Source organism: Haliotis rubra, unplaced genomic scaffold (genome assembly GCF_003918875.1).
Source record: "Haliotis rubra isolate DU_JTF1 unplaced genomic scaffold, ASM391887v1 Scf516, whole genome shotgun sequence".
NCBI lineage: Eukaryota > Metazoa > Mollusca > Gastropoda > Lepetellida > Haliotidae > Haliotis > Haliotis rubra.
In genome coordinates this window covers 373,802-517,980 of record NW_025767209.1, presented here as the reverse complement: position 1 = coordinate 517,980, position 144,179 = coordinate 373,802, and the positions used below count along the sequence as shown (strand labels likewise).

At 40.4% G+C, this 144,179-nt stretch overlaps 6 protein-coding genes and 2 long non-coding RNA genes across 9 annotated transcripts in view; 4 read left to right on the top strand and 4 right to left on the bottom strand.

The window, feature by feature from the left end:
- LOC124292400 (perlucin-like) overlaps positions 1 to 15,540 on the bottom strand; it is a 31,625-nt gene extending 16,085 nt beyond the window's left edge. Inside the window, exon 1 of the mRNA XM_046729482.1 lies at positions 15,281 to 15,540. Within this exon, the coding sequence (XP_046585438.1) occupies positions 15,281 to 15,521 (241 nt within the window). The 5' untranslated portion in view covers positions 15,522 to 15,540. The remainder of the gene's footprint in view (positions 1 to 15,280) is intronic.
- A 7,740-nt stretch (positions 15,541 to 23,280) lies between these two features.
- Positions 23,281 to 26,263, top strand: LOC124292386 (perlucin-like; the record flags this gene model as incomplete). The annotated part of the gene is made up of 3 exons (XM_046729467.1): positions 23,281 to 23,364; positions 23,609 to 23,702; positions 26,013 to 26,263. Coding segments are annotated over 3 exons (402 nt in total), but the record flags the coding sequence as incomplete, so codon positions are not given.
- A 5,094-nt stretch (positions 26,264 to 31,357) lies between these two features.
- Positions 31,358 to 36,069, bottom strand: LOC124292395 (perlucin-like). Its single transcript, XM_046729478.1, has 4 exons — positions 36,015 to 36,069; positions 34,268 to 34,347; positions 33,930 to 34,023; positions 31,358 to 31,608 (listed from the first exon to the last, which is right to left on the bottom strand). The coding sequence occupies exons 1-4, from the start codon at positions 36,067 to 36,069 to the stop codon at positions 31,385 to 31,387; spliced, it is 453 nt and encodes a 150-aa protein (XP_046585434.1). The 3' UTR covers positions 31,358 to 31,384.
- Positions 36,070 to 55,348: 19,279 nt separating this feature from the next.
- On the top strand, positions 55,349 to 71,428 carry LOC124292405 (signal peptidase complex catalytic subunit SEC11C-like). 2 transcript variants are annotated; one of them, XM_046729488.1, is made up of 7 exons: positions 55,349 to 55,411; positions 56,391 to 56,477; positions 57,489 to 57,598; positions 58,856 to 59,008; positions 60,035 to 60,154; positions 61,036 to 61,093; positions 69,668 to 71,120. In XM_046729488.1, the coding sequence occupies exons 2-7, from the start codon at positions 56,463 to 56,465 to the stop codon at positions 69,707 to 69,709; spliced, it is 498 nt and encodes a 165-aa protein (XP_046585444.1). In that variant the 5' UTR covers positions 55,349 to 55,411; positions 56,391 to 56,462; the 3' UTR covers positions 69,710 to 71,120. The 2 variants fall into 2 exon arrangements, with proteins under 2 accessions (XP_046585444.1, XP_046585443.1); XM_046729487.1 differs by lacking the exons at positions 55,349 to 55,411; positions 56,391 to 56,477; positions 57,489 to 57,598; ... (1 more) ...; positions 60,035 to 60,154; positions 61,036 to 61,093 and adding an exon at positions 66,524 to 66,597 and having other exon boundaries at positions 69,668 to 71,428.
- A 4,181-nt stretch (positions 71,429 to 75,609) lies between these two features.
- LOC124292399 lies at positions 75,610 to 76,234 on the top strand. Its single transcript, XR_006902445.1, has 3 exons — positions 75,610 to 75,639; positions 75,900 to 76,029; positions 76,095 to 76,234. It is a non-coding gene; the product is annotated as an uncharacterized LOC124292399 (long non-coding RNA).
- Positions 76,235 to 77,369: 1,135 nt separating this feature from the next.
- Positions 77,370 to 119,834, bottom strand: LOC124292393. Its single transcript, XM_046729476.1, has 5 exons — positions 119,014 to 119,834; positions 93,383 to 93,439; positions 82,019 to 82,208; positions 81,003 to 81,181; positions 77,370 to 79,849 (listed from the first exon to the last, which is right to left on the bottom strand). The coding sequence occupies exons 1-5, from the start codon at positions 119,257 to 119,259 to the stop codon at positions 78,392 to 78,394; spliced, it is 2,130 nt and encodes a 709-aa protein (XP_046585432.1). The 5' UTR covers positions 119,260 to 119,834; the 3' UTR covers positions 77,370 to 78,391.
- LOC124292394 lies at positions 95,920 to 111,295 on the bottom strand. Its single transcript, XR_006902444.1, has 3 exons — positions 111,281 to 111,295; positions 111,006 to 111,010; positions 95,920 to 95,984 (listed from the first exon to the last, which is right to left on the bottom strand). It is a non-coding gene; the product is annotated as an uncharacterized LOC124292394 (long non-coding RNA).
- A 24,078-nt stretch (positions 119,835 to 143,912) lies between the features above and the next one.
- Positions 143,913 to 144,179, top strand: part of LOC124292385 (uncharacterized protein DDB_G0271670-like) — a 7,712-nt gene continuing 7,445 nt past the window's right edge. The window contains exon 1 of the mRNA XM_046729465.1: positions 143,913 to 143,977. Coding sequence (XP_046585421.1) covers positions 143,913 to 143,977 — 65 coding nt within the window. The remainder of the gene's footprint in view (positions 143,978 to 144,179) is intronic.

Here is a 144,179-nt window from a genome sequence, read left to right as displayed (position 1 = left end):
GATTTGAGTCATCTCGTGTACCAATAAATAGACTTTCTATTCCATTCTCATTGACGAATTAACAACTAATACTTTAACCCTCTTCCTGGGTCCCGGGGCTGTTTAGGCCCGATGGCAATTAAATTGCATCGCCCAAGTTATATGTTAAATTGTTGCGCCTTGATAGCACAATATATTCATTACATCTGATGAGCTTAACATTGACACAAGTTTAAATATATCTATTGGTCATCGCATTAATTATATACTGTCGAAAAGATTTTGTTCACCCATTAACCCGGTATCCGGGCCTACGAGGCCCGGTCATACTGTTTCTTTCATTATCATGAGATCGAAAAAGCCCAAGTGTTCAAGTTCCCCGGGCCCTACACTTCAGTCTTGTGTACATGAATAGGACATCCTTCGTGGTCCTCATCAGAATGTTTAAAACGCTGACCATGTGAGTGAAGAGGCTGAGATGTTGGAATTTTTGGCAGAGTTGGTACTACTTCTAGGTCGAAAGGCAGATAGTTCTAAAGGGTAGCAGCTGCATACTGAAAGGACTTGTCAGACAGACAGACAGACAGACAGACAGATTTATTCAGTATAAGGCCTTCGGCCCAAAATACAGACAATATAGGGTTACAAAATATCCCTGCGCATAATACATATTTACATACATTCCATAGTATAAAATAGTACATATGCATGATATAAATATATTATATATTACATTGCCTTATTTGTTGCGCTTTAAACAAAAAGATTGAAGTTTTAAATTGAAGACAAAGGGATGCCTGTTCTACTTGAAATCACTTTAGCTGATCTGATGTCCTTGTTATAATACTCTAAAATCAACTTCCTCTTCTTTAAATCATCCATACTGAGAAGCACTGAAAATGTCGTCTGCTAGCAAGTAAACAAAGGGGGATAACTCTTCACAACTCATGAAAAAAGATTAACAGAGTTGTCTCTCTTGAATTAAACCAAGCACTTGCTAGCTGGTCAAGGTTGTTTATACTAGAAATCCAATTAAACATATTCCTAAAATTCTCAATAATTTCTGGTCATACTATATTTACCAATAACTGTATTACGGACAAAAATATAAGCTTTACAGATTAGAAGTACATTATATTCATTTTCAATAAAATACTTTTCTGGGGATAAACAGAGAGGACAGAGTCTTTCTTCATATGGTGTAGCTTGATGTCTTCCAGTGTTGACAGCTATTCTAAAGTTACTGCATCTGAAGCGTGATAAGATCCTTTTCAAGCGAGATGGAAGTGATGAGTTCAGATGGTATTCAACAGTCAGTAGGGATTTATATTGTTTATATGAATAAGAGTCAGATAGGTTATTAACATTTACACTCTAGGTTTGTTTGTCCCATATCATCAAGGGCAGTGAGTATCCTGTAGCACTGGTGGGGGAGTCTCTCAGGGCCCATTTGTATCAGCCTACTCCAGTACTTGACAGCTCTTGTCATATATGTAAGCTGCAGTGGAGCTCTACCACATTCACCTAGCACCATTACATTACATGTATTCTTTGACACTTTGAGCAAAGATTTGCACATTTTCATTGAACATCTTCAATTATTTTGCTGTAATTAAATCCCCAAATTTCAGAGCCATAGCACAGGATAGGAGTAACAATACTGTCAAATATTTTGAACAAATCTTTACAAGTGCGCTTTGAGCATCCTTATGTTTGGAAATAGCGCTATATAAATGCACTATTATTATTACTTTTATTAAGTAATATCACCAAGTGTTCTCTGATATCTATTTATAGCCATCACAGCTTTAGAACTCTGGGTAGCTGAAGAAATTTGAGCCTGTGTCCATATCAGTTTGGGCATAAACATAATGCCTAAATATCTGTAGAAGGGTACAACTTCAATGTTTTCGCCATTATAGGTCCACATTTCATAACTTTTCACTTTCATTCCAGTTTCTAAGCAAAATAATTTCAGAGCATATATTTTCTTTTGGAGTTGAATGGCTGAATAAGCTACAGATGATACATCATCTGCAAACATTATGGCAGAAACATTTTAAAAATCTTGTGAGATAAAAACACCTTCTCCTCCAACATCTTCCAGTTGTTTTAAAAGCTTATTGATGAATATGATAAATAGCTGAGGGCTCAAAATACAGCCTTGGCGGGTGCCAATATTACACTTGAAATAATATGTTAATCCTCTTTTACCCCTCACACAGGCACAAAGGCTCGAATATATAGAGATAAGTAGATTATGAAATTTTCCCTTTATTCCAACATCCTTCAGACTTTTTAATAGAATATTTTTATGTCTTATAGTGTCAAATGCCTTTGCAAAATCCACAAAAAGGCAGTAAAATCTCCTTTTCCTTTTTCCGGTATATTTCTGTATCATTGCTTGCAGACTGAATATATTGTCAATAGTTGAGTAATTTGATCTGAAACCTGCTTGTAGCTCATCAATAATCATATTGTCTTCACAGAAAGTCTTGAGTCTCCAGTTTAATATAGAAGTAAATATTTTACACATGGCATCAATCAATGAAATTCCCCTGTAGTTCTTATCTCCAGATTTGAAAAGAGGGCAAATAATACTTCTGTTCCAAGCAGTAGGAATAATCAATATAGTCAAATATCTGATTGAAAATGGCTGTAATTGTGGGTAAAATAGAACTGTGACAACTCCATCCGGTCCAGGTGGTTTATTATTTGCTAACTTTTTTATATGTTGTTCAACTTCTTGGCGGCTAATAGGTTGATTTAATTCCGCTCTGGTACCACTGAAATCTTCGTCTATAGTAGAAGGTTAAGAAAGTGGATTTTCTGTTTGGAGGAGAGACGAAAAGTGATCTGTCCATTCCTGGGTACTGATTCCATCTGGCATGCGTGATTGTCTTCCCTCTTTCAACAATTTCCTGAAAATTTGAGGGTTTCCTCTTGTATCAATTAGATTTTGTTTCTGTTTATACTGGTAAGATTGTCTTTTGATTACAAATGTTTTCTTGAATTTAGTGCGTAGCTCCCTGAATATGTTAAAGTCCAAGTTATGGTCTCTATGGCCCCTCAGTGCATGATATTTCTCATACTTTAGGTCTTCATGTTCACCGTCCCACCAGGGAGGCTGACTGTATAATTTGACTGGAATTAGGGTTAGAACTAGTGAAGTAGACTCTTTTGTTTATAGATGATGCTTCTTGATAAACATTAACAAGTAAACATAATGCAGTGTTCACATCTGTTAGTATCAGGTGATCAATTTCATCCTTTAATTGTTTCCTAAACTGCCAAGCCTTGTTCCACCACTTGGAATCAGAATTCAACCACACATATCTGCAGCTAAAATTGATATCAATAGCATAGCACCTTACCGACTCCTGTCTTCACCACCCTGGCAGATGGTGAAACCACAGGTCGATCTTACCTTCACTAAACTCAAAAAGTCCGAAACAAATCCCTTGGTGTTCCAGCAGGAATACAACCAGTTACGTTCCAAGTATGACACCCATAGATCCATTTTCACAGACGGATCCAAGGATGAGGGTCAAGTTGCCAGTGCTACAGTCATTGGATCTAAGACTGTCTCCTCTAGGATTCCCGACAACAGTTCTATTTTCACTGCCGAGGCCAAAGCTATCTTTTCAGCTTTGACCTATATTAAACAGCAGAATCATTCCAAAAATTTCATCGTTTTCACAGATTCATTATCTTGCCTTCAAGCACTTCAAAATGATACTTCAAGTCACCCAATCATTCTGGGCACTTTAGAACTTTACAACGACCTCTCTACTGGCCAATGTGACATCCTCTGCTGGTTGCCGGGTCACGTCAGCATAGCAGGTAACACAAAAGCCGATGCTGCAGCAAAAACAGCTCTTGACAAGCCCTTATCTCCGCTGCTGATCCCGTACAGTGATTTCAAACCCACTAACAAAAGCTATACTCGGGACCTCATGTAAAAAAGGTGGGACACTCAAGTAGGAAGAAATATCCTGTATGAATTGAAGCCAACAATTGGTTATACCTACTTGGGTTGTCAGTCAAGACGTGATGAGGTAATTTTACGACGATGTCGTATTGGCCACAGTCGATTTACTCATGGCTATCTGCTGAAAACGGGTGGGGATGGACCCCCCCATGTGTGTCTCTTGCGATGAGGTTTTCCCCATCAAGCATATTCTGCTTGACTGCGTGGACTTATCGTCTGCAAGGGACTCACATTGTGATGCAACAAACCTGAAAGATCTTTTCTGCCGCGTGAGCGCTCATCTGATAGTGAACTACCTGAGGGAAGTTGATCTGTATCATCAATTGTAACTGTGTAATGTGACTAACAAATTGCCTGCCCTTAATTTAGTGCTATGACTTTTTCTGCTTTTAAGTGACAATGTAATGAATATATGTTTTTGAAATAAAACTCATTCCGCGTAGCGTGAGCTTTCAAATGATTAATTTAGAGACTATCAATTCGGTCTAACATTCATCTAATTTCCAAACAAAGTATGTTTATCTCCATTCTACCATAACCGATTTAACATCGAACTTCCTCGTCCTGCGGAAGACACTGCGTAATCCGGCATGGGACGAGAGGCGAATTGAACTCGTCTGTGAACATTGCAACATAAAAAATATTCTGTCCAAAGAAAACCAGCTACTGTTTATTCAGTGCAATAATTTAACACCTTAGAGCTTGGTTTTTATAATAATAACTCCACACGACCGAAACCAGCCTATTGTTTTGTTTGCCGTGTTGCTGTACCCCCCAGGTCACACTATAATGGAATCGTCTGACCTACTTATTTTCTTGGAAGTAGACAGTTACGCAACAGTTTGAAATGGCGGACGAGCCAGTGTTTACATTTTGCGAAAGGTTGAAATTCGAAGTGACAGTGGAAAATACTTGCCTGACTGTCGAACCTGAGCCCTGCAGAATCGAAGAATACATCCTTTTCTGATCGACCTATGACCTGTAACTCATCAAAGACTGTTGATTTTTATGGGCGAGTGTCGATCATGATTTCACGTACATGCCTCCAGCCCCGCATGCGACAAAAGAGTGACAGTGCTGCTTCGTGTACATGCGACTAACTTGGGATTCCTTGGAACATTGTTCTCATATTTGGTACTGGATTGTGGCGAAACTATTCAAAGTGTACGAACATAGCAGTGACAGCCTTGCGGGGAAGGTGGCAGAGAACAGAATTCTCGTGGTTTTATTTTTGACATTTTGAACGATGCAACGGGACATGTTGGAGTGGCATAAATTTTGTGTTTCGCCTGACCGTTATCTTGCGAATTTCCCATTCTAAACGGAAACAAATATACCATTTACCAGGTAGGTAAATGTTTACGAACGTTTTGCCGCACAAATAGGGATAGATAGAGATGTATTTTTACAAGGTTTTCTGATTAATATGTTAGATATTGTATGTTTATGTTTGGGGCTGTGTATTGTAACTGAGTTTAAATATTTATATAATAGAAGGTAATAATTATGATAGTGAGGTTCCCTAATAATTGTGGAGGAGAAATCGTATAATTGTATTTTTCGAGTTTTAATAAATGTTTCATCAGCATTTCCATCACGTCTGTTGTGTTGATATTAGTCATGTTGGTAGTCAAGCTGTGAAGTAGTGCGGCAGTGATATATACGTGCGCAGTGAAGCGCCGTAAAATCAGACGCATTTTCAATCCAAATTGATACCGTCTGATTTTATTGATTGACCAATCAAATTCGAGCATTTCACATAGCCATGGTAGATGTTTATTAATGCAAACTTGTTCTCGTCACTATATGGCTGGAATAATGACGATGTCTAGTAAAACCCAACTCTACTTTAATAGATAATATAACTCTTTAAACGTATATTTAAACACCACAATGTTTACCTCCTTCCAGAGATATCTGAACAGGGAGTTGCTTCATTGCCAGTTGCTTCACACCTGTCAAGGGTTTGGAAATCATTTAAACCTTGATGTGTGAAATCAAACCTACAGAAGCCTGGAAAGTGATTTGAGTCATCTCGTGTACCAATACCAAAGAACGAGATAAATGGATATAAGCTTTGCGAGGCTATCATATAGTCAGCAGTGCTGGCCCCTATATGTGTGATACATGTATATTCACCTTGCTTGTCTTGATGACATCTCCCGTTCAAAATATGAATGTTGAATAATTTGCACAGTTCAATCAGCTTCTTACCAAAATTATTACAAGTATCTGAATCCTTATTGCTCCTGGGAGGCGCAAAGCTGTCAGTAGGGTAGTCATCAGTGCCTTGCTGTATGAAGTCAATGTTATCTTCCGTCAAGGAATGTTTTAGTCCTGGCATTCAAATCACCTGTTATAAAAGGTTTTTTATCTGGGTGATCATAGACGATCTGAGTCTAATAATCCTCCAAAACAGACATGCCATCTTTATCTGTATCTTCATAGATGGGAGAATTTTCAGGTGAAAGATATGTCAGAATCAGTACTGTATCGTTTACACTACCTAATCTCGATGTTTTCAACAGGAAAACTACAGTATTTTCAAAATGTTCATACATTTTAGTTAAATATCCTCCATTCAACCATGATTCTCTGATGAAAATTGGTTATGCCACCACTGTGTCTTCCAAATTTCTTATTTTTATAAGACGAATAAGACACGAATAAGACAGGTTTATTCGGTAATTTAGGCCCAAGGCCCATAATACATACATTTGGCAAAAGTAAATACATCCTGAGTAAAGCTAAGTAAAGTTTAGTATTGATTTGTTTTACAGATAATCATTCCTTCTAAGGCGAACTTGTGAAAGATTTTTACTCAATGATTTTAAAATATGTATATTGTCTGATGACAACAATCGGATGAAGGTTTCAATTGTCGGTGGTTGAGTCAGATATATTGAAAAACAATCAGATCTTTGTTGGGAATATTTTGGACATATTAATAAAATATGGAATTCATCTTCGATGTAATCAAGGCCAACAAGGCAGAGACGTTCATTATACGGGGTGTTTGTATGACGGCCACATTCCACTGCGAGTCTGAAGTTACAGCACCGAAACTGAGTTATGATTTTACGTTGATTTGGTAGCAATTCACTGGTTAAATATGGTTCGACGCTTAGAGATGATTTAAATTGTGAATAGTATTTACATTTGGGTGACGAAAATAGTGATGCATGCCAGTTTTGAGTGAAGCAGTCATAGAATCTCTGTTTAAAAATTACCATGAATGTGGATATACAGCCTATGTCTTGAGATATCCATAAGAAACCAAATCCATATTGGAATAATATCAGCCTAATATTAGTTTTTATAGGTGCACTGTTACATGATCGAAAACCGAAGAGAAAGCTTTTAAAATCATCTGCGCTACGAGCAAAAGATTAATAAAACGCAATCAAGTCATAATCAGCGCAAAAACGTTTTACCTGCGAATCTGGGGTATCATGTTTATGTAATCCTTCTTTGTTCCATGAAAGAATTTCAAATGTGAGGCCATGGCCACCTCTTCGAGTGTTTTGTTTTAAGACGTCGGCATGGGAGTTGCCTCCCTTGGAGTGGGCGTTTCCCTGTTTCCGGGTCCAAACAAATATTCCCTTGTGCGCTTGGCGCATGTTGGTTGTGAGCTGTGTGGTTGATCGCACGAGATATTCTTGACGGATTTAGACATTTTGTCATACACGAATACCTCCCCTTCAACAATCAACTTGTTTAGACGCATTTTAGGTCGTTTTCCCGCATCTTGCGCTTGCACAAACCACGGCGATAGTGCTCGTCGATCCTCGCGCACTAGAAAAATATTCTGTCACTCGTGTCCTGGGTCCTCGTTCCAGTGATTCCCGGGCTTGTTTGAAGATACTGCTCTTATCCTTTGTCAGCAGGAATTTTGCCATAATAGGAGAATCATTTCTTCTCGGTGTTAGTCTGTGTACACGTATGATTACCACATCTTTGCTGTTATCCATGTGTACCTTCTCACTCTAAAACGTACATACTTTTTCTTCCGATTCATCCCAAGTTTCACCTTTAGATCCCGGAATCCCATGAAGCACGAGATTATTTCCCAGCATTCCATGTCTTCTATTTTGTCTTTCAGCTGAATAACTGAGTCCCGAAATTGTTGATTTTCCTCACTCAACGCATGTAGTTGATAATTGACCTCATTCACTTTGGCCGCCATATTGCCTACCTTGTCGTTCAGGCATTCAAACTTCTCATTCATGATTGCCTTACTCGTTTTTAGGTCTCTTAACATTTTCATAATTTCATTTTCGCTCAATTGCACTTCGATTGAGCCGCTTTCACTCAGTGATAGTGTAGTTTGTTGTCTCGTGGTCGGACCAGGTCCCGGGTTGGACTCGATGTCCCCACTCACAATCAGCAGACAACTCAACATGATTAAAAGTCTGATGCACATTTTCATACCTTTCCCTCTGATTGTAAGGAATGTAGGTCTTCTTTTTGACTTATTTGGCTGTGTAAAATGACCGATTTTGGCCCGATATTGAGTTAATGAGATCCCATTTTGGAGAGCGATGTAAATAGGGGTGGGCGATAATACCGGTTAACCGGTATATTGCAATTCGAACTTCGCAATACGATATATTGCGGTACACTTTTCGCGAACCGGTTCACCAGATATGATCGACAATTTCCGTGACCATGATCGGTAATCTTCGTCAGGTAGTTAAAAAATACTAATAAGATTATATTTGCTTTATATTTTTATACATTAATAGTGCAGAGAATGTTTATTGGTCAGTCACATCTGAAGAGTAGTTCATGGGAGCGGAGAGTATCAGTATTTTGAATTTAATACATTCAGGAACATGACGCAAGTGGAGAGATAGGAGAATGGACGGTATGTGACAGCATGGTTTGCTTCTTGTTATAATGCGGGCAGCAATGTTCTGAATCTTTTGTAACGTGTTCAACTCGTTGGAAACTCCAAACAAGAATATGTTACAATTATCTAGCCGTGAGAGGACTAAAGTTCTCATGAGACACGCGGTAGCATCTTGTGTCAACAGATGGCAAATGGATCCAATGTTTCTTAAATGGAAATAGCAGGATATACACAGCTGATTTTCATAGACAGATTACAGTCAATATGAATACCCAAGTTCTCGAGTGAAGATGAAACTGCAGATTGACCAATGCGACGCTGCTTGGTATCACATTTCTTGAAGGTCGTCCTATAAAGAGTGCTTCTGTCTTGTCGTCGTTCAACATCAACATGTTTGATGACATCCAATGTTAAATTGTTGAGATGCAGCTCTCGACCTTGGGAACAGCAGTGTTTTCTTCGTTTGTGTCGAAGTGATCTACTGTGGCACTCCACACATCAGAGACATATTGTTGGATCGCACATTACCACTCTGGACTGCTTGTACTCTGTCAGACAGATAAGAAGCAATTCATGACAGTGCTGTGCTGCACACGCCATACTCTTGGTGTATGCGGTCCAATAGTCCTTGATGGTCAACCCTATCAAATGTGGCAGAGGGATCTCAACACACCATCAAAGCCACTGAACCAGAGTCAACCGTCATCTTAATCTGGTCAAGGACACAATTAAGGGCCGTTTCCTTGCTGTGGTTAGACTTGTACTCAGAGTGACGGCACCCTTGAAGAGCAACCTCCTCGTGGTGGGTGCTGGGTAACAACAATGGCTCTTCGCCCCCGTGTAGACACGGGGTCGAATAGGTCCACAGCACCCCATTGCTGGTTGTAAGAGGCGACCAAATTGGGCAACCCGTTTGCCGTGGGTTGCATCCTGTGTCGGCAGAGGAAGGGAGTCTGGTGGTTGAGGATGACGGAACTGGCAATAGTGTTCAATAATCCAACACACCACTTCGACCCTAACTTTGCCTAGACGGGTGGTAGAATGGGCCCGATTCTACCAACGGGCTGGTCACGCCTTGCCCTGTGCATGGAATGTCTATACAAAATTTGTTATTGCATAACACTTTTGGCCATGTTCAAAACAAATTAGCCTCGCAGACCCATGCACAGAAGGCGGTGGCTCATGGGCCAATCTGGTGATGCTGACCTCCAATTTCTGTACGTCTCCAATTGATTGTCATGGACCGAACCATCCTTACCTTTAATCTGGTAGGCAGCTACAGCATTTCATGTCAAATTCGCTGGAGTATAACACCCCCTTATCCCCGGTCTTTGCAGCTTGGAGATCCGCAGCAGTATAAGATCGTCCTTGTTGACACTCCATGGTGGGTGGGGGAGAGGGGATGCCGAACCACATTACTTACGACATGGCTTCCCAATACCCCGGTTCAAAACGAAGACACATGGATTCCGACAACTCCTCGTCTGATGAGAGTACACCCTTCCGACCTGACTACTGGCCATGCTTCCTGATCATTGAAGCTTGTGACAAGCAACCTTTGCAACTGAACCCATTTGCAATCTCCAAAGGTATCGCTGGTATCTGCGGAGAGGTTGCCAATGTTACAAAGCTCCGATCTGGTTCTCTCCTGATAGAATGTACTCGGAGGCAACAATCCTTGAATCTCCTCAAAATACAAGATTTTGTCAACGTCAAGGGCGCTGTCTCAGCATACAAAACACTTAACTCGTGTAGAGGCATTGTACGGGACAGAGCTCGATGCCTGTCTGACATGACTGAAGAACAAATTGTCGAGGAACTCTCTCAGCAGTCCGTCACAGCCGTAAAACGATTCACTTTCAAAAAGGACGGTGCTGTTCAACCAACAAACACTTATCTCTTTACGTTCCCGCGAGCAAAGATTCCTGACTCGATTACAGCTGGTTATTGTAGCATTGGTGTGGAGGTGTATATCCCCAATCCACTCCGGTGCTACAACTGCCAAAAGTTTGGACATGGATCCAAGTCCTGTCTCTCCTCTGCTGGTTGTGACCGCTGTGGTGACAAGCATGATGGCAACGACTGTACTAAGGAAGTGAAGTGCACAAACTGCGGTGGTAACCATATGGCCTCTTCCAAGTTTTGTCCAGTGTGGCAACACGAATCCGATATCCTAAAGATCAAGCACAAAGAAAATGTTTCCTTTCATGAAGCTAAGAAGAGGGCTGCAAGTTTAACTGCAGCCCCTTCAACCATCACCTACTCTTCTGCTGTCTACCGTCCTTCTATCACTACTGCAACTACCTCATGTCAGACCGACCTGACATTGGTCATGTCTTCTCAGCCAACTCAACTCGACACAACTCAGCCCATCTCAGCCACTTCATCTCCAAAGCCAAAAGTCAAAACTTCTGAATCACAAACACCAGAACAAATGCCAAAACCAGAAACAGAAACTACGCCCAAAAAAGGGGAAAAAAGAGGCTAGAGAGACTAAAGCAGCTTGCCAAACTCAAAACCAAAGGCCACCTCTCCTTCAGAAGTCCCCGTCGAGGTCCATAACCCCTTTGGCCCTCTGGATATGGAGGTAACTCCATCTCCACCTGACACAAATAGGAGTTCATCAAACGCTTTCTCACTTTCACGTGACATGTCACCAGTGGACGCACCAAGAATCCACAAAACATGATTCAATGGAATTGCAGAGGACTTAAGAATAATTATAACGAATAACGGTTATTGATTCAAGACTTCAAACCATCCACGTTTTGTCTCCAAGAAACCTACACAAAAAAGGATTGATAAATTTGACATCCGTCTGTACAGTTCCCACCACTCCTTTTCTCCTCCCGGTGTAAAAGCTACAGGAGGCACTTCTATCCTGGTGAGGCATCCTCCATAGCCCTGTTCCACTTAACACCAACCTACAAACTGTTGCTGTCCGCATGACTCTGAACATAGGATTTACACTATGTTCACTCTATCTTCCTCCCTCCTCAACTGTCCACCTATCAGATATTCAGAACTTGTATAATCAACTCCCAAAGCTCTGCATAATCATGGGCGACCTGAACGGCCATAACCCTCTATGGGGGAGTACTGATACAAATAATAAAGGAAAGGTCCTGGAAGATTTTCTCTCCAGTAATGATCTATGCATCTTCAACGATGGATCTCCATCCTGCCACTGGAACATACTCTGCACTTGATCTATCACTTAAGGATTCTAATCTCTTAAACGAGTTTGAATGGTTGGTCCACGATGACCGATGACTATTACTCCTTTTACTCCCGCGGATGAATCACCTTCAACAAGATGGAATTTTATTAAGGCCAATTGGCCATTATTCCAAACTCTCTGCTCTGAAAAGCTTATAGCAGACAACTTCATGAATGTTCCTGATCCCATGGAACTATTTTCTGATATCTTAAATACTATTGGAGACGAAACCATTCCTAAGTCCTCTGCAAACCCGCACATATGCAAACCATGGTTTGATACAAACTGCAAACAAGCTAGCAAAAATAGGAAAAAGGCGGAAAAATACTTCTGTCAACATCCTACTGTGCATAACCTGAATGCTGTTAAAATGTCAAATGCCAGGGCAAGACGTACATTTAAACAAACTAAACGCCGGTCATGGAGGAAATATGTGTCCAAAATCAAATCGCGCACACCCATGTCCAAGGTGTGGAACATGATTCAAAAGATGAAGGGCAAAGGATCCAAATCTGGTGTTCTCCATCTGAAAGATGGTGACTCCCTTTTAACCAATAAAGTTGAAATTGCAACAGAATTGGCGAAACCACTCCTCCTCGTCAAACTATAACCCCAAGTTCCAGAAATACCAAACCCAACAAGAAAAGAAATCAGTCAATTTTAACTCTAATAATGGTGAGGATTACAATGAAACGTTTTCTCTCCATGAACTACGTACTGCACTAGGGCAGGCTCACGACGGAGCTGATGATATTCATTATCAGCTTCTGAAACACCTTCCTGATTCAAGTTTGGAAACTCTACTCAATATATTTGATGACATTTGGACAACTGGCATTTTTCCTCCTTCGAGGCACAACGCCATTATCATCCCTGTACCAAACCCTGGCCGGGATCATACCGATCCCTCAAACTACCGTCCTATATCGCTAACTAGCTGTGTTTGTAAAACCATGGAGCGCATGGTCAACAATCGATTAATCTGGTACTTGGAGACCAATAAAATCCTTAGTGACCTCCAATGTGGTTTCCGAAAAAAACGAAGTACCATTGACCACCTGGTGCGTCTGGAATCTTTCATCAAAAATTCCATTGTCAACAAACAATATACTGTATCTATCTTCTTCGATTTAGAAAAAGTATATGATACAACGTGGAAACATGGTATCTTAAAAGATTTACATGAATTTGGATTGAGGGCAGATTACCTCAGTTCATATCTCAGTTTTTAAACAACAGACAATTTCAAGTACGGGTAGGTTCCACATTGTCTGATTATTTCCACCAAGATCAGGGCGTCCCTCAAGGCAGCATCCTGTCTGTCACCCTTTTTAGCATCAAAATTAACAGCCTCACTAACGTCCTGAACAGTTGTGTAGATGGGTCCCTTTTCGTGGACGATTTCAATATTTCATGCCGTGGTAAGAACATGCACGCAATAGAAAGGCAGCTACAACTCTGCCTTAACAAAATCCAAAAATGGGCAAATGAAAATGGCTTTAAGTTTTCAAAATCCAAATCAAATTGTATTCACTTTAGTCGTAAATACAGACCACAGAAGGATCCAGACGTATCTTTAGATGGTACTCCCATCAAGGTAGTAGAAGAGGCCAAAAAAGCAATCTTAACTGCACACCGACCAACAAATCATATTAGACATAGGCAGGTTTGGACAATCATAACTTCAGAGACCAGGATTGCACTCATTGGTCAGTTAGCCACTGCCATTGCAGAGAGAAAAGCTGTAGCCTAGAGTGTGAACAAGATTTTAGGATCCTACCCATATCTTGGTATCACACTAAAGTTTTAGAAAGGGAATCCTTGACGAATGAAACAGTGAAAAAAAAATACGAAAATACGCCTATAAAAAGTTGAACACTGGCATGGGTTAACACAATGTAACGCTTCTCGTGTCTTTGGTTCGATAAGCACTGCATGAAATCAGTAACTGACGTTTGGGTCAGCTATTCACGTAACATGCTGATGGTTGACAGAGTTCCACCACAGAGCTGGATGACACGATTCTGGTTGTAAGAAACCGTCATATTTTCCAGATTGCCACCACACTTACAAATGACCTGCAGAACGCCAATGCTTTGAGAGTTTCAACTCAGGCTGGGCATAATCCTTTCCATGAGTCAGCTTTCTGCATGCATTGTTTGGATGTGTTAAAAGACAGCAACGATTGGACAGATTAGGACTGGTATTCACCACTTTTCCCTGGTGAACCGAGATATTGTCTAGACTTCACATATCAAAGACATAGAGAAGAATTCATTACTGCTCTGTTATGATTTGGGATGGGATGAGAGGAGTTTGGAGAACATATCCCCTTCAACGGGTACGATGACAACAGTAGCCTTCGGAGATGACTTCACAATAACGTGGATGTCATGGTTATTGAACATTTACGTGTTTAACACTTACACTGAAATGATATACTGAACTACTCTGGAAACCCATCATCCAATTACTATCGACCATGGTATATGCAACACGAAATTCGAACCCAAACTATGCTTGAAGTAATCTGACTGTGACAGATGAAAGTGATGCACACCGAGAACTACGTGCATCCTTGTGTGATCACGTGACAAAACATTTGCTAAAAATCAATTTTCCACCTGCAAATCGGGTGAAAATGTGTTTATCACCTGTTTAGAGAGAACGAGCTGTTTGGTTCCTTGATACTGGTTTGTCTGCATGTTAATTCGGGTTATCACAGCACATACCAGAAATTGGCACAACGCGTGGTCAACACCAGCCTGAGGTAGTCACATCGACCTCACTCATTTAAGAAAATAGGTTCAAGCCAGCCTAGAGAACAGACACAACCATTGGTGGATGAAGGGATAGCATTAGTCCTGAGACGATGTGAAATTTAAGTTGGCCACTGTTATTGTTAATCTATTGTTGAACTAATTGCTCCTTCACCCCACATGGTATCACCTTATTTGTGATACTCTGGTATTGCTACTGGTCATCGTCAGCAGGTTTTTAATTTCTAAATTTATTGATGTTTACTATGATAAATGATTGTTCTCGTCACGGTATGGCTGAAATATTGCCGATGTGGCAATATTATTGAATATTATTGATGTGTTCATAAATAATGTAGTTCATTATGTGTTCTCTTGTGCATCCATCTTGATTGACAATTTTAGTGTTAGCAGGGTGTGTTCTTTTCTATATTTATCACGAAGCATAGTTCAGTACATATTATTAAGAAAATAGTTACCTGCATACGTGGTGGCCACAAAGCAAAGCAGGGCAGACAGGACTTTGACTTGCATGACAGTTGACTTCAACTCAGCAGCACACAACGCCGTGTGTGAAGGGGGGATGATAACTCGGACTTTCTGCCTAGCTGCAAAACGTGGTAGGTCCGGGACAAATTCAGCTGTTGCGGAAACGTGCACGAAGCTAACATGATATTTAAAATATCCATTGTAGAAAGGTGTCGGAAAATAACACCACATGTAATCAGTTTTCCTACTGGACAAAAGACTTCTTTGTGTGTAACAAATGGCGTTGTCACTGTCAGTGCATCACCGCTGTGATACCGTGAGTAAAGTAAAGTCTTGTTTCAGGAGTTAGTAGGTCCGGGACAAATACAGCTGTAACACACATTTGCTTGAAGCTAACATAATATTTAAAATATCCATTGTAAAAAGGTGTCAGCAATCACGGCACATGTAATCACTTTTCTAGCTGGACAATAGATTGGTATTGCATCACACTGCTGGTGTTTAGCAAAATCGATGCATAGTACACCGTGTGTGCAAGAGGCCTGCTACGTAGGGTGGTAGATCCGGGGCAGATGCAGCTGTTACGTAAACTTCATCAAGCTTAAATGATATTTAAAACATCAAGTTTTGAAAGGTGTCAGCCATCACAACACATGTCATTAGAACAAAAGACCTGTTGATGACTTGTAACTTCTGGCGTTCCCATGTGGATGTAGGACACTGTGAGTTAAGAGCTGAGTGGGCAGATTCTACCTGCGCCTTCACACTGTAGGTGTTTTGAATACATTTGTATGCCTAAAGTGAGATTGCCGTATCGCTGTATTGTTCACACTCTAATCAAGCTATCTGTCAACACAACTGTCTCACTTATATCAAACTAAGGTCTCTACATCAGCGTCCGGTTCTGGATAGGCAACATTGTATGATACAATTCTCTTCAGATCCCAAACATATGATTATTTTAGCAGAATATTCCTATTGTCTTAAATTGACTGAAATTATACAACAAAATCACATCAATAAGTGAACTGACATGTGATATTCGCCTAACGTGTAGTTTGTCCTGTACATGTTCTTCAACGTTGTTCACTGAGTGAACGATATTTAACGTTGTTCTGTGAGGAAATGGTTTCTCACCTTGTTCTTTGGGTAAATGATCTTTGCAATGCCAGGGAACCGCAAAGTGTCCGCTTATATGAAATAAGGACTATGGTCGGTCTGTCAGGATATCGAGATGTCTGGATGCATGGGTGGATTGGCGGATGGATGGATATCTACGTAACTGACTGGAATACTGCCGCTGTGGCGTAATATTTCATCTCGCTCACTTACTAACTCAAGACAACTGATGATTTTAGTAGCGTGGATGTTTTGTTCCTTTGTAACTGGTATTGCAAGACAAAAGTGAACAGCCCCACACAATATTTTACACTGATGATTTAGTCTATACCTCTACAGGCACGTAACAGGACGACCACATTACACCCTACACACAGGTCACATGACAACAACTCCACACCCTAGACGCAGGTCACATGACAACCACACCACACCCTACACACACATCACAGGACGACCACACCACACCCTACACACACATCACAGGACGACCACACCACACCCTATACACACATCACAGGACGACCACACCACACCCTATACACAAGTCACAGGACGACCACACAACACCCTATACACACATCACAGGACGACCACACCACACCCTATACACAAGTCACAGGACGACCACACAACACCCTGCACACTGGTCACATGACGACCACACCACACCGTACTCATACTTCACAGGAAGACCACACCACACCCTACACACATCACAGGACGACCACATCACACCCTACACACAGATCACAGGACGACCACAGTACACCATACACACACATCACAGGACGAACACACAACATCCTACACACAGGCCACATGACAACCACTCCACACCCTACACACTCATCACGGGACGATCACACCACACCCTACACACACGTCACATGCCGACCACACCACATCCTACACGCACATCACATGCCGACCACACCACACCCTACACACACATCACAGGACGACCATACGACTCTCTATACACACATCACAAGTCGACCAAACCACACACTACACACACGTCACAGGACGACCACACAACACCCTACAGACACATCACATAACGACCACACCACACCCTACACACACATCACAGGACGACCACAAAACACCCTACAAACACTTCATATGCCGACCACACCACACGCTACACACACATTACAGGACGACCACATTACACCCTACACACAGGTCACATGACAACCACTCCACACCCTACACACACGTCACAGGACGATCACACCACACCCTACACACACATCACAGGACGACCACACCACACCCTACAAACATATCACAGGACGATCACTCACTACACACACATCACAGGACGACCACACCACACCCTACACACACATCACAGGACAACAACACCACACCCTACACACATATCACAGGACGACCACACCACACCCTATACACACATGACAGGTCGACCACACCGCACCCAACACACACATCAGCGGACGACCACACTACACCCTACACACACATCACAGGACGACCTCACCACACACTTCACACACATCACAGGACGACCACACCACACCCTACGCGCACGTCACAGGACGTGCCCACCACACCCTACACACATGTCACAGGACGACCACACCACACCATACACACACATCACAGGACGACAACACCACACCCTACACATACGTCACAGGACGATTACACCACACCCTACACACACGTCACAGGACCACACCACACCCTAAACACAAATCACAGGACGACCACACCACACCCTACACACACGTCACAGGACGACCACAACACACCCTACACACACGTCACAGCGTCACAGGACGACCAAACCAGACCCTATACACACATCACATGACGACCACACCAGACCCTACACACACATCACAAGACCACACCACACCCTACATACACGTCACAGGACGACCAAACCACACCCTACAAACACATCACATGATACCCACACCACACCCTACACACACATCACATGACGACCACACCAGACCCTACACACACATCACATGATACCCAAACCACACTCTACACACACGTCACAGGACGACCACACCACACCCTACACACACATCACATGATACCCACACCACACCCTACAAACACGTCATATGATGCCTGCACTACACTCTATACACACGACACAGGACGACCACACCACACCCTACACACACAGCTCATGACAACCACATCACAACCTCCACACACGTCACATGACGACCACACCACACCCTACACACACATCAAATGGCCACCACACCACACTCTACACACACTCTACACACACGTCACAGGACGACCACACCACACCCTACACTCACATCGCAGGACAACCACACCACACCCTACACACACGTCACAGGACGACCACATCACACCCTACAGACAAGTCACATGGCGGCCACACCACACCCTACACACACGTCACATGACGACCACACGACACCGTACACACACGTCACATGGCAACCACACAACACCCTACATACACGTCACAAGGTGATCAAACCACAACCTACACACACGTCACATGACGACCATACAACAACCTACCCACACGTCACAGGACGACCACAAAATACCATACACACACGTCACATGACAACCACATCACACCCTACACTCACGTCACATGACAACCACATCACACCCTACACACACGTCACGTGACAACCACATCACAACCTACACACACGTCACATGACAACCATATCACACCCTACACACACGTCACATGACAACCACATCACGCCCTACGCACACGTCACATGACAACCACATCACACTCTTCACAAACGTCACATGGCGACCACACCACACCTATACAAGCGCCACAGGACGACCACACCACACCCTACACACACATCACAGGACGACCACACGACACCCTATACACATCACAGGACGGCCACTCCACACCCTACACACAATCACAGGACGACCACATCATTCTACACACCCTACACACAAGTCACATGGCGACGACACCACACCCTACACACACGTCACATGGCGACCAAACCACAACCTACACACACGTCACATGACGACCATACTACAACCTACACACACGTCACAGGACAACCAAACCATACCATACACACACGTCACATGACAACCACATTACACCCTACAAATGTGTGCTACAGCTGTATTTGTCTCGGACCTACCAACTCCTGAAACAAGACATAAAAGCTGAGGTGTCAGCCCCCCCTGCACACACTATTTAATGTGTAAACCTTCCACAAATATTAGTACATTATCAGCCAGTTCTGAAAATGAGCCTTGACAATCAAGGTAGCAAGATTAAAGACAAAATATGGAAAATATGTTTTCCCAAACCAAACCATGGCATTATTAGGAAGTGATCGTCATTGATCTTTCTGCTGAAAAAATTACAATAATTGGAATGTATAGAGGATACTAAACGACCTTCAGTGTGTGGTCGCCATGTGACGTGTATGTAGGGTGTGGTGTGGTCGTCATGTGACGTGTGTGTAGGGTGTGGTGTGGTCGCCATGTGACTTGTGTGTAGGGTGTGATGTGGTCGTCCTGTGACGTGTGTGTAGGGTGTGGTGTGGTCATCATGTGATGTGTGTGAAGGGTGTGGAGTGGTCGTCCTGTGATGTGTATAGGGTGTCGTGTGGTCGTCCTGTGATGTGTGTGTAGGATGTGGTGAGGTCGTCCTGTGGCATGTGTATAGGGTGTGGTGTGGTCGCCATGTGACGTGTGTGTAGCGTGTGGTGTGGTCGTCCTGTGACGAGTAGGTAGGGTGTAGTGTGGTCGTCCTGTGATGTGTGTATAGGGTGTGGTGGGGTCGTCCTGTGACCAGTGTGTAGGGTGCGGTGTGGTCGTCCTGTGACATGTGTGTAGGGTGTGGAGTGGTTGTCATGTGACCTGTGTGTAGGGTGTTGTGTGGTCGTCCTGTGATGTGTGTGTAGGGTGTGGTGTGGTCGTCCTGTGATGTGTGTGTATGGTGTGGTGTGGTCGTCCTGTGATGTTTGTGTAGGGTGTGGTGTGGTCGTCCTGTGATGTGTGTGTAGGGTGTGGTGTGGTCGTCCTGTGATGTGTGTGTATGGTGTGGTGTGGTCGTCCTGTGATGTTTGTGTAGGGTGTGGTGTGGTCGTCCTGTGATGTGTGTGTAGGGTGTGGTGTGGTCGTCCTGTGATGTGTGTGTAGGGTGTTGTGTGGTCGTCCTGTGACTTGTATTTAGGGTGTGGTGTGGTCGTCCTGTGATGTTTGTGTAGGGTGTTTTGTGGTCGTCCTGTGATGTGTGTGTATGGTGTGTTGTGTGGTCGTCCTTTGACTTGTGTATAGGGTGTGGTGTGGTCGTCCTGTGATGTGTGTATAGGGTGTGGTGTGGTCGTCCTGTGATGTGTGTGTAGGGTGTGGTGTGGTCGCCTGTGATGTGCGTGTAGGGTGTGGTGTGGTCGTCCTGTGACGTGTGTGTAGGGTGTGGAGTGGTTGTCATGTGACCTTCGTGTAGGGTGTGGAGTGGTTGTCATGTGACCTGTGTGTAGGGTGTAATGTGGTGGTCCTGTGACGTGTCTGTAGAGGTATAGACTAAATCATCAGTGGTAAATATTATGTGGAGCTGTTCACTTTTGTCTTGAAGTACCAGTTACAAAGGAACAAAACGTCCACGCTACTAAAATTATCAGTTGTCTTGAGTTAGTAAGTAAGCGAGATGAAATATTACGCCACAGCGGCAGTATTCCAGTCAGTTACGTAGATATCCATCCATCCGCCAATCCACCCATGCATCCAGACATCTGGATATCCTGACAGATCGACCATAGTCCTTATTTCATAAAAGCGGACACTTTGAGGTTCCCTGGCATTGCAAAGATCATTAACCCAAAGAACAAGGTGAGAAACCATTTCCTCACAGAACAACGTTAAATATCGTTCACTCAGTGAACAACGTTGAAGAACATGTACAGGACAAACTACACGTTAGGCGAATATCACATGTCAATTCACTTATTGATGTGCTTTTGTTGTATAATTTCAGTCAAATTAAGACAATAGGAATATTCTGCTAAAATAATCATATGTTCGGGATCTGAAGAGAATTGTATCATACAATGTTGCCTATCCAGAACCGGACGCTGACGTAGAGACCTTAGTTTGTGAGACAAGTGAGACAGTTGTGTTGACAGATAGCTTGATTAGAGTGTGAACAATACAGCGATACGGCAATCTCACTTTGGGCATACATATGTATTCAAAACACCTACAGTGTGAAGGCGCAGGTAGAATCTGCCCAGTCAGCTTTTAACTCACAGTGTCCTACACCCACATGGGAACGCCACAAGTTACAAGTCATCAACAGGTCTTTTGTTCTGATAACCTGTGTTGTGATGGCTGACACCTTTCAAAAATTGATGTTTTAAATAGCATTTTAGCTTGATGAAGTTTGCGTAACATCTGCATCTGCCAGGGATCTACCACCCTTAGTAGCAGGCCTCTTGTACACACGGTGTACTATGCATCGATTTTGCTAAACACCAGCAGTGTGATGCAATACGAATCTCTTTCCAGCTAGAAAAGTGATTACATGTGCCGTGATTGCTGACACCTTTTTACAATGGATATTTTAAATATTATGTTAGCTTCATGCAAATGTGTGCTACAGCTGTATTTGTCTCGGACCTACCAACTCCTGAAACAAGACATAAAAGCTGAGGTGTCAGCCCCCCTGCACACACTATTTAATGTATATACCTTCCACAAACATTAGTACATTATCAGCCAGTTCTGAAAATGAGCCTTGACAATCTTGGTAGCAAGATTAAAGACAAAATATGGAAAATATGTTTTCCCAAACCTCCTGACCATGGCATTATTAGGAAGTGATCGTCATTGATCTTTCTACTGAAAAATTACAATAATGGGAATGTATAGAGGATACTAAACGACCTTCAGTGTAATACCATTTTTCTTAAACGAGTTAATCGAAAGCAAGTTTGATACTAAATCTTTCACGAGTTTAATGAAAATTGTATTTCACGGAAGCGAGTTTAGTATTCTGTCTATTACTCTCCAACATAAATTGATAGAGTGAGTGAATGAGTATGATTTTACGCCGTTTTTAGCAACATTCAAGCAATATCAAGGCGGGGGATACCAGGAATGGGCTTCAGATATTGTGCCCATGTGGGGAATCCAACCCGGGTCTTCAGCGTGACGAGCGAACGCTTTAACCATCAGGCTACCCCACCGCCCCATAAACTGATAGAAACTGCCTACAGTGTGATGACTCTCAGCTTTCCGAGAGTCAAGCAAGGTCTAATACCACTGTGACAGAGGTATTAGCATTGTGACGTCATAACTGTAAACCATTATAACGTCATACGTCTAGCGGTATTACACTAGTGTAATATCCCGGTAAAAATATTACACTGCAGTATCTTCCACGGGCGAGTAATAAAATATGATTCTTGGTCAGAAGTTGTCTTATTCAAAGTTTCAAGTAGGACATCCTTAATGTTATTTGGCAGACATGTGGAGGACACATCCAAACTTGATGCATTAGGGACAAACATTGGGTCCTATACAATTTCCCATTTGACAATAAGTTCCTGGTGTCATTAGGTCTGTTGTTTCAGAGATGATTACGAAACAGTCCGAATCGTACAAGCTATTGTCAAAGTTTTGTTTTTTTACATATGGAAAGGGCTTTCTGGCATATTATATCATCCATTCACAAAACAACCCTCAAAGGGTTTATTTCCTTGTTATCACATGCATGGAACTTTCAGAGACAAAGCTGTCCTGCATCAGAATGTCCTGCATCCAATCTTTCTGTTTCAAAACATGAACTTTTTTGTTTCCAAGTGATGCAATTTAAAATTGACGTTATTTGTTATCAGGATGCCCCTTAGGATTTCATAAACACAGAAGGTCCTGCTACTGGTTGTCAAACGTGAAAAGTTCGTTTCCAGAAGCAGTTGTAAGTGTTTTTGTCATGAGTGTTTTCTTTTCACGAATAAATATACACTTAAAGGAATTGTAACCTTGACAAAATGCATCGTACTGAAACATACCAGGTACCTGTGAATGGTAAGAATTGTAAAACATATATTCCTTCTGGACTTAACGCAATTCAGTCTTTGACAAAAACAAAATGTTCGTTGTCACCCAGGAATGAACTGCTTCATCTGCTTTCTGTTTGAATAATGGAATATTCTTTTCAGGCCTACTGTCTTTACTTGGAGAGCCACCTTGCATCAATATCAAACAGAGATGAAGATTCGTTCCTGGAGGGATATGCTCTACGTCATGGCAGAGGTAAGATTGGATTTTGACATATTGCTTCAAACACATACTCACAGGCTAACGTTATTGTAGTGCGCTGTTCCTATTTACTGTTGAGGCAATTGTCTTTCCATCTAACAACGTTTCACTGACGACAGTAAACGTTTTCCTCTGATTCTGTTTGTTTCTGTATAGCAATAACATTTGCCTTTGACTTTATTTACCTTTTACGAAAAAAAATTATTTCCTGAGACTCCATTCGGTGTGGGTCTGTTGCCTGAGATTTGTTTACTTCCGGGCATATGTCCTGACTTCGCACAGGAATGGACGGCAAAATTATTGAGGCTTTAAATGGGAATAATATCACCAGTTTAGTGATACGCAAGGTACTTTACAGAGGTCAACTGAATTGTGCAGTTTATTCAACGGTCAAAGCGATGGAAGCGTTTGTCAGACCGAAACCGATTTTGTTTCGATTTCCTGACACACCTTTCTTATATCTTATATATAGGTCATACTTATAAATATATCAGAGTTGGGCACCTATGGTGGTATCGACCAATTGAAAAAGCAAACGTTGGGTTGAATATTGTGATTCGTTTTTGTCTGGAAAAGAGGAAATCCTCATGCCACGACACAGAGTGCGCCAATCGAAACATCCTTGAAGCTGGGGTGTCGCAGTCTGCCATTGCCCGACATTTCAACGTTCATCAGAGCACCGAATCTGGCCTTAGGGATCGTTTCCTGCAGACCAAATTCCGCCAAAGATGCCACGAAAAGCGGCCATCCAAGAGTTACCACCCAAGCCCAGGACTGCTCTATCTGGGTTGCTCACTTGTGTCATTGTCTTGCCACAGACATGGAGACTACTCAACGCATCCCTGGTATGAGAAGAATTCTGGTATGTCAGGAATCGATAGCGTGAGTTGGGATTCGACCAAGAACGCCACTTGTCGCCCCTGTTTTGAGAGATTTCCATCGGCACAATCGCATGCGGTGGTGTCGTACAGTCAGGAGAACCAAAGAAACTGGAGTCGAGTCTGGTTCAGTGATGAATCGCGATTTCGTCTTCACCGGCGAAACGGAAGCCTGCTTACCGTGGGAGAAATGAACGTTTTGCCCCTAATTGCATTCGACAGGTAGACAAATTCGGTGAAGAGTGTGTCCCGGTGTGGGGTCCATTATCCAGCACAGAGTTAACAGCAAATCGGTACATCAAACGAAGTCCTTTTACTTCACATGCTTCCGATTATGGACTAACAGAAGGAGTTGTTCCAGCATGACAACACTACTTCACATAGAGCACGCGTCACGGTCCACTACCTTGCCAATTCTAACCGATCACCAGATCTAAACCCGATTGAACACCTATGGGATGAACTCGATCGACGTGTACGTCAACGTCAAAACATGCCTCAGACACTTCCACAACTTGCCATCACATTGGAGGAAAAGTGGGGTAAGAATCCGCAAGAGCAACTTCGTCGACTTATCCAGTCTGTGCCGAGACGGTGCCGAGCAATTACTGCCAAACGTGGCCATACAAAATATTAACTTTGACGCCATCTTGTGGACTCAAGTAAACAGAAACACAACAACAAAGACTGCTGTTATGTTGGCGAACTCTATGTCTACTATTCACCTTTTCACCAAAGCGATTTCTGAATTTCTGACAGTTTGTTCAGCTATCCTTCCACCAAACATATCCCAACTAGTGGATGTTGCAGTAGCAAATCTGTTCCGAAGATGACATAATCTCGTATTGCTTGATCTTCCCGGAGTGACATCACACGCTGACGCTCCCGGCATCGGGTTGTCGGCAACAATTTCAGTCAGATGCACTCTCAAACTAAGATTAAAATTGTTTGTCGTGAGCAATTAAATGCTCTTGCAACAGCGACAACAGACTGACCAGCATCAAGCCTCCCCATAGCACGTTGACATTCTTGATTTGAAAGGCGTGGCATTTCCAAACAAACATTAAATTGAACAATTCTAGCTTGCATGTAATGTGCGTGTTCAGTTTGAGCAAATATGCACCGAATGACCTCATGAATTTGCTTTTCGCACGTGTATTTCGTGTTTTTCATCTTGATTACAAAGTCAACGTTTAACCTTTGCGCGTGAACTTAAAATTTCACAAAATTATAACATTCACACTGTTTACTACTGTTTAATATGCTTGTAAATTTATTTAAACAAAAAATAAGAAAAATGTCGACATTTATCTGTGTCATGTTTTCAATGTTGCTGAATATGATACTGCCAAACGTTACATAACGATCTATACAATGTATATCGTGGTATTGATACTTAAATTCCACCAGCTGTTGTCTTTTGCAGCTCAGAGATACCGGCTTGGTGCCACAGATCTGAACTTAGAGGGGAGATGGATGTGGGAAGGACAACGTCGCATGTATTACAGGCACTGGTCTCCAGGAAATCCTAGTAATTCGGGTGGTCAAGAACATTGTCTGGAGCTGGAGAACAAACATGGAAAATATGTTTGGAATGATAACAGATGTGACGGTCCATTACATTTTATTTGTGAAAAGGAACTAAAATGATTGTTCACACATCAACAGATTGCATTAGGTGAAGTAAAGTGCTAAGCACATTTGCCTTGTGATGTTGTTTTTTCTTTATTGAGTTTAGTCACGCATCTGTGTATCTAAATCCTAGTTGGTGTTTGGCAGGTGAGTGAATATGGCCTTCGTCGCCTACCGCCAAAATTCGCAACATTATAATATGTCTAGGCTTTATGTTTTAATGTATCTTCTGAGCTTTACGATTAGGATCATGCTATAACAGTATGTATTAGTCAGCTCCTATGACTTATACTATGATATTCCTTAACTTGGTCTATATTGGGAAACTTGAGAGAAGAGATCATTGTCGTCTCCCATTATACAAGAAACTCCCCTCCGTGAGGATACAGTCTATGAGTTAATCACCTCCTCATTGGTTTGATGATGAGGCCTCGTCTGGAGAGCAGAATGTCAGTGGTTTGATTCCAAGCTAAAATATGTGTAAAGTCCGTGTTCGTTGTTTCACAGCCTGAAGCGTAAAGAAAGATGGCATGAACAGTATACAGTGTCAAGGTCTGGAATAACCGACATTACATCACACTTTTACATGTACCCTCACACACATACACATATAAGTACGTGTCTTCATATGGGCATGAATGTTAACACTGCATCAGATACCACTTTACATCACACTCAATACTTTTTGTACTGAGTAATGAATCCATTAAATAGTCCTGAGTTTTGTAAAGACATGTGCCTTCTGCGGTAAGTTTTCCAGGGATTATGACAAGCATATCAAAATTATGAGAAGTTCTGATTAATTTCGTATGAAGACAATTGTAATTGCAAAACAATTTGGGCGTTGGCCTGCATCAGGCAAATCGATTATTTCATTGATGCGTGAATTTGGCGTCATCACTGATTATCAGTGGCCATTGTCACGGCTCCTTTGCCACTTCTACCAGCGTTTAACAAGAAGTTCTGAATCGTGTGAAGCCAATTGTTATTGCAAAACCATCATGTTGGAATTGAAAATGTATTAGTCAAACCAATTTGTGTCTAGTTATGTCGAGCATATCATTATTTCATACCCTTGAAACATACGCATGGTGTTATCCGTGATTTTCAGTGGTCATTTTCACCGCAATTTGCCTCTAATGCCAGCTGGAATCTTTTTAGCAAATGACTGAGACTCTTTCATTTTGTGGCGATGACGTTTGTATCATTCAAACATATACTAATCGTGATTATGAAATATTTTTTAATAGGAAATTGCTTGGGATGTTGAAACATTAATGTTTGGAAAGTTACTGTTGAACATGACATGTCAGCACTAAAGAATAACCAGTTTCGACTTTTTACACAAACAAATTCCTTTCGTTGTAAAGAGAACAATAGCTGTGAAAGAATGAATCAGTGAGAATCAGTGATGTCACCAGGTATTTGGGGAAAAGGGTAGCATGTCCTGCTCTACCTGTACGTGTTCATATCAGCCATGTTGGTTGTCAAGTGAAACTATTGCGGCAGTTTTGTAAACGTGCGCATTAAAGCGGTCATAAAATCAGTCGCATTTTAAATCAAAATGATTGTGTCTATTTCTTTCATTGTCCAGGCGAGTCGAGTATTTCTCACATTCATGGTAGAATCGGCATAGATTAGGGATTAGACATGGAAACATATGCTCTTCATTGAAGAACGCTGATGCAGAACCTGCACGAGTCGACTGAGTGAGTTAAAGAACAAATAAACTTTTGGTTTCTGTACTCTTTTAACCATTACATATGAAAGACTTGTGATTAGTCTTAAGCGGAACACCAAATTCATTCTTTAAAAACGTGTGGTTAATTAATACCGAGCGATTTCAAGTTGCCAAAAAGTCGCCTGCTTCACTCTCGCCCGCCAACGAAACCACAGAGAGGTTACGTAACTCTGTCGCCACAGCACTGTGCAGCAAATCGGAAGTGACGTCATGTGAGGAAGGATTTCAGTTAGTTGTGTGTACCAAACTCGTCATCTTGCTGATTTCTTGACGTCGGCGAAGACATGCCGAATCGTTGCGTTGCCGTCAATTGCTCCTTGGGGTCGGGTGATGGTGTCACCATGCACAGATTTCCACCGGACCCGTAGTTCGTGCTAAATGGGTTATGTTTGTGAGTGCGAAGCGAGAGTTGTGGAAGCCTGGAACGATATCTTACTTGTGTTCAGATCGCTTTACGGAAGTTAAAGAATCAAAACTACTTACTAATTGTAGTAAAATATGTATATGATTGATGACCAAAAAGATTTTCCAGGCCACAACTTGTAACATAACGATTTCTTCCTCGGAAGCGAGGTGACAATGACAATAATATTGTAAGTAGGATTATATTGACACCCACCTCGCTTCCACAAGAGAAATTGTTATGTTATAAGCTATGTCATGCAAAATCCTATTGGCCATCAGTTAAATACATATTTTACTACCAGTAGAAAGTAGTTTTGATTTTGTAACTCGGTGAAAACAAACCTAAATAGCATTTATGTTCAGACTGGCGGATGTTCGCGACAGGGCGCCACTATTTTTTTTAAATTATGACGTCACGGGCTAAAGTCTGTTAAAGAATTAATGAGATTATGGTTTGTTTTCATCGAGTTAGAAATCAGAGCTACTTTCTACTCGTAGTTAAATATGTATTTGAATCATGACCAAAAGGATTTTGCATGACACAACCTGTAACATAACGATTTCTTCCACGGAATCGAGGTGGGGGTCGAAGTGACAATACTGTGCGATAAATTTCTTGCTACATTCACGTGGTTAACGTCCACTCACCAGTATGTAGATACTAGTCAATGTACGTCTTTATATTTGGTCTTATAATCCTCATTAGTTTAGTAAAGTCACATCGGCAGTTAATATTTAAAGTACCACTGGCAGTATTGCAGCCATATCGTGACTATGAAGCAAATCTGTTAATAAAACAACATGTAAACATTTTGAACCTGTCACCAGAGGACGCTAAAATAAGTAGAATATCACAGCTTTAGATCTGAAATTAGCAAGACACCAAACAGTGATATTATCTAACCAACAGAATATAAACACAGTTATATATCGACATGAACAGAAACCATTGAGATTGTGGCAGTGTCTCTCGAATGTTTTGCGCAGTGTGTGTGGACAAGCCTCTGGTTGCTGAATTCTAACCCCGATCTTCACGGGTGACACCAGTTCATAACTTTTGTAGCTGGTAGAGTCAGGAACTCTTTCCACCGAATATTCGAGTTAACACCATTCGGGATATACCATGAATGTGAGAAATACTCGAATCGGCTGGACAATGAAAGAAATAGACACAATCATTTTGATTTAAAATGCGACTGATTTTATGACCGCTTCAATGCGCACGTTTACAAAACTGCCGCAATAGTTTCACTTGACAACCAACATGGCTGATATGAACACGTACAGGTAGAGCAGGACATGCTACCCTTTTCCCCAAATACCTGGTGACATCACTGATTCTCACTGATTCATTCTTTCACAGCTATTGTTCTCTTTACAACGAAAGGAATTTGTTTGTGTAAAAAGTCGAAACTGGTTATTCTTTAGCGCTGACATGTCATGTTCAACAGTAACTTTCCAAACATTAATGTTTCAACATCCCAAGCAATTTCCTATTAAAAAATATTTCATAATCACGATTAGCATATGTTTGAATGATACAAACGTCATCGCCACAAAATGAAAGAGTCTCAGTCATTTGCTAAATAGATTCCAGCTGGCATTAGAGGCAAATTGCGGTGAAAATGACCACTGAAAATCACGGATAACACCATGCGTATGTTTCAAGGGTATGAAATAATGATATGCTCGACATAACTAGACACAAATTGGTTTGACTTATACATTTTCAATTCCAACATGATGGTTTTGCAATAACAATTGGCTTCACACGATTCAGAACTTCTTGTTAAACGCTGGTAGAAGTGGCAAAGGAGCCGTGACAATGGCCACTGATAATCAGTGATGACGCCAAATTCACGCATCAATGAAATAATCGATTTGCCTGACGCAGGTCAACGCCCGAATTGTTTTGCAATTACAATTGGTTTCATACGAAATTAATCAGAACTTCTCATAATTTTGATATGCTTGTCATAATCCCTGGAAAACTTACCGCAGAAGGCACATGTCTTCACAAAACTCAGGACTATTTAATGGATTCATTACTCAGTACAAAAAGTATTGAGTGTGATGTAAAGTGGTATCTGATGCAGTGTTAACATTCGTGCCCATATGAAGACACGTACTTATATGTGTATGTGTGTGAGGGTACATGTAAAAGTGTGATGTAATGTCGGTTATTCCAGACCTTGACACTGTATACTGTTCATGCCATCTTTCTTTACGCTTCAGGCTGTGAAACAACGAACACGGACTTTACACATATTTTAGCTTGGAATCAAACCACTGACATTCTGCTCTCCAGACGAGGCCTCATCATCAAACCAATGAGGAGGTGATTAACTCATAGACTGTATCCTCACGGAGGGGAGTTTCTTGTATAATGGGAGACGACAATGATCTCTTCTCTCAAGTTTCCCAATATAGACCAAGTTAAGGAATATCATAGTATAAGTCATAGGAGCTGACTAATACATACTGTTATAGCATGATCCTAATCGTAAAGCTCAGAAGATACATTAAAACATAAAGCCTAGACATATTATAATGTTGCGAATTTTAGATTTGCTTCAAAGGGTTAGGTTTGAGATCAAACATCAGCTTCTACAAACTACGAGTGGGTTTACTTAACTTTGCAATTGAATATAATGAAATAATGTTCTCTGGATTCCAATCACCTGTAATTGTTATGTTGCAAGTTTTACCTTGTTTCGTCAATTAACACATGCGTTTTAGGTACACGAACTTCTGAAAACGTCTGAAAGAACAAACCAAATGAAAAACACAACACACGAAAATCAAAGATTCGATACCCTACATAGGTTAAAGGAGGGAAGCCTAGTTAACGGATATTGCTGAGGTAGGCGACGAAGGCCATATTCACTCACCTGCCAAACACCAACTAGGATTTAGATACACAGATGCGTGACTAAACTCAATAAAGAAAAAACAACATCACAAGGCAAATGTGCTTAGCACTTTACTTCACCTAATGCAATCTGTTGATGTGTGAACAATCATTTTAGTTCCTTTTCACAAATAAAATGTAATGGACCGTCACATCTGTTATCATTCCAAACATATTTTCCATGTTTGTTCTCCAGCTCCAGACAATGTTCTTGACCACCCGAATTACTAGGATTTCCTGGAGACCAGTGCCTGTAATACATGCGACGTTGTCCTTCCCACATCCATCTCCCCTCTAAGTTCAGATCTGTGGCACCAAGCCGGTATCTCTGAGCTGCAAAAGACAACAGCTGGTGGAATTTAAGTATCAATACCACGATATGCATTGTATAGATCGTTATGTAACGTTTGGCAGTATCATATTCAGCAACATTGAAAACATGACACAGATAAATGTCGACATTTTTCTTATTTTTTGTTTAAATAAATTTACAAGCATATTAAACAGTAGTAAACAGTGTGAATGTTATAATTTTGTGAAATTTTAAGTTCACGCGCAAAGGTTAAACGTTGACTTTGTAATCTTTGTAATCAAAATGAAAAACACGAAATACACGTGCGAAAAGCAAATTCATGAGGTCATTCGGTGCATATTTGCTCAAACTGAACACGCACATTGCATGCAAGCTAGAATTGTTCAATTAATACTTGTTTGGAAATGCCACGCCTTTCAAATCAAGAATGTCAACGTGCTATGGGGAGGCTTGATGCTGGTCAGTCTGTTGTCGCTGTTGTAAGAGCCTTAATTGCTCACGACAAACAATTTTAATCTTAGTTTGAGAGTGCATCTAACCGAAATTGTTGCCGACAACCCGATGCCGGGAGCGTCAGCGTGTGACGTCACTCCGGGAAGATCAAGCAATACGAGATTACGTCATCTTCGGAACAGATTTGCTACTGCAACATCCACTAGTTGGGATATGTTTGATGGAAGGATAGCTGAACAAACTGTCAGAAATTCAGAAATCGCTTTGGTGAAAAGGTGAAGGGTAGACATAGAGTTCGCCAACATAGCAGCAGCCTTTGTTGTTGTGTTTCTGTTTACTTGAGTCCACAAGATGGCGTCAAAGTTAATACTTTGTATGGCCACGTTTGGCAGTAATTACTGCTTGGCACCATCTCGGCACAGACTGGATACAATGTTGCTCTTGCGGAATTCTTCCCCCACTTTTCCTCCAATGTGATGGCAAGTTGTGGAAGTGTCTGAGGCATGTTTTGACGTTGACGTACACGTCGATCGAGTTCATCCCATAGGTGTTCAATCGGGTTTAGATCTGGTGATCGGTTAGAATTGGCAAGGTAGTGGACCGTGACGCGTGCTCTATGTGAAGTAGTGTTGTCATGCTGGAACAACTCCTTCTGTTAGTCCATAATCGGAAGCATGTGAAGTAAAGGACTTCGTTTGATGTACCGATTTGCTGTTAACTCTGTGCTGGATAATGGACCCTACACCAGGACACACTCTTCACCGAATTTGTCGACCTGTCGAATGCAATTAGGGGCAAAACGTTTATTTCTCCCACGGTAAACACGCTTCCATTTCGCCGGTGAAGACGAAATCGCGATTCATCACTGAACCAGACTCGCCTCCAGTTTCTTTGGTTCTCCTGACTGTACGACATCACCGCATGCGATTGGGCCAATGGAAATCTCTCAAAAAACAGGGGCGACAACTGGCGTTCTTGGTCGAATCCCAACTCACGCTATCGATTCCTGACAGTTTGGTATGAAATTCTTCTCGAACGCGGGATGCGTTGAGCAGTCTCCATTTCTGTGGCAAGACAATGACAGAGCAACCCAGATAGAGCAGTCCTGGTCTTGGGTGGTAACGGCCGCTTTTCGTGGCATCTTTGGCGGAATTTGGTCTGCAGGAAACGATCCCAAAGGCCAGATTCGGTGCTCTGATGAACGTTGAAATGTCGGGCAACGGCAGACTGCGACACCCCAGCTTCAAGGATGTTTCGATTGGCGCACTCTGTCGTGGCATGAGGATTTCCTCTTTTCCAGGCAAAAACGAATCACAATATTCAACCCAACGTTTGCTTTTTCAATTGGTCGATACCACCATAGGCGCCCAACTCTGATATATTTATAAGTATGACCTATATATAAGATATAAGGAAGGTGTGTCAGTAAATCATAACAAAATGGCGACCCGGCTCGTCTCGGTTTCGGTCTGACAAACGCTTCCATCACTTTGACCGTTGAATAAACTGCACAATTCAGTTGACCTCTGTAAAGTACCTTGCGTATCACTAAACTGATTTTATTCCCATTTAAAGCTTTCAATAATTGTGCCATCCATTCTCGTGCGAAGTCAGGACATATGCCCGGAAGTAAACAAATCTCAGGCAACAGACCCACACCGAATGGAGTCTCAGGAAATAATTTTTTTCGGTTAAAGGTAAATAAAGTCAAAGGCAAATGTTATTGCTATACAGAAACAAACAGAATCAGAGTTAAACGTTTACTGTCGTCAGTGAAACGTTGTTAGATGGAAAGACAGTTGCCCCAACAGTAAATAGGAACAGCGCACTACAATAACGTTAGCCTGTGAGTATGTGTTTGAAGCAAAATGTCAAAATCAAATCTCACCTCTGCCATGACGTAGAGCATATCCCTTCAGGAACGAATCTTCATCTCTGTTTGATATTGTTGCAAGGTGGCTCTCCAAGTAAAGACAGTAGGCCTGAAAAGAATATTCCATTATTCAAACAGAAAGCAGATAAAGCAGTTCATTCCTGGGTGACAACGAACATTTTGTTTTTGTCAAAGACTGAATTGCGTTAAGTCCAGAAGGAATATATGTTTTACAATTCTTACCATTCACAGGTACCTGGTATGTTTCAGTACGATGCATTTTGTCAAGGTTACAATTCCTTTAAGTGTATATTTATTCGTGAAAAGAAAACACTCATGACAAAAACACTTACAACTGCTTCTGGAAACGAACTTTTCACGTTTGACAACCAGTAGCAGGACCTTCTGTGTTTATGAAATCCTAAGGGGCATCCTGATAACAAATAACGTCAATTTTAAATTGCATCACTTGGAAACAAAAAAGTTCATGTTTTGAAATAGAAAGATTGGATGCAGGACATTCTGATGCAGGACAGCTTTGTCTCTGAAAGTTCCATGCATGTGATAACAAGGAAATAAACCCTTAAAGGGTTGTTTTATGAATGGATGATATAATATGCCAGAAAGCCCTTTCCATATGTACAAAAACAAAACTTTGACAATAGCTTGTACGATTCGGACTGTTTCATAATCATCTCTGAAACAACAGACCTAATGACACCAGGAACTTATTGTCAAATGGGAAATTGTATAGGACCCAATGTTTGTCCCTAATGCGTCAAGTTTGTATGTGTCCTCCACACGTCTGCCAAATAACATTTAGGATGTCCTACTTGAAACTTTAATTAAGACAACTTGTGACCAAGAATCATATTTTATTACTCGCCCGTGGAAGATACTGCAGTGTAATATTTTTACCGGGATATTACACTAGTGTAATACCGCTAGACGTATGACGTTATAATGGTTTACAGTTATGACGCCGCAATGCTAATACCTCTGTCACAATGGTATTAGACCTTGCTTGACTACCGGAAAGCTGAGAGTCATCACACTCTAGGCAGTTTCTATCAGTTTATGGGGCGGTGGGGTAGCCTGATAGTTAAAGCGTTCGCTCGTCACGCTGAAGACCCGGGTTCGATTACCCACATGGGCACAATATCTGAAGCCCATTTCGCTTTCGCTCGTTTGATACCAAATGATTAACTCGTTTAATACAAATGGTATTACACGGAAGGTCGTTTAGTATCCTCTATACATTCCCATTATTGTATCTTTTTCAGCAGAAAGATCAATGGCGATCACTTCTTAATAATGCCATGGGCATGAGGTTTGGGAAAACCAAACTGTTTCTTTAATCTTGCTACCTTTATTGTCAAGGCTTATTTTCAGAACTGGCTGATAACAAATATTTATAATGTAGTAATACTTGTGGAAGGTTTTTTCATTAAATAGTCTGGCAGTGCTTGTCATACACTGAACGTGGATGTCATGGTCATTGAGAATTTACGTGGTTACGATTTATATTGATATTGTATGTTATTAAGAAAATAGTTACCTGCAATTGACATGTGAAGCTGAAAAGTGAAAGTAACTACTACGTTGGGTAGGTCTCTAAATTGATTAAAGTGCTCATCATACTGACTGACTGAATGAATTAGGTTTTACGCCGCTTTAAGCAATATTCCAGCAACATCACGGTGGGGGACACCAGAAATGGGCTTCACAAATTGTACCCATGTGGGGATTCGAACCCGGGTATTTGACGTGAGCTCATCACACACTCAACATGGTTAGTTGGTTGTTGTTTATCACCGCACATAGCCGTCTTCCAGCTATATGGTGGTGGTCTGTAAACAATCGAGTCTTGACCAGACAACCCAGTGATCAACAGCATGAGCATCAATCTACGCAATTGGAATACGATGACATGTGTCAACCAAGTCAGCGAGCCTGACCACTCGATCACGTTTGTCGCCTCTAACGACAAACATGGGTACCTGAAGACCAATTCTAACCCGGATCTTCACGGATCTGGTCCTTTAGGGCTTACATGCTTAAGATTTACACTCAAATAGAAGTAATTTAGAAAATAGTTACCTGCATACATGGTGGCCACAAGGCACAGAAGGGCAGACATGAGTTTCACTTGCATGGCAGTGGACTTCAACTGAGCAATACAATACGCCGTGTGTGCAGGGGGACCGAGAACTCAGCTTTTATGCCTTGCTACAGAGGTGGGTAGGTCCGGGACAAATACAGCTGAATATGATGGTTGAAATATGCATTAGAGAAAGGTGTCATCAGTCATGTTATCTAGCTTGACAAACAGAACTTATGAAAAGGCGTTGACAGGTGGGTTATGCTATGAGTTAAGGGGTGAGTGGGTAAACGCAGCATCATACTGCCAGTGGACGGCAAAGTAAATATCTGTGACAGGAGTAAAATCGACACATCCTCCCCAAACAAGCTGTTATGTCATGGTGGAGATAAATCCACCGAACAAAAAACTCAACTTTCTCACTAATAATAATACAGTGGTTCTTTCTCCCGTATACATTCGTCTTAATGGACGTTAAAACAATTATATAATTAGAATCATATTAAAGTAGTTGGTGTTTATTTCGGTAAATAAGTCCTCAGGCCCATTTTACAATGCGTAGACTGACAAAGATGTTGACATTTCGCTACCAGTACATGTAGCAATGTTTGAGTGCAACAAGTCATATCTGGTACAATATACATGTAAATATAAAATGGGTAGGTTATGTAATGGACAATTGCTTGTTCCTCATTTTAAGAGCAAAGAAAGTAAACTTGGCAAGATTATTAATCATGGAAGTATTTATAGTGGTAAATAAAAGTTTACATTTACACAAATTGGGAAATTTGTAATAATAACTTGGCAGGAAATTTCTTCAAAGGTCATTAGAAAACGGACACACTAGATAGACATGGTATTCTGTTTCGACATTTGGGATGATACAAAATGGGCAAAGTCTTTCACTTTTAGGTATGCCTAATTTTGTACCCCGTGATATCATGAGACGACTACTGGATGTACGAACCTGTGAAAATGCATCAATATTCACAGCATTTAAATAGTTTTCATATTTATTGAATAACTTAATGGTTTTATAAAAATACAGTGAAGCGATTCGCGAGAAACTGATTATCAATATCAGAACATCGTGTTCTGAAAGCTGATAAAAATGATTGAATGCAGAAAACAGATTCCCGGTTCCTAAATTTCACCAAATCCATAAGGACATAAGAGGTTTTATCTTTAACTGCCGAACAATCCAAGCCCTTTTCAGCTCGGTTGTACTGATATACTTAAGTTTATCATCCAAAAGTGTGTTCCACAGGAGATATCGCTTGTGTAAGATCATATGATATCTCCTGTTTTGACAGTAGATTTTGTACAATGCCCTGACAATGCTATGACATCATCAACTTGATGACATCACAATGCTATGACATCGCTGCACTGCAAGTCTAATGGTAGTACAGTGTTGAGAGATGTACATTTTTCATTGAAAACTAATGAAGAATGATTTTTGATGATAAATAGAATCTCACCCTCGTGTCTACTGATATCAATTATATCAACACTCGTTGATATAGGTAAAAATATCCTCGGCAAGCCTCGGATATTTGTAACTCTATCAACTCGTGTTGATATAATTGATATCAGTAGACACTTGGGTGAGATTCTCTATGTATTATGATATACTGTTTTCACTCATATTAAAAACAATCATACTAAAAAAATACACATTTTACATACAGGTTTTGCCCATTTTATAACGATGAAAAATTGGTATATATTAAACCTTTATAAATGAGATTCTACCATGAATCAAGAAATTACTAGATTCTGATTGGTTGTTCAGGAAAATCAGACGGCATCAATTCTGGATTGACGGTCATCTGATTTTAAGGCCGCTTCATTGCGCATTAACAAATCTTATTGTGAGAACTACTTCCGTTTGACCACAATGATGGCGGATCATAACAACAACTCCATGGATTTTGACGCTGACTTTGGAATTTTCCACATAGGCAATTGGAAATTTTTGGATTGAAAATGCGTTTGATTTCATTGCGCTTCACTGCGCACGTATACAACACTGCCGCACTACTTCACCTTGACCACCAACATTCACCATTGTATCTAAGAAAATTTTGATACCTTTTCGATAGAACGTAGACATTATAGTTTGTTGGACCACTGACTTCAAAATACTGACTTTATGCATTTCATTTGTGCAATGGTACATTATGTTTAGCACTATCTATGTGCACAAACCAGCCGTTTCAACACATTACCTGAAGAGATATTTTCATAAGCAAGTTTTGCTCTTTTACTGATCCAATGTATAGGTTGTTTATTGCAACGGCAGTGTTAAGTAAACAAGAGATGTGGATGAATGAATCATTAGGACTGGTATATTTTCAAACAATTTAACACGATATTTTGTAGGAATCCTGGGTGACTAACGTCATTTCAAAAAATCAGTGGTGACTCGACATTCACAATTGTCTCTAATTTCCCAGGAATGCGACAGCAAAATTGCTAATAAAAGCATACGGTCTTTTTGATAGCAACTTCTTGTTAATTGCATAGAGCAACGTTTCTGTGTAGGTTCTCACACCATGTTCAAGCTAACGGTGACAAAAACCAAGTGATTAGAATGATCGAATGCTGTGACAAACATCGTGTACTTGAATAACAAGGGGTAGAAAATTGGACGAGGCCAGGTGGGAAGTAAGAACAATAAATAGCACAGCAATGAAGCCGATAAGCAGGACGGATTAAGTTGTAAAAACAGTCATAAAAAACGGGTGCTGATTGAAGTCTATAGCTTGGTCAGCTCTTCGTAGGCTATGGTATGTAGTACCCTTCGTCAGTCACTACATTCACAGCGCTCGTCACACGTTGCTTTATGCAAAGAACAAGAAGTTGCTATTAAGAAGCCGCATGCTAGAATGCCAATGAAACATACAATCATAATTGCTGTTCATGATGTTGTTGTATAATTTGTATATATATATACAACCTACTTTATCTGACCTCGTACACCTGAAACATAGTGTATCGAATAGGTCCAACACAGAACTGAACCAAAACATCTAATGTCATGATGATATGAATTGCTTAAATTCCTCAAACCGGTCTTTGAGGTAATAACAGAAGTGTATATAGTTTTAGTTCCCTGATCATGAATCAGTTATTGTCATTCTGATGCAAATACCCCAAACCCAACAAGATCAGATCCAGATCAGTTGATCGCTAATTACCTAGAATAAAGAAGAAGTGGCCCACACGCAGGTGTCTCATAAATTATCTGATACAGGTGAAAGGACGGTCAAATACACACTCTCCCAAATAATTAGCCATTACGAGTATTTACACAGGATGGTATTTGTCGGGATCGTTTAATATTGCTGTCTAGAACACATGTTTTCTACCCGCATTACGTTATTACACAACATAATGCAGGATTTGAAGAAGTGAAAAATTTCAAGTTTTATACAATATGTATATACATGCATCCCTGTCTCAGTTCACAACATTATAATACTGTAATCAGAACCCTTGACCTAAACACTCACCTACTACCTATGGAAGATTCGTTCTGTTAGTTCATTCCCGGGAAGACGACAACTGTGATGTTTAAAACAACAAATCAGTGGAGCATGCAAGGATTTTCAAGTCGACTGCCTCTGGAGAACAACGGAGGTTCTGTGTGATTTTAAGCAGATGGATGATACTAAATTGTTAACCGGTAAATAAATGAAATACTCCCACGAACCATTATTTACACCCCTTAAAATACATATGACATTTTTATCCGTGACAAGTTTATCGATAACAAATAATTTATATACATTTGAATGTCATCATTCAACTGTAGAAATAGTTTAAGTGCAGTTCTTATCTAGGCACATCCATGATATCCGCGATGCAGCATTGTGTTTGCGGCTCACTCTAAACATGTATCCTATCTATACAGAGACACCTTCCTCCACGTGAAGTTGGAATGAACTTGCACTCGAACTGCTGATTTGCCATTTCGAAAGTGATGCATTGGATTGCGGATAAGCAGGATATATACCCATAATAACTAGTGAGTAAATATCAACAAATAATATAGTGAATTAAAATCAGTGTAAAAGGCAATCAGTAGTAGTGAGTTGAAATAAATCAATGTCAATCAATAAGCAAACAAATAATTAGTGATTTAAAATCAGTGTCAAAGGCAATCAGTTAGTCGTGAGTTGAAATCAATCAATGTCAGTCAATAAGCAGTGAGCTGAAATCAATCAATGTTAGTCAATAAGCAGTGAGTTGATACCAATGGAAATCAACAACCAGTGAGTTGATATCATGTTCATATTACAGTGTGAGTTGATATCATGAAAATGAACACCGATTTCGTTATGCAGTTCAGTTTATAGTATAACCCACCTCACTAATCCATTAAAACAACATGAGTCTACCTCGGCGAAACATCAAAGGATTTTCACTGTAATACCAAATGTTGTCTTAAGGGGAAGACACCTAATCCTGATTCGATTATTGCAAGACTGTTTGAAAAACAGCTTCATTGTGGTTTCAAGAGTACACATCTGCCATATACAATTCAGTGTTCAATTTTACAGTTCGAGTGACTATACAAACAATAGAGATACATAAACCATACCAAAGGGACAACGGGACTCATGTCAGAGATGAAATGACTGCAACTTAGCGCAATGAAACTCATGTAATACAGAGTGTGAATAAACGATGTATAAAGAAATCATCAAATTATTTTTATTTTCATTTCGTCTTGATAAGATGTTAACATATGCCTTGTAAGATTTGTGCGGCGATCTACTTCTGGGAACCATTTCCCCTACCACTTGAAGTTGTTTACAGGAGAAAACAACATCATTTGAAGAAAGTCCATATTGAATTATCCAAAGATGGTGTCTAATCATTTTCAATTAAAACAATTCTGGTAGTGAAATGAAAATTTCTGCGGGAAAAAAAAATTCTGCCAGAAATTTCTGCGGTAAAAAAAAAATCTGCCAGAAATTTCTGCGGAAAAAAATAATTCTGCCAGTAATTTCTGCAGAAATACATTTTCAGAGCCCATTTGTGAGCTTATGAACACGTGAGCGCACTGGCACATGAACTTTTTGGGTTCATCTCCTCGAGATCTTTCCAATGATATAAATTATGTCTTTGTAGCTCGCTTCCTTCTGTGTGTCAAGTTAGGACTCGCTGGCCATTCCTAAGTTGTCCCACCCGGCCTTCTAGAAAATTCGCAAGATAACGGTCTGGCGAAACACCACATTTATTAGGGAGGTCAGGCTAATATTGTACATGCATTTCATTATTCAGGAGTGTATATACTCCTTTAGTTCATGCATAAGTGAGTAAAAAACACTCTTCCTTTTTAATCTATGTCAAAAACGTTTTGAGATATTAATGTTTTATTAAGTGTATATAGCCGCCATATTGTTTTCCAAGATGGGCGCCATTCAGTTTGGCCACATTGAAGGGAATAAATAGGGCCAAAGAAAAAAATAGAATAGGCGTTTTTCTATTTAATATGTATTATTCATCTGAAAAAAAATGTTTTCAGACAAACCATTTATAATGAACTCCTTGTTTGTATTAAAACTTTTAATTTTATACTGTCAAAACATAGAATATCAGCAATTTGTACGGCCAAGAATAGACAAAATTGCCACATTTTGAATGGTCTCATACGTAGAGTTGTGACGATATATCGATACTTGAATAATCGTGATATTAAAATAAGACGATACAATATATCGATACGATCCATGTGTATCGATTCACCGACGATATATACTTGCTAAAAGGTCACCTACATTTGAATTGGTTTTATTCATACATCATCGCGAATTTCGCGACTGGTGAAAACAACAGGGGAGCGCCATGTTTCAGGTTGCTAGGCGACGTTGAATCTCGCGAGATTTCGGCACTTCTCGCATGCGCACAGGGAAAATGGCCGCTGACGACGCGGTGTTTTTGAAGCCTGGTGCAGGATATAAAAGCACGGTGTGGAAGCACTTTTTACTATCGAGAGATAAAACTCAAGTGGCATGTACCTTGTGTGATATGAAAGTAACTTATCGGGGAAACACGACAAACATGTCGACACACTTGAAAAGGCACCACCCCTTGGAATACGATCGTGTTACAAAGACTGACATCGTGACTGACAACAAACGGAAAGTCAGTGCAAGTGGAAAAATACCGCAAATGTTTGAACATTCCCGCATGTATTCCCCTGGAAGTGATCGATCAAATGGGATAACCAAAGCATTGACAAATTACATTATCAAAGGTATGCAACCTTTTTCCATTGTGGAAAATGAGGGTTTTATTAATTTTGTTCACGTTTTAGATCCCCGATACAAACTGCCAAACAGAAAAACTGTGTCTCAGACTATCATTCCTAAACTGTATGAAGAAACCAAATCTTCAGTTTTGTCTGATATGAAAACAAGTGAAAAGGTAGCACTCACCGCTGATGGTTGGACCAGCCGTGCCACACAAGGATACATTACCATTACAAGCCAACATATCTCCAGTGCTTGGGAGATTGTGTCACATGTTCTACAGACCAGGGTCATTGAGGAAAGTCATACTGGAGTGAATATTGGGAAAGTGCTTAAGGATGCTGTGGAAGAGTGGGACATTGCTGACAAGGACCCAGCTTTGGTACTGATAATGCAGCTAATATGGGTGGTTGCTGCTGAAGTTGCAGAATTAAGAATTACTGCTTTGCACATATGCTGAACCTGGCGACTCAACGCGGCTTGAAAGTTCCGAAAGTGAGTACTTTATTGTCAAGAGTGAGGAAACGTGTTGGTTTCTTCCATCGAAGCACTGTGGCTTTGGCCCTCCTGTCAACAAACCAGGATCGTCTTGATTTGCCAAAGATAAAGCTGAAAATTGATGTGCCCACCAGATGGAACAGCACTTTCGATATGCTACTGAGTTATCTCCAGCTTCAGCCAGCAATATATGACACATTAGTTTCCAAAGATATCCAGAGGAAAGAGAGTGACATCAGTACACTCACTGTAAGTGATGTCAGAAATTTGGAACTACTTCTTGAACTTTTGGGACCCCTGAAGAGAGCAACAGAGGTATTGTGTGATGAAAAAGTGCCTACAATTTCCATTGTTGCTCCAATGCTGTATCTCATAAAAACCCAGATGACCCAGACGTCACCTGGTATGTCCACATACTATTTCACAAATTAAATCTCAAATATAGATGATTTGTGCCACACCGTCAAATTTCAAAAGTTATCAACTTGATTAAAAGAATATGTTAAATTGTAAATCTCAAAATGCAATTCTAAATTTTAAAGGTTCTAACCTGAATTCAATTATTATAAATTCAACCTTTATTCAGTTTTCTTTAATTCTTGAATTATCAGTTTTTGTAATCTGTATATTTCCAGGAACTGGTTGATGTGAAGGATGAGCCCAAGGATGATACTTCCCTCCCTGATCTACCAGTACCACCGGCAATTGCTGGGATCGAGATGGATACACCTGTACTTGATACTCCTGCTGCTGTCTGTGGCATAAAGAAAGAGCCAGATGATAGTGTTGTACAGTCCAGTGCTTCAACCTCTCCCTCGGCTCTGTTTGGTGATGTGTATGTTGTAAAGGTGGAACCCGGGCCAGCAAATCCTCATTGGTTTGTGCACAGGAGGAAACTGATAAATACAGGAAAGAGATTCCTCTGAATGTGGATTTAAATCCTTTGGTGTGGTGGAAATGTGACCAGCAGGTCTACCCAATGTTGTCACAATTTTACACGTCCTTGCTCTGTATCCCTGCAACTTCTGTTCCTTCCGAGAGGGTATTTTCAACTGCTGGTGATATTGTCACTGCACAAAGGGCCAACCTGAGTTGGAAACATGTTAACAGGATGATTTTCCTTCAGAAGAATCTTAAAAGGTCCTTCTGAATTTCTATTCAAAATCTAAAGTACCTTTTAAATATTCTGAAATTAAGGAATCAGTGATGTACTGTCATATTCATCTACACTGCAGTGGGAACACTGATCTGCATTGCTGTTAATGTTAAAAGGTTTTAATTTAAAAGTTGTTCAAATATTCAGAACTTTATAGTGTTGTGCTGATCTGTTACTTCCCACTTCCTCATTAGTACCTCACACTGACTGTGATCACAGAGGTATTACTGTTCAATAGACGAACACCACTAATACGCACTAGACTACTTACAAACACTTGAAGACAGTATGATAACCTGTCAGTGTTCACTTTAATCATGTATTTCATTTTGTCATTTACGCTTTAAATAATGGAGCATTCCATCTACATGTATTGTGATTGCATACTACATGATACTAGTCTTAACTGGTGCTGTTTGTTTATAATATTGTTTTATCTTTTTCTGTTGTTCTTAGAAATCTTTATTGTGTCAATATCAGATATTAACTGACACAAGGATGTCAGGCTCAGTCAGCAACATGAATATTACATTATCATCCCTACCGACACCTACTCAGTTTTGTTTATAGAACTTGTTCCTCACGTACAAGTTTCAATAAAATTAGAAATACTCAGAACTCAGGAGAGTGTTCAGTTTACAGTTCAGGTTGCTGTTCACTATGTTCACTATTCTCACTTATTTGAATGTATAAAGTTGATTGTAATTTCAAATTTGTAACAGAAAGATGCGTAATTCTCACATGTGTTGCTCACCATCGTTATGATTTGATCATGTTGATGTAAGCAAGTGAAGGCAAGACTGTATCATACAGTTATTTACATTTGTTCATTAAAACGTGATCCTGAAGCTTTGTTGATGATTCTTTATTCAAGGTTTATAGATTCCAGAGTCACTAAAATGTAAAAATCATATCAGGTTATCAAATGTATGAACCAATTCCCTTTATTTCCAAACAGTGTATCATGATACGTATCGTATCGTATCGTATCATCGCAACACAAGTATCGTGATACGTATCGTATCGCAATAAACCTGTATCGTATAAACTCTACTTATACGTATGCAAATAACTGACAAGCAGCTTAAGATTGCTAATGTGATTCAAAAGAACTATTTTATCCAATATGTGGAGTTAAAAACAATTAAATTCTTCATTATCTGTCTAAAATGATCATCAAAAGTTTGCTATTTTATAATGTTTTAGCTTATATCTTTTTGCATTTCCTCCAAAGACACGCACAAAAATTAACATCTTGTACTGAAATTTGGAAGGCAGGTACATCTTTCCTTTTGCTTCATTTGGAGCTACAGCAACATACTATTTACTGTTTTATCTCTCAAAATAAAAGACAACAACCCAGAAATGTTTTGATTGATTTTATTCAGTTTCATCGGCATAAGTCACCATCTGATGACAAATGTTCATAAATGATTCACTAAAGATGACAATGATAATTCATTCATAAAGCTCTAAACAAAGTACAATGACCATACAGTCATCACCAACACCTAGTTTTTATTCACCATTTGAATCCAAATATTCTTGTGTAAAATAGTGTGAAAATAGTGAATAATTACCTTAGTAAACAATCTAAAGTCCATCTTTGTTCCTACTTCATTCATGATATAAGTCTAGATCATAACATAAGTGCATTTATCATGCTTATGTTTTAAAGTAAAAGGAAATGATATATATCATTATATGATATAAAATTAATGTTGCCAAACAGAGATCAACTCTCATCCATAAGTAGGATGTGAGAAATTTATATTTGACAGTATTAACCAGTTCTTTGATGTAAGAGAAGAGCATACCATGTTTCCAGTTTTGATAATTAGATCAGGTTATATCTAAACTGAAAACACAGTAGATTCATCCCTTGTTACCAGTATGAAAGCGAGGGAGGGCTCCAACAAAAGACAATGGTTCAGGATGTCAGGATTGGGATACTGAAAGAAGAAATACATCATGTGAAAAATTCATTACTATAGTCTTCATACAATGAATCTAGTTTTTGGTGGTTATTTTGCCCTCTCATGAAGTATAATCTCCCATGTACTGTGATGACATCAAGTCCAGAAAAAAATACATATTAATTTTCAACAATTTCTGGCTGTGGCCAAACAAGACTTGTTCCTTTCCATGGCATAAATTTTACACTTGCTTTTTCCAAATTGTGTTAACCTTCAGAAATAACGTTGAGGACTAAACCAACAAACCAGCCTTCAATGTACGCAACACAAACATAATCACCTTCTTTAGATGAATAACAGTTATAGGTCTGTAGTTTAGTTTTCTTAGCAGAGGTTTCAGTGGAAGTTAAATTTGACATGGCTGTTTTCGTTTTTCTCCCAGAAAACAGGTTGACTAGTAGTACAAGTATTATTGTTCGACACATTAACTGATAATCTAGTTCTTGCTCTGAGAATGATTTTTAAGTTTGTTCGAAGGTCTTTACCAGACGGCTTCTTGTTATCTCTCTGGAGCTGATAAACCGTGCTGAAACATGTTTGATATTCATATTTCATTAAATCTTTCAGAACTGTTAACTGTCTTGATTCTGTTAATCCACTTAAAAGTGCATCCAAAGAGGAAATGGAATTTACTGGTCCACCATACAAGTTGTTTACTTTCTGGATGGTAGAAAGTCTAGCTATTTTGAATTTCTCTATTTTCCCTCGTAGTTTGTTTCTCTGCCTTCTCTTTTACTATTTCTTTTATGTTTTGTTTAATAAGTCTTTTGTTTTCTCTATATTTTACAAGTAAATCTGGTGCAGCTGACCTGGCTTTTCCAATTAATCTTTCTCTCTCTGGGAGGTGATAAAGAATCAAGACAATGTGTACTTTTGTTTAACGACCAAAGTAAAATTCCCTCAATACCAATTGGACCCGTGAAGATCAGGGGTAGAATAGGTCTTCAGGAACCCATGTGCTTGCCATAAAAGGCGACTATGCTTGTCGTAAGAGGCGACTAACGGGATCGGGTGGTCAGTTTCGCTGACTTGGTTGACACATGTCATCGGTTCCCAATTGCGCAGATCGATGCTCGTGCTGTTGATCACTGGATTGTCTGGTCCAGACTCGATTATTTACAGACCGCCGCCATATAGCTGGGCTATTGCTGAGTGCGGCGTAAACCTAAACTCACTCACTCACTCACTCACTGACACGTCTTTTCATAGCCTGTCGTTATTATTATTTTAGTCTGCTTCGTTTTGTTTTTCATTAAAAAATGTACAAGTTCTCTTTAATTTTATTACATTTTATGTTTTAACATTTATGCCACTATCCTGTCAGTAAAAAGAACCGTCACTGAACTTAGTATTGAAATACGAGGGGCATTTTGCATTTCCTGATTACATGACCTTTTTACTTATGTTTATGTAACGACAACGCACCACGCGCATGCACGTTTTAACCAAGTAAACAAAGGTAACGCACGTTTCACACATTGGTTGTGGAACCACGGTGCAGCATGTGTCGTATCTTCGTCATCGCTCAGCAAGTGTCACATCAGCTGCGGTGGTCTTTCTGAGTGTCAAAAGTCGATGTCGAACTGATTGTTCAGACAGACAGTTTTATTCAGTAAAAGGCCACTGGCCCATAAATGCATGCAGTCAAATGCATGATCACACATCACATGAATGGTACACAATGATTTATAAAAAAGTTCTGCTGTTAATTCTAATTTGTACATAATATAAAAATATAGAAACATTCTGTTATTTATCGTCGGAGGCTGACTTAAATATTTCACAATATATTCTCTCGAATATCAGAGAAACATTCGAAAATAAACAAAATATTGCTAAATTAAAGTTTCCACATCTAAATTTTAAAAGGGCAGATCTCAAATTTAAATAAATATTACAATTGAAGTATTTTTCTACATCTAACAGAGTTTTATACTGACAATAATAAACAGTTTTATGTGAATTTTCAATGGAAGAATACCAGGATTGCTTTAAATTATCGGTCAGTCTTTGTTTAAAAAGAAACATAAAATACTTAACATGACCAATATCCTGACTAACCCATGCATAGCCAAAACCATAAGTAAATAAAATATGTTAAACATTAGTTGCCCAAAGTTACACGTCCAACATCATCTAATGATTTCAGCATTTTGTAACAGTGTTTTGGGAGTCTGTTTGGGGGTAAGTACAATAAATGACACCAATATTTGACAACCTTAGTCATATATACAATTTGTAAAGGGAGTCTACCACATTCTCCAAGTACCACATTATTACAAGTTGATTCACCAACTTTTAAGAAATACTTACACAATTTAATTTGTACAGACTCTATGAGTTTACAATAACTGGTGCCCCAAACTTCAGCTCCATAACATAATATGGGTGAGATCATACGATCAAATATTTTAAACAAATCTTTACAATTGACACCACCCATTTTTCTTTGGAAATTAATTACAGAAAATAATGCCTTATTGGACTGAGAAACAAAGATATATCAAACTCTGGGTCAGGATTCTGTCAGATTATGCACTCACTCCTCATGCTCGATTGCAGCGATTTAAACGCGCATAAATATGAACGATTTATATCTTCAAATACCGATTTTCGTCGTTTCATTTCCACTTCTCGAAGACGATTCCTGCTTGTTTGGTCTGATACCCTCCTCAAACTGGGCACATGCCCTGCAGTCTCGGGAAAGTAGCAGCATGAAGATGACGTAGATAAAGGACCCGGATATAGCGATCCTAGGCAGGGGTGGTAAGTCTTGGACTACCATTTCTCGGACAATCGTGGGTTGAATATTGCCGGAATATTATCTTATTCACATTGAGGTAACTGCATGCAAATTGGGAAGCTCAGCTTCCTACGGCGAAAGATCAGGGTTAGAATTGGTCCCTTCGTTAGACAATCCAGTTATCAACATCATGAGCACTGATCTACGAAATATTTGGTTACAAGGTCATGTGTCAACCAAGTCAGCGAGCCTGTCAACCCGATCCCGTTAGACGCTTCTTACGACAAGCATGGGTTACTGAAGATCAGACCCGTGATGGTCCGGGCTAGAATTGATCTTCAGTAACCCATGCTTGTAGTAAGAGGCGACTAGCTTGATCATGTGGTCAGATTCGCTGACTTGATGGCCACATATGTCATCGTATCCCATTTGCGCAGACCGATGCTCATGCTGTTGATCACTGGATAATCCTTCCCAGATTTGATTATTTACAGACCGCCGCCATATAGCAGGAATGTTGCTGAAAACAACAAATAAACAAATTGCGATGTTGCGATTGGCAGCATTCGGCCCCGGCATTTTCTTACTTCCTCTAAGTGGACATTTGTATGACGTAGCCGTCGAATGAGAAACAACCTACCAGTGGATTGGGTAGCAGACCTACAAGCCTATCCGATAGAAGGGTCCTTTTGCCAGAGGGAAGTTGATGACCTCATCGGACAATGACCTCTACTGAATGGGTTGTGGCTTAAAGCGATGACAGCATTGCATACTTCCCATACAACAAGCATCATCAATGTTCTATCTTCCTGAAACAACCTTTGAGACTTAACGGATACTGGAGCATATCATTGCGCGAATTTTATGGTCAAAGGGCAACCGCCAATAAGAAGAAAAAGGTTTTGAATGGTTTGTTGTATATATTTTGCTCCATTTGCAAACCTATCGTAGTTCACGGAGAGCATCAGCCTCTGTTGAGGGGAGTCGGTGCTTCTACTGCAACCACGTGGAATGTGACCGTAGGAGAACCGTATGACATTGGCGTACGAGTCATCAATGAGCGAGTAGAGAGACTGGATGTGTACATAAGGATGCTTGGGGGGAACCGGCTACGTTCTTAAGGGATATCTCGTCCATTACTGTGCAACGGAGGCGATATCCTTTTATTGTGTGACGATGACGATGAGGGAGACAAAGTCGTCCAAGGAAGACGCTCGAATGTACGTCCCGAACCCTTCGACATGGCAGAGGTTTTATGGGGAAGTGGTGGAAGGCAAAATCAACACCTTCATGTCGGGAAGAAGCGTGACGACCAACGTAAATCCAACAAGAAAGGAATAAGGAAACGGTCCTTAAAGAAAACGATCAAGAAGAAGAAAAAGAGTTCAGCTGCACGGAGGAAAGTACCATACAGATATGTATTGGAATAGGACAGTGCCGCCATCTCAAGCATATTCTTCATGGACTCGAATTGTTTTAGTGAAACCCAACCACCGGAACTGGAACTGTTTAGTCTACCACCAATGCCGACAGCAGTAGAAAGAACCAATTTACAGGACTGTCGTCCCATATCACCTCTCTCTGGATCAGCGCCCATCGAATTTCACATCAGTGGACAAAGTAGCCTTGAAGTATACCGACCGCAGACGCTCCTCCGTGTAAGTCAAATGTCACGTCACAAAAAGCGATGGGACCCATCTCACAGCGACAGATGAATGCTCTCCCATCAATCTGTTTTTACAGTCCCTCTTCTCACAGGTGGGTGTTTGGGTACAGGGTAGGCTTATCAACTCCACGATCAACCACTACCCTACTAGGCTATGATTCAAACTCTGTTGAACACAAATGAGATACAAACCACATCGAACCTGACATTACAAGTTTTCGTGAAAGAAATGGATGTGACCACCCCCAACTCCACCAACAAAGAAATATATGAAAGATATAAAATAACGTCCAATAGCAAACGTTTTGACATGGAAGGTCCTCTGACCTACAGTCCGGAGATCAACGGCCAACCATCCATCATCGATGTGCGGAGCTTCACTGCCAGAAGCCGAATCGCGACTTCAGTTTTTAATCACCGAAGAGTGAAAGTGGGATTCTTTGGGATTGATGACAAAATCTATTGATGACAAAATCTATTGAAATTATTATGCATATTAATCAATTTAAAATTACCACTGTGAGTGACGGTTAACACTAACGTTAGTACGCATTAAATTGGATTAATTAAACTGGGTACACTGTCATTATGGAATCATGCCCCAGTTATGAAAAAATATATTCAGTTAATAGATATCATAATTTCAAAATTTCCCAAACGTCTTAATCACTAAAAGATATGTATTTTTGCTATACTGTATATTTTATTCTATATTTGAATAGCAAGTTTCAATGGAAAGTGGCATACAATATAAAAGTTAATTTACTGCTTCAGACAGAATCTTCTAATATTGACAGCAGTGACATCATACTGTTTATAAACCGCCTCCGTGGTGTAGTGATTAGAGCGTCCGCCCGGAGAGCGGAAGGTCGCGGGTTCGATCCCCGGCCGCGTCATACCAAAAGACGTTAAAATATGGTACTTGTTGGTCCCTGCCTGACGCTCGGCATTTATGGGTACAACAAGGACTGGTCGGCTCGGAGTCAGTATAATATGTCTGAGTGGGGTATTCATGCTTAACTGCAGCATGGTATCTCAGTGGGCTAGCACAATAAAAAAACAGCTTAAGTCTGCGCTAGTACAAGCAGCCGCACATACACATACACTCGCATGCACGTCGTCATATGAGCGAAATATTCTCAAGCACGACGTAAAACCCAGTTTCACCTCACCTCATACTGTTTATAGGTTGGATTAATCGTTATTGGCTGAATTACGAATGTGATAGCTTGTGGTTTCTGTGCAGGTGATGTTTACAGTATTGAGGCAGCATATATAAGAGAAGATAATACTTTATTACCCAGGAGGGAATTTTATGTACATCAGGAGTGAATGACATGTTAAAACAGAGAGCACAATACAAACAGACATTCAAAAACAACAGAACAGAGAGGAGTGGTGATTACAACGACTGTGCCCATTCAAAAGGTATGCACGATGCAATAACAAATGCAAGCACCTTCCAGATTGAAAATATCGAAATATACACTTTGTTTTAATTCAAATCAGTTGGGCTTTTGTTCCTATGATCCAATGACACCAGACATCCCATTATTACCAATGTTTGTTTATATAATAATAGATGCCTTGTCATTGGATGTTTATGTTATTCTTTTTCAGAGGCCAAGGCATATGGACAGACTTTGGATACATATGAAGATCTGTAATTATTTCTTCCGGGCATCAACGCCAATGGCTGAAGGCATGGTGTAAATCCAGCTAGGGTCCATGCAGGTAGCACAAATAATGTAAGTCCCCATGGGCCCTAGTATGGTGATCTACCTTCAGTTGTTGGCGATCTATAGCCCGTATTTTATATTGTATTGTTTGATTGGAATATTTTAACTTTGCTCGCTAGTTTTATATTTATATCTGTGATTCTCTAGTCTTTTTATTGTCCTTCGTCGTCAAGTGTTTTATAATATACATATATTTCATTTCAGTATCAAATGTTCTCGTCACGATATGGCTGAAATATTGCCGATGTGACGTTAAATATTAACTCACTCACTCACTATTTCTTCCGTTCTGTATTGCTTGATATGTGATAGCATTGCGAGATTTGTACAAACATTTCAGTGTAGGTGAGAGGTATTGAGAAATAACAGACGAAGGGCCAAGGTTGACCCGACGGTCAAAAAAAAGTGATAACGTTAGGCCAATTTTGGGACTTATTTTTACAAAATTGTAAATTGCTGTCGTCGATGCAAACGTCTCAATATCGGGAGATTACCGGGGGTTTTCATGAGTGTGCGAATAGAAGAGTGGTTTGTAGGCTCGCTGACGTGGTTGACACACGTCATCATATCCCAGTTGTGTATATCGATGCTCTTGATGTTGATCACTGGATTGTCTCGTGCAGACTCAATTATTTAATCACGGTCAAGCACGTCTTGCTTGACTGTGTTGAATATTCCATCACAAGGGATAACAATTTCAAATCACGAACTATGAAGGATCTTTTTAATAATATAAGTTCTCATTTAATTATTGCATTTTTAAAAGAATTAGATTTGTTAACTGATTTGTAAATAGATAATTATTTTATGATTGGGTGTTTAAATTAATAACTCAGATTGTTAGTGGCTGTACCCTTAACGGGGTTGAAGTATTGTGAAATTATTGTCCTCCTGAGAGGGTACGTAAGTCCCAAAACATTCCAAGTTTAATTTTTGCTTACCCGATTTTTAAACGTAGTATATTTGTTCCTTTAAAATTCGGCTAAACGTTTCCTGCAATCGCCAGCCGCTGAAGGGATGGTGTAAATCCAACTAGGGTCCATGCAGGTAGCAAAAGGCACTGTAAGTCCCCATGGTTCCTAGTATGGTGATCTAACTTCAGTTGTTGGCGATTTATAGCCTGTTTTTATATTGTACCGTCCTCTAAAGTTAAAGTGTTTTAGATTTAATTACTAGTTTTAAATTCGAATCTGTGATAATCTAGTTATTTTACTGTCCTTCGTTGACAGTTTTCTTTACAGTTTACCATTAATTACTATGCATAAATTAATTGGTCTCGTCACGATATAGCTGAAATATTGCCGATGTGACAATAAAGTTTAACTCACAGACCGCCGCCATACAGCAGGAATATTGCTGAGTGCGGCGTAAAAGTAAACTCACTCACTACAAAAGTTTAAAATGACTGTGAACGTTTGTGCACTTCACAAATCTATCAATATGTGGAAAACATCGTTCAGTGAAAGATATTACCTCTGTGTTACCGTTACCAGCTAACACTACCCGTGAAGGTCCGGGTTAGAATTAGTTTCCAGTAACCCATGCTTATTGTAAGAGGCAACTAACGGGATCGGGTGGTCAGGCTCGCTGAAGTGATTGACACATATCATCGGTCCCCAACTGCGCAGATCGATTGTCATCCTGTTGATCACTGGGTTGTCTGGTCCAGACTCGATTATTTACAGACCGCCGCCATATAGCTGGAATATTGCTGAGTGCAGCGTAAAACTCACTCACTACCAGCTAACACACGCCGTTGTGGGAAGGTTGTAGATTGGTACAATGCGGTGTACAAACAAACAAACAAACAAATCGTGTTGCGACAGGTAGCATTCAGTCCCGGCAAAATGTTGACTGATCTTTCACAATTGTTGTCACTGCACTAGTTTTATATCCATGACGTTGCAAATTTATAAAAGTTACAACTACAGCGTATGTTTGTGCACTACACCAGTTTACCAACAGATGGAAACCATCCTTCAGTAAAAAGCATTTCCTTCGTGAAAAATAACACGCTCATTATCGCCTCTTTATTACATTTTTTGTGGGGTTTTTTTCATCTTTTAAGAATGTATAACCACTTCATTGCTGCACGTGTATATGCTTGTAAATTACTTTAAGTGTATAATAGGGTAACCTGCACGCCAAATATATGCGTTCATTTCCGTACGTGATTATAAGCCCAGGGTGCCTATTCTCGAAAGTGTCCCAGCTAAGACATATCGTAACTAGTTAGGACAAGTTAGGACATCCTACCGTCAGGATAAGACCCATTCTCGAAACGACCCTGTCCCTGTCCTAACTTGAGCTTCCGATCCTAGCTAGGATAGCGAGCTCTTCTGTAGGTGAGATAAATAAAAAAACATAATTAAGTTGGGGATTCCCCTAAATATTACCCATGATTCATTCCATAAAAACGCATATACATGGGCAGCTACAATCTTTTTTACAAGATAAATGGTAAGACTAGAAATCGAAGTAAAAAGTTTGAAAGCGATGAATTCAGCTTTTAATGGGCTTGGTAGATCTAGGAGAAATTATAATTAATTATACTTATAATTAAAATTCATATCTTGTATAAAAAGAAATAGAGTGAACTCGTACTCAAATAGATTTAAATATTAAATGAGATTTGTAATATCTATTTGTTCAAATGTCCATACTTCCAGAAAAAAGTATTGTTTAATGTGAATATATTCGATATTGTCATCACATTATAGTAGTTTTGAAGTGTTTGAAAATTAACTTTTTTGACAAGGAGATAACATTTTTACCTCAGAGTTTAAAAGTCTGCCAAAAAAGCAATAAGGATATTAAGATATGTAGATGTGCAAAAAATATTTCCATTTTATTTGTTTTGTTTTTTATGAAAATCATGACGAACTCTCATTATGCGTCATCTCACAAACTGAAAAATCACCTAGGAAATAAACAGGAGTTACTTCCCCTATCAAGTTTTTCTTGACATTGACATTTCACGGCAATGTGACAAGAAAGGCCGAGAATCGTCTCTTGTGTAGACCTAAAGATTATGTGCATTGCAACTAGTGTGTCTATTCATTACCGATAAATTGATAATATAAACTCAAAAAAGTCTCAAAAAAACTCATCAAAACTGTGTGCTGTTGTAAATTCAAATGTAATTCAGGCAAGTTATTTTGTTTGACAACGTCAAAATTAGTGAACAAACAAGAACAACATTATGTTTCTGAAGCTCTTCCTCAGAGCAGTCTATTTACTAACGCTGTGAGGAGCTTGGGAGATTTGTTTCTCTTTGGGCAGATAACTCTAAACAGTTTACGTGTGCATCAGCTGTTTCCGAGATACCATCGCAACGCTCTTTTGATGCAGGGTATATATATATATATATCTGTCAGTGGAAAGAAACAGTACCGTGGTTAAATTCTTGCAAATAACTTGAATGGAATACCTTTCTGTCTATTTTTTCTAATGATGATCTTCTTTCTCGTCACGATATAGCTGAAATTATGCCGGTGTGAAAAAACGGCACCAATGTATTATACTGTCAGTGTGTCACTGACGTGTATAGTGTTAGACCCCGTCAGTGACAGTGTATATACCTTAATGCATTTTTTAATTTCAAGCCTGTGGATGTGACGATATTACCTGACTCACTTGTAATGATCTTCAGTTTTCAAACTGAATTAATGTTCAAAGGGGTCGTTGTCAGCACGGGTACTACAGATATGTACCCCTACGTACCCTGGCCATAATTGGAATACAGAAACGTTTCCAGGATGATTCCATTCCCACTGTGTGGTATTTTTGATCGGAACTGTCATACTGTTGTATTAGATACATTTGATTGCGTTATGTAAGTAATGAGAATACACAGTAACGCCCGATGCATAATGCCCATCGGAAAATAGTTGAACAGGAACAACTACATACAGTTTCTGTTTTGGATTGCGGAATATATGGACTCATCCGCCTTTTACTGTACCGGGTACTTTTCTGTATTTTGACTTTGTTTAGGGTACATATCTGTATACAGAAACGTACCTGGGGTGTGTATCTATAGTACCTGTGCCGACACCGACCCCTTTAGCTGAATTAATTGTTTCGTACATTTGTCTTATCAACAGTTGTTTCCTGTGAAGACTGAAAGCTGACAAACTGTCAATTTGTACACAACTATTCCAAAGCATGAAATTTTGAATTCATTTGATTAGATTAAAATCTGAATTTGGTTATTAACATAAACCTATCTCCAAAAATGACCCGAAATGTCAAGATGTCACAAAGATTTGCCAAATTATCAGACAAAGAAAATTCCTACCATGAGGTTCAATCCTTTCCCTCCATTTTAGATGATTCACCACTCTACTGGTGTCTCTACTTCAACCTCTGTTGGGTGAAGATTGGAAGAAGCTCTACACATCATGCAAGTCCGACAGGTAATTTGTTGTTTTATTGCAGCCTGTACTTGTCATAAGAGACGACTAACAACAGGCTCGGATGGTGAGGCTAGCTGACATGTTTGACGTGTGTTTCATTATCTGTCAGATGTGTAGATCTATGCTCATGGAGTCAATCATTGGAATGTCTGGTCCAGATTCAATTATTTACAGATCTCCATCACACAGCTGGAAAATATGTGAGTGCGGAATGAAATCAACAGCAAACAATTTGCAGTGCACAGTTGCAGCCTTTGGGCTCAACAGCAAAGCTGGAAAGAAACTTTTTTCCGACCTGATTGTTTTTGTTTTGGTCACTTTAAAAGTGTTTCACGAAATTGGTACAGAGGTACAGATAAGCTGTGTATTGGCCTAAATTACTCAAATATTTACGTGAAAACTCAATTCCTTTTCTGTCTGTTGAGAACAAGTACACTTGAATTTTTGTAAATACTCAATATATTTCATCCTATATGCGTACACACACAAATGTCAAATCTTAGCTTGCGTACAGATGGATGGATAAAATAACTGAGGTATCTTGAGAGGTTCTATTTCAACACATGAACTTGGCAACTTGCATTCTTTCTTTTCGTTTCTCATATTGCAGGTCAAATATGAATATCAAACACGGAAACCAACATTTAATTTTATTATATTTTTACAATTACTGGAAATGGCAAAATACCCAATTGAGTTTCAGTGAGGTGAGTACAATTTATTAGGTTATTCAAAAGAAAATTAGGATACCCATTTGAGATTAACACAAGCGAGTACATAACTCAATGACCCAAAATGTTATCTGGAGCTCTGGTGGTAATAATCAAAAACTGGTGTCAATTCTTCCTGTCACCAAGTTCAAGCCGAAACCCTCTGATACAGCTGTAATTGTGTTCTAAGTGAAGTTTGGACTCACTCACTCACATCGATACTCTAACATAATACTTCCTATGTTGGTAAATTATTGATCATTTACTCCAATACAAACAGGCCTCTGTACTAATGTTGCAGGTTTACTACCGAGTGTTGAAGTTGTTGCTGTTCATGTTGACGCCTGTGATGTTGTGGGTGGGGCTGATGGTGTTGACTAACTGCAACATGCCTGTCCTCGTCGTTACCAGGTTTGTACCAATGTTTACTCCACTAGAACACTTGTCTAATGTTCACTCCTCAAGAACACTTGTCTAGTGTTCACTCCCCAAGAACACTTGTAAAATGTTCACTCCACGAAAACACTTGTCAAATGTTCACTCCACAAGAACACTTGTCTGTAGTTCACTCCACAAAAACACTTGTCAAATGTTAACTCCACAAGAACACTTGTCTGTAGTTCACTCCAGAAGAACACTTGTCTAATGTTCACTCCACAAGAACACTTGTCTAATGTTCACTCCACAAGAACACTTGTCTAATGTTCACTCCACAAGAACACTTGTCTAATGTTCAACAAGTTCACTCCACAAGAACACTTGTCTAATGTTCACTCCACAAGAACACTTGTCTAATGTTCACTCCACAAGAACACTTGTCTAATGTTCACTCCACAAGAACACTTGTCTAATGTTCACTCCACAAGAACACTTGTCTAATGTTCACTCCACAAGAACACTTGTCTAATGTTCACTCCACAAGAACACTTGTCTAATGTTCACTCCACAAGAACACTTGTCTAATGTTCACTCCACAAGAACTCTAGTCTGTGTCTGAATGGTCAGGTTGACCTACTAATCCTTCATGCATATGCAAATGAAAATAGGTTGCTGTGCATCAGTTGTTGATTCTAAACAGGGCACTGTTGAATAATCAGGTCTGCCACAGGTCACTGTTGAAAATGAACAGGTTTGCCATTATTATGTAAGATGTCACTTCAAAGGTAAATCGCTTTGGTCAAGTCGACAAGGCATCCATGGTCCATGGTTGACATCCATTTTTCAGTGTTTACGAATAGCGTCTGACCCTCTGACAAATCCGGCAGATTCACCACCGGTCCAAAAGAAGTCTACAACCCGCTGGCCCCAGTGTCCAACTGTATATTTCACAATGACTTTGACTGAAGTTGTTATATGTGACGTGTGACACTTGTTTGCTGTTTAAATCTTATGTTTGTTAATAATTTCAGTGCCAATTATAAGAAATGTTAAATCTGAAAGGTGTGATTAATTCTATTCTATGGGTCTGTAAATTTTCAGTGGGTCAGACAGACATCTGAAACTTACAGGACCCAATGTCCTGTCACTTTAAAACACCATTCGTGAACACTGATTTTTTCGATTTTTGACATTTTATGGTACATTGACACCAACTGTCCAGAGTAATATGTGTCTGCTGAAACATCAAAATTGCCAGGGTTGATTAAACTGGAGAGTTGTTTTCTCCAGCGGAGACTTGTACCCGTCCTTCCTGAACCGAGGCGATGTTCTGTTCCTCACCAACTACAAGGAGGAACCGATCCGTGTTGGGGAGATCGTGGTGTTCAAGGTGGAGGGCCGAGACATCCCCATCGTACACAGAGTCCTCAAAGTGCACGAAAAGTAAGTAACCCTAGTTGCGTTTAGACCACGTTACTCAGCTCGTCACAGTTCGGTACGGGGCGGTGGGGTAGCCTAGCGGTTAAAGCGTTGGCTCATCACGCCATAGACCTGGGTTTGAATCCCCACATGGGTACAATGTGTGAAGCCCATTTTTGGTGTCCCCCGCCGTGATGTTGCTGGAATATTTCTAAAAGCGGCGTAAAACCAAACTCAGTCAGTCAGTCACAGTTCGGTACTCATTACGTCCCTTCACAATGAAAATTAAGAACTCGCTGGCCCTACTCATTCCATCGCTTTTATTTCATTATGCTTGTCCTACATATTGCTTCGTCTATGTCTCTCCGCTACCAAGTACTGTGACCGCCTCCGTAGGGTAGTGGTTAGAGCGTCCGCCCGGAGAGCGGAAGGTCGCGGGTTCGATCCCCGACCGCATCATACCAAAAGACGTTAAAATATGGTACTTGTTGGTCCCTGCCTGGCGCTCGGCATTAATGGGTACAAGGACTGGTCGGCTCGGAGTCAGTATAATGTGTCTGAGTGGGGTATTCATGCTTCACTGCGGCATGGTATCTCAGTGGGCTAGCACTATAAAACCAGCTTCAGTCTGGGCTAGTACCAGCAGCCGCACATACACATACACACGCATGCACGTCGTCATATGAGCGAAATATTCTCAAGCACGACGTTAAACCCCATTTCACCTCACGTCACCAAGTACTGTAATGAGATTTGGACCACTGATCCGTGGTTGGATGCTTTGTACAGATGGTCAAAGAGGTTAACACCATCACTTATAAGGGAATGAGAGGATGTAGCCTTTGCTGCTCTTGTATTCATTCCAGAGGGAATGGTGGGGTAGCCTAGTGGTTAAAGCGTTCGCTCGTCACGCATAAACCCGGGTTCGTATACCCACATGGGCACAATGTGTCAAGCCCATTTCTGGTGTACCTCCCCTGCCAACATGTTGCTGGATTATTGCTGAAAGCAGTTTAAAACTATACTCACTCACTCACTCACTCATTTCAGGGAGAATGGCACAGTGAAGATACTAACAAAGGGAGATAATAATATTGTTGATGACCGAGGCCTCTACCCACCAGGGAAGTTCTGGCTCGAGAGAAGAGACATCGTCGGTGTGGTGAAAGGGTAAGATGCACTGTTGTTGAACATATCTGCCTAGGGATTTAAACACAAGTTAGAGATCAATTAAATACAACAAGCAACATGATTGTGAAATTAGAAATATTTTACCAGTGCTTCATTTGAGAAAGTTATCTCCCTTGAATTGCTGACCTTTCAATTACTTGTGAACTTGATCTGAAATATTTAGGTTATATATGAGGGATTTAAATATTTCAACTGACTGGTAACAATGTAATGAGGACCTTGATAAATGAGACACAATTGATTAAAACAGTTATATATATTATCCTTGTCACAATAGGATATCCCGTGTGTGAATTTCTGTATGGTTCTCTTTTCCAACCTCAACCGGCATGGGTGAGTGAGTGAGTTAGGTTTTTCGATGCTTTTAGCAATATTCCAGCAACATCATGGCGGGCGACACCAGAAATGGGCATCAAACATTGTAACCATGTGGGGAATCGAACCCGAGCCTTCGGCGTGACTAGCAAGCGCTTTAACCACAAGGCTACCCCACCACCCCATAACCAACAGGATGGGTAAAATAGATGAATAAAAAGGAACAAAATATAACAAAACTAATTGTGTAACAGATTTTATGAAAATTTAAAAATTTAAATCACTTGGTAATAGCCACATCATGGCGGGGGACAGCAGAAATGGGCTTCACACATTGTACTCATGTGGGGAATTGAGCTCGGGTCTTCGGCGTAATGAGCAGAGGCTTTTACCATTATTTTACCCCACCACCCCAGACTAGAACTTTAGTAGAAGAAACAGCATGAAACATATATGTGTACATGTCCAGTGTTGAAATGCTGTAATCATGAAAGCAATGTTATACCGTTTAACATCACCTCACCTGGTTCGTGTTATTGTTTCAGCTATGTTTCCTATCTGGGGATCGCTGCCATAATTCTTCAGGAGAATCGTATGGTCAAGGTAGGTCCAGTTAATTATGGTTATAAGTAACTGAATTTCAGTCTGTAATACCGCATATGACCACAGAGGAGCAGATCTCAAAGATAAACCGAGGTCCTAACTTGACCCTTAAAATCAGCATCAAAATAGTATGTTCTGTACACAACCTGAACTACCAAACTTCGTTCATCTTCTCGTCGTGATCAGCCTTCGGAAATAGAATGTCGACAAATCCTTTTGGGTTTAGTTTAGTAGTTGTTTAATGCTGCACTCAGCAATATTTCAGCTATATGGCTGCGGTCTGTAAATAATCGAGTCTGGATCAGACAATCCAGTGATCAACAGCATGAGCATTGATCTGCGCACTTGGGAACCGATGACGTGTCAACCAAGTCCGCGAGCCTGACCACCTGATCCTGTTAGTCGCCTCTTACAATAAGCATAGGTTACTGAAGATCAATTCTAACTCGGATCTTCACAGGTCAAATCCATATCCAGACTAGATTATTGTAACAGACAGCTTGTAGATCTTGATAGGGTCCAGCTTAAGAGACTGCAGAATGCAGCTGCCAGCATCATTTCGTTACAGTCAAAATCATGTCTCATTATGCCAGTCCTCAAATCACATCATTGCCTTCCCATTGAATCACGCATCAACTTTAAAGTTCTTTGCAAATGTTTCCACAACTTCGTAGTGTCATTGTCACGACTTAAAGGGATGTGAAGTGGTGCCACAGTTGCCTGTTGTAAGTCATCCCGAGACCAGTAACCTTGTTCAATAACGTTAGCTACCTTGTTGACACAGTTTTGCCAAGTTTCAGTCGTGATTTTGTTAAGGGATTCCTTAACCAAAACCTCTATGTCACGTAATCTAAAAGTTGTGTTTGATCTGGCAACATCTCCTTTGACAATACCCCATATCATTTCAATGGGGTTAAGGTCACAGTGATAGGGCGAAAGTCGCAGAATATCGTGACCTTTACTTTTTATGTAACTGTCAACTTTGTAGAAAGGTTCACCTTTGTGGGGTTTTATGATCTCATATAGCTGAGGCTTCGTTGCCTTTGAAGGCCGTGCGATCTGAAATTTGTCGAGCCATGATATCATATCACTTTTTCAACTGTTCGATGTCGGGGCTTTACTGTCGGGGTCCTGCACGCTGTGGTATGGGGCATTATCCATTACGATAAAAGACTTCTCTCGTAGAGCTGGTACCAACTTGTTTTTAATCTAGTCGAGGAAAACTGCACCATTCATCTCGGAATGGTAGTCTCTGTTATCTGTGGACTTTGCCCTGAATACCAAGTCACAGCCTGGGAGAAAGCCTTTGCTGGAGCAACCAGCATGGAGAATGATTAGTCTCTCTCCTTTCCCTAGAGGCAGCTGTCTACGTGACCCCTTATCACCCCCATCGGGTACCCACTGACTGCTGGCAGTGTGCGAGGCATTGACCCAGATCTCGTCCAAGTACACTGGCTCGAACCCTTCCTCGCACTTCTTCTTTATAACCCTGAGAAAATTATTTCTCAAGCGAACGATATCAGGGCGTTCACAGAGTACCGACCTATTCTCCCCCGAAATTTTCTAATAACGATACCCGAAAGAGTGTAAGAGCCGCCAGAGTGTGTACTTTGATACTCTGAGGTTGTGTTCTTGCTTCAAATGCTTTTTTTAAATTGTCAGCGACATGTCTTTGTTTTCAGAATAGAGCTTGCTGATAGACTGCCTTACAAGGTTCTTTTGAAAGTTGTCCAAATGTTTTAATTTGTGTGATTTTGACACGACCCCTACCTGCTTCGCATCACCCTCACAATGTTCGTGTTCCAGAACATTTGTCAGTACCCTTGCTGATACTCCTAAAGCTTTTGCTGCCCGCTTACGGGAATTTATTAATGGCATAAAATGGTTTGCCCCTTTCGGCTTCAGCACGGAAAAAACCTGGGTTCGATTCCTACATGAGCACAATGTGTGAACCCCATTTCTGGTGTCCCCCGCAATGATATTGCTGGAATATTGCTAAAAGCGGCATAAAATCACACTCACTCACTTGTTATTACAGACATGTGACACTGCACTGGTTAACATCAGCTCAAACTCCTTTTTCCTATAAATTTTAAATTTGTTTTATTGTTTGTTACAATGTCAGATTGAAACATGTCCATGAGAGAAAGCTCTTCGTATCTGTATCACTTGTATATATTCAATTTAAAAATTAAGCGAGACTTACGTGTAAGTGTAGAGTAAGCAGTAAGTAATCCCTACAGGGAAGGAGAAGGTGGCATATGATCTCTCTTGTTACCTGGTACCTTGGAGAATTGCAATCAAACTTCACCTTACAGGTGGGGCGGTGGGGTAGCCTAGTGGTTAAAGCGTTGGCTCGTCACGCCGAAGACCCGGGTTGAATTCCCCACATGGGCACAATGTGTGAAGCCCATTTCTGGTGTCCCCCGCCGTGATATTGCTGGAATATTGCTAAAAGCGGCGTAAAACCAAACTCAGTCAGTCAGTCAGTCACCTTACAGGTAAGTCTCGTTACCAGGTACCAGGTAACATATGAGACTTCATGAGATTCTAAAGTTAGTCCATAGTATAACTTCACAGGACCAATAACAAAACCATTTTACAAAAACATTTATTATGTAAACATGAAGAGTACATGTCATAAAATCCAATTATGGACAGTATGGGTTACTGGAGATCAGACCCGTGAAGATCTGGACTAGAATTGATCTTCAGTAACCCATGCTTGTCGTAAGAGGCGACTAACGGGAATCGGGTGGTCAGGCTCACTGACTTGGTTGTCACGTCACCGGTTCCCAATTGCGCAGATTGATGCTCATGCTGTTGATCACTGGATTGTCTGGTCCAGACTTGGTTATTTACAGATTGCCGCCATATAGCTGGAATATTGCTGAGTTTGGCATAAAATTAAACTCACTCACTACTGAAGATCTAACCCTGATCTTCACTGGTAAGTCTGTCCAGAATGGTTGTTATAGTACAGTACATGATTGTAAAGATCAACATTCTGAGAATATTAGTGCTGTTTCTCATGACCAGTATTTGTAGTAATTCATAACAAAAAACAAACTATTCTATCAAACATCAAAGCAGATAAGAGACTAAATACACTTGGCCAATCCAAAACAATTACTATGCCCAATTGAAGCCAAATTACCACACAAATTGCACGATTCTGTCCCTGACATTTAATCAGCTCAATTTGTTTAATGCTTTGAGACTTTGAACTAATATTGAGTACAAAATCTATCCCATGTTAACCACCACCAGCTGATGACAGAACCTCACTGCAAAAAGGGGCGGTGGGGTAGCCCAGTGGTTAAAGCGTTCGCTCATCAGGTGGACGATCCTGGTTCGATTCCCCACATGGATACAATGTGTGATGCCCCTTTCTGGTGTCCTTCACTGTATATTGCTGGAATATTGCTAAAAGCACATAAAACCAAAACTCACTCGCTCACTGTCAAAAGAGGGCAACTGGCTTTGAAGAAAATCTTGTGAAAACACTTTCTGATGTTCACCCAGCCGCTGCCATGATTTGATGCATAGGCACCGCTCTACTGCAAGGTGCACAGGTGGCAGCAGACCTTATGCTATGGCCAGAAAACACTGATACAGTGAGACCTCGGATATCCGGACACATTCGTTTTCACGTAAATCGTCCGGATAATTGAATATCCGGATATCTGGATTTTTGGTTTTCATACACCTCAAGGAAAATCCAAAATATTTATGATCATCAAAGCGTTTATTATACATGTATAGACATTCAAAACAGCAGCATCACAACATAACTGGCTTGAATATCGACACACTGCACTTTTATTGCTTTGACTGAATAAACAACATCATTATCACTTGGCGTGAACAAACAACAGAAGGCGACTTTGTCAGTAGAGGCGTCAAATTTACAATTAAACATCACTAGACAAGATTATTTACCTTTTAAGTTATAAGTTGTTTTGCTGGGCATTGTATTATTTGCAGGGATTAAGATTACCGTCGCGTATTTGTCACCATTACACAAAGCGGGAAATAGCAATCAGCTGTGCACCGTTACCCGGCGTGAACAAGTTCAAACGTGCACAATAATATAGCGGGATGAATTCTGGCGCGGTCGTCAGTAAAATATAATACAGAATACTATTATTTAACCCAAAGAATTTTATTTACAGTTTTTATGTAAAATATATATAATCAACACTAAGGTTATCACGGACCCTCATGAGCGTGAATGCGCACATGGAATGGGGTAAAATCACGGAAGCCATTTAAATTCACACATTTTTACCGATGTTACTGTAAACTAGCAGTCAATGGAAAGCGAGCGGTAATCAGTTAAGTGATTGTTGAATGGGGTAAAAAATAAGCAAGCCAGTTTGTTGCTACAATAAATATGATATTTAGAGAAGCTATATTATGCATTTTCTGTCAACTACACTTCGTTTAGATCCATTGAGTAGACACAATAATATATATGACACCGTCTTGTGTCAAAACCGTGGGACTCTCGCACTTCCCTTCACCGCGGTTAGCGGTAGATCAAAGCTTCCCAGATGCGGATAGGTGAGTCAATTTTGTGTTGATTTAGCGGTTTGTTTTGTAAAATGTACCGTCGGAAGCGAAAAGCGAATATCCGTTATAGACAGTCACTTTTATAGCGTAAGAGAGAATGGTTTTTCTAAAATTGACGGGCTGAGGTTTCCAGATATCTGGGGTCCGGGTATCGAGGTCTCACTGTAGACCGGGCGGAGTCTCTAATGCCTGCAGGAATAACGCCTACATTCTTATGGCATGTTCCCATTTCACTTAGCCTACATCCCATTTCTCGCCTACAGTCTTAAAACAACAATTCATGGTCTGGTGACTGTTATTTCATGCATGAGTAATAAGTGTACCCCTACAGATATAAATGGAATCTCCTTTAGTTTCCCTTTAATTTGATTAATAGCTCATGTAGACAACATGGCTTTTGCATTAAAATAAAAAAATGTTTTTCTTTCATATTTTTTGTTCACAGCAAAGCATACAGTACAATATAATACAATAATCAAATGGCACTGGCTGTTAACTAGTACACTGTACTTGAGTTCCTGGATGTCTGAGTTTATTGAAGCTTCAATAAGTGATCTGCTGCGCCCAAGAACCTGAATAGGCGATCTTCTTCCACTTTCAAGTTTTGTCTCAGTCGGTGGAGACGCTGGTCAAGATATCTGTAAACCTCGGAGCGTACGATGCTGCTGCACCATGGTCAATCTGAAGATTGATCTTGTTGTTGATTCAATCTTCTTGATAGCTGTTATGAATTCATAAAATGTTCGGATGATCAGCCCATTATGGAAGCCTTCTAGGTGATTGTTTGTTCTGGGACCAGTGTTGTTGTGTTGATTCCAGGGACGTGGTGGAAATCTTGCATCAAAGTCCACCAAGGTGCTTGTGACGTCGTCGTTAAACTGTGTGATGCCAACTGCTTCTGGACTCTGGTTCAGTACATCTACCCAGATGTATGTTACATTGTGATACAGACCTTCCTGCTCCTCTTGATCTTCATAGCCTTAATCCTTCAGCCAATTGCTTATATAAACACTGATGATAAGCTGACTCCACTTAAAGACAATGATAAACTTTTCTTTTCACTCATACATTATGAAATTGAGCTTCATGTTTTCTGTAGGCGAAATGGGACTCAACCAGTCTCATATAAACTACTTAATACACCAATGGTTTTCAATTTTACTGCTTTCAACCTTTCATTGAAGTGGTATGTCCCATTTGAGTGTGCACTTTAGCCTAGAACGTGCCGTCTTATCAATGAGATCGGCTTATCTACGGTGATATACCGTACCTGTTGTAATGGAGACTGAATTGGAGAATATTACCTGCTGTAGCATTTAACTGTTAAGGGCAATATTACCTGTAGTCTGCCTGTAGTAGACTGATATGGGAAATATTACCTGTAGTCTGCCTGTAGTAGACTGATATGGGGAATATTACCTGTATTCTGCCAGTAGTAGACTGGTATGGGGAATATTACCTGTAGTCTGCCTGTAGTAGACTGATATGGGCAATATTACCTGTAGTCTGCCTGTAGTAGACTGATATGGGGAATATTACCTGTATTCTGCCTGTAGTAGACTGATATGGGGAATATTACCTGTAGTCTGCCTGTAGTAGACTGATATGGGGAATATTACCTGTATTCTGCCCGTAGTAGACTGATATGGGGAACATTACCTGTAGTCTGCCTGTAGTAGACTGATATGGGGAATATTACCTGTAGTCTGCCTGTAGTAGACTGATATGGGGAACATTACCTGTAGTCCGCCTGTAGTAGACTGATATGGGGAACATTACCCGTAGTCTGCCTGTAGTAGACTGATATGGGGAACATTACCTGTAGTCTGCCTGTAGTAGACTGATATGGGGAATATTACCTGTAGTCTGCCTGTAGTAGACTGATATGGGGAACATTACCTGTAGTCTGCCCTGTAGTAGACTGATATGGGGAATATTACCTGTATTCTGCCTGTAGTAGACTGATATGGGAAATATTACCTGTAGTCTGCCTGTAGTAGACTGATATGGGGAATATTACCTGTATTCTGCCAGTAGTAGATTGGTATAGGGAATATTACCTGTAGTCTGCCTGTAGTAGACTGATATGGGGAATATTACCTGTATTCTGCCAGTAGTAGATTGGTATAGGGAATATTACCTGTAGTCTGCCTGTAGTAGACTGATATGGGAAATATTACCTGTAGTCTGCCTGTAGTAGACTGATATGGGGAATATTACCTGTAGTCTGCCTGTAGTAGACTGATATGGGGAATATTACCTGTAGTCTGCCTGTAGTAGACTGATATGGGGAATATTACCTGTAGTCTGCCTGTAGTAGACTGATATGGGGAATATTACCTGTAGTCTGCCTGTAGTAGACTGATATGGGGAATATTACCTGTAGTCTGCCTGTAGTAGACTGATATGGGCAATATTACCTGTAGTCTGCCTGTAGTAGACTGATATGGGGAATATTACCTGTATTCTGCCAGTAGTAGATTGGTATAGGGAATATTACCTGTAGTCTACCTGTAGTAGACTGATATCGGGGAATATTACCTGTATTCTGCCAGTAGTAGATTGGTATAGGGAATATTACCTGTAGTCTGCCTGTAGTAGACTGATATGGGAAATATTACCTGTAGTCTGCCTGTAGTAGACTGATATAGGCAACATTAGCCCTGTAGTAGACTGATATGGGCAATATTACCTGTAGTCTGGTAGATGGGGCTGTGGGCTTGAAGCTGGCTAAGCCCAGGCTAGTGATCCAGCGAGGTTGAGGTGTCGGGATCGAGCCCACCTGTGACCGGGTGTAAAAAACTTGGAATCAACTTTGTGTGCAGACTCTTTCAGTGTTGTCACAACCCCTAGTGTACAGTTCACAACCCTGTGCACTTAAAAGAACCCACTGAATCCGCTGGTATTTGACCAGATGGTGGCCACATGAATACGTGCAAACACCTAGTTGCGGTACAGCAACGCAGTGAATATGGACAAAGTACTGTGACTATGTGTCCCAGTCCACCCAGCTGTGAATGGGTACCCCGTTAGGATGAGAAAGCCACAATAATAATCCTCGGTGCTCTAGTGGCTGCAAGAGTTGTATACTCCCAGGGAGTTGAGATTGATAATGCGATGTGCCGCTGAGATTGACATCCAATGATCGAGGGGAAAAATACCAGCCTTGAGCATGCACTAGTGCGGATATGTGCGCCATATAAATATCCTATAATAATAATAAATAATAATTCGACATGGGGATGTGGGCAATATTACCTGTAGTCTGCCTGTAGTAGACTGATATGGGCAATATTACCTGTAGTCTGCCTGTAGTAGACTGATATGGGGAATATTACCTGTAGTCTGCCTGTAGTAGACTGATATGGGGAATATTACCTGTAGTCTGCCTGTAGTAGACTGATATAGGCAATATTACCTGTAGTCTGCCTGTAGTAGACTGATATGGGAAATATTACCTGTTACAGTGTAGGCTGTTCAGGTGAATATTACCAGTTGTTGTGTAAACTGATATGGTAAGGTGAGGTGAAATGGGGTTTAACATCGTACTTAAAAATATTTCTCTCCTATGACGACGTGCATGCGTGTGTATGTGTATGTGCAGCTGCTTGTACTAGCCCAGACTTAAGCTGGTTTTATAGTGCTAGCTCACTGAGATACCATGCCGCAGTTTAACATGAATGCCCCACTCAGACACATTATACTGACTCCGAGCCAACCAGTCCATGTTGTACCCATTAATGCCGAGCGCCAGGCAGGGACCAACAAGTACCATATTTTAACGTCTTTTGGTATGACTGGGCCAGGATCGAACCCGCGACCTTCCTCTCTCCAGGCGGACGATCTAACCACTACACCACGGAGGGTGGTCTAAACTGATATGGGGAATATTACTTGTAGTGTAGACTGATTCTGTAAGTTGTAGTGTGTAACCTAGATAATACTACTAGTAGTTGTATTCAACAGATGTGTAATTTGTTTTTTCTGATTCTGTTTCAGTATGGACTGCTTGCTTGGGTAGGTGTGTCACTTTGGACATGAGAGAGAGCCTAGTAGAGGTTCCTCAACAGTTCACTGGTATTCCGCCCGGGATCCATACAGCCACAAGCATGATGTACTGGGGATGTATTCAGTCTGCAATACCCGGAGACAGACAAGCAAGATGAACTTTGGGAGGGTTCAGGTCGGAATCCCCAAAGAGAGAGATGAGCAAGGTGTACTGGGGATGTATTCTGGTGGGAATCCATACATCCACAAACATGATGTACCAGAATCACGAGATCGAGACAAGCAAGATGTACTGGGGGAGAGTTCCTGCCCCAAGCAATCCCAAGAGAGAGAGAGACAAGCAAGATGTACTGGGGAGCTCTGCCCAGAATCCCAAGAGAGAGAGACAAGCAAGATGTACTGGGGGAGTGTTCTGCCCAGAATCCCCAAGAGAAAGAGACAAGCAAGATGTACTGGGGAGTGTTCTGCCCAGAATCCTGAGAAAGAGAGACAAGCAAGATGTACTGGGGGAGCATTCTGCCCCGAATCCCAAGAGAGAGACAAGCAAGATGTACTGGGGAGTGTTCTGCCCAGAATCCTGAGAGAGAGAGAGACAAGCAAGATGTACTGGGGGAGTGTTCTGCCCCTGAATCCCGAGAGAGAGACAAAAGCAAGATGTACTGGGGAGTGTTCTGCCCAGAATCCTGAGAGAGAGACACAAGCAAGATGTACTGGGGAGCCTCTGCCCCGAATCCCAGAGAGAGACAAGCAAGATGTACTGGGGAATATTCTGCCCAATCCCAAGAGAGAGAGAGAGAGAGAGATGCTGCAATAGTGGAGATAAATACTGTGTAAATGGAGAGTGTAGTAATTTGACCACAGTTCATGGCTCTTTTAAAGGACATACTCCTGAATATTTCTTGATAGATGTAAAAAATAAAAATATATTCTCGTCAAATTGAAAGGCCATGTTTACACTTTGTCACTGCAGTAAGACTGTATTATAGACTGAGAAAAAGCTGATCTTTGTAAGATTCTTAAACCTCTGACAAGGAAAAATCATTCCATTTAGGACCTGTTGATAATAATATGGAAAATCATGTAAGATTCTGTAAATATAGCATCAGTTAGCCAAATTGTTGCACCAAACTTCCAAAACTTTGGAGTTCCATCACAGTCAAAGGTTGTTTGGTTGACATGTTTCACAATTTGACATGGTCATGATATCACTTGTATGTCTGGATGAGATTTACAGTACGATGTGATACAGCAGGTATACTTCATCTGTGATGACAACACACTCACAGAGCTGCATCTAAAGTGTGAGTGAGTATTACGCTGGTTTTAGCTTTACTACCCATCAAACGTTTAGACTCACCTTCAAATCACTCACTATATGTCATGCATGTATATATGCTTATATCGAAGATGAACTTTTCCTCTAACTTGGGGGACCAACTGCAAACCTTATTCAGATGAATTGCACGAGGATCATGCATCTCTGCAATACCCAGAGACAGACATGCAAAATGAACTTTATGAGGGTTCAGGTCAGAATCCCTAAGAGAGAGATGAGCAAGGTGTACTGGGATGTATTCTGGCGCCAGGAATCCATACATCCACAAACATGATGTACCAGAATCATGAGGCAAGCGAGACAGGCAAGATGTACTGGGGGAGAGTTCTGCCCCTAATCCCAAGAGAGAGAGAGAGAAAGCAAGATGTACTGGGGAGCTGCCCAGAATCCCAAGAGAGAGAGACAAGCAAGATGTACTGGGGAGTGTTCTGCGTAAATGGAGAGTGTAGTAGTTTGACCAAATCATAGTTCATGGCTCTTTAAAGGACATACTCCTGAATATTTCTTCAGAGATGTAAAAATAAAAAACATATTCTCGTCAAATTGAAAGGCCATGTTTACACTTTGTCACTGCGGTAAGACTGTATTATAGACTGAGAAAAAGCTGATCTTTGTAAGATTCTTAAACCTCTGACAAGGAAAAATCATTCCATTTAGGACCTGTTGATAATAAATTGAAAATCATGTAAGATTCTACAAATATAGCATTAGCCAAATTGTGGCACCAAATTTCCAGAACTTTGGAGTTCCATCACAGTCAAAGGCTTGGTTGTTTGGTTGACATGTTGCACAATCTGACATGCTCACGATATCACTTGTATGTATGGATCGGATTTAGAGTACGATGTGATACAGCAGGTATACTTCATCTGTGAGGACAACTCTCTCACACTGAAGAACAGTGCTGCATCTACAGTGAGTGAGTATGGTTTTACGCCGGTTTTAGCTTTACTACCCATCAAATGTTTAGACTCACTTAAATCACTCACTATATGTCATGCATGTATATATGCTTATATCGAAGATGAATTTTTCCTCTAACTTGGGGGGACCAACTGCAAACCTCATTCAGATGAATTGCACGAGGATCATGCATCAAACTGCTGAACAGCATGTGCAAATATCGTGCATGTGAACAGCTGCGTTTTGGTGTAAAGTTTTGTTAAGAATTCACTAATTTTCACTTAGTTTCATCATTTATTGAACTCATGACAATAATCTTTTCAACGTTAACAATTTGTTTTACAATACACCAGTTCATGTGTAAACAGTACCTTTAAACAGTTTGGAATATTTTGCAAAATCTAGTTTAGAACAGTTGACTGAAGTAAGTGGCTACTTTTACACTAGTGAATCTAAACTTATGATGGGTAGTATATATTCCAGCAATATCTCGGCAGGGGACACCAGAAATGGGCTTTACAAATTTTTGACGAGAGTGTTTTTTTTTGTAATTTGTATTATCATTGATCAAGTGATAGTTATTATGGGTCACAGTGTTTAAAGTTTTGAGTGTGGGTTGTGGGTCACATTTCGGATCATGTATGGGCAAGTATGGCAATAGTATTTTTTAGCGGTACGCCTTTATGATAGCGCCCAAGAGTTGCCTCCCTTTGCTTTATTTTTGTTTTGACTCCCTGTCGTATGTTCAACATATTTCGGGATAGTGCTCAGTGGATAAAGAATGCTCTAGTCTCTGTGTCAGTATATATAAAGGCTGGTTGTTGACACACACACAGGGACTAACACACTAACGGGAGAAAGATGTACACAACTCCAGTGATATGAAAAGTCTCGTGTAATTCCATCTTTCTCCCGTCTCCTGCCTATCGCCATCTTCTGACCTACGATCAAGTCTGACAGTCTGTGCCTGACTGCTCTGATTGTAAACAACCTTCGATTAGTATGCTCTCATTGTAAATTTCTGGTGAGTTAATATTTCATATTTGTGACCCATTACTTTAGATTTGTGACTCAATTGCATTGTCCTAAATATCTGTATTGTCATTCATTGTAGCTTGCTCATTGTTTGCTCAATATATTATTGAATATGTTAGACTTGTCTGTTTTATATTTTGCTGGTTCAAAGGGGACTCTTAAACCTTTTTGTCACGGCAATTATTAACCATAAACAACATTGTACCCATGAGGGGAATCAAACCCGGGTCTTTGGCATGACCAGCGAATACTTTAACCACTAAGCTACCCCCTCACCCTGCTAGCCTGTCATACAGCCCTGAAAGTCTTGAAAATGTGGCAAGTCTAGATCTGAAAATAAAGAAAGTCTCCTTTTCATTATATTTTATTTTGAGCTTTGGCTCCTTTTCATTATATTTTATTTTGAGCTTTTTTCTGTAAAATATGTTAATTTCGGAGACTGGTTGTTAGTCTACCGCCCCACATGTCAATGAAGATAACATCTCACATCATGGGTTAATACAAGGAATATGGCATAAAAGACAAACACAAGACTTCATTGTACTGATGTTTATTGTTTATGCTGTGTTGGAATATGTACACCATGAGTATACCACGTACATAATGAGAACAACATGGACCTGTAAACAAAACAATATTGGCACTTGTCAATTTAATTCTCGATTCAGTTTGGTTGGTGTGTAATGCCTCCCAAAGCGATATTGCAGCTATATGGCGGCGGTCTGTAAATAATATAGTCTGGACCAGACAATGCAGTGATCAACAGCATGAGCATCAATCTACGCAGTTGGGATGCAATGTGTCAATCAAGTCAGCGAGCCTGATCAACCGATTCCGTTAGTCGCCTCTTACAACAAGCAGATTCAGTATCGGCATACAGACTTTGATGAAGGGAGTTTGATTGAATGCCACTTTGAAGACTTGTAAGGAAGCCTACATGCATTAGCTTGTTGCTGACAAAGTATGTTTCAGACAATGAGCATAATTATTGGATAATAAACATGCTATGAGGAATTAGTCTGAGAAACTTATCTGTCCCAATGAATTGGGTCACAGCATCGAGTCACGAGTGGGAGTTAACCCACAATTCTCATAATTCTATGTATTACATAATTTTATGTATTTGTGCTGACATCTTTAAGAGAAAATGACGGTAAAATTAGATGAACTTCACTGAATGCAAACAATTGTAAATATCAGGAGGTTATTACGAGCAATCATTCTACATTTAAAGGCAATATGTGACAGTCAGCAAGGCCGCGCCAAATTCACATTGAGTGAATGAGTGTAGATTTATGCCGCTTTTCCAATATTCCAGCAATGTCAGGGCAGGGGGACACCAGAAATAGGCTTCACACATTGCACCAATGTGGGGAATTGGTCTTGGGTGTGATGAGCGAGCTCTCTAACAACTCGCTACCCCACCAGTGTCTTTTATGAGATACCAGGTGTATTTTTGGCCTTTGCTTTTCACTGAAGCCCATGAGAACCCTGAACAAAAACTTCCTGAAATGGCACTAAGGGTAGATCTCAATGAAACTTCATCTCATTGGTCCAAAATGATAATGCATGAATATAAAAAAATATATAGAACTAACATATTTACAAAAAGCACAGATATATAATATACAAAAATATAATGTTTCCATGGTTACTGACATATTCAGTTTTATCTGGTGAGTATTCTTGACTTGTCGAAAGTGACAACCTCCCACATCTCCCCCTCAGGCTAAGCTGATACAATCACTTGGCTTACAGATCAGCTTGTGAAATGTGGGTTTGTGGCTAAAAAACATCACCATTTCAAAACCATTTCATTTGTATCTTTCATTTATTGGAAGTGAAATACAGAAAATTGTAGGAAAATTAAGGTGTTTTGAAAAGGGTTCCAACGCACATTCCTCCAACACTTTTTATAGGATATTTATATTGCGCACATATCCACGCACTAGTGCATGCTCAAGGCGCTGGTATTTTTTTCCTCGATCATTGGATGTCAATCTCAACGGAACATCGCATTATCAATCTCAACTCTCTGGGGAGTATACAACTCTTGCAGCCACTAGGTGCACCGAGTTATGGTGGCTTTCTCATCCTAACGAGGTACCCATTCACAGCTAATATACTTTTCATGGAATAAATACTTGGATGGTTGTGGAGCTAATTTGCATTTGATGATTACAAGAGCCGATTAAAAGCTTGCTGGCAAGACAACTGAGTGTTGAAGTCTTGTTACCCTTAAACTGACTGTATGGGTAGAGACATGCTATATATTTCTGTTATGAAATTTTGAAGCGGGTAAGGGTTTATGGTACTTTCAGAAATATTCCAGCAATAACCAAATACACCAGAAATTGGTTTCCGACATTGTACCCATGTTTTGAATCGAACGCAGGGCGTCAGTGTGTCAACCGAACACTTTAACCACTTGGCTACCCAACCACTGATCTATAAACCAAGTAACTATGAATAAATCGCATGAGGTAAGGAAGCATCTAATTATACAGGCATGAAACCTTTTGTCGCATGTGTCCATTTCACTAACAATTCATATGTACAACTGTATAGCACTTGTTGAGTCAAAATACTGCCATCTGCTTCATGCCCCTCGGACATTCACAGGGTCTCAGTTCTACCTTCTTAAGGTTTGGTGTTCCAGAAGAACAGAGAGCGATGTCATATTCACAGGGTCCCAATTCTGCCTTCTTAAGGATGGGTGTCCAGTAGAGCAGATAGAAGTGTCACATTCACAGGTCCCGATTCTGCCTTCTTAAGAATTGGTGTTCCAGTAGAGCAGATAGAAGTGTCACATTCACAGGTCCCGATTCTGCCTTCTTAAGGATTCGTGTTCCAGAAGAACAGAGAGCGATGTCATATTCACAGGGTCCCAATTCTGCCTTCTTAAGAATTGGTGTTCCAGTAGAGCAGATAGTAGTGTCACATTCACAGGTCCCAATTCTGCCTTCTTAAGAATTGGTGTTCCAGTAGAGCAGATAGTAGTGTCACATTCACAGGTCCCAATTCTGCCTTCTTAAGGATTGGTGTTCCAGTAGAGCAGATAGTAGTGTCACATTCACAGGTCCCAATTCTGCCTTCTTAAGAATTGGTGTTCCAGTAGAGCAGATAATAGTGTCACATTCACAGGTCCCGATTCTGCCTTCTTTATGTTTTACGCACTCCATGTAGCTCATCATGAACCTACTTGTCACAGTTATCATGGGCATCCTCAGCTCTGGTTGATGAAAACACAGACAAGCCAGATGAATAAACAAATTGTGGCCACACCACTTGTTCCTGTTTTACATACTTTCCTGATCAACATGCATTATGCAGCAGGGAGTGATCCTGAAATTCCATGTGCTGAGGTTAAGAGCTCAAACAAATATCAAACATTTTTGTAGAAAATAACATTTTTTAAATGGCAAGGTCAACATTTGGTCATGTTCCTACATGGTCACTTTGATTCATCTCTGTGAGAACAAGCATATCCTGTAGGTGGATATTTCACAGGAACATCTACAAGAGGCAAATATCACAACATCCTCGATAATCTCCAGGGTATACATTACGATTGCTCTCCACTATACCCTGGATGCATCCACAGCTTTTATGATTTTATTACCTCCCTTTGCTGGCTTTTTATCCAATCAGGTGTCTACACTGGGAAGTTGAGCGAACCAATCACAACTCACTTTTGCCTCTTAAATTATCTAACTGTTTAAACTTGGCAACACAATTGATGCAGAGGTACTCTGAAAGAGGTAGGAGTTCTTCCATATATTTTAAAGTTTCAAATCTGTCAATTTGTCTGTATGATTTCCCAAAAAATCTGAGTGGCACTGCGAACAAACTTTCATGACTGCAACTGCTGTCTTTGTTGACACTGGGAAGCTCGGATGTAACGGCGGCTTAGCTGATTGGCTACTGTGAGAATGAGGAGCCAGCAAAGGGAGGTAATATAATTATTGGGCGAAGCCATGGATGCATCCAGGGTTTAGTGGAGAGTGATCGTAACGTATACCCTGGAGATTATCGAGGATGATATCACAAGGAGTGGTCCTGATCTGCAAGAGGTGTATTTTAAAAGAAGTCCTGATCTGTCATAAGTGTATTTCACAAGAACTGGTCACAGTCTGTAAGAAATGTATTTCTCGGACTGGTTGTGATTAACAAGAGGTATTTTACAAAACCTGGTCGTGATCTGCAAGATGTGTTTTTCACAGTGACTTGTCCTGGTCTGTTGGGAGGTATGTTTAGCAGAAACTGTAGTAACAAACAGGTTTGACGGGAAGTGTTGCCAGTAAAAGATTGGTTACCACACAGTTTTGCAGAAGTATTACACAGGTATAGGTCAGAGTCAGCAGAAGGTGTACTTCACAAGAACTGTACAAGTTTACAGCAGGCATCACAAGCAATTCCTGATCTGCAGGAGGTTTATTTCACAGGAACTGTTTTGGGCAACAAAACATCATCAAATGCAAGTCCGGGGTGCTCCACTCAGTAAAAGTTAGTCAAATGAAAGTGTCAATTCACGGCTTAGGACAACAAATATGAAAAGTTTCATCTGGTCAGAGAGACACTTACGTCAGATACAGTCTGAGACACAAAGACCATCACCGTCAGCACAACTAATACTTGAGTCCCAATAATAATGCATAGCCTGGCAATGATCTGTGTTTGTTTAACAGGTTACACTTGCATCTACATGCCACTCAGGTCCTTGACACTGTATAATATTCGACAGTTTTCTCAGTTATTTCCAATAAATCAGTCACAAACTTTGCACAGTCTCACACAGTACATACGCCATGAAACCATTGCCATTTTAAGTCTTTTCGTTGCATATCATTCAACAAAATAAGTCATTATATGACTGTTTCCATACAGTCTGAGTCACTGCTGTTGCCCTCGGTGGATGCAGCAGCAGCAGCACCATAGGGAGGAGCTTCACAGCCCGCAACATCCCGCCTTCCCGGGACAAGGCTCCGCGAAGTAGGTCCCCTCACTGGCTCATCCTGCAGTGCATCATATCCTTGCCTCCTGTGGCTAGTCTTGGCAACCCGTCCGTTCGGTGTTTCATCGATGTTCTGATACTCTGTACCATTCCATCTCTGTCCCACACCGTTGATCCCTGGTCCATTGTATGGGACGCTGTCATGGAACACAGAGTTTTCCTCCCAATTCTGATTCGGAAGGGACATTTTGAGATTCCTGACGATGGGGTGAGACTTTTGATCGCGGAGGCTGTTGGGGTTTTCTGATTTGTTGGTAGAAGTCGACGTCTTCTGACGTGGAGGTGCTGCTGGTGAGGGAATGGAGGGAGCTGTCCCGGGAGTGTGTGATCACATCCGTGTAGGACGGGGGAGGGGAGTAGGGAGGTGGGGGGAAGAACGCAGACACGTTAGACACGTGGTTTGACTGTCCCTGCATGTTGAAATCGTTCATATTGCCGTCGTAACTGCGAGCAGAAACTTGCAACCGAGCCGCAGGATCTGCATTGCCGCTCCATTTCTGAGCAGGCTTGGATTTTTTTTGCTGCGTGGTACGACATGAAATGCTGACCGCACATCACTCTGACCAGGGAGGGATGGGCGAGGTTGGTTTCCTGGCCAATCTGGGCTGCGATTTCGTGCAGGTTTCGCTGGCTGGCGTTGTTTCTTAACTGGCATTGCATAAATGGCACTGTCTGTTGATTCTGAATCAACATCCTGATTCCTCCATGCATTTTCCTGAACTGGTCTGACTTGAGTTGAGTTAATTTGAGTGCTGGGATTATGCTGGATTGGATTATGAGACGGCTTTCTGCGCGATGTCTGCGGAGAATCGGATGCATCAACTGCATTCATATAACTTTTTGGTCGGGATGGGGTCTGACTCCGGTCAAACAAGTGTCTGGGAATCGATGGATATAATGCTGGGAGTATATTGGTTATGTCCCTTGGTTCTCCGCCATTACCTTGTACACACACTGCGGGAACGGGCACTGAATGACCTTCACCTTGACCTCGATTACGCCTTGGAGCAGATCGTCGGTTTCCAGTGTGATTTTCATAGATTTGCTCTGAGGCACTACTGTCATCTAAACAATCTGCCATGTCGTCGATTTCTTCGTAATAATTGGATCTAATTGGAGTTTTGTTTCCTTTCCTGGAATTTTGCGGAGGTGGAATGGTTTGAGATGAGTATCCCTGTCTCGGTGTTTTGGGGCGTGAGGCTGGCACAATATTGTGTGGTGACAAGTCCCGCTCAGCTGGAACCTTATTTCCATTACGCCCACCTTGAGCCTGCTCTTGTTTGAGCTGATTAATAAACTCTGTCGGATCAAACATATTTTCATAATTTGGCTGAACGGGATCAATGTAAGAACTCCTGTTCTTGAAGTGATATGGTTGGGGTGTGTGGGACCTGATCTGACGAACTTCCTGACCTTGTGCCCGATTCTGACGATCGTGATTTGGCTGGGGTGTGAGAGCCCTTCGTAACTGCTGACTGAGCTGTTGGGCACTTAGGGTTGACTGAGACTGAGCGTTCTCGTTCTCCTGAAGGTAACGCATCTGTAGACTGAGGATCACCATCAGTTGGTGGGTGTCTAAGTTGTGGAGCGTCACAGCTCGGCGACTCCTGCGACGATGTTCCTTCAACTTGCCCTGGGGTTCGGGCTTGGTTGGTGCCGACACTGTGATTTTAGGAATACTCTTCTCAGGAGCATCTGCAGAGGTGGGGAATCTGGGCTGACTGAAACTTCGACTTCTTCGTATGATGTGTGACTCTGGGATTCTTCCGTCATCGCTGGATGGTAGGATTGGATGAAGCATGTGTTGATTTTCGTTGTCACTGTCGGAGGATGGTGGTGTTGCACTGCTGTTGCTCACGGTGAAGATTTCTTCATACGTGTCATCCTGAAGTGTACAAAGGTGTATTGTTATTCATTATCTCAAAACAAATTACTCTCGAAATGACACGGCAATACATAGAGAATACTAAACGACCTTCCTTGAATACCATTTTTATTAAACAAGTTAATGATTTGGTATCAAACAACCACTCGGTATTACATGGAAGCGAGTTTAGTTTTCTGTTTATTACTCTCCAACATTATCTGATAACTGCCTACAGTGTGATGATTCTCAGCTTTCCGTGATTCAAGCAAGGTCTAATACCATTGTAAACCATTATGACGTCATACGTCTAGAGGTATTACACCAGTGTAAAACTGTCGTAAAAATATTACACTGTAGTATCTTCCACGGGCGATTAGTAAAGCAGGGCTCGATTTAGTGCTTTGTTACTTGAACTGGTGCAACCCAATATTACAAAATACAACCTAGCTATGAGTCTACCTTGCACAAGGTGCAAGTGAATAGTTGAGAAATAAATCAACAATAATCTAACATATGCATAAATATGCCAGCCCATTTTTCTTCTAAACTTTGAATAGCTATGGCAATGAAACATTTTAACACACTACGTTGCAACTGGAATTTGGCTGGTGCAACTAGGTCTTTATCTTAGGTTGCACCTGGTGCAAGTAGGTTAACATCTCTTAAATCCAGCCCTGTAAAGTATTGTATTGCAATACAAGGCTCGCGATATATTATGCTGATTTACAATTCCTGTATCGCTATGTATACAGCGTTCAAAATACCTGCCTGCCCGACTGCCCGAGACGGGTTATTCTCCAACTCTCAAATTCACCTGCCCAACGGTAAGGTTAAAATTTTGACATGTATATGAAGATATTTTAAGGGCAGGTAAGTTTTGGTCAGGTCTGGCAAGTTTTACATCTAACCAGCCCTGTGATCTGGCTGAAATCTTGGGGAGTTTCATATCCTGCATGTATACAATAAAACACATTACAAGTTGTATTGAAAGAAGCATTGTGAACAGATATCTTATTTAATTTTTATAACGCTCACACAACATGTCCACTTATTAGTGAGGTAATAATATGGCATATCTCTATCTGTGAAGCAGGCTCAATCATATTGCTGAGTGCAGTGTTGAACGGACGAGACAACAATAGTTTTCCATTCACCCACCAAGAGCACTCACCTCAAACAGTCCCATCCTAATTTTCTCCATGCGCAGAACCAGCAGAGCCAATATGGCCGCCCCCACAGTGAACAGGAAGCTGATGACGTATGCTCCAATCAGAGCATACAACATGTGCAGCATCACCTTCTGTATGCTCTCACAGCTGTCGGTGTCACTGAACACCACACTTGTGGGATCTACAACAGATACAAGAACACATTGAAAAGAAGCTTTCATCTATAACTAGAATCAATCATTTTCAAGAACACACTGTACCTTAGCAGAGACCATTATATGGTCTCTGACCTTAGTGAGTGAGTGAGAATTGCTTTTTGCCACTTTTAGCTATATTCTAGCAATATCACAGCGGGGAAAACCAGAAATTGGCTTCACACATTGTACCCATGTCGAGAATTGAACCTGGATCTTCAGTGTGACAAGGGAACACTTGACCACTAGGCAGACTTTTGACAGTCGTAATGTCATTATTGTTTAGATTTGTTGCGCAACAGCCCCCTGGTACATCTCTTTGGATGACAAAAGATTTATACAGTCAGGCCGCGTTAATCCAAACACTTCCGTTTTTCATCAAAAACATTCGGATAGTGAAATATATACAGACTACTGAAACAAACCATTATGTACACCACTACAGTAGAGTTACTTCCCTTTGACACACCGAGACAAGAACATAACTAATTTTAACCCCGATCGGGTAATACTGATTGACTGTGTTTGGTTTTACGCCGCTTTTAGCAATATTCCAGCAACATCCAGCGGGGAACACCAGAAATGGGCTTCACACATTGTACCCATGTGGGGATTTGAACCCGGGTCTTCGGCGTGACGAGCCAACGCTTTAACCACTAGGCTACCCCACCGCCCCCGATCGGGTAATAAGTGATTAAAGAAGTGAAAAGCAGGTAACATACATGGTAGTTATGTTTAGGATTTTTCTATTTCACATTTTGCAATAAAATCTAAAGTATTTGTTTGACATATAATTGTCAATGAAAGAAGTTGAAATGGCTTACCTTCCGGGGTGTAGGAGATCTCCAGCATGGACCTTTTGTAGGGGGACATGCAGTGACACTCCATAAGGAAGGGGAAGTACGAACAGTCGGACAGTTCCATGATGGGACGGATCACGTGGGTTCCTGTCAGGATGGCAGTGATCCCACACAGAAACGCTGTCACGGTACATGTGATCACACACAGGAACACCTGAAACACACACACCATGTGTCACCCATCGGCTTCAAACCATGTTTCAAATATCTTCTTTTTTTTTATAATTGATATTTTTTATTTCTTGCTTCCCCTGTTACAGATAGGGCCGAAGAGCTAGGGGACTCTAAGGTCCTTTGCAAGAAGGTGAATTGATCACAGGAAAAACAGGATTTTTTTCTAACAAAGCACAAAACAACAACACCAGACACCACAACACATTCACTCACCAATCACACTTACAAGCTTCAAATATTACAGTAAGTTTAAGTTCAAGTCCATTCAGCCTATATTTTTCATTAGGGAACAAGAAGAAAGAATTCAGAAAATCATTTAAAATTTGCAAAATCATGATATAACATCCACATTTTATAAACTTATCTTGTTCACTTTTACTGAAGGATATATTCTTTTCAATAAAATACCTATCTTGTAAATAATGTCTGAAATGTTTTAAACTAAGAGTAGTTTTTAATACCTTACATTTATATATGAAGAATTTAGCTAACAACAATATTAAATCAAACACATCATCAGTATATACATTTGTTCTCATTCCAAACACAATAAGTTGCAGGTCTAGGGCTGGCTATTGAAACAGATAATATGGATCGATAATCGTTAACTAAATATTGATTGATTATTGATAAACATCGGAAACTTCACTTTGAGCAAAAATGCCAAAACTATCTGAAAGAAATGAATTTATCATCCAAAACTGTGTTCCACAGGAGATATCGCTTGTGTGAGATCATATGATATCTCCTAGGAGATATCGTTTTGACAGTAGATTTTGTACAATGCCCTGACAATGCTATGACGTCATCAACTTGATGACATCACAATGCTATGACATCGCTGCACTGCAAGTCTTATGGTAGTAGTGTTGAGAGATGTACATTTGTCATTGAAAACTAATGAAGAATGATTTTGGATGATAAATAGAATCTCACCCTCATGTCTACTGATATCAATTATATCAAGCCTCGGATATTTGTAACTTTATCAACTCGTATATTTCACATCACCGTGAGTGGTGACATACTTTTGCATGGATTATTAACAAAACAGCACCCTGAACATTATTTGGAAGAAGACCATGAATAAAGTCCTAAATTTGAATATTGTGTCAGAAAATTATATTTATTTAATCACAAAAGTATGTATGATATTATTGAAAACACAATTTTCATAATGATAATCATAATTTATCTTGATGATATTTCCGATTATCGATCATTTTAGCCAGCCCTACAAAAAACTGTGCTTTTGTAGCAGAAAACAAGTAAATAAATAGCAAAGAATTACATCTCCGGAAAGTTACTGGTCTTTGAAGGCTGCGATCACTGGGTTCTTAATTGTCCTCAACACAATTAATTAGTCTCAGGTTAGCAGACTGACCGCACACCCTTTCTGACCATATCTGACCATATTAACTTCACATATATTTCAGAAATCTTAATAAGTGACCATACACATACAGTGGAAGCCCTCTAAACCGGCATTCTTTGGGACCGGCACAAAATGCCGGTATAGAGGGCAGTTTATGCACATAAATTAGCTTCTACCGGAATCAAATTCTAGTGCCGATATTGAGAGCATGCCGGGTTGGGGAGCTGCCGGTTTGGAGGGCTTCCACTTAATATATAGATATATATTTCACTACTGCAGTTGTTTATCATACATTTTGGTCACACAGTAAATGAACAATATGTTGTTGCCATGGTTAGTATATAATAATATTGCTGTGTTAACAACTCCACATCTAGAGTTTTGAATCTATTTAGACCAAACTATCACCTGATAGAAATTAATAAAATATTTTTAAGGGTCCATAATTTCAGAGCAAGTTTTGAATTTCCTTGTTAATAAAATACATACACTGTGCCAGAACTTGGGGTCAAATATTGGCCTCTAACAAGATCTAGATAAATCCTGCTTCCTGACATACACACAAGCTAATCCACCCCATAAACATGACGACAGTCATCATCCTCTCCTTGCTCAAAGGCTGTACTGAATGCTAAGCCAATGGATGTATAGTAATTCTCTCCTTTCAAGAGGCAAGGGGACTCCAGTTATTTATTTATGTTAGAAATTATCATTTAAACTATTAATTATTACTTCAGAGACTTGTGCATGTCTATCATCATCCCACCAGGGTCCTGCTAAGGTCACGCAGCTAAGATGATAGTGAGTGAGTGAGTGAGTTTAGTTTTACGCCGCTTTTAGCAATATTCCAGCAACATCACGGCGGGAGACACCAGGAAATGGGCTTCACATATTGTACCCATGTGGAGAATTGAACCCGGGTCTTCGGCGTGATGAACGAACGCTTTAACCACTACGCTACCACACCGCCCCTAAGATGATTGTGAACGGCCATACTTTAACATAGACTTACGACAGTTGTAGCTCTCCAGTGGGTTTGTGGAACAGGACACTGTATAGGATTAACTACCACCTATACCCCTCACAAACAAAACTACAACCCGACAACCCCCCTTGCCTCTTGTATACTCCCAACATTGCTGGTAACAAAGCCCTTCCCTGCTATCTTTGTCACAACAGTTAACAAGCTCCACACAGTGTAAGTTGTTCACAACTAAGTGAGAAGCAATATGTTGACGCTGCAGACGCAAACAGCTCCCTTGGCTCAAACGTTTCCCATGAAAAAGACATTGGGTCCAATGTGGAAAGAGTTAGATCCTGTAGGCCTCAAACAAGCTGGGGTAATTGAAATAACAACCCCACTCTCTTTTCCCACACCAGGAGAATTTCTTGTTTCCTTGTTCAACATGGTTCTAGCTTTCAGACAATGTTACCCCATCTGGAAATATCATCAAACACAAATTGGAACCTGATTGTCTCCCTTTTCAGGACTTGAGAACATTTTGGTTTTTTAAAATTTCTTTTGAAATGTTATTTAGTTATATATTAGTTTTTAATATATTTGTTTAGATCACTTTTAAGCAACATAAGTTTTGTGAGGTAAGCAAAACGTACTTGGCTGTAATGCCAGATGCATTTCAAGATAATTGTAAGATGATACAAGTGATACGTGTTTATTTTTCTTCACTTTTATACCAGCAATATCTAGGGGGTACACAACCAAAATGGGCTTCACACAATGCACCCATGTGGGGAATCGAACCCGGGTCTTCAGCGTAATGAGCGAATGCTTTAACCACAAAGCTATCCCTATGATGACGTGAGTATAGTTTTACGCTGCTTTTAGCAATATTCCAGCAACATCACGGCGAGGGACACCAAAAATGGCTTCACACATTGTACCCATGTTGGGATCCAAACCCGGGTCTTCAGCATGATGAGCAAACACCAGTAGACTTCCCCACCACCCCAATGTGATGACATGAGTGAGTGAGTAAGTGAGTGAGTTTAGTCTTACACTGCTCTCAGCAATATTCCAGTTATATGGAGGCGGTCTGTAAATAATTGAGTCTGGACCAGACGATCCAGTGATCAACAGCGTGAGCATCGATTTGCGCAATTGGGAACTGATGACATGTGTCAACCAAGTCAGCGAGCCTGACCACCCGATCCCGTTAGTCGCCTCTTACGACAAGCATGGGTTACTGAAGGCTCATTCTAACCCGGACCTTCACGGGTATATGACAACGTGAAACAGGACTGAATATCAATACATGCTTTCCTTGTAAATCCATTCTGTTATCCAAGGTTTATTCTGTCAAAATATGTTAAACCTATCTCAGCCAGTTTCTATTTATATCAAGAAGCTATAAAAATCCAAAATGATCACAAGAGACTGATAGTGATATTTAGCTTGAAAAAACAACAAAACTGAATTGCACCCCTTCACCGAACAGCTTCTTACTTCCCTCCACAGACGTTTCTGTAACATATTTCCTGAGTCTGAAAAACAGTTGGTGCCTGTACACCTTGAATCTTATCTAGATTAATTTGCTGTGAGTCATTACAAAGTCATCCAGGAAGAAGAGAGTCAGCCTGACTTTTCCCGAACCTCTCCATCACCTGGTGCCTCCTCCTTCGTACAGCTGCTCCGAACTCAACAGCTAGTTTGTCTCACAGTCCCTAAACCACATTTTACCTGCCACCCAGCCCTCCCTGCAATGCTAAAGCCCTAAATGAAGCAAGTCTATATTTCCCCAGGTTCTGATTCTCCCTCCTTACTGGGGCTCCTTTTCAAGGTAAATGGAATTATTCGTATTTTCCAAAATTATAAATCTTCAGAGAATTAGTCATAGTCAAACCACAGGCAAACTCAGGGGTGGAAATAACCCATTGCCCGACGTCCGAGTCCAGTGTTTTTTTCTGTTGGGCAAGTAAATTTGTATATCACACTGTACCGGTGTCCAGTTGACTTTCCAATGTTAATAATGTTATTTATTTAAAACCTCAACAAGAAAACGGCCGGTATAATGGAAAAATTATTAGGGCAAGTGATTTTACATGTACCACTGTACCGGAGTACACTAGCAATTTTAAAGTTATTTCCACCCCTGAAACTGTAGCGCAAATACCAGTTTTTCTACTTGTGAGCAAAGAGGGTAAAGGTTGGCCAAACAACTCCCTTGCTTCGGTTCAAAAAAATATTTTTAATGTGAAATAAAAATATCGCCACCATCTAAGTAGACCCCATTTTCTCACAGTTTTGTGCTCTCACATTTGCTAATATTTACTCACATAAAATGTGTTTCCTTCAACATATTATCTGCCCCTCGCAGAATATCAAATCGTTCTTCGCCTCAATTACCCCTGCCAGCTTCCGGTTCAACTGTTTTCATACTAAAATTATGCTTCTTAAACATTGGTTTGTTCACATTCTACATGAAACTGTTACTGCCATAGATGGTTAACTGCTAAACAAACAGAACTGGTGTTTTCTTTGCTCTTTTCATGGAGAAAATTGGCAGAGATAAATCGTTAAAACAAGATTTTCATATAGTCTAGCCAAAAAAAACTACCGAGTACTTGAAAATATGATCATGCATCTTTAAATAATATGTTGTGAGAGCTTGAATTCTAAAAAAATGGCATGCTGACAGGCCTTGCTGACGTTGAGAAGACTCATCACAGCAGGGGGATTCCTACAGATAAAATCTGCAGGAGTTTATGTCAGACACTCAAGACAAACAGGATGTTTATGTTGAACATCTGTCCATGGTTCAAGAACAAAAAAAGACTCAAGTCGGGAAATTGTGAATTTCAAAACCTGCTACACTAGCAGCTCCTGGACAAGGACAATAAATTTTAAGTTTTAAATTTTTTATGTTGGGTGTGGAACTTGAATAACATACTTACCCTTTACTGATGTATACAACAGATTTTGCTTGAATTTCAAAACACTTAAATGTTTTTCCATAATGTGGTGAGAAACCTCAATGATCAGCTGTTGAGTGGCATCCAACACAAACGTGAAGTAAATGAGTTAGTTCGACTTTACGCCGCTTTTAGCAATAGTCCAGCAATATTATGGCGAAGGACACCGGGAATTGGCTTCACACATTGTACCCATGTAGGGAATCAAACCCGGCTGTTGAAACGCTTTAACCACTAGGCTACCTCACCTCCCCTAATGACTGACTGACTGAGTTTTAGTTTTACGCCGCTTTTAGCAATATTCCAGCAATATCACGGCGGGGGACACCAGAAATGGGCTTAACACATTGTGCCCATGTGGGGAATCGAACCCGGATCCTCGGCGTGACGAGCCAACGCTTTAACCACTAGGCTACCCAACCGCCCCTGCCGCCCCTAATGGGTTCACAAACCTAAATGAGCATCCAACACTTAGTCTCCAGGGCCTAGATTTTCGAAGCTCTCTTAGCGCGCTAAGATAGTCGTAAGTGCCATACATTAACATTAACTTGCAACTATCTTAGCGCTAAGAGAGCTTCAAAAATCTAGGCCCAGGTGTGGAGCAGGATACACAATATGGATCATTTGCTACCATTGTCAGTGATGGGTCAAAATTTTCAGTAAGTATCTGAAATAATAGGGTTCGAAATACCCCATATATTAGTGTGCCATGGCACGGTAAATATTGAAATGGCATGGCTAAATAATGTTCTCGGTGCCCTTTTGACACGCCTGATTTTTCAGAGACATAACTCACATTTAGTCATTTAATCCCCAAAACAATTATTATTTTCCAAATTGAATAATACCATACATATCTGAATGCTCATAAACCCATTCTTTATTTAACAATAAAATTCAAATGATCATCATCATTGTCATTTATTCTAAAAACATGTGGGCACACTCAATTTCTGAAAGGCACACCTAAAATATTTGTCTGGTGCCCTAAGGCACACTTAGAATTTTTTTTATTTCTATCCCTGAATAAGCAATCTCTTCAAAAGAATAGGATTAACTTTGACACAGAGTAGACAGGAGCGATCCCCCGTTGTGTCAAAGTTAGAAGGGAGCTGTGTAATAATCTTAAATTTGACACAGACGAACATTAAATGAATAAAAGGACAATGTTACCAAACTTTAACTTCAAGACCACCATAGCTTTGACACTTGAAAGTTTAACAGAATATTTAATTTCAAAGCAGCAAGCAATAATATTTTCTGTTTAAAGGAAATCTCAGGCCCCAATATATATGTACCAAGTATAGCGAAGAAAGGGAATCACTTATACACACAATGCTTTATTATGACCAAGAATTTACTACACTCTCAAAAAAAAAGAACAATTCCTAATAATTTTCAAGAACAGAAGTCCTGAATTAATTTCCAAAATATGTCACCATCTTTACAACTTTAAATGAATTCTATATCTTACCATAGTCTCCTGATATATTATTCCCATGTCATTATACCACATGATTTCTAAAAATTGTTATAATGTACATCATTTTTGTGTGAAATGTATCTATATTTCTTGTACCTTCTGTGTAAATATTTGTAGCTTATAGAATATTGCCACTGTTTCTTCATGGAATGCTATGCAATAAATATTTTATCTTATCTTATCTATGGGGTCTCCATGATTCATAAATCTGGACTAACCTTCGAGTGATGAAGTGACCAAGTTAATTACTAACCCTTCAGCCTACACAATAGACTAAGGCTTAGTCCCTGAATATACAATATTGATAGTAACAAATAAACTCTTTGAAATTGAAAAGGAGACCCAGTGAGTTGGGACAGAAGGAAATCTTAGTCTGTCCCACAGTCCCTGAACCACATTATTTTCCGGACCGCCTCTGTGGTGTAGTGGTTAGAGTGTCCGCCCGGAGAGCGGAAGGTCGCGGGTTCGATGCCCGACTGCATCATACCAAAAGACGTTAAAATATGGTACTTGTTGTTCTCTGCCTGGCGCCCGGCATTAATGGGTATAACAAGGACTGGTCGGCTCTGGTCAGTATAATGTGTCTGAGTGGGGTATTCATGCTTCACTGTGGCATGGTATCTCAGTGGGCTAGCACTATAAAACCAGCTTCAGTCTGGGCTAGTACAAGCAGCCGCACATACACATACACACGCATGCACGTCGTCATATGAGCGAAATATTCTCAAGCACGACGTAAAAACCCAATTTCACCTCACCTCACATCACATTATTTTCCCTAATGCCAAGCCCTCCCTGTACAGGGGCAGGTACAGCTTTTTGAGAAAGGGGGTGCACACTATTGAGAAAGGGAGGGTGCACACTTCATTTTCATGAGAGTTAAATTGGTAATTTAATAAACTTTCAGGACAAAAGAGGGGTGCACACACCCCCTCTGGATCTGCCTATGCTGCAATGCTAAAGCCCTTAATGAAGCAAGTCCAGATTTCCCCTGGGGTCTCCCAACTCACTCTAGCTCCTTTTCAATTTAAATGGGTTTATTTGTTACTATCAAGATTATATACTGCATATTCAGAGACTAAGCGTTAGTTTAGGGAAATCTAGACTTGCTTCATTTAGGGCTTTAGCATTGCAGGGATGGGTGGACGGAAGGGTGAGGTGAGGTGAAATTGGGTTTTAAAGTCGTGCTTGAGAATATTTCGCTCATATGACGACATGCATGCGTGTGTATGTGTATACGCGGCTGCTTGTACTAGCCCAGACTTATGTTGGTTTACCACGCTGCAGTGAAGCATGAATACCCCACTCAGACACATTATACTGACTCCGAGCCGACCAGTCCTTGTTGTACCCATTAATGCCAAGCGCCAGGCAGGGATCAACAAGTACCATATTTTAACGTCTTTTGGTATGACGCGGTCGGGGATCGAACCCGCGACCTGTGGGTGGAAGGGATGATTCGGAAGCAGAGAGACTCATTGTACACCATGAATTAATTAACCAACTATCACCAAGTACCAAAATTAGTGAAAAACTTTATTTTTTCACCTCTATTTCTGGTTTTGGTTAGAGATAAGAAACACATAAAATTAAGCATGGCCTAACACAACTAACGGGTTTAGTTTGAGGATATTAGGCAATAGTGATTTAAATCCCAAACACTCTGCTTCCCAGAGGTAAGCTGTGTTAAATCCCCATTGAAAAGTCCCCCCTGGTGGTTGTACATAGTCCACAATCAACCACAACAACTTTATCTGACATTTAATCGAATTGAGCTCAGACTGTTGTTTACAAGCCCCGCTATTTGTCAGCCCTGTTTTCTCTGGCCACAGAATCCCCCAGTAAGAAAACATCCTTTTGACAGCCCAACAAACATAGCCGTTTCCTTAGTCCCCAAACGAAACAATCAGCTAGATTTAAATCAGAATTAAGACCCAATAAGAATGTAATATTTTCCTTTGTCGTAAACACGACACATCATCACCGCAAGGTGTTCATCTATGGAAACATCACAACAAAGCTTCGTCAGACCTTCAAAAGACCTATCATTCAACAGGCGAGAAATGTCCTTGGGCTCAGCCCTAATCATCCTGCTTCATTCATAACAAGCAGAGAAAAATCTGAACCGACTCAAACCACATCTTAAAACCAGCCCAAACAGCGATAATTATCATTCAATTTGTAAAGCTTCCCATTCATCCCGGTTCAACTGGGGTATTGTTTGTCACAGAACTGTTCACTCCTCCTCAAAGGTTCCTTGCGAGATGCCTCCAGCATTTCAATGCAGCCGTCAACAGAGGGTTGAGTTCTTAACACGGGGGTATAAAAATGTCATTGCAGACCTCATTAATCTCGAGGTCTGCCCCAACTACCTGTTCCCAGGTGGAGGTCACTTTTATCACAGCAGCTACATCAACACAACAGTAGCACCTGCTGAAAATTTGCATAAATTCCTCCTGGTTCCCCCTCTCTGAAATCAGTGCACTGGGGGTCTAGATGGGGGGACACAGGGCCACACTTTCCTTCCACTGCAGTTTTACAAATTACATGCAGACTGTGCAAAAATCAACAAATAGAATTTGAATGACAGTCCTGTTTACTTGTTTCTGCTCAACTAATTAATTATCTTTCATAGATTTAAATAAATTCATAAAAACTGCAAAATTCTCACAAAATTAACTATAAACTTAATAAATGTAACATTTTGACATATTGCACTCATTTTCTGGCACTTTTAAATAGAACACGTATGTCATTGTTAAGACACTAAATGGAGCCAAGAGGTCAAATGTCACTTCCAACTTTTAAAAGCACAATAAATTAACTCAATGCTTGCATTCTGGTTTCATGGTAATTTTACTCTAAGCTTTTACGATAAAGCTTAAATCAAATTTACATTTCATGACAGACAGTTTTAATCCTTCAACGCATGTCACAGAGCTGCCAACCCTATTTTGGGCCAAAGTGTAATACTGGAGGTCAAAAAGTGTAATTTGGACCTAAAAAGTGTAATGCTTAAAAAATAGTTACTTAGTGAAAGGTGATAACTTAATAAAAAAATTACTTGTAAGAAGGTTGATTCACATGAATTGGAAATATTCTAGACAGAAATACATGTGACCAATCATAATGAAGCTCCATACATAGAAAATTGTTGGTCCTGTGACACAAAATACTTTAATTCCTTACAAGTTAATTGGAATAAGCGTGATGCTAAGAGTAAGACCATTTCTGAACCCTTGTACCGGTGCATTACGAAACACTTCCCTGTGAAATTTTTTCCACTTTATTGATTTTGTAAAACAAGTAGAAAAGCATAATTTTTGCAGGTTTAGGGGTAACGGCGTAATTTAATGGTCAAAATCGTAATAATAATGTCCAAAGCGTAAGGGTTGGCATTTCTGATGTCGGTCCACCCATCCGCACCCTCAACAAGACACACAGCTCACTGAAAAGAACCCTCACAATAGAAGTGTTCAGGGGCCATGTGGGTTACTTTTAACCGCTAGCCCTTTAAAAAACTCTCACTAGGAGACTACTCAACCATGACCCCTTCCGATTGGCTGGTTCAGGTTACAGAACCACAAGTAGACATTGCAGTAAAATTGGGTTTCTTTAAAGATTAAAGAAACACACTCAGCATCAGAAATTGAAATTTGAGAGCGTGAAGTGCACTTTGGATGGGGTGACAGGTTCGGATGTGGTTCAGCTCCATTGCTTGTACAGCAACTTCAGCACCATGGGTAAATACGTGGCTTCTTTGGAATAATAAATATTATACAGCACATATTTTGTGCTGCACATTTTTGTGATTTAAATTACATGTTTTAAGGGTTTGCCTTTTATTTTTAAGCCAAGCTTTTAAAATGCAAAACTCTGCAACACAAAAGAGTAATATTCTTTTCCTTGAATCATGAAACATAGTGTAAATTCTCCTGAAGAAAATACAGTATTAGACTAACAGCAGTATATAATATGCCAATTGAACAGTCATGCTTTTAAAGAGAGTTTCAGTTCAAAGTGTCCAACTCCTGGCTTCAAGTGTAATAATCTGTCAATATATGTTGATGTCAACTGGGTTTGCCCTTCCAGCTGTCAACACTCTCTGAGGCTTGCAAGTATTGTGTAGGAAATAGCAGAATTGTTAAGTAGATTTACCAATAGTTTTGAACACTTTCCAAAGGAATTTATCATTTTGGGTAAAAGTGTAATTCCTTAAGACGGGGGCAGATATGTGTTTGGTCAACAGGTCTCCAAACCTATCTTGGTGAACGCCTCCAAGGATATCCTAGGTAATAGTGAACGCCTACAAAGGATATCCGAGATAATGGTGTACAAGAACAAAGACTTCCACTAAACAACTTACCAAACATGTCAGTCTCCTCCAGAACAGAAGTGCCACACTCAGCGCTGAGCACAGGACCTGAAAGAACACAAACGGAACTGCTTAATTCTGAAGAATATTCCTGAAGAAAGTATAATGCTGGATCACTGGTCAGAAGAGTGAGTGAGTGAGTGAGTGAGTGAGTGAGTGAGTGAGTGAGTGAGTGAGTGAGTGAGTGAGTGAGTGAGTGAGTGAGTGAGTGAGTGAGTGAGTGAGTGAGTGAGTGAGTGAGTGAGTGAGTGAGTGAGTTTGGTTTTAAATATCTTTTAGCAATATAGCAGCAGTGCCACGGCGGGGGACACCAGAAATAGGTTTCACACATTGTGCCCATGTGGGGAATCGAACCCGGGTCTTCAGCCTGATGAGCGAGGGCCTTAACCACTAAGCTACCCCACCACCCTCAACAATCTCTGCTGGCTGTACAAGTTGATGGAATGGACTGGATGGTCAGACTCGAGGACTTGGTTGATTGCATGTTAGTGTTTCTCAGTGAAGTAGATCACAACAAACAAATTAAATCACAATATCATCACGCCAAGAGACCATTATAAACAGCGTGCAGTCATTTAATAAGCATTTAGGCCAAGATTACTACCGGCATTATGGATCTGTAAAGTTTAAGGAAATGTAGACACATTAAAAACTAACTTCCTTTTGAAGTCTAGAATATGTGGCAAGTCTAGAATATGTGGCAAGTCTAGATTATATGGCAAGTCTAGATTATATGGCAAGTCTAGAATATGTGGCAAGTCTAGATTATGTGGCAAGTCTAGAATATGTGGTAAGTCTAGATTACCACAGTTTCTGAAAATGAAGAAAGTCTCTGGGCTCCTTTTTATTGTGTTTTAATATAATAATCCAAAAACTTCCTTTTTTCTGTAAAATTAGTTCATTTCAGAGACTAGCTGTTAGTCTATAATCTAGACTCGCCACATCATGTACATTTGCAAGGGCTATATGTACTAGCTGTTAGTCTATGATCTAGACTTGCCACATGTACATTTGCAAGGGCTATATGTACTAGCTGTTAGTCTATAATCTAGACTTGCCACATCATGTACATTTGCAAGGGCTATATGTACTAGCTGTTAGTCTATAATCTAGACTCGCCACATCATGTACATTTGCAAGGGCTATATGTACTAGCTGTTAGTCTATAATCTAGACTTGCCACATCATGTACATTTGCAAGGGCTATATGTACTAGCTGTTAGTCTATAATCTAGACTCCCCACATCATGTACATTTGCAAGGGCAGTATGTGTGTTTCATTGTGTGTATGAGAGACTGAGCTTGGGTTGGCTGGTACATCCTCTCTGCCCACCCCAATCTGTCATCCCTGTGACTCATCCCTCCGAAAGGTATCCCTGCATCCCAACTGAGGCAGTATCATGTAACGCACAGAGCTTCTGAAGGGGCACTTCTCAAGTCTTAAACCTGTACACACACCACATGTGTTGATGGATACCAACTAGTTATTACATTTCACAAAATCATCAACTCCAGGTGGGGGGAAGACCAAATCTTTTTTATTCTTTTCACGCATGATATTTCTACCGAAGTTCAGACTAATTCTTTGATGTCTTCTATGTGTTGGTTCAGGTAAAATAAAAAAAAATGTTGTGGTTATGATTACAACTCTTTAATATTTTGGGTTGGTAGATAGGAATTTTTTTTTTACATATTTTTTTTAGAAGGAAAGTACAAACTAATAACAAATCTATCAATGTGTAATTGTTTATTCAATCAAGTTTGCGGCCATCATGTCAACTTTCTCTATCGGAATGACCGATATGTCGGTGCCGGGAAAAAACAATGGTATCTGAAAGCTTATTTTATTCAGTCCGTTTAAAAAAAGTAGGGTCGGCACCAGAATTCAAGGTTCGGTCGGGTAATTGGAACCACAACATTTTTCTTTTAGGCCTCAGCAACAAAACTTTTGATGCCGGAAACAAATATTTGAATATATTATGTAAATTCCACCATCATGGCACAGACAGACTAACATCTAGTTTCTGACATGAGCATAGCTTACAGAAACAACTGCTAAAAAAATAATCATAAAATATAATAAAAAGGAGCCAAGAGACTTTCTTCAAGCTAGATTTGCCACACATTCTAGACTGACTGACTGACTGAGTTTAGTTTTACGCCGCTTTTAGCACTATTCCAGCAATATCACGGCGGGGAAACACATTCTAGACTTGCATGGGCTTTCTTGGACATATATGTTTCAGGGTCTGTATGACAGGCTATGGCACAGGGTACGGAAGGAGATATGGCACAGTGTGCTTTGTTCTTGCCAGTGCAGATCAGAATGAGTGAGAGTTTATTTTATGGCACTAAGCAATATTCCAGCAATATCACAGCTTCGGACACCAGAAAAATGAAAACATACCAAAAAATTCCGTTTATTGTTTTTTGCCCCATATACATTTCATAAATTGCCAAAAATAAATACTTTTAGCATTTAAAGAGAATATTACTTTGACTGGTGATTTTTTATTTTTTATTTTGTTCCCTCCTGCCTTAAGGTTTTCCCGAGGACAAAAATCCGTAAAACAAGAAATAAAATTGGTCTGGCCTAATCAAAAGATTGTATACAATCAAAAACTGGACATGCTCATCACATCAACCACTGGTTTATCTAACTATTGGCTACAATGATTCAGTTGAGCTGATGCTTGATCTGAAAATGATCAAATAAATCAAGTCAGCATATTCATTTGCAATGACCACTCACATCTGGTATATTGAAATACCACCATGATAACAGCTCACCACACAATTTCTTCCTTCCTGTCCAAATTAAAGCAATTACTCGACAGTTTCCGAAAGGCCAAGAATGATGATATAATAGACCTATGAGTTTCCGTTTCTGTGAATAATATCAGTAATATCACGTTATTCTGACCTTTCGGCCCATCTCTGAGTGCAACAGGATCTCCGACTTGAGATAACCACCACAGTGAGGTCAAGTAGCAAGAGCTATCGGCCTAATTAGTGTCTGTGTCATTACTGAAGGTAATTATGATGTAATGTATGTTCACACCAGCTGTGAATGTCAACACTGATCAGATCAAACAGTTAGATTTCCACCATGGTTGTGCATGGCACCAATGCGAGCAAAGTCTTGATAATTAATTAAATAAGCATACTTATCATTATTGCTATATCATCTATGTTTATAGACTGACTGACTGAGGTTGGATTTACACCGCTTTTAGCAATATTCCAGCAACATCACGGCAGGGGACACCAGAAATGGGCTTCACACATTGTGCCCATGTGGGGATTCGAACCCGGGTCTTCGGCGTGACTACCAACGCTTTAACCATTAGGCTACCCCACCGCCCCCTATGTTTATAGAAACACCTTAAATGCAACTCCCTAACATCTTAACCAGTCCATTCTGTATAATATTGCCTACTGGACGCATATTTGTGTCGCGTAAAAAGCTGGACCTGTGAGTGAGTGTAGTTTTATGCCACTTTTCGCAGCAATATCACAGTGGGGGACACCAGAAATGGGCTTCACACATTGTACTAATGTGGGGAATCAAACTTGGGTCTTCAGCGTGAAAAGTGAACGGTTTAACCACTAGGCTACCCCACCGCCCCAAACCGGCATGATAGTATAATACTACTGAAACAATCTGGCAACAAAATTCAAATTTAGTTATCACAATTATCAAAAACAACAGTGTTATCATACCCAACTCATGAATGGAAATTTGATATTTGTGGCCATTTCAACAAATATAACAAAAAATGAAATATGCATTTGAAGTCTGCTAGGTCACTAATGGCTATATCCTAGAAATGATTAATAAACAATCTGTTTCACATATCAAATTTCCTGAAGTGCAACGATAACATCATTAAATGTTCCTTAAGTTCCAGATCACAAAAGACATAAAATTTCTGATGTATTTTCAAGCTAATGAGGTCTGATTGTCCGGATTAGAGGATCACTGCACTCCTAACATCATCAGCCCACCATCTGCTAGCTGGATCATCACACCTTCAGCCTGTTCTGTTAGTGGCTCATTGGGTCGCAGTGAATACACTACGAGGCGAATATGACATGTTATACAAATATACTGGAACAAATATGAATACGTATTCATGAATACTTTACATTAAATATCAACATATTAAATAACAACATATAATTGTTCAAGATGAAACATTTAAAACCCTGAAGCTATGTTAGTTTTGGTCCATAACAGAACTTGTTTAAAAGCCAACCTTAATAACTCAGTTTTCTGAATTTAAGGATCAGATTGAATCTCAACATGAGTAGCATATTAAGATAACTACAGTATTGTGAAGACAAGTTACAAAATTTATATCTACAAAATAAGAATAAGAATTATTAGGTAGCTGTAATTTTTTTTTAAAATAGATTATATTTCTACAAAAAAAAAAGAAGAATTATTATTAGAGAAACTTGGTTTTCTAAAAACAAACTTAAATATAAATCTACAAAATATAACAATAAATTATTGGGGAAACTCTGAAAATACATAGAATATATATCTACTAAATGCAGTGAACAATAAATTGAATAGGATGAAATTATATTCCTGCAAAATAAAAAAAATAATTAGGGTTTGTTTTTTTAAAAAAATAAATAAATATATACCTACAAAATGTAACAATAAAATTACTAGGGTAACCCTGGTATTCTGAAGCATCACTAAGTGCACACAATGTGCAGCTGTGTTTAATCTACTGCTCATCAGTGCAAGGCATGTACAAGATTGTCCAATCATCAATCATACCTGACACTCCAAGACAATTATTGTCACTGTCAATAATTTATGGCTGTTTAGGAAGAGCGTCAGCTCTCTAATCATATTTAAGGTGAGGATTACTGGGGAGTGCTAATTAGATCTGGACGTATCAATATTTAAACACACGGGTTCACTTCCTTCCCATCTAGACAGGGCGTTGGGGTAGCCTAGTGGATAAAGTGTTCACTCATCACGCTGAAGACCCAGGTTCGATTCCCCAAATGGGCACAATGTGTGAAGCCCATTCAGGGCTCGATTTATTGCTTTGTTACTTGCACTGGTGCAACCCAATATTACAAAATACAACCTAGCTATGAGTCTATCTTGCACAAGGTGCAAGTGAACTGTTGAGAAATAAACCAACAATAAATCTAACATATGCATAAATATGCCAGCCCATTTTTCTTCTAAACTTTGAATAGCTATGGCAATGAAACATTGCTATTCATAAACATGTCTCGGCTATGACAGCTCTTGTAAACAGGATTCAGCTGTGTCGCAGTGTTGCTATGGTTTCATGGGTACTACTGATTAAGGTTTATGTGCACCGAAACATTTTAACACACTACGTTGCAACTGGAATTTGGCAGGTGCAACTAGGTCTTTATCTTAGGTTGCACCTGGTGCAAGTAGGTTAACATCTCTTAAATCGAGCCCTGCCATTTCTTGTGTTCCCCGCTCTGATATTGCTGGAATATTGCTAAAAGAGGCGTTTGGGGACTGTGAGACAGGCTAGTCATGCTTTGATGAACGGTGTTATCAGGTGTACCATTTCCGATACTGACTATACTGAGATATATATAGATACATAGTACGTAAACCTACACTGAAACTGCTGAAGGGTATTTAACATAGAGAGCTGACCTACATGTACCCATAAATACTGGTGCATCTTTCTCTGGTATGTCAACATCAGGGGTGAGTGAGTGAGTGAGTGAGTGAGTGAGTGAGTGAGTGAGTGAGTGAGTGAGTGAGTGAGTGAGTGAGTGAGTGAGTGAGTGAGTGAGTGAGTGAGTGAGTGAGTGAGTGAGTGAGTGAGTGAGTGAGTGAGTGAGTGAGTGAGTGAGTGAGTGAGTGAGTGAACGAGTGAACGAGTGAGTGAGAGAGGTTTTATGCCACATATAGCTATATTCCAACAATATCACGGTGGGGGACACCAGAAATTGTACCTATGGGGAGAATCAAACCTGGGTCTTCGGCATGACAAGCGAATGCCTTTACCACTAGGCTACCCCATCGCCCTGAACTGCTGACCCATAATGCAATGACTGACTGCCTGACTGCCTGAGTTTGGTTTTACGCCGCTTTTAGCAATATTCCAGCAATATCACGGTGGGGGACACCAGAAATGGGATTCACACATTGTACCTATGTGGAGAATCAAACCCGGGTCTTCGGCATGACGAGCGAACGCCTTAACCACTAGGCTACCCCACTGCTCCGAACCCATTATGCAATGAGACCAAGTTCCATCCCGGTGACAAGACGCGATGAGGTAATTTTACGACGATGTTGTATTGGCCACAGTCGATTTACACATGACTATCTGCTGAAAACGGATGGGGATGGACCCCCCATGTGTGTCTCTTGCGATGAGGTGTTCACCGTCAAGCATATTCTGCTTGAATGCGTGGACTTATCGCCTGCAAGGGACTCACATTATGATGCAACAAACCTAAAAGATCTGTTCTCACGCGTGAGCGCCCACCTGATACTGAACTACCTGAGGGAAGTTGATCTGTATCATAAATTGTAACTGTGTAATGTAACAACCATAAATTGTAACTATGAAATGTAACAAACCGCCTGCCTTTATATTTGATGCTATGACTTTTTCTGCTTTTGAATGACAATGTAATCAATAAATGTCTTTGAAATAAAACTCATTCCGAGTATGTACTTACAATATTTACTAATGCAAACTTGTTCTCGTCACTATATGGCTGGAAAAATGCCGATGTGACGTAAAGCTCAACTCAACTCAACTAATAGACTCAGTTGATCATGTGTATATATACAGGGTGCATGTGCAGACGAGAGTACGGTCAACTCGGTCAAGCATTAGGAGACCAATACACATGATCAGAAATACAGAACGCATGAAATTTATAAACACACAAGTACTGCTTTCCACCTTTAAGGAGAATTAAATAAAAATATATAAGGCTGTTCAAGAAAATATCAGAAAAAGTTTACACGAAAACAATCACTTGACATGATTGATGTCCCCTAAAAAAAGTTTTAAAAAATAATTTCACAGACATATTAATTTACATTCATATCAACAGTGGATAAAGACATTCAACCCTTAAAACAACCCCAAGACCTATCAAAACACCATTTGAGAGGAGATGATGACCTATTCTCATCAGATAATTCACAGGCAGCATATTTGACATCTTGTACAGGAGGGTATTCTAGTTGTGTTACTGTCCTTCCATGACAGGTTTTATAATATACACATATTCCATTTCAATGTAAAAGGTTCTCGTCTCGATATGGCTGAAATATTGCCGATGTGACGTTAAATATTAACTCACTAACTTGAACAAAACATTGAATACAGCTTGTGGTAAGAAGAGCCAGCAGTAGGAGCTCGTATTTACTGTTATCCATTGAGGAGTGTATGAATGGGCGGAGGTATTTACCCGGCCAAACCATCCCCCTCCTCCTCGCTGTCATTCTGATCCCCCAGCAACTGGAGCACCCTCTCTTTCACCACCGGATATAAATTGTTCAGTTTCTGCCTATCACTGTTAACTTGACAAGGAAACACTCTCCCTGAATGAAATGTTTCGGCCACTTTTTGTGACTCATCAAGCCGCCTGTAAACTTTTCAATTGAGGAAACTCATTTTTTGTTCTGCCTACACCGCTTTGGATGACAATCTTACAATTGACATTTATACTGGCAGGATGCTAAGAGAATTAAAAAACACCCCTCAAATTTAGGTTTCATACAGCATAACAAAAGCTTATACTGAGCATGATTCTCCTGGTTTTAAACTAAAGCTTAGTTACTGAATAGATATAATAATAATAATATAATAATGGCACTTATATTGCGCTATATCCACGCCATGAAGGTATGCTCAAAGCGCATTGCCTCAAACGATGGACTGACTGACTGAGTTTAGTTTTACGCCGCTTTTAGCAATATTCCAGCAATATCACGGCGGGGGACACCAGAAATGGGCTTAACACATTGTTCCCATGTGGGGAATCGAACCCGGGTCTTCGGCGTTACGAGCCAACGCTTTAACCACTAGGCTACCCCACCGCCCCTCTCAAACGATGGAAACAGAGGCAGTTGAGTTCTCCACAGTGGTATGAGTTATGTATCTTTTAGGTATAGTGCTTGAAAAGGTAGGATTTAAGACTCGATTTAAAAGTTTCAAGAGATGGAATCAACTTCAGTGATTCGGGTAGAGAGTTCCACAGAGTATCGGCTGAGACAGAAAAGGATCTGGAGCCGAAAGTTTTAAGCTTGGTGACAGGCACCCGAAGGAGCTGTTGTTGACTAGAGCGCCGAGTTCTTGTAGGGAGGTATGAGACAGTCAGATCACTCAGATAGGCAGGTCCAGTACCATGGACAGCTTGGTAAGTGAGTGAGAGTATTTTGAAAATGATTCGCTCAGGAATGCCAAGTCAGTGAAGCGAGTTTAGCACTGGTGTGATGTGTGCCTTTATGTTCGTCCGAGTGATCGATGCTCATGCTGTTGATCACTGGATTGTCTGGTCCAGACTCAATTATTTACAGACCGCCGCCATATATCTGGAATACTGCTGAGTGCGGCATAAAACTAAACTCACTCACTCACCTTACTAATACAAACACAAAACACATACATGAATGTACAGACACACAGGCACACGCACACACACACACACAGATACAGCAATACTAGTGCAATAGTGTACGATATAAAACACCAGTCCTGTAAAATGGGTTTTACTCAAGAAAAACAACACAAAATGCCTTTGACTAAAGCTACATTTGCAGGGGTTCACAATTTTTTTATAAAGTCACTTGCCACAGGGCAAGTGACTTTAAGAAAGTAACTTGCCCTGACTAACTTGCCCTGATTTTATGAAATAATCATGATGATGTAATTATGAAAGAATAAATCAACATGGTATTTAAGGTTGATGTTTACTGGACTATTTATTGAAAAGTGATAAATAGCAAAGAAAGATAACTCTACTTTATTATCATTGCGAAATTTAATAGCTACATTTTGAGCAGATATGAAATCAAATCCAAGATTATTTGCAGTCTGAAACCATAAGTGAAAATTATCTAGTAGCCCACGGACAAGTAAGATACCATTATTTGATTGCCCGAAATGAAAACTGACTTGTCCCAGGCATCAGGCGATGGGTGAGTGAGTGATTTTTACGCCGCACTCAGCAATATTCCAGCTATATGGCGGCAGTCTGTAAATAATTGAGTCTGGACCAGACAATCCAGTGATCAACAGCATGAGCATCGATCTGCGCAATTGGGAACCGATGACGTGTGTCAACCAAGTCAGCGAGCCTGACTACCCGATCCCGTTATCGGGCGATGGGATTTTTTAACCCCTGATGTACAAAACATGAGTGGAGTAAAACTGTTTTAGGTCAAGTGAGCTCAGATTACACTGTAAGTATATATCCATTACACTCACACCATACAAAATTCAGCTGAAACAGATGAAAGTAAGCATCAACAGCCAAGTACACGCTAGAAAAAATGTAAACCTGAAATATTTGTCAAACATTTTGGGCAGACAAATCACCACAAACCAATCACTCTTTCACAGCTCTTACAAATCAGACCATGTCCCCCTGTCGTCCTTCTTCATTGATAGTCATTCCTTTGATGTTTAATTGTATCCTTGAAGAGAGACATCCAATGTTACCTACTGTGACAGGGAACGACCTCAGGCTATAGAAGTTCCCAATGTAAGGCTGTCTTGCTGTGAAAGGTGGCGGAATAGATGGTACACCCAACAAGGGAACCACACAGGTGGACTAAATACTCAGGAATACTGAAACAAGGGTGTCATGGACGGACGGTGAGCACACAGTCGGAGTGTGTCATTATGTCAGTGGTGGGCTGACACAGAACCCTTCTTTATATTTTCTGATTGCACATAGCTTCCTGAATTTGTATATTTATGTCACTTAGATTGGCTTCTGTTAAATCTTTTTTTTAACTTTATTTTTCATTTCATGATGTTCTAAAATGAACATATTTTACAGACAAAGCTCATAGTGAAAAAAAATAAGATATAATGAAAAGGAGCCCTGAGACTTTCTTCATAAGCTGTGGAAATCTATACTTGCCACATTTTCTAGACTTCCGTGGGATTTCTTGGATATATTTGCTTCAGGGTCTGTATGACAGACTAAATCATGATGTACAAATAGCACTATGTAACCTGTAGTCTTTCTTATCATTTCTCATATAACAGATCAAATATAAATGACAACAGTTAACCCGTAACCTAACATTTAAACTTTATGATATTTTTACGATTAATGGAAAATGGCAAAATACCCATGTCAGTTTGAATGAGCCGGGAACAATTTATTTATTTACTCAAATGAAAATTATGATACCCAATTGAGATGAACAAAAGCAAGTACATAACTCAATGACCCAAAAAGTTATCTGTAGCTCTGATAACCTTAATTTTGTTCTATTAAACACATACAGCAAGTGTCCAGGATATAAAAAAAACCCAGTTCATTTGATATATTGTATTTTAAATCTGGTAGAGCCAACTCCAAGAAAAACCCAATCTTGCCTGTTGACATTTTATCAATGAACAAGGTGCCATTGTAACACAGATCTGAAGAACTCTGTGTTCACACACAAGGCCAGTGTTGCAGAGAGGGTGTGTATGGTGCCAAATTGAACACATTTTACGCACTCCATGGCAGACAGTGAACAAACATTAAGATCGGCAAACAAATATCTGTGAATGTAAAGGCCAGTCTGATGTCAATTTGCTGACACTAATAGTTCCATGTCTAATGGCGATGATTTTTATATTTCTAGTTTGCTTTTCTCACACACTGTTCGACTTGGGCTGAATAGAGGTCAGTTGTCTGTTATCATGGCTGAAGTCATCATGGCTGAAGTCATCATATATAATATGGTACTTGTTGGTTCCTGCCTGGCGCTCGGCATTAATGGGTACAACAAGGACTGATCGGCTCGGAGTCAGTATAATGTGTCTGAGTGGGGTATTCATGTTAAACTGCGGCATGGTATCTCAGTGGGCTAGCACTATAAAACCAGCTTAAGTCTGGGCTAGTACAAGCAGCCACACATACACATACACACGCATGCACGTCGTCATATGAGCGAAATATTCTCAAGCACGACGTTAAACCCAATTTCACCTCACCTCACCTCACCTCACCTCCCCTCACCTCACCTCACCACCTGACACTGCCACCACTGACTGACATGGTATGCAAATGCTGAACTGAGTAGCAGGAACCAGTATTAGTCTGTCTCAAAGTCCCTCAACTACATAATTTTCCTAGCCCTTCCTGCAAGCCTAAAGCCCTGAATGAAGCAAGTCTAGATTTCCTCACTTGGGCTCCTTTTCAATTTAAATGCATTTATTGGTTACTATCAAAATTATATACGGGTGAGTGAGTTTGGTTATATTTGTTTGAGTGGCATGCTAGATGGTGGTACAGAGCTGACAAAACTTTATGTATGATCAACTTCTTTATTTCGACAATGACGACATTTCGATATATAGCTTCTTCTACCGTTTTCAAGCACAGGTCATATGCTTAAAACAGTATAAAAATCTATATCAAAACGTCGCCATTGTCAAGATAAAGAAGTTGATCATACATACAGTTTTGTCAGCTCTGTACCACCATCTAGCATGCCACTCAAACAAATATAACCAAACTCACTCACCCGTATATAATTTTGATAGTAACCAATAAATGCATTTAAATTGAAAAGGAGCCTGAATTAATTTCCAAAATATGTCACCATCTTTACAACTTTAAATGAATGTTATATCTTACCATAGTCTCCTTATATATTATTTCCATGTCATTATACCACATGATTTCTAAAAAATTGTTATAATGTACATCATTTATGTGTGAAATGTATCTATATTTCTTGTACCTACTGTGTAAATATTTGTAGCTTATAGAATATTGCCACTGTTTCTTCATGGAATGCTATGCAATAATATCTTATCTTATCTTATCTGAGTTGGGTTTTAGCAACATTCAAGCCATATCACAGTGGGGGACACCAGAAATGGGCTTCACACATTGTACCCATGTGGGGAATCGAACACAGGTCTTCGGCATGAGAAGCGAACGCTTTAACCACTAGGCTACCCCACCGCCTTCAAAATTATATGTATTCAGGGACTGAGCGTTTGTCTGTCAGCTCTACAGCTCTTCTCAGCTGCAGCAGTCTATACCTGTCAGGTCCAGTTGTTTGAGGTGAGGTGAAATTGGGTTTAACGTCATGCTTGAGAATATTTCGCTCATATGACGACGTGCATGCGTGTGATATATGTGGAGGTGCGGCTGCTTGTACTAGCCCAGACTGAAGCTGGTTTTATAGTGCTAGCCCACTGAGATCCCATGCCACAGTGGAGCATGAATACCCCACTCAGACACATTATACTGACTCCGAGCCAACCAGTCCTTGTTGTACCCATAAATGCCGAGCGTCAGGCAGGAACCAACAAGTACCATATTTTAATGTCTTTTGGTATGACGCGGTCAGGGATCGAACCCGCGACCTTCCGCTCGCCAGGCGGACGCTCTAACCACTACACCACGGAGGCGGTCTCCTGTTGTTTGAGGGTCCAATTAACATTTCTATTTAATCTCAATATATCTCAGGAACTACCTCTGTCCAGGACATACCATGCCATGTTGGGTGGAATGAGTCTGTTCCTGTCATGATAAGATACTATAACAGTTTACTTCAAGGAAAGTGTTACCTGATGAATCACATCCCACCATCAAAGTGAATTTTGAACTCAGATGTTGGTGGCAGTTATGGGAATTTCTGTGGCAAAGTTCCATTTGGATTTTGTCTAGGACTCAGACTAAGTGCCCCTGTCAGGAAGAGGGTCTGGGTATCTGATGTTTTTCACTGCAATGAAATTGTCTAAAGATACATAGTACAAAAAAAAACAACAACATAAAATCTCTTTATTTTCAGCCTGATACAGCAGAGTTCACGAATAGCGTCTGACCCTCTGACAAATCCGGGCAGATTCGCCAACGGTCTGATAGAAGTCTTAAACCCACTGGCCCCAGTGTCTGACTGTTTGTTTCACAATGACTCTGACTGAAGTTGTTATATGTGACATGTGACACTTGTTTGCTGTTTATATATCTTATGTTTGTTAATAATTTCAATGCCAATTATAAGAAATGTTCAATCTGAAATGTGTGTTTAATTTCATTCTATGGGTCCTGTGAATTTTCAATGGGTCAGACAGACATCTGAAACTTGCAGGACCCAATGTCCTGTTACTTTGAAACACCATTCGTGAACACTGTACTGAAGAAAAGTAGACTTTCAAGTTGTTATAGATACTGAAGAAAACTAGACTTTCAAGTTGTTATAGATACTGAAGAAAACTAGACTTTCATTGTTATAGATGCCATGGGAGTTTTAGAATTTTTTGTGTCTGTAGAGATCTATTTTGCGCCAGGTCTGAAAAAGGTCAATGTATGTTGGCAGAAAATACGAAAACAATCTAATTTACCTGTCAAAACCAATTATTTATTCCTCTTAACTCTATTAAGTAGACACCTTATTGTCCCTCAGTAAATCCCAGTCTTCATCTCCTAAACAATCATCACCCTGTCAGACAAATCATAATCTTCACCCTGCAACCCTCACCTGTCTGACAGCCAGATTTACCCCACCCAGGTATTCCATTGTCCTCCAACACACAGGGTCATTGTCCAAGCCATCTGACCCATACTTCCCCCTAGTGTGCCCCCCTTGACCACTGGCTGAAGCTCATGCATGACTGGTCAGTGGTTGTATGGGGGTATTGTCCCCCAATGAAAGGTCTGACCCCTAACTGTTCTCAATTCAGACTCTGGTTTGTCTGTCATGAATGTTAAGGTTTATCCTGGGAGCACCTGTTGCACATTATGTGTGGGAAAACAGGACAGGGAAAGAATTTTTTTTTTTTCTAAACGTATGCCCTCTCCTCAGTCTGACTCTTGGTATTTCTTCTTTTCCATCCCATTTTTCACAAAAATTAGTCAGCCTTATTTTTTCATATATATAAGGTGAAAAAATATTGAACACATTATGTGTAAATTCAAAAAGAACATCAACCATTTCAAGAATGTAATGATCACTAGGAGCCTTCACAAAGGGACATTTGACACTGTGTATTGTGTCATTCATTACAGCAGTTGATAAATTCTCTTCTCATCCAGTGGATAAAGTAACGTAAAGACATGAAGCAACTTTATTTGATTTTTGGCAGGTTTGGTTTGTTGTTTAACACACTCAGCAATATTCCAGCTATATGACGATGGTCAGTAAAAAATCCAAATCTGGACCAGATAATCCAGTGATCAACAGCATGACCATCAAATTGACCATCAGTTGTTATACGATGACATGAGTCAACCACTTTAAGTCATCACTCCCGACCACCTGATTCCGTTTGTTGCCTCTTACAACAAGTATGGTTACTGAAGATCACTCTTCAAGGGCTCTTCTCGTCACGTAAATATATCAAAAAAATATTTTTTGCAAAAACACCCACTACTTCGGGAAAGATAACAATATATAGGACACTATTCATCAATATCAGTATCTTCCAAATTTGAAAAATTTCAACAACAAAATTGTAAAACAATGTTTCAAGCTAAAATTCCAATCCATAGTTTATGCTAGATGAGTTGTGAGACATTAGTCATTATGTTTCAGACTTGCAAGGAATCCTCATACATAACCCACTACCGACTGTAGAGGAAAGTACTGTAGTGTCAACAGCCTTTCCTGTCAGATGAGTGAGTGAGTTTTGGTTTTACCCCGCTTTTAGCAATATTCCAGCAACATCATGGCGGGGGACACCAGAAATGGGCTTCAAACACTGTACCCATGTGGGGAATCGAACCAGGGTCTTCGGCGTCTTCGAACGCTTTAACCACTAAGCTACCCCACCGTTCCTTTCCTGTCAGATAGTCAATCAGAAGGGTGCTTAACCATAACTTGTAGATAGAATTCCACAGCTATTAGGAAACCTTATTCTTTCAAATAAAGGTAAAATAATTAATACATTGAACATATTACGTCTAACTAAAACAGAACATCTCAACCCATTCAAGAATGTAATGATCACTAGACTGACAGTGTTCCAATAGTGCCGTCCACCCATAGTATTTAGTGGCAGGGAATGAGTTTTGGTTTTACGCCGCTTTTAGCAATATTCCAGCAACATCACGGCGGGGGACGCCAGAAATGGGCTTCACATATTGTACCCATGTGGGGATTCCAACCTGGGTCTTCGGCGTGACGAGCCAACACTTTAACCACTAGGCTACCCCACCGCCCCTAATGATCACTAGAAACTAGAAATGGACGTATGTTTCATGATTGAACTGATTCCTCTCAACTTGCACAAGCCTCTAAGGTAATAATTAATAGTTTAAATAAAAATTTCTAAAAAAAATATAAAACATGGACTGGCTGCCTTAGACTGTCCGCTTATCTTGACTTGCCTCTTTATAGGACAGAATTACTATACATCCGTGGGCTTAGTATTCAAAACAGCTTTGGAGCAAGGCTATGGATCCTCTTACATAACCAATTACAGACTGTAGAGGTAAGTATTGCAGTGTTAACAACCCTTCCTGTCAGATAGTCAATCAGAAGGGCACTTAACCATAACTTGTTGATAGATTTCCACTACTAAATCCCAGTTGCCTTGGGCCATGCTTTTTCTTATTGCATGGCTGAATTCTGTGCCACCAGTCAGAAAGTAGTAACACCAGACTGATAATTAAACCAGTTTTCTAGACCCTGGTCTAGTATTACTTCCATAATGTAATGGAGAGGTATTTAGATAAGCCATTACGGATCGTTTACCAATCCATGTTAATTTATTTTTGAATAAAATATATTTACACTAACCCTGAATTCAGAATATCTAAAATCCATGCATACTTTGTCTAGCAATTTGACAACATTTGGGCAAGTCCCTGAAGTTTACAATACTTTAGCAAGTCAAGCAAGTGTATAAACTTGGCTAAATCTAGCAAGTCTGCCATACTTTTAACAAGTGCAGGAAGTATATATTACTTGGCCAAATCTGACATGTCTACAATACTTTAGCAAGTCAAGCAAGTGTACATACTTGATCAAACTTAAAATTGAGCCTAGGAAGTATATGGAATTGAATCATTGGTTTCTGTCAAAATCTGGCAAGTCTTGAGCAAAATGGGCACTTCTACACCATTTTGGTCAAGCCGATCAAGTCTAGCTAGTCCACTATACTTATAAAGTCATGAAAGTCTGTATACTTGGGCAAATCTAAACATCTACACCAGTTAGGTTAGTCCAGGTAGTCAATACACCAGTGGGTTCAATTGTTTTTGACACAGACTGTAATCCCATTCATGTTCGTACCACATAACACAGCCCTCTTCACATACATACATCGTTTTGTTACAAAAATAAACTACCTTGACTTAAGATGTAGGTTTCTCCCAGAATAACACGTGCTTAAACAGTCGGACTGGTGATGTATATATATGTACAAGAGGAGTCAAGTATCTGTGAATTTGAAGATGGCGTATTCATACCCAATCTTTCTGGGCTGTTGTTGGTTCCTCTCAGTTCAAATCTTGTTAAAAACATTATTATTTGATGAGGCATCTCGTAATTATGATTTTAAGAACTGTGAAAATGACTTTTTCAACTCAAAAGATTACACCTCAATGTGACTTCACACACGTCCTTCACAGAGGGAGTGATTTTCAGCGCAACCAGAACTGGTAACCAAGGCAACAGGGAGCATCACCAAATGAAGTTCATTACAATTATGCTGCTATATTGCTTGTTTGTTTAACGCCACACTCGACAATATTCCAGCCATATGGTGGCTGTGTGTAGGTAATATAGAATTGTATCTTACCAAGGAAATAAAACTGAAAATAAATCACCCCCTCTTGAAAATAACTACTTTCAAAAGTCTGTGAAATATGAATGTTCTTTACACTGGCCTGAACTAAATTACAACTATTTTCATCAAGGCACGCTCAGAAATCAACATTAAGCCTACGTCTGAAGAACATTTTGAGAAATTTTCCATAATTACAACATGATGCCTATCCTAAATGTAGGAATAGAATTTGGGTTATTCGAGTCACTTGTGAACTGATTAATAACTGTCCATCCTTCTCTAGCCAGGCATCTGTTATAAACCACTTTTAAAAAATCAAGCGCGACCCTTGCGACAGAAAATCTCACAGAGTATCGAAAGAATCCTATCCATGATCCAAGCAGCTTTACTCAAATACCCTTGCTTGACACGGATTAAAACACAAGTACCGGCAAGCCAGACAGTCAGAGTCCCACGATAAACAAGCCTCCCTGATGCTGACAGTGTGACAGGGCTGATCTACCCGGGTTCTCACCTGAACAGGGAGAGGTCACAGCCGATATTCTCACCTGATTAATCACGAGGGATCACACAGGTGTGTGACGGGACATACAGGTAGAGGATACTGTTACCTGGGACCTGGGGGGAACTGTTTGTCGACACTTTAAAACCACTTGATCTCAATCCTGTCGTTGATGCCTACTTGAGTAAGTTAAAATGCCTGATCATACTTGCATGAATAAGCTTGTGTAGAGAGATTTGGTAACAACAGCACCTGTTTGTAATTTTGAATTTGAGAGAGTGCGTACAGTTTTACACCACTTTTAGCAATATTCCAGCAATATCAAGGTGGGGGACACCATAAACTGACTTCACACATGTGGGGAATCGAACCCAGGCTTTGGGTGTCATGAGCAAATGCTTTCCACCCACTAGACTACCCCACCACATTAAATTTGTATTAAGAGACACATCTATGCATAACATGTCAAATAAGGATGAAATTAATTTCTGTCGGTCAGATTGGTGTAGTTCTACACAATTTAAGAAAAACACTTTTTTTCCAAGGAATTTTCAAAGTATCATGTAAAATAAGTTGGTTCCTTAATACCATACTTAATAATATTCCAGCTGTATGACTAAAAAGACAATCCAGTGATTGATGTCATGAGTGCCGATTTTGAGTTTGCATTAGTTTATCATTCAACCGATTATTCAATAACATTCCATTTCGAGGGGCGGTGGGATAGCCTCCGTGGTGTAATGATGAGAGCGTCCGCCCGGAGAGCGGAAGGTCGTGGGTTCGATCCCCGGTCGCGTCATACCAAAAGACGTTTAAATAAGGTACATCATGAGCATTAATCTGCACCATTTGGATACAATGGCGTGCATCAACCAAGACAGCCTTGCCACCCAAGCCTGCTAGTTCCCCAGGTGACCAGGATAAAATTGAATTAAAATCATATCCCGTTGATTTCATTTTAATAACAACAACATTACCTTGCCCATCGTAAAGGTTTGCTAAGTTTCTAAAAATTTATAAAGTAGCATTGAAGCTGCCACACGCTTTAATATAAGCAAGAAATGCATTCTGACATTCATGGCGAACAATACTCCTTGAAAATAATAGTCCAGCCAAAGAGATGTCAATATTGAGAGCTGTAAGAGATTCACTTCACTGTTATGGTACAACACACTTCCTTACAAACTGTATCAACCTCCAAACATAACCAGGGGTGGAAATAACTTTAAAATTGCTAGTGTACTCCGGTACAGTGGCACATGTAAAATCACTTGCCCTGATAATTTTTCCTCTATACTGGACGTTTCCTTGTTGATTTTTTAAAATAAGCAACATAATTAACATTGGAAAGTCAACTGGACACCGGTACAGTGTGATATACAAATTTGCTTGCCCAACAGAAAAAAACACTGGACTCGGACGTCGGGCAATGGGTTATTTCCACCCCTGATATCCTAACAAAGAGCAAAACTGTTTCACATTTCACTCACGTTTACCCTCCTGTATTTTAGTTTATACCACAACAATCAGTTCAGCCTGGGATGAAAGTACCATATGACATGCCCCAAATACCTCTAGAGTACAACAATGTTATTTGTTGGGTCATGTTTTCCTCACTGTTAAATTTACATCACTACATCACTACCATAATGGAAAGGAGGCTCAAGTTAATGCAAGATAAGCAAACTGTTTTTAAATAAAATGTACCGACAGTTGTAGATGGCTAACGAACACTTGGGGTAAGCTAACTGTTCTTGAATTGAACGCAGCATAAGAGCACCTACACATGTGTAACGTAAGGTAACTGTTCCCACATGGTAAGCTAAATATTCTTGAATGGAATGTAGATGGAGAATCAATCAGATTGGCCCATTTCTGGTGTTAACTTTTTTTGAGTTTTTGTCATCCATAAAGTTTGTCTATATTGCCCCACATATAGCTGGAATATTACCAAGTGCGGCGTAAAACCGAACTCACTCACAAATCTATATTCTATTGTATGTCTGGAGCATCTTAATTGCTGCAAATTTCTTTTTTCTTTTCTTTTTTGGAGTTGAGAGGCAACGCAAGGAGTGTTTAGCTTAGGTCTATCATTAGTCTCTCGTACAGACCCTGAAGCAAATATATCCAAGAAAGCCCACACAAGTCTAGAAAATGTGGCAAGTCTAAATGAAGAAAGTCTCAGGGCTCCTTTTCATTACCCCGTATATATATTTTTTTTACTATGAACTTTTTTCAGTAAAATATGTTCATTTCAGAGACTAGTTGTTAGTCTAGTCTATCCCAACATCACTAATTAAAAGAAATTCATAATGCAATAAAATATTTGAAAGAAAATAGCGACTCTTGTGAATCGCATAGTTAACAGCTAATGTTAAAAGGTGTCACTAAATTTATATTACAAAAATGTCATTCTTGGCTAAAATCTTAAAATTAATTACTGTCGCCTAAAACAGCTGACATTGCATTATCTGGAACCGGCAGACCTTGACTTCTCCAAAACAAATACATACCTACATCCTAACTACAACAATCCACCTGCCAGAACACTACAATCACATGCTGATTAAACACAGACAGGCCATTCAGCAACAACAATGGCCTGGCGGACAGAGCTGATGTAGGTAGTGGTAGAAGCAGCTTGAATGGAGACACATCCACAATGCCTGCGACCGTTTGTGTACATTCTGGTTGGGTGGTGTCTAAACAAGGTTTTATGTTCATGTAAACTATTCTTAATGCTTTGACACACTGCTTGGCAAAGCTGTGTTATGTAATTTACGGAATGCACAAACATGGTTCCAACAGGACAAATATGAGTGTTTTGGTGCTGTTTTTTGTTTCAATTAAAACGATAAAGTGTAATATTTCTGTGAATTATCTTGACCTGCTCAGTGGTTGAATCTGTGGTTAAAATTAGCAGCAAATGTTGGAAAAAGTGGAATTAATATCTTACCAATTAATTACCATTCATAATCTCTGTTGTGATTGAATAAGTTTTCACCTGGCTTATGGGAATATTCCACCAATATCTCAGCAAAGGACACCAGAAAGGTGACTCACTCACTCACTCACCCACAAGAGAAAGCTACACCAATATATATGGGTACATTTAGGTCAGCTCCCAAGAATTTTGTAATATGTTTGTACTACAAAATCTAACATCCCCCACATTTTCCTGAGCATGAAAAATTTGAGCTTCCTCTATGTAGTTTACATGTGGGTATTTAAAATTCGTCATTCCTTGAATGATCGTAAGTGTAAGCATATTTCCCCTTATTGGAACATCTTGGTTAATGGATTACGTCAAAATTGAACAATGCAAAAATAAGTGCCAACTATAACACTACAGTGATCCAGAAACGTAAACAAAACATCTTGGTTAATCCTATCTCAAATATTATTGGTGTCCTGGGGATTTTGCCAAGAGACCGCGATCGTGGAGAGGCAGGAAAGCGGTTACGTCATCGGAGGTTAAAGGTCATACCCGGAAGTTTCTCACGTGCTGCACGCCCTGCACATAGCCGCGCGACGAGAGTGTGACATTTCACGTGAAGTCCGTGCATCTGTTACCAAATAACAGGGTGGCAGGTGGCGAAGTCAAGACGAGTCATCTTTTACAGAAACCCGACAAACCTCGTCGCGGCAGGGAACCGAGCACCGGTTGGTGGAGTGAAATTTAATAAAGACGACTTTGACATCTGGAGGTCTGCAGCTCGTGGAATCTGAGCCCCTTGTCAATTTCTGGACTGGTTTCCCACGGTCTAAAACTTCTCCCTGACTATCCCCCTTCCCCTTCCCGTTTCAATTTGGGGTGAAAAGATCTTGGAAATGGGAAACGCATGTTTTGTCTTATCTTGAGTTCCCGTTAACCGCCTAGAGGATAATATATCTGGCCTCATAACATGATAATTTGCATGAAGGCTCCGCCAAGTTATTATCTGCCATAAAGTGCGTTACTGAACAAATATTTGTGTATCGTCATTATCCAACACGAACACGAAAGACTGTAATTAATAAGCGGTAACTCAACTGAAACAGGTTATTGTCAAATAATAAATTATTTACGTTGGCAACTGTGATTATATTAGCAAAACATGCAGGGGAGACAAAATCTTTTATAAATGATGATTAGTCATTATTAATCTGATTCCCCGCTCTAAACCAAGTCAGTGCACCCACGCACTTCCCAAATTGTCGATCGATCATTCCTCAAAAGATATCTCACCTAATACCAATTCAAAATATGTTGACCATGTCAAATCTCCAACACAAATATAATCTCAGAACAAACCGAACGAGCAATTTCAATAGAACATAACTTAAACAAATTGAAGGAGTTTAAATATTTCATGAAATCTGGTAGTGAAATTTTCAACGGTAGTTTTATCCTTACAAATATCACGACAAAAACTCTCACAAATCAATTCCAAATGTCGCGTAACCTGTGCATCAAACAACCGCTAAGAAAGTGTCCTGATCGACAGTAAATGTTGACATGTTTTGTGGGAGGCAGTGTGTACAACTGTTTGTAGATCCAGACTCGACACTACTGTTTGGTGGGAACACTTGAATTCTCACGTGGAAAAACCCGCGGAATTGGTCCCACAATATCTGGCAGGATTAAACTCTCGTCAGGAACACAGTAATGACGAAGAAAATGAAAAAAACAAAAAAACGGAATAATTTATAATACATGTACCAAAACAAAACCCCACTTATATTACATTTTTTCATGAGATACCTTCAGCGTGACCTCGTCAATCGGGTCAACTTCCTAACTAGAGCAACTTCATGGAGTAATTTCCAATGCATATATTATTTAGCCTTTACATAAAAATAACAAATAAACAAACAAACATAAAATACACACACCAAAAAATCACCGGAAAAGCAGGTGTTCAAATTAGTGGGGTCTTCACAAAAGAGATTTGATTTCACTCAGTTTTGATAATGTACCGGAAAAAAGTTGAAGTGTTACCGTTGCTTACAAGGTTTTCCAGCAAAGATAGGAACAACATTATCAAGATTTCACGTATTGCTAATAGATACATACATATTCATATAGCCTTGCTCTAAGGCTGTACTGAATGCTGAACCCGTGGATGTATAGTAATTCTATCCTTCGAAGAGACAAGTCTAGATATGCGACCCCAGTCTGTTAGTTATTATGTTTTAGAAATTATCATTCAAACTATCAATTTTACCCTTAGAGTCTTGTGCAAGTCTAACAGTTATATGTCAGCTCAATAAACATACACTCACAACAATTACAAATAGGTTGATATTTCATCTTGTAAATTGAATCTGCATGCTAAAACAACTTAATCTGTGCAACCATGGGCAAAAACCACCGATTGGAAAGGCATTAATAATTTGGACTCTGCCATCTACCACATGAACATAGAAAGGTTGTGATCACCTAGCGAGACTGTTTTTCACTGATACAATTGATATAGATAAATTACCCTATACACAGGTATCAATACATCCAATATTAAAACATAAATAATTATGTGCCTTGGGTTTTTTATTTATGCCTGAGTGACCATCCTCTTTACATACAAATCTGATTATATTTGTCAGATCACGAGAAAGTGAAGGTCCTTCCGCTCGTGACACAAATTGTTAGGGGTGATAGGACCTGAATACTGTATTCCGGGGTAAGCGGAACCACCCTTCTTCCTTGAGGCATAATTATGGGATCTGAGCCCTTTTCACAAAGCAGTTTTAGCTGAATGACTGTCATAAGCCCGCGTTAAAGAATGGGGGGTTACTAAGGTCTTACTGGTATGGTCGCTTTGTGAAACGTGGACCAGGCGAAAAAAGTTAAGTCTGTCTCACAGTCCCTGGACCACATTATTTTCCCTACTGCCCAGCCCTCCCTGTAATGCTAAAGTCCTAGATGAAGAACAGATTTCTCTCCCATCTCACTGGGGCTTTTTGTTTCAATTTAAATGGGTTCGTTTGTTACATTCAAAATCTATTATATTCAGAGACTAAGGGTTAGCCCAGAAAAAAAGTCTGTGACCTGGTTGACTGCGTCTTTATGTCTAGCGAGGATAGTTGCTCATGATATCAATCACCGGTTTCCGGATGCTATTCAACGTCTCAGGGACATTCGTTATGTTTCTGTGACGTTAATTGTTAGGTGCGACATCAAACAAAACTACATGTCAGGACACCCTTCACTTTAAACGTGAATACAGATAATTGTGCGTTATAAAAGTATGTTCTTAGAAAGCCCCAGTCATGGGCCCTAAAATATTAAATGAATCCCCTTCTGAGCAATGAGCCGCAATGCCCACGGGTTCCTGAACAAACTGTCCTTATCCTTTTATCCAACAGTTCAAAATATCCAAGTCTGCCATACAGACCCTGGAACAAATATATCCAAGAAAGCCCATGCAAGTCTAGAATATGTGGCAAGTCTAGATTTCCACGTTTCAGGCTGAAAATGAAGAACGCTTCAGGCTGGAAATGAAGACTGTCTCAGGGCTCATTTTCATTATATATTTTTTTGTGTGTATTATTAACTGTTATTTTTCTGTAAAATATGTTTATTAAAGAGACTTTTTGCTAGTCCAAAAACATCCACAATTGACAATTGCAACTCGAGGCAGCTAAACGAAATGACTTGGCATGACTAACGGGATCGGATGGGGACCGACACTGACAACGGATGATGTCTTATCCCAACTCCGACGATACATGCTCATGACATCACCCACTAGGTTATACTGTCCAACAACAGCATTTACATTCGCAACCACACAACTAGAACCTTGCTGTGTAAGATAGTAAGGTAAACTCAAATGTCCATGAACACCATTAAAAGAAACAACTCAAAGTTATATTCCTCCCGAGTATTTTATAATTATATGTGTTTCCCGTAAAGCGCATACTGCTATATTTACTGCAGTATATTACTGCGAGATACACCCCCTTGACATTTTACAAGTTGCCTTGAGCTATAAAAGCCTTGCCCGTCTCTTTTCTGACGACAGGCGGATCATGACAGAAATAGACAATGAGCCGGTCGAGGACGCACACACAACGGTACAGTAAGGGAGACTGGGGGTATATTCTGAAGCACTCGTGCACATCGGGTTATTTATTTCACAATGAGCACGCGATGGCAAGATCTGACACCGAGCTTCCGGATTCAGAAAGCAGACAGTGACCGAGACGCTCATACAATAACTGTTTCTCATCCTCTCGTCAACTAATCGTCATTAATAAAACGTTCACGCACAAGTATGCGTTACAGGCAGCTTTTAACTTCACCCCGGGTAAGAATAGAAAAGTCAACGTCTGCATCTACACCCCACACAACACACACACGTCTTCAATAAACCTGTCATGTCAAAATTATACGTTACAGACAGTGACAACAGAAACGTTGACAGACTGCACCCCAACCCCCCGTCCTCAATAAAACTTTCATGCAACTTTAGAAAGCACAGACTATATACCTGTTTTTTAAGTGCCCCAATTACAATAGAAACGTTGCCTTTGTAGAACCAAACACGCGAAAATGCCTGATACATAAAACACGTGCTATTATTCGTCTGGTGAATAATATATTATTTATTCTTATCTTTGTCAGTCCCAGTAAGAATTATTTACAATGACACCGTTAATATGCTTCGAAATAGATACAAGGATATCCTATTTCTGTTGCCTGGGAATCACGCTTTCTGAAAGCTACCCCATATTTAACTCAGTAATGAGTTGCCATGGCGATACTAATACCGAACGCACGACAGTAGAGGGGTATTTTACCTAGAGGAGATGTATGTCAATTAAGAGTTGAAATGGAGAAAAAACGAATAAAACACAAATTCAGCAGAGAATTGTCACCGAGTTACTGAAAGTTTTGGGACCCATTCCTTTTTTACCGAATTAACAAATATTTAGCATTTAGATATAGTACCCCACACATATTAATCAATCATACAACTGCATTCTTGCCCTTTAACTGTTTGGTGAATCTGTAGGTGCATATCGATACAGATCAATAAAAATATGTGTATATATCACCAGAGACCATTTAATAGATTATAGGGTCTCTGATATCACTTACATTTGCCTTGAAGTGTTAAGTCTATTCTATCGTAGCCTTCGGTTTAAATTTTAACATCACGCATATTACTTACCGCTATGGCGTTCACGTATGTTGGAGTGACTTGAGTGAACTCGGTAGATTCCGTCAGTGTTTTCATATTAAAGTACAACCCGCCGATTACAATTCCAAGCACAAGGATCACCGCCCCCAGAACCATGAATATCCATAACCTGCCGTCACACTTGGATTTGCTTCTTCTGTAGATCCTCCGCCGTCCATTACTGCCTTCCTCGCTCTCTCCATCCGATGATTCACTTGGGGGTCGTTTCTCATCCATTTTTGACAACTTTCTTTCGCCTTGAAAGTTTCAGAAATACGCCGACATGCTAATCCGAGTCTGCTGTCTCATGCATAGGTTGTTGATATACAGATGTATACTGTACAATCACAGGGCTTTGTACTTGTATGTAAGTTTGCCTTTCAAAGTTAAAGACGCTCGCTTTTCACCGCCGAGGCAGAACGCTTGGCTTTGTGGGGGCCTAGTCACCACACGTAGAGAGATAACAGGTTCTACAGTTACCCTGTCCTTTCAAAACTCTCGTCTGCTTCTGACAAGCAGCAAACAAACTTGTAGTAAAGGTCACGTGTTCTAACCGTAAATCCTGACGACACTTTCCCCAAGTTATACCATCCCTCCACACGTTTTAAATCAAGACTCCAGAAATCCCTGCCAGCGGAGCGCTGTTTCCCACGACCGGTCCGAGTGTGGTTAAATGTCCGAATTCCTTCACTGACCGTCTGACTCTGATATCACCCTTGCTCCCATTTCGTAGCCAGTCATTCGTGTCGCACCTCGCGACTGGCGCAAGTTATCGTCTGCCGTCAACTTCAGCACGCTCTGGGCTCGGGAGCCGCACGTGGCTGTTTATGTCTCGTCACGCGCTCGTGACTTTGCGAGATCTGAGAAAGGTTGAGGGGTGAAAAAGTTTGTTTCAAAGTTTGTGAGCAGTGCTGCGAGCTTCTTTGTCTAAAGCTTTCGCTGGGTTTGCAGAGGATTTGTTTGGCGTTTGTGCCTCACATTCAAACCTCAGGCTTTCTTTGTTCGGCGCATTTAGATGTAGACTGTTGATGGTTCAAGGGGCAGTGAGAGATGGGAAAGTTTTTGTTTTGGGCTTCGTATCCCCTTCCAATACGTCTATTTGCTAACAAGTATGGTCCACAAATCAAAGCTCTCATGTGGAATATACATCATGTCAAAACAAAAATCAAATATTTTTAAGCATGAACCTGCTCGCTATAACGCTGAAACGTGGGTTCGTTTTCCCTGCGATAAAGTTTGGGGGAAATCTATCACAACTTCTATGGTTTTGAGTGGCATTTAGAAGTTGGTGTGATGAACAAAGAGAACAGTTCTATGGATATACAACTTCTTTATTGTTAATATAAGCGACGTTTCGGTGGAGTAAAGTCAAACTAGTGCCATGCTTCATAACGGTATTAGTCGCTACACCGTTTCGCTCATATTAATGATAACTGTATATCCACAGCAGGGGCGGATACAGCTCTTTGAGAAAGGGTGCACACTATTGAGAACATTTCATTTTCACCCAAGTTTCAATGGTCATTTAAAAAACTTTCAGCACCGGGGGGGTGTGGGTGTGTGTGTGTGTGTGTGCGCGCACCCCTGCACCCCCACCCCCCTCTGGATCCGCCTACGCTCAGAACTCTCCCCGTTGTACATTTATATCTGCCAGACACGTTTATATTTAATTTCTTTAACTGAACTGGCAAGTATCCTTCACTGCTCGTTGAACAACAAATGAAACAAAGTAGAGTGTTCTTTAATAGATATGTGTTGACAATCTGTGGTTGTAGCGTATCAAACATAATAAATAGTGTATTAAATATTACCCACAATCAAAGGTTGTAGATTATCTATGACTGTAGACTAAAATATCATCAACTATTGGATTGTGTGTGATTGTAGACTGTGAAATATTATGGGCCATCGAGTGAATGAGTGTGTGAGTGAGTTAGTTTTACGCCGCGTTTTTGCAATATTCCAGCTTCACACATTGTACCCATGTGGGGAATTAAAGCCGGGCTTTCGGCATGACAAGCGGACAAGCATCGAAGAAAAACTATCCACCAGTGAGTGAGTGAGTTTAGTTTGACGCCACACTCAGCAATATTCCAGCTATATGGCGGCGGTCTGTAAATAATCGAGTCTGGACCAGACAATACATTGATCAACAGCATGAGCATCGATCTGCGCAGTTGGGAACCGATGACATGTGTCAACCAAGCCAGCGAGCCTCGAAACTTCCATCATGGCATGACTGAAGATTATCGACTATCGAAGATAGATTATCCTTGGTTGTGCACTTTGAAATATTAGCGACTATCGAAGGTAGAATATGTATGAAATTAGTCTTCCATATTATCGAAGCTTGAGTTTCAGGGAACGTGGAGTTTTCGTTTAACGCTCAAAAGTCAAGGAGTGACACCGACTCACTGCCAGAGTTTGAAGCCGGTCAATAACTGAGTTCAAAAGAATTCCCACTTCCAAAGGTTGTTGAGAACCAGTGGCTGTAGTGTATTCAATGTCACCGACTATCAATAGTTATAATAATAATAATAATAGATAATAATAGTGCATATTTATAACGCGCACATATCCACACTCAGAAGCATGTTCTTGGCGCTACATAAGTACCGTAAAATAAATACATTATATATACAAAGCAAGAAAACTACAATGAATAGGTGCATAATACATAAAAAATAAAGGCTATTGAGGATAACATTTAGCAAAGAGGTAGGTTTTGAGATTTGATTTAGAAGAGTCTACAGATTCAGAGTGTTTGAGGTCAAAGGGGATAGAGTTCCACAAGACAGGGGAAGTGTAGGAGAAAGTTCTGTATCCAAAGGTTTTAGGTTTGTAGTTATAGGAGCAATGATTGTAAAACAACTAAACAGTGTTGATTTTCAAAGGTTGAAAGGTTGTAGCGTATTAAATAGTCTGTTTCACTGTACATGAACCGACCCGTGAAGATCCGGGGTAGAATAGGTCTTCAGCAACCCATGCTTGTCACAGAAGGCGACTATGCTTGTCGTATGAGGCGACTAACGGGATCGGGTGGTCAGGCTCGCTGACTTGGTTAACACATGTCATCGGTTCCCAGTTGCGCCGATCGATGTTCATGATGTTGATCACTGGATTGTCTGGTCCAGACTCGATTATTTACAGACCACCGCCATTTAGCTGGAATATTGTTGAGTGTGGCGTAAAACTAAACTCACTCACTCACTGTACATGAACCACAGAGAGAGAGGATGCCGAGAAGGTAACGGTATATGCGCCTGTCTCACAGCATGTTAATCAGTGCCGCAGTACGAAACATTGTGACGTAATCGCTCACCTGGGGACCGTGTCAAGAACAGCTATTCTGATTCGACACCTTGACAAAGCGGATGTGTAATTGCGTCACGTGATTAAACCTCCTGTCATTGTTTTACCGAGGTGGAAGGATTATGAACAGATGGATTATGTGCAGAAGGAATTTGCGCCAGAGCCTAATCCCAGTGTCATCTAAACCATATGTTATGGTAACTAAAGATTTATCACACTACGGGCGATGAATATTCCAATGGTGTAATCCGTGTCACTGTTATGAAATATGGAAATAAATAAATAAATAAGAAGGAAAATGCATTCATAGTTATTTACAAGTTAAGATGAAGATGTAAGAATCATAGGGATGGATGGATGGTATTGAGAGTATCTCGATATGCACCAATAATAAATGACGAATGAATGAATGAATGAATGAACGAACAAACAAATTGTAGTGACAGTATCCCAATATTCACAAATAACAAAAAGGCCAAATCGAATAGTCCAGCAATTCAACAATGCCGTGTTCAAAGCGTTGAAATTTCACACAAAGTATTGCAAACATGCACTGACGAAATCTACACTTTGATTGAAAGATAACACGATTCGTTATACATCTTAGGTTACAAGTGTATGACTCACACACAAGTGCCAAGAGCCACTCAAGGGACATAAAATAACCTTTGGATATAAATTCGAACAATATCCCATGCACTGGCTCTCGACAGACACGTGTACTGAAGATGGCAATACACACGGCTCAGCAGTGGGGATGTATATATCAGCTCGTGATGCGTGTCTGTATCACTCATCTGACAGCTATGGACAACAGGTGCGAGGCGGGAAGCACGAGAAACAACCATCATGCTTCACGTGTTTCAGGTGAGACAACGAAAGGGGAGTCAAGCTGGGTGCGTTTGGACGAATCAGCTTTTTAGTCGGAAACAGTGTTCAGCGCTTTGGTCATAACGTGAGTGCTTCTAGAAAATTTACCGCTCATTCAGCAATATTCCAGCAACATCAACGGCGGGGAAATAAACATTGTGGCTAGCGAATAGCGAAAAACACAAGGTAAGTACCCCCCTACCCAACCCTACCTCCACCTGAGGTTTCCGAGAATAGAAAGTTGGTTTTAAGCCTCAGTATCTTTCCAGTATCGGTATATAGACAGCATAAAGGCAAGAGTGAGTGAGTTTGGGTTTACGCCGCTTTTAGCAATATTCCAGCAATTTCACGGCGGGGACACCAGAAATGAACTTCACTCATTGTACTCATGTGGGCAATCGAACCCGGGTCTTTGGAGTGACGAGCGAACGCTTTAGCCACAAGGCTACCCGGCCACCCCAACAAAGGCAAGACAGTGGTTAACAAGATGAACACGATCGGTGATAATGTGACCAACAATGTTACTTACAATTCATACAATATCTCAACTGTGAAATGTGACTAACAAATTGCCTGCCTTTAAATTTGGTGCTATGACTTTTTCTGCTTTTAAATGACAATGTAATGAATATATGTTTTTGAAATAAAACTCATTACGAGTATGTACTTACAATGTTTATTAATGCAAACTTGTTCTCGTCACTATATGGCTGGAATAATGCCGATGTGACGTAAAGCCCAACTCAACTCAACTCAACTCAGCAGATACCATATTATATGGTCTCTTATCTCAGTCACCGCGAACAGCTTGAAATTTGTTGGTTGAGGTTGAGTTTGGCTTTATGTCACATCGGCATTGTTATAGCGATGTAGCGACGAGAACAAGTCTGCCTGCATTCATGGACATGAGTTTTAGTTTCAGAACACATACATTCATCACACTCTTATCCAAAAGCAAAAGATGTCGAAAACAAAAGATGTCACAGCACCAAGTCCAAAAGCAAGCGATTTGTTACTCACATTACAAAGTTACAATTTATGATATACGTCAGCTTCCCACAGGTAGTTTACAATCAGATGTCCGCTCACGCGGGAATATAGATCTTTCAGATTTGTCGCATCATATTGTGAATCCCTTGCAGTCCACGCAGTCAAGCAGAATATACTTGAAGGTGAACACACACATGGGGGGGTCCATCCCCATCCACATGTAAACCGACTGTGGCCAATACGACATCGTCGTAAAATTACCTCATCACGTCTTGACTGACAATCCAAGGAGGTATAACCAATTGTTGGCTTCAATCCGTAAAGTTTATTTCTTCCTACTTGGGTGTCCCACCTCTTTAGCATGAGGTCCCGAGTATAAATTTTTATAGTGGGTTTGAAACCACAGCAGTGGAGATACGGGCTTGTCAAGAGCTGCTTTAGCTGCAGCATCGGCTTTTGTGTTACCTGCAATGCCGACATGACCCGGCAACCAGCAGAGGATGCGGCATAAAATATTATTCATTCACGTAACATGATTTGTTTTCAGCATCACGTTTTGGTTCCAAATGTCTGGCATATTAAATGGTTTGGCTTTCAATAGAAAGTTTAAGCCATTATTAAACAAATTCGTCAAGAGCAGGTCCGATTATTTATTCAACATTCCTTACGTGCATGCGTAAGTTACAATATTTGATCACAATGTACGCTATGTCGAAAATGTACGTTGTATATGTTGTGATGCCTACAAAACAGAAATAAAGTAATAAGGAAAAGTATTTGTTTTGTCAAAAAGTCATCTTTTCCACAACACACAGTCCCGATCACAAACCTTACGACCCATCGTAACTCAAAACTTCATTTTAGATGGGCGGTCGGATAGCCGAGTGGTTAAAGCGTCCGCTCGTCACGTCGAAGACCCGGGTTCGATTCCCCTCATGGGTACAGTGTATTACGTCCATTTCTGGTGTCCCCCGCCGTGATATTGCTGGAAGATTGCTAAAAGCGGTGTAAAACCATACTCACTCACCTCATACCAATTGCGTAGATCGATGTTCATACTGTTGATCCCTGGATTGTCTTGTCCAGACTCGATTATTTACAGACCGCTGCCATATAGCTGGAATATTGCTGAGTGCGGCATAAAAGCTAAACTCACTCACTCACCTCATATTAGAGTATCCAAAAAATTACACAATCGCCAAAACGCAACACACCACGTCCGTATCAATTATCGCCACGTGAACGGGTCACGTCTGTTTTCTTGAAATTCCGTGATTATATCTCCGAGGTGAATTATTTTTCACGACTCAGTGAGCCGGACGGTGTATATTGTATTGCATCTCAAACACACAAAGACAATCCCAGCGGGCGAACCCCATTCACCGATATTTAAATAGGTGTCTATCGACAATGAACCTGTTATATTCTTTTACTGACTCGTCCCTTCTTCCCGTATATTCCCGTGGAGGAGTTTTGTTTCTGTTAGATATAAGCGTTGTTTGTTTCGTTTGTGGACCAGTTCATTGAGTGACTTGCACTTGTGCTTGACGTGCACTTTGAATGCAAGGTCAACGGCATATGGGGCGCGTGGATGGTTGGTTGGTTGTTTAACGCCGCACTCAGCAAAATTGCCGCTGTGTGTCGACGTTCTGTAGATATTCGAGTTTGGACCAGACAATCCAGGGATCAACAGCATGAGCATCGACCTACGCAATTGGGATACATGACATTTAACCAAGTCAGCGAGCGTGACCACCAGATCCCGTAAGTCGCCTCGTAGACAAGCATTGGTTACTGAAGACCAATTCCAACCCCGATCTTCACGGGAAGGACGGCCGCGGATTATGGAGCGCACGGAACCCAACTTCGGCCAGACAATAATCTTAAACTTCAAGTTGTTGTAATACATTGAATTTGAAGTTGATGTTTGTTCCGTTCCCCTTTTTGTTGTTGTTGAGAATCTGACGTTAAATAGATTTAGTTGAATATCCCCACATGGTCACAATGTGTGAAGCCCATTTCTGGTGTCTCCCGCCGTGCTGTTGCTGGAATATTGCTAAAAGCGGCGTAAAACCAAACTCAGTCAGTCAGTCAGTTTAGCGCCGTAATATATTCCCACTATATGATATGAGTTCGATCAGCAATTAATCGATTAATCGAGCCAGACAACCCATGCGCATTGATCCACTCAGTTGGGTTACAATATATTTCCAAAGTCTGACCATCCGATCCCGTTAGATCTCTCTCCCCATTTTCCTCTCTACTGATGCACTGGAGTTGCTGAAGCTGAAAATCACCTGTAGCCGGATATTCACGGATAAGATATGAAACAAAATAAATGTATGTAATGGATTCTGTACCAGACAATCCAGTGATTCAACATAGATCAGCTGGGATACGATGCCATGTGTCAACCAAGTAAGCGATCCCCGACCGCGTCATACCAAAAGTTAAAATGTGGTACTTGTTGGTCCCTGCCTGGCGCTCGGCATTAATGGGTACAACAAGGACTGGTCGGCTCGGAGTCAGTATAATGTGTTTGAGTGGGATATTCATGCTTCACTGCGGCATGGTATCTCAGTGGGCTAGCACTATAAAACCAGCTGCAGTCTGGGCTATAACAAGCAGCCGCACATACACATACACACGCATGCACGTCGTCATATGAGCGAAATATCCTGAAGCACGACGTTAAACCCAATTTCACCTCACCTCACCAAGTCAGCGAGCCTGACCACCCGATCCCGTTATTCGCCTCTTACAACAAGCATGGATAGCTGAAGACCAATTTTTGTAACCCGGATCTTCACGGCTACGTTAGAATTACGACAAATATGAGTTGCTGAAACCAAATTCAACCCGAATCTTTACGGGAGCACTTTAACTATTAATGCTGACAAATACGCAAAAAATGTCGATGGAAAGTACGAACAATTATCATCGACGTGCAGTCACTGAAAATATTTATAAATTTTGCAACCACGTGGGTCACCACTGCTTTGATGTGAGTGGAGATAAATAGGGCTTTACGTCCCTATCAGGTTCATTAAAGTTGCATTGCGACGTGCATTATGTATGCGTGTAATTGACGTTCCTGGACAAAGGCCAGCTTGAAGAGCTGATATTCCACGCCACAGTTGAACATCGATGCCCCATTGAGACACTCCGGTCCTTGTTTTAATCCACGAAATCAAGACGACAAGGCTAGGCAACAGAAGGTACCACCGTATAACCTCTCCTAGCATGACACCACCGCCATCGATCTAGATTCAACGTGACACATGCCATAATTCGGATAACGCTTTCTCAGTAGAGAACAGATTCTAGTACTTTTGTTCAGCTGAGTCCCATGGAACCCACACTCGGGCAACTGATCGCAAGCACACACAGTCAACGATCTCGCCCACCCAGCCAACGTGGATTACACACATATGGAAGTCTTACAACCGGTTGTCAAGATCGCATACTTAAAAATAAATAACCACATGCATCTTCAGTATTTCAGTAATACGTAATCAGAACAGTTCAGACTGAGGATGCCTACCACTTCGGTGAGTGAGTGAATGAGTTTAATTTTACGCCGCTTTTATCAATATTCCAGCAATATCACAGCGGGGGACACCAGTAATAGGCTTCACACATTGAGCCCATATGACAATCGAACCCAGACCTTCGGTGAGACGAGCGAACTATTTAACTACTTGACAACCCACTATCATTACTCCTTTTGCGAATGTGGATTACCCCTTGTGCCCTTTCTTCTTTGGTTTGGATACTATTGGATGCATTTTTGTATTACCTGAAGATTCTTGAACAGCAGTTAGTGATAATCTGTCAGAACCTGGAGCAAATATATCCAAGAAAGCGCAAATCTAAAGTACAGACCCTGAAACACATTTTTAATATATACTTTAAACATATTTTATTCGAAAATGAAATGGATTGGGCACAAGTTATTCAACTTAGGAACGCCAAATATATCCAAGAAAGCCTATGCAGGTCTAGAATATGTGGCAAGTCTACATCTCCACAGCTTCTGAAAATGAAGAAACTCCCAGGGCTCCTGTTCATTATATATTTTTTTTTACGATGAACTATTTGTTTCTGTTAATTATGTTCATATCAGTGACTAATTGTTAGTATACGGTCAGTGAATGGGTGAGTTTAGTCGTACGCTGCTTTTAACAATATTCTAGCAATAACATGGTAAAGGACTTTGTAAAATATCATTGTAAGCCAAAAGTCACCGTGTTCTTTAATCTGATTGGTTGAAAAACGTGATCAAATGGTATTCGATGCCCGGAAATTCGCTGCGTATTAATACATACAAACATCGCTCACACCATTGTATTGTTACGTCATCAGCTGTGATGACGTCATTAAAATCATATTGTGACGTAAAGTACGAATGACGTCACAAATGAATAGTTCCAGATGCTACCATGGGAGACAGCCGAAACGGCCGGCTGATGACATTTCACTGCTGTACCCGTACTCGATGTCAATGAGTGCAGACACAAAAACGAGTGTAGACCTTTTGGTTTACTTTTGTGTTTACAATGTCGATAAACATCATGTGTTGGCCAATTTCCGGGAATTGACGCCGTCTGTTCCAAATGAATTCCCGTGCTTCAAATACTCAATAACACCCGGAAATTGGCCAACACATGATGTTTATCTCCTAAATTGTTCATATTCCTAATATCTGGTTAATAACATGCAGGGGATCAGGAAACATTGTTTTTTTTCTAAAAAGGTATTGCAACAAAGATAAGTGTTGACATCAAACCTGCCATGCAAGATGGGGGCGGTGGGGTAGCCTAGTGGTTAAAGCGTCAGCTCGTCGAGCCGAAGACCCGGGTTCGATTATCCACATGTGGAACCTTTTACGACATGGCGAGGTAACTGTGCAACGACTTCGATAAGCTTAGAATGTCTTTTGACTTTAATTTTGTTCAAAATAGGGTTGGAGAGCGGAAGGTCGCGGGTTCGATCCCCGACCGCGTCATACCGACCTTAAAATATGGTACTTGTTGGTCCCTGTCTTGCGCTCGGCATTAATGGGTACAACAAGGACTGGTCGGCTCGGAGTCAGTATAATGTGTCTGAGTGGGGTATTCATGCTTCACTGCGGCATGGTATCTCAGTGGGCTAGCACTATAAAACCAGCTTCAGTCTGGGCTATAACAAGCAGCCGCACATACACATACACACACGCATGCACGTCGTCATATGAGCGAAATATTCTCAAGCACGACGTTAAACCCAATTTCATCTCACTTCACCTCAAAATAGGGTTAATTCACCGTATAGCCGAACTCAGTTACCGCTCTGTCAGAATGTGAGCGCTTCAGCTGATCCTATTCCGTTCAAAGAGCTCAGATAATAGCGATAGTGATAAAAAACAGCATTGTTGTTTTCAATAACGTGGTCTTTTCTCTGTCCTTTCATGTCGATTCTGGTTACAAATGATTGACAGATGTAGATTACACGATATGGAAGAGTTGAGATATGTCACGTGATAACTTCAACACAAAGTCTCAGATAGAAGGATAAGAGAGAGGTTTGCCACCTGTGACAGGTGGTGCGGATTTTACTGCCGCTTCTACCAATACCACGCACTGCTTGAAACGTCACATTCAGGGGCTGAAATAGAACAACTAGTCTCTGAAATGAACATACTTCACAGAAAAAATATTCCCAGTATAAAAATAAAATATAATGAAAATGAGCCCTGAGCTGTGGAAGCCTAGACTTGCAACATTTTCGAGACTTGCGTGGGCCTTGCTTCAGGGTCTGCATTACAGAATAGATGTGAAACAAAACTTCAGCTGAGAAACCAGATGTAGGCCCGCCACCTGCGACATGCGATACGTATTTTACTGCCGTTTATTTCAATACCACACGCGGTGAAATGAAATGGGGTTTAACATCGTACTTGAAAAATTTCGCTCATATGACGACGTGCATGCGTGTGTATGTATGTGCGCCTGCTTGTACTAGCCCAGACTTAAGCTGGTTGTATAGTGCTAGCCCACTGAGATACCATGCCGCAGTGAAGTATGAATACCCCAATCAGACACATTATACTGACTCCGAGCCGACCAGTCCTTGTTGTACCCATTAATGCCGAGCGCCAGACAGGGACCAACAAGTACCATATTTTAACGTCTTCTGGTATGACGCGGTCGGGGATCGAACCGCGACATTCCGCTCTCCGGGCGGACGCTCTAACCACTACACTACAGAGGCGGTCCAATACCACACGATGATTGAAACTTCAGTCAGATTCAGGTTATATAATACTAAACATTTTCCCATTGACCTCTGCAGTAACGTTTTGTTTTGTAAAATTTTGTAAACTAAGTGGTCAACAACAGATACTATTGCATGTACATGCGCGGACAGTCTGACCTTAAAGCAACAGTAAAAACACAAACAACACCCACCCCCGCCACATAGCTGGAATATTGCTGAGTTAGGCGTTAAACAATGAACCGAGAACAGGAAGCAAAACAGACCAACCCCAGTTCCCCATAGACCTGCTTGAAAATACCTGTGGTCACATTCAGTTAAGTCATCATGATTAAAAAGGCAGCACTATATATTGAAAAAAACCATGGTCATTTTTATGGTTGTACATTTATAAAACGCATAAATCTTACACAAAATCATGTTTCTTTTTTTTCTTTTATTTCTCGAAAACCCAGTGTCTCTTTACAACGACCACAAAAGGCCATAATCAATTCTTTCACAAACATGACAGTCTGTTGTGGGACAACCAAACTATTGCAGGATGAACTTAAAATATTGCTAAAACGGAGTAAAACTAAACTCACTCACTCACATGTTTAATACCCCCATTTCTAAACATGACTTCTATATGACGGCGGGCGAAGGAAACGACACGTGCACGTCCAGACATGTGACGTCAGTGACACGTATGATTGAACATCTTTTCTTTATTGCCTCCTGGAGTTTACACTTTTGAACAAACCGGCGGAACAGCAATTCATCTCTTTTGTCTAAAAGCCGAACCAAAACCGAACCGTTTTCCGCGAACCTTATGAAACGGACGTAAAATATGTTCAGGTTCTTAAAAGAATGAAGTAAATGTATTGGCACCTCACTGCCCAAGTGGATGGCCAGTTAGGCGAGGCGAGGCGAGGCGAGGTGAAATTGGGTTTAACGTCGTGCTTGAGAATTTTTCGCACATATGACGACGTGTGTATGTGTATGTGCAGCTGCTTGTACTAGCCCAGACTTAAAGGGGAAGTGTACACGAATAAATCACATTTATTCTTATGTGAATCAAAGTGAACTGTTTTGATTAGTTAATACCAATGTTTGAAAATATACACTCATTTTTCTGACAATGTAAGTATAACCCTCAAAATAAGTGCTGAAATGTCATGCCAATCTGAGGTATTCGTTTGCCGAGCTAAACAGGCCTGAGTTACCGCCCTTTGATTATGACGTAATTGGTGCCACTTGATTTTAAACTGGTCTCCTATCTAGTCCCAAATCAAAAGATAATAATACTGATATAAATCACGTGAAAAAAGGTTTGTACAAATACGAAAGAAGCATAAGAACAGAAAATGTAAGCAGCAGGACTGATTGATCGTGTGTATTTTCATTCATTACCACGCCTCAGTGAAAATACCAATATGTATAACAATGTTGACGTCCGTATGACGTCACTATCGGGAATTTAAGCGACTCTTTCAAAATGGCGTGTTCACTGACACGAGTAGGCCGGAGTTTTCGAAGGAATTTTTTGTTGTTTCAAGCAACGTATATGCATAAATGTGACATGTAAGTAGTCCGTAAATTCTGTCAGTCTACTGGTTGTTATTTTCTTTTTGTTTTCATTGTGACCAAGGGAAATAGTCAGAAATTAAGAGTGCCGTCATCGTTATGCGTGAGTTTGCCTCAGTTATGTCGTCATGCTTTCAAAAACTATAATATGTTGTGATGAATCTAGAAAATCATTGGAATACACCTGTTTTATTTAACTATCGCTTGCTACGATACCTTTCCCATGCATGTTCTAAAACTAATGAGCAATTGTATGCAACAAGCAGGCGAAAGGAAAGGATACACAGTGTAAAATCTGAGATTGGCTTTGTATACATTTCAAACAAGTATTCTTTCACAGCGCGGCATCTCATATCCTCGATATATTTCGTTAGATTTCACTGAAACACTTCGTATTGGTGACAGAGTCTCGGTTCATCGATAATGTTTAAGAATGAGCATTGGTGATTCGATCATACAACAACAAAACTACCGCTGATCACAATGATCACGTCTTTTTCTTTTAAATTCAATTCTCCCAGAAAAAAAAACGACATTTGAATTAACACATACCATAAATTACGCAAAACGCAGTGAATGGTGATTTAGAATGTGTCAAAACTGGCGAGATTTACGATACATGTAATTTTCAGTAAATTTTATCTACAATGAGCGGATGATATCATAGAAAAACGAATTACAAACAGTGTTCAAAACTGCAAATTGCATTTATCTGCGTGATGTATTTGGATATGTACTATCGATATCAAAGTGAATTAGGTGGAAGAGGAGTGACATATCGTACGATTTATGTAAGAACTTTAGTAACTAACGTAGAATGCCGGCACATTCAACGATGGCAAGCAAGATATAGTGCATATACGTTTTAGGTTTCATGAAAAGAGATACAGTTGGAAAGGCGACCGACTCAGGTTGAATATGTTATACAATTTGGTTACGTGGTAACACATTTAGTACAATGTATACGTTTTTTCAAACTGCAACGTCATAACAGTTTAGAACTGACCACATTAGCCAGCTGACGGCTAGGCTATAGGTGGATTAAAACAGTAGCCTGCGCATCGAGACCCAAGAACCACACCTATACCTGCACCACGTGAAATGGGTCTAATAAGGTCTGACGACGTCATTCGTTTATCATTTGGGCACCAATGACGTCATTTCCAAGGGACATAAGCCATGGTGTGTTTATTGTGGACATAGAACTCTTGGTAAATGTTGAAAATATGAATTGATATAACGCAAATAATAAATTAGTTACTTCTGATATATGTGCTGATTTGGATATAAAACAACTTGATAAACACTTTTTATGATGAAAAAGACAAAAAGGTTAATTTTCGTGTACACTTGCCCTTTAAGCTGGTTTTATAGTGCTAGCTCACTGAGATACCATGCCGCAGTGAAGCATGAATACCCCACTCAGACACACTGTACTGACTTCGAGCCGACCAGTCTTTGTTGTACCCATTAATGCCGAGCGCCAGGTAGGGACCAACAAGTATCACATTTTAACGTCTTTTGGTATGACGCAACCGGGGATCGAACCCACGACCTTCCGCTCTCCGGGAGGACGCTCTAACCACTGCACCACGGAAGCGGTCGGCTAGTCAGGCTACAAATACGACGGCTGCAGGTTCTGTCTTACATGACGAACATTTGTTGTTTTATTTTACATTATATCCGAGGATTGGCTTAGGTTATCCTTGTAACGTGTGATGGGACAGTGTGGAACATATCTGGGACAGAAGAACAGGCTGTAGAATATCATTGTGTCAGGGGGTATTTGTATATAAAATATCTTGGACAGAATAACTTTCATTTAAAATACCTGAAACGCATACTTCTTGTAGACAATGCCGAGACGGGCGGTGGGGTAGCCTAGTGGTCAAAGCGTTCGCTTGTCACGCCGAAGACCCGGGTTCGATTCCCCACATGGGTACAATGTGTAAAGCATGGGGGACTGTGTATTGAATATCCATCCCTGTGTCAGGTGAACCTAAAGGAACCTTTCCTGAACTATATTTCCGAAAAATATCTCTGTACGTGGTGGATTTATTGTAGAATATCCCTGTGCTTAAGTTGAGTTGAGTTGAGTTTGGTTTTACGTCACATCGCATTATTCCAGCCTTATAGTGACGAGAACAAATCTGCATTAATAAACATTGTAAGTACATACTCGGGATGAGGTGTTTTTTTCAAAAACATTTTTACATTGTCATTTAAAAACCGAAAAAGTCATAGCACCAAATTTAAAAGCAAACGATTCGATTCGTTAGTCACATTACACAGTTACAAATTATGATACAGATCAACTTCCCTCAGGTAGTTTACAATCAGCTGCCCGCTCACGCAGGAAGATCAATCTATCAGATTTCTCGCATCATATTGTGAATCCCTTGCCACACAGTCAAGCAGAATATGCTTGATGGTGAACACTTCATCGCAAGAGACACACATGGAGGGTCCATCTCCATCCGTTTTCAGCAGTTAGTCATGAGTAAATCGACAGTGGCCAATACGACATCGTCGTAAAATTGCCTCATCACGTCTTGACTGACAACCCAAGTAGGTATAACAAATTGTTGCCTTCAATTCATACAGTTTTTTTCTTCTTACTTGAGTGTCCCACCTTTTTTGCATGTGGTCCCGTGTTTAGCTTTTGATAGTGGGTTTGAAATCGCTGTACGGGATCAGCAGTGGAGATAAGGGCTTGTCAAGAGCTGCTTTTGATGCAGCATCGGCTTTTGTGTTACCTGCTATGCCAACGTGACCCGGCAACCAGCAGAGGACGATGTCATATTGGCCAGTAGAGAAGTCGTTGTAAAGTTCTTAAATGTCCAGAATGATTGGGTGACTTCAAGTAACATTTTGAAGTGCTTGAAGGCAAGATAATGAATCTGTGAAAACGATGAAGTTTTTGGAATGATTCTGCTGTTTAATGTAGGTCAAAGCTGAAAAGATAGCTTTGGCCTCGGCAGTGAAAATGGAACTGTTGTCGGGAATCCTAGAGGAGACAGTCTTAGATCCAATGACTGTAGCACTGGCAACTTGGCCCTCATCCTTGGAACCGTCTGTGAAAATGGATCTATGGGTGTGCTTAAAATATTAGATTTAACAAATATTAGATTTAAATATAATAAGTTGTTTAAAATATATTTGTTTTAAATATCCTTTGCCTATAATTTCCCTGTACCTTGTGAACTCTCTGTTCAGCATCTGAGGTCGAAGGATATTCAGTAGAAAGCCCCTGCTCAGAACAACAGCATGTCGTTACTAGAGATTTGTCGGGGACTTCGATAGACAATGGAATGACGTTACTGGAGGTTTGTTAAAACATCAGAGGCCGGGCTTCAACCTAACCATGGGTTCGGTGATCATATTTCAAGTCACAGCGGGACCTTGTCATATGACATGATATAATTATCACCCTTTTTAATATTTTTTGGCAAGGAAAGTATTAAGATTTGCAAGGAAAGGATTGCCAATTCACTTTCTCAGTAAAAATCGACCCGTGAAGGTATGGTGGCTGATTAGGGCCATCGCTTTCTCGCCTTAAAAATCGGAGGCGAGAAAGCGAGAAAGCGATATCACGAGACGAGAAAGCGATATCACGAGACGAGAAAGCGATAACGCGAGACGAGAAAGCGATAACGCGAGACAAGAGCGATAACATGAGACGAGACAGCGATAGCACGAGACGAGAAAGCGATATCATTGCGCGAGAAAGCGATAGAGCGAGAAAGCGATAGAGCGAGATAGCGATAGATCGAAAAAGCGATATTATCCACAATTCAGTGCTGTCTGCGCATGATCGACTACAAACGGGAGCTCAGTCGCCTTCGTAATTTCTGGATAGTATTAAATGGTTTTCAGTAATGTTCTTGCCCACGAATGGGGGTGTATGACTTGACGTTTAGAATGTATCTAATAGAGATGTAGACTTTCCTTTGAAATGCAATTTGCACGTATGCAATAGTCATATCGTGAAATAACGGAAACGTTGATTTTGTGATGTGACTTAAGGAATTACATATTTTTTGACATAACTGGATTCGAATTGTCTTAACCAACTTAATCACACCAACCAATTGAATTGTTTCTTTGATGGGCATTTTAGATGTTGAGTTGATGAAGAATAATGACAGTTATATTGGATATACAACTTCTTTTATTCTGTGGAGGCGACGTTTCGACATAGATTCTAATGTCGTTGTCAAGCAAGTGATACATGAGTAACAAATTGAGAGAATATATACATGAGTTGTTATTACAGTAGATAGGGGATGAGTTGTTTATGTATTAAATGAGGTTGATGTACAACACTTGTAGAAGAGATTGAGTAAGTTGATTGGAAGCCATAAGGGTGATATACAAGGACTGAATTAGAATTTATAGGAGGCCAGGTGGGTGTATATACAAAAGATGGGTTTGATGTACATCGTTGAATTGAAACAGATAATGTACACAAGAAATATTATTGATTACTTTATCAAGTGATGGTAGGCATTGGGAATGTACTATCCTTCATCTCTGTTTAGAGCGGATCGTATCTTCTTGATGTGTACTGCTTCCAAAAGTTTCCGAATTTTCTAGTCTGACTGGTTCTTTTCTATGGTTTTCTTTGAATTATGATGTTGTGTGAGAAATGTGTCGGAAGTGCCAGATGAACGGGAGGGACCTATGGCAAATAAGGCATTGTGACGAGTATATTTTCATGGCGATTTCCACCATGAGTGGCCAGCAATAAGACAATCAACCACATCCAAACCATCATCCTAAAACAAAATCACTGAGTGAGTGTGTGAATTGAAATATATGTCGCCTAAGAGCAATATTCATGTTTTAGGTTCATTGTTGATGGTTTTGTGACGCCATATTGTACGCCATCAGTTCAATTCCAACTTAACGGAATGGTGAGTTACACTTACATTTCAAACAAATTGGAACTTGCGTTTCTTATGCAGCTCAGTTTATTACATATACATCACATTCAGACAGTTTTGAAGTATGTGACACTATAAATGTGCCGTACGTAGACAATTCAAAAATAATTATCAGTTCTCGCTGTTTGGTTATAGGTGGAGGAATTAGAAATGAGGCATGGGAACTTAACCGTTTATGTTTATGTCACTTTATTGTATTTCAGGGTGATCAAAATACAGCTGTAGTTTCTCTGAATTAATAAAGACGATGAAATTTATTAACTGAAGATCTTCACCTACATGAACCCAATTCGCTCCTACCCAAAGATAGAGGAGACGCACGTGACAGTAAAGCACCTTGGTACCTCAATGTAGTAACAGAACCATTCCACAGTCAATGGTGTAATCTAAGCAAATAAAAGGATGCAGTCAAACGTTTGTCTAATCAAAGCTGAAAATAGTACGCAGTTAAACGCTGGTCTAGCCATATATAGTGAACTTATGGATGGCATTTAGAAGTTGGTGTGCTTAACAACGGGGAAAGTTATATGGATATACAACTCCTTTATTATAATGTAAACGACATTTTGGTACGCCAATTTCAAACCTGTTCTGCCATCAAAATATCTATCAAAACTATCAAAAAATCCATCTTTTCCGCCATGTTTTCTTCTGACAAAGGTTAGATAATAGACATGTTATACCAACAACTGGTTTTCTACAATATATTGTTACCCTCCGCCGCCATTTTGACTGTATGTAATAATTGATGTGTGTGATATGTACTCTTATACCACCATTGGTGGTGTATTGAGAATAAAAGTAAAGCAAAGGCTACAGCTGGACGTGGTCGCATAGGTTTTGAAAAAGTGATTGGTTACGCGTGAATCCAATTAACCTTTCGTAACATTTCCGTTTCCAGAGGAGGACTTGAAACTCGTTCAATACATGGAACTATCTACCTGTATCATCTTGTTTATAATTTGGTCAACTCATGTCAAAACGATTCAAATCGAATGAGAGCAATAGGAAACATTCACTGGGATGCAGACAAATGAGAAAAGGGCGTCAAATCTGCCTGATTTTACGATATATAAATGAACAGATTCAAGAATCTGCATATTTACAGGTGCAGTTACATGGCCATTTCCGAATAGTATTGAGTCTAATGTATATCCTTTTTGGTAAAAGTACATGTTATTTCGAGTTACAGTATATATTGGACAAGTAAAAAAGTGAAACCTATCCTCATTTTGCTAGTCTACATGAGCATATCGGACTTTCTAAAATGTATCTTTCATATTTGTGAACACTGAGGTCACTGCAGCCAAATAAACCCTCCTACACATCTACAAAACATGTATCATGTACACACTGGAGTGAGTGGTTCCCGTCCTTCTCTATCCCCAACTAAACTGCTTACAATATATAAAAAATGCCATAGGTGCAAAGACTAGTACCTACTAGATAGCAGTTACTAGAAGAAACCAAATTACTCAATAACTACCAGACTGGGTCTGAAAACAAAATATCAAAACACCAAACAAAAATAGGCACCCTTAAATTCAGAATAAACCCTTTAAAACACCCCTATCCAGCCACACATTACAGTGTAAACTCGATTATCCAGACTAACTCACAATGTCAAGGCCATACACCGCACGTTTTACAACCAAAACATAAACACCGTACCCTGCCTCCCCAGCCCTACTGTTTAACATTTAACCCCTTTTCATCTATTTAGTAGACTCCTTATTAGCTTATCAGCAACAGTTGAACTGTTCTGCACAATAAGTCACAATATACTTTACACTACTTACTTAGTTGAACTTATATGCAATCAAGTTCCCAACCCTCTTACGTCCAACTTCTCAACTCCCCATCTAAACTAAATTATCTTCAATATACAGGAGTTTTATGATATAGTGGTTTATTCCCCAAATAATAATTATATTACGTTTTTGTTAAACACACCTATCACGTCGGTCAATGACTTGTGGCACTGTCTCAAGTAGATAGTTGGGATATGGGGACAGACAGACATATAAGTATGTAGACAAGCCATTCTTGTAGAAGTATGGGAGACATACATTTAGAACAATACTTTTTTCAAATAATAGTGGAAATATAAATGTGTGAAATAACACACATAAAAAGATCAGATGAAAGGCACAGGGTGTATGAAATTCCATCACTGATACAATAAAGCCCGACGGGGAGCTGGTTTGGTTGGTTTGTTGTTTAACACCGGACTGAAACACGATGTTACGGAGTATATTCTTATCCTTCATCAGGTAATTGAAGAGACTAGAAACTAGGAAGAGAAAGCTATAGACGTACATTTGAAACAACAGTGCTAAGATAACAAGGGAAGCCAGTACTTAATGAACGCTAAATTGGTAGGGTGGATGGACAAATGGAAGCCAGGGATTGTTAATCCCGGCATGAACAATGAGATAACAATGGTAGCATTTAACAAGGGAAATGACAATAAAGAAATGCAAGCCAGGAATTAAACCAAGCCTAATTAGTGATTAGTGATAAATTAAATGATTGTTATCCTTTTTACAGACATTTTAAGAGCGCTCATTTATTTCAACGAAAACACACTCGGTTTCTGGTGTTATTGTTCGACTATTGTTTGTACAAGTCAAAGGATTAATTACAAAAATGCCACAGAATTCGAAAGCATGTTCATTTTGTTTCTATACGATTAAACCAAATGACAATAAAGCCTCCTGTTGGATTAAATGATACGCAGGTTAGACGTCATGTGCAGACAGGGCAGAATTATGTGAAATATCGCTTTCTCGCTCTATCGCTTTCTCGCTCTATCGCTTTCTCGCCTTGGTATATCGCTTTCTCGCTCTATTGCTTTCTCGCTCTATCGCTTTCTCGCTCTATCGCTTTCTCGCCTTGGTATATCGCTTTCTCGCTCTATCGCTTTATAGCTTTCTCGCTTTATAGCTTTCTCGCGTAATGGTATCGCTTTCTCGTCTCGTGCTATCGCTTTCTCGTCTCGTGATATCGCTTTCTCGTCTCGTGATATCGCTTCTCGCCTCCGAATTTTAAGGCGAGAAAGCGATGGCCCTAATCAGCCACCATATGAAGGTCCGGGTTAGAATATTGATTAGTAACCCATGCTTGTCGTAAGAGGCGACTAACGGGATCGGGTGGTCAGGCTCGCTGACTTCGTTGACATATGTCATCGGTTCCCAGTTGCGCAGATCGATGCTCAAGTTGTTGATGACTGGATCGTCTGGTCCAGACTCGGTTATTTACAGACCGCCTCCATATAGCTAAAACTATAAAAACTAAACTCATTCACTCACTCACTCGACGTTTATCGGGAATTCGAAACCACACTGTCAAAGTTAAACACCAAATCGCCTAATCGTGCAGTCAGCCGTCTAACGCAGTCACCTACCGAGTTGTCCAATGCACTTCTGACAGCTGGTGATACATCACGCTACTCTGCTGTATACTATGCAACTATACATGAACCCTACTCACTCGTCCCCAATCGTAAATACATTCGTCAACGTGGCAGACCTGTAGCCTTAGTCAACTCTAGAACGAGGAAGTATAACAGTGTGCCAATCAGTTTGTACGGGTGCGAGGTTCCCGGGCTCCAATTCAACTACTTGGGTACAAGGTTCGTTTGGTTGTTGTCTGGCTGTTGTTTACGCTGCACTCAGCAATATTCCAGCGATATGTCGGCTGCCTGTAAATAATCGACTCTGGAACAGACAATCCAGTGATCAACAGCATAAGTGTCGTTTTGTGCAACTGAGAAGTTGTATGCTTCCCAGGAGTTTTATACGGCCTGATGAACGCCTCGTTGTAGCAGTGTCACCCGAGCCAGTAGGGAGAAGCATACAACGTATTTATCTCACCGCCATGTTAAATGTACAAAATATCATTTTATTTTATGTTACAGATCGCGACCGACTATATGACATGTAAACAAAATGGCGTCTGCCTCTCGACTGGATTTTTAAAATCAGTGAAACATATTCTGACAACCTTAAAACTGCTACAAAATGGTTAATTATGTTTAAGTTGAGTGTGTAAAGCACTCAATTTATAAAATAGCTTAAATAAAGCAGTGAAAGTCGGTAAAATAAATCTGTACAAAGTGACCACAAAAAACAGCTGATCGAACAGTTTCGAACTCCGGGCACGGCATGCGTCACATTAGCGTTTCACCTTCTCGGCGGAGAGCTTGGCGGTTACCGTGGCAGCGGGTAATATTTTTCCAGTTGTCACCCTCCTGGGAGTGGTGACACGGAAACGTGTTAAAGCGTCATCAGGCCTACCAAAGAAAACTTTGCCACTGTGCAGACAATCGCAGAAAAGCCCACATTAATCGTGGAAATAGCAACATAAACATAATACCTCGCTACTGAAACAGTAAAAACGGCAACGAAAAACTATGAAACTGCAACATTTTTACATCAGCGAACTTTGACCTCTACTGCGCATGCGTATTACGATCCGCGCTTCCTTCCAATTTCCGAGCTACCGTGAATCGCCTCGCGTAGAAAAAGTATTAAATATGTCGAAATAATTGCTGTCAATCATTTCATACTAATGGAAGGTAAAGTAAAGAAATGTTCACACAAGTATCATGATGATAAATGCCAAATAACACAACAGAAATACTTAAAAAGTAATGTAACTTTTGTCCAAGCTGGAAAATGTCAACCTGCGGTCGAGACTTCCTCTTCCATGTGCGCATGCGCAAAATCGAAGTTGCAGGCGCTTTGTATTTTTATGCAGTTTTAGCGATTTAAAGTTGCCGTTTTTACTGTTTCAGTAGCGACGTATTGTGTTTATGTTGCTATTTCCACGATTAATGTGGGCTTTTCTGCGTTTTTCTGCACAGTGGCAAAGTTTTCTTTGGAAGGCCTGGTCATTGACCAATGAAATATTTCACATGAAGGTAATATAAAAAGACATGTGGTCAACCAAGTCAGCGAGCCTGATCATCTGATCCCGTTATCTAAAGCATGGGTTGCTGAAGATCAATTCTAACCCGGATCTTCACGTGTACTGTGGCTAAACTAGATAACGTTAAATTGGTACGTTTGATAGAACATGCTGAAAACCTTAAAAACTTTAACTTGCAGGATACAATATGGACAGTAGCCGCTGGCGTTTCCTGGATGTACTCATAGGTGGATTCAGAGGCGGGGTGCAAGGGTGCGCACTCCCACTGCTGTCCTGAAAGTGTATTAAATGACATGAAACTCTCAATAGTGTGCAACACACACAAACACACACACACACACACACACACACACACACACACACACACACACACATCCCCTTCTCAAAAGGCTGTATCCGCTCCTGGTACTGTACCAAGATAACAATCGTTCTATTCCAGGTGTACGCCAATTTGTCTCGTGACGTCAGTCGAGCGGAGAGTTACAAAGCAGCTTTTGGGGAATGCCTCAATGTCTAAAAAGGGCGGTGGAGTAGCCTAGCTTTCGCTCTTCACACTGAAGATCCGAGTTTGATTCTCCATATGGGTATAATGTGTTGAGACCATTTCTGGTGTCCCCCGACGTGATATTGCTGGAATATTTCTAAAAGCGGCATAAAAGCATACTCACTCGTTCATTCAATGTCTAAAGATAACGGTCAGTGGGGACGGTCAGATCATAAAATTTATTTCAGAAGGATCATGCTTCTCGAGAGTCACGTTATCATTAAAAGTTTTACGTCACGCGATTTCTTAGATTAGGTATGAGAGGAGGGCATGTTGTTGCGATCAACAGGCGACATTCAGACCAATGGTCGGTACGATGACACAAATTAAAAATAGGTGCTGATCCTCATTTCAAAGCTCTAAGCACTTGCATATTGCAACACTCCTTCGAATCCTTGTAAACACGTCGTGCTGCGTTCTCTACCGTACAGCGAGCTCTTACAAACGGAAATCTGGAAATCGTGGAAATCTCAAAACGAGGCTCGGCCTCTAGAAAGGTTTGGCGGTCTCGTACGGACTTGACATTATATCAATCACATTGTACGTTAGAAAAATACACTTAATTAGCGCAAAGAACACATGACAGGTGTAACCAGTGAGCCAGATGAATTGTGAATCATTGTACGACCTCTCCAAACAGGGGCAGTCTGTGACGTCTTAGTTAACGACATGCTGCCTAAACCTCGATATAAGATATAGAAATACGATCTTCTTTAAAATCAAAATTTATTTGCAAATACCATTTTCTTACGAAACCAGGGATTGGAATGCAGTGTAACTATAGTTGTATGTAGTGTCTCTTTTCACTTTCACACGAGAAAATTCGAATCGGCTGAAAAGTAGGTCATTGTCTGAATTGGTTAATGAGACTCATGTTTCGGTTTGTGTCCACCAAGTCAGCGAGCCTCACCACACAATCCCGTTACTCGTCTCTTACGATATGACGTCTATATAGATACTCGAGTCTGGACCAGTCAATCCAGTTATGTTATGAATATGTATAATCACAAAAGTAAATATGATAACACAGTTATTTACATTATCAACTCCTGTCAGTAATATCTGCGTTTTCTTGTTTTATACCGTACTCAGCAATATCCCAGCTATATGTCTATAATGACTGACAGCATGAGCATCGATCTCGCATTTGGGGCACGATCGCATACCAAGTCAGCGAGTCTGATCACAAGATTCTGGTAAGCATGGGTTTCTGATGGTCAGTTGGGTCCAAATTGTGAAGCCCATTTCTGGTGTCCCCCGCCATGACATTGAGGAATATTGCTAACAGCGGCGTAAATACTAACTCACTCACTCACAGTGTTGTTGAACCAAACGCTGTAATATCACCGACAATGTGCAGTGGAAATATCTATGGCTATACGCGTATTGAGGTCATACACCAATACATACTGCAGGTTTTTAGGAACGATATTGATCAGTTATCGATTACAGCCCTTGCAGAGACTTGCAAAGCAATGCAATACAAACCCAGTACATTGGCGGCAAATACACCCCCGGTGCTCCACCTCTACATGTGCAGGTAAGATATCTTTATAATATGTCTGTTTTACTCTGTCAACACGGTGTTCTGCAAATATTTCCGATCGGACTAATATCAATAGTAAAGTACAAATTAAATTGTTCTTGTGGCATACATAATAACTCGTGTCTATCACATTTCACAATACCCGTGAAGATCCGGGTTAGAATTGATCTTCAGTAACTCATGCATGTTGTAAGAG

Excerpts from the sequence above, each read along its gene's own strand:
- LOC124292395 (XM_046729478.1), bottom strand. The coding sequence starts at position 36,069 with ATGCAAGTGAAACTCATGTCTGCCCTTCTGTGCCTTGTGGCCACCATG. Across the intron at positions 34,348-36,014 it reads TGTGGCCACCATGTATGCAG|GATGCCCCTTAGGATTTCAT; the intron begins GTAACTATTTTC and ends ATTTGTTATCAG. Across the intron at positions 31,609-33,929 it reads TGCTCTACGTCATGGCAGAG|CTCAGAGATACCGGCTTGGT; the intron begins GTGAGATTTGAT and ends TGTCTTTTGCAG.
- LOC124292405 (XM_046729487.1), top strand. The coding sequence starts at position 69,792 with ATGTATTCAGTCTGCAATACCCGGAGACAGACAAGCAAGATGAACTTT.
- LOC124292393 (XM_046729476.1), bottom strand. The coding sequence starts at position 119,259 with ATGGATGAGAAACGACCCCCAAGTGAATCATCGGATGGAGAGAGCGAG. Across the intron at positions 93,440-119,013 it reads CATACGTGAACGCCATAGCG|GTCCTGTGCTCAGCGCTGAG; the intron begins GTAAGTAATATG and ends GTGTTCTTTCAG. Across the intron at positions 82,209-93,382 it reads GGAGGAGACTGACATGTTTG|GTGTTCCTGTGTGTGATCAC; the intron begins GTAAGTTGTTTA and ends TGTGTGTTTCAG.